General features: G+C 50.1%; 3 protein-coding genes and 1 non-coding gene across 5 annotated transcripts; 1 reads left to right on the top strand and 3 right to left on the bottom strand.

Annotated features, from left to right (window-relative positions):
- Window positions 1-5,095: 5,095 nt before the first annotated feature.
- TRNAM-CAU (transfer RNA methionine (anticodon CAU)) lies at window positions 5,096-5,168 on the bottom strand. Its single transcript has one exon. It is a non-coding gene; the product is annotated as a tRNA-Met (tRNA).
- Window positions 5,169-29,929: 24,761 nt separating this feature from the next.
- FAM83A (family with sequence similarity 83 member A) lies at window positions 29,930-41,962 on the top strand. Its single transcript, XM_075550581.1, has 4 exons — window positions 29,930-30,515; window positions 32,866-33,033; window positions 34,396-34,520; window positions 41,165-41,962. The coding sequence occupies exons 1-4, from the start codon at window positions 30,036-30,038 to the stop codon at window positions 41,658-41,660; spliced, it is 1,269 nt and encodes a 422-aa protein (XP_075406696.1). The 5' UTR covers window positions 29,930-30,035; the 3' UTR covers window positions 41,661-41,962.
- A 5,826-nt stretch (window positions 41,963-47,788) lies between these two features.
- Window positions 47,789-61,321, bottom strand: C5H8orf76 (chromosome 5 C8orf76 homolog). The gene is made up of 6 exons (XM_075549309.1): window positions 61,160-61,321; window positions 59,475-59,570; window positions 58,369-58,512; window positions 55,433-55,866; window positions 51,516-51,648; window positions 47,789-49,210 (listed from the first exon to the last, which is right to left on the bottom strand). The coding sequence occupies exons 1-6, from the start codon at window positions 61,274-61,276 to the stop codon at window positions 49,028-49,030; spliced, it is 1,107 nt and encodes a 368-aa protein (XP_075405424.1). The 5' UTR covers window positions 61,277-61,321; the 3' UTR covers window positions 47,789-49,027.
- A 7,832-nt stretch (window positions 61,322-69,153) lies between these two features.
- ZHX1 (zinc fingers and homeoboxes 1) lies at window positions 69,154-95,207 on the bottom strand. 2 transcript variants are annotated; one of them, XR_012784486.1, is made up of 5 exons: window positions 94,865-95,207; window positions 86,330-86,446; window positions 73,657-76,605; window positions 73,159-73,255; window positions 69,154-70,736 (listed from the first exon to the last, which is right to left on the bottom strand). XR_012784486.1 is itself a non-coding variant. In XM_075549307.1 (4 exons), the coding sequence occupies exon 3, from the start codon at window positions 76,330-76,332 to the stop codon at window positions 73,660-73,662; it is 2,673 nt and encodes an 890-aa protein (XP_075405422.1). In that variant the 5' UTR covers window positions 76,333-76,605; window positions 86,330-86,446; window positions 94,865-95,206; the 3' UTR covers window positions 69,154-70,736; window positions 73,657-73,659. The 2 variants fall into 2 exon arrangements, 1 of the variants encoding a protein (XP_075405422.1); XM_075549307.1 differs by lacking the exon at window positions 73,159-73,255 and having other exon boundaries at window positions 94,865-95,206.
- Window positions 95,208-106,334: the final 11,127 nt, after the last annotated feature.

The following is a 106,334-nucleotide window of genomic DNA, read 5'->3' as shown; positions in this document are numbered from 1 at the left end:
ACGTCACAGCCTTTCTGCCCCCCAGCACTCTGGGTGCCCCCAACCCCCCACCCTTGCAAGCTTTGCCTCAAGCCACGCTCCTGTTCCTCCCGACACTCCCTCTGTACCTCACACGCCCGTGCTGCTGGGGTGTGTGGACTTCCTTGACTTCAGGGTTAAGTACCATGGACTGTCCACAGAGTCCCTGGTGCAGTGTTTGACGCACAGGCGCGTGCAATGATCACAAAGCTGGGTAAGGAAGTGCTCTCGGTTCCAATGAGCAAAGTCCTAGAAGGGCAGACTGTTGACCCAAGGCCCTCTGAGTCCCTAGGGGGTGACGGACATGCCCTCTCTGGCCCTGCAGGGGGCTGTGATCACAGGGACGCAGGGGAGGAAATGCACTGGGCGGGACTTCGGGGAATGGGAAATTGCTCCCCTGAATGCACCCACACGCTGGCTGTGTGCCCACGACAGGAAGCTTGGTGGTGCCAGTTGGTGGTCTCTCCTTGAGTCCCTCTCACTAGTGTTGACACCCACCCAGATTTGACCCCAGGAGCCCTGGTGATGTCGTGGTTACTCAATGGGCTGCTAAGCACTGGTGAAGAGTCACAGTCTCAGAAACCCACCGGGGAGTGGGTCCTGCCCTGTCCTGTGAGTCGGCACTGACTTAGCAGTGAATTTAGTCTGTTCTTTTGCATGACGTGTCTGTCATTGAAAGGTCAGCAGTTCGAAACCACCAACTGCTCCTCAGGAGAAAGATGAAGCTTTCTACTCTTGTCAAGATTTGCAGCCTGCGCGGCCCACACATGACCCTATGAGTTGGAATTCACTCTCGACAGCGAGGTGTTTTGCTTCATGTCCTTGTTAAGATTGGTTTTACATCCCCTCCCCCAGTGCATATACTAACATTAAAAATCCTCGGCATGTTGTGTTAGGTTGGGTTCTCCAGAGAAACAAAACCAGTGGCACTTGCATTGTGTGTCTAGAAAGAGAGTTATATCAAGAAATGGTCCACGTCTTCATAAAAGTGGCTACATCCAATTCAGTTCAGGTCCATAAGTCAGGTGTCAGCCGGAGGCTTCTCCTGACTCCTGTAGCTGCCCAGGCTGCCGAAGTGGAAGCAGGGAGATGAACAGGAAGACCACAGGCTGGTGGCTGCAGAGATGAAGGAACCCATGCTCGGTAGTCCCAAGGCAATACCAGGGGTACCCAGCTGGGCGGAGTTTTCATAGTATGCATCCATCCCAGTAGGTGAGCATTGAGCAACTGGCTCAGGGTTAGTGCACCCGATGGCATCACCTGGGAAGGTTCTCTTTGGTCACACTGAATTTTTCCGTGAAAGCAGTTTTGCTCAGTCCTCGTTTTTTGTGATGACCAATTTAAGAGAACAGCGTGGAGCTGTGACATTTTGTTTCTTGCTCAGGAAAGCTGCCACCGAAACTTGTGATGTTAAATGCAGCTTCCTAGAGGACAGCGCTATGGGGAAAACAAGTGTATGTGTGTTTTTCTCGTTTCAAAAATTGAGATGCCGATTAATGACAAACCTTGTTCTGGACGTCCGTCGACTTTCCCAACAGATGAAAATGTCAACAAAATTCATGGACTTGTGCTCAAAGACCACCAAGGGACCAGTGGAGAGACGGGGATGTTATCTGGACCATCTGGGATCTTGGTTCAGCACATTTTAACAGGAGATTTGGGAATGAGGAGAGTTGCTTTGAAATGTGTGCCTCGGGTTCTGACTGGGAAAAGAGCGCCGAGCAGAAACATGCTGTGCTTTGAAAGAACAGCTCCGAAGCAACCCAGACTTCTTCCCCAAGGTCACTAGCAAACATCAACCAGGTCAGTGGAAGATGCCATTGTCACCTGGCCTCCCGAAAGCTCATCAAGTGAAATCAAAGATCAAGACGTTGCTCATTTGTGGTTTTGATGTGAGGGGGATAGTGTATGTGGAGCTCATGCCACCAGGTCAGATGGTTAAGCTATTTAGAGGATCTGAAAAGGTAGCATAACCGTGTGTGACAGAAAAGGCCAGATTTTTGGCAGACAGGGCACTTGTTTCACTACCACAACAATGCACCTACTCACACAGCCATCTCAGTGAGCCAGTTTTTGGCAAAAAACAGCATGCCTCTGTTGCCCCATGCACCTTACTCACCTGACCTCGTTCCATGTGACCTTTTTTTGTTTACTCAAATAAAGAGGAACATAAAAGGACAGCAATTTGAAGACAGAAGAGGTGAAGAAAAAATGAGGGCGGGGCTGTCAGTCATTCACGTGACAAATGTATTAAGTGTAGCAGAGAGTACAGGAAAAGGTGGTTTTGTAAAAAAAAAAAAGCTAAATGCAAAGCTTTGAAAAAGTTTCTGTTTTTGAGGGGGAGCACCCCTTGTATAACAGGAGGGCAACGAAGCAGATGCTGGATTCAGATCCAGCAGAAACGAGCTAGCTTCCACAGTGTCAGTCTATACTAAGAGCAGGGTACACCCTGAAGAAACCTTCCTCAGTTTATCAGGACGGTGACCAGATTCAGGAAGTGGTTCTTCACCCCATTCCTCCCACAGCTGCTTGGCTGCTTCACAGAAGGTCCCAGCATGCATTTGGCTATCCATTGTTAGATCCTATCCTAGGAGAATCCTACCCCACCCAGGTTGACACAAAACCCCACTATTGGAATAGAATAATAGCTTCTTCTCCTCCTCCTCCTCCTCCTTCTTCGTGAAAAGTAACCTATGAAAAAAACTAAACAGGTTTTTTTTGTTTGTTTTTTTTTTTTTTGCTTTCAGTTTTCTCTGAGCCTACAATTCTCCCAATAAAAATTGAGATGATCACCCTCTTAGTCAATTTCAGGTCCTATGGCGAAATCTCTCCGATCCTATGTCCATGGTCCGCAAATCAGAGATAATCATCTTGAAGGAACGAACATCTCTAATGGTCTCTTCCTGCTTTTTGACTCATGTTGTCCCACCTGGACCAGTTTCTTTAGGAGAGGAATTCTCTGGGGGATTGACCAGAAATCAGGCTTGGCTAAAATCTCGCCCACGCTTACTCCCCTCCAAGGACGGTTCATCATTCCTTGTGTTTGTTCAACAAGAAAGGTCCCTAAAGACCTCTGCATGTTTGCAAGGAGGCTTCAAAAGGCTCATGGGAAGAGGGAATCTCGGCAGAGAGCTGGTGAATGCCTGCTGGCCCTCACCTGGACCCTCCTCCACATGGAGGGCTTCTGTCCCGTATGAACTCAAACATGCTGAATAAATCATTAAGCTTGGCTAAAGGCCTTTTTACATCGATTATATCCAAGGGTGTGAGCATTGCCTTCCCAAAGTAATTAAACACTGATCATTATTGGCTATAATGTGACTCCAAACATAACACAAACTTCACTGCTGTTGATTCGATTCTGACCCTTTAGGGGTTGGCCTGTATTGCTGCCCCTATCCTGGGGCCATAAATCTTTATATCTTTACAGGAACCTCCAGCAAAAAAGCCCTCATTTTTAATTCCCCTCTGGGGAACAAGAGGGGTTAAACTGCTGACCATGCAGTTAGCAGCCTAACACATAGCCCTCTACACCACCAAGGATCCTTCCTACCTATGTGTAGATAGCTGCTATGGACTTGGCTGGATGGTCATGAACTTGGAGGAAACCCCCCCCCAAAAAAAAAAAACTAACAAGATTAGGAAGTTTGGGGAAAAGATAAATGAAGGAAGCTCCCAAAGTAGTCTCAGCGTGTAAAGATGCTAGTGTTCCACCCAGCCACTCACCACCTACTGCAGAGACGGCTGGCAGTATCAGGTGGACGGAGTCCATTCTGTGAATATGAACGCCAAAAGCAGTCTCCCGCCTTTGAGTCAATTCCCGCTCATAGCAATCCTGTAGGACAGAATAGAGCTGCCCCGTGGGCTTCTGAGGCTCCTAGATCCTTACAGGAACAGGCAGCCCCACCTTTCTCCCCAGCGCTCTGAGTGGCTGGTGGGTTTGAACTTCTGCCCTCCAGGTTAGAAGCGCACTATACCACCAAGTCTGTGGCACCGAGTCTCCCTCATCTCCCAGCCATCTCCGTGCTTGTTCAAGATCCCTATGTGCAAAGTGACCATAGCACCTCGATGGAAAAGAAGAGGTAGCCAGGTCAGCTGCTGGACCTCTAACCAATGCTGCAACCTCACGGGTGCCATTCCCTGAAGGAGCACCCACCCAAACCCTGGAGGCAGGGTAGCCTCCTCACCTCTGGACTTTGTCCATCACTGAAGGAGCGGAGACTGAGCCCACGGGAGTGGACATAAAAGAGCCCTGGCTGTGCCCTGGGCTAGGCATTGCGCTGCAACTGCAAGGTTGGTGCTTCAAACCCACCAGCCTTTCCTCAGGAGAACAATGAGGCTGTTTGCTCCTGGAAAAATTTCCACCCTTGGGAACCCTATCGGGTTGCTTTGAGTCCACATCGACTGGATAGCAGTGAGTCTGGATTATGCGTTTTGGAATAGGCATGCATTCCGGACACGGGCCGGCTGCTCCACGCATTTACAGAAAGTCTTCTTCACTGTCATTGGCTCTCAACAGCCCTTCTGATTGAGGGGTGCCTGTCAGCGGAATCCATGGCACTCCTGCCCATGGAACGAACTAGAATTTGTTTTCCTATAAACTCCATCATGCCAATGCAACGGGTCCTTTTTTGCACACCTTCCAGATGTTCTACAATAAATGGTCGCTCTGACTTTTATATTTATATATATAATATATATTTATTATATATAATATTTAATATATATATTTTTATATATAATCTGAAATGACTGCGATTGCGATTTCGGCCTTCAATGGATGCCAGCTGTGTGCCAGCCCTTCTCCTGCCCCGAGCCGCTGTGAGCACAACCTGGTTAGGTGGGGGCGCAGATACAACAAAGTGGACAGAGGCGTCCATCCAAGTGCTAGTGAGTTTCAGGCCGGAAGACCGGAAGCCACCGCTCAGCCGGGACAAACTGGGAAGTATCATACTACTCAATGTTCCCCGCCCAGATTCTTGCACACTGGGGTCCCACGTCCACAAAGCTTAGAGGAGCAAAGAAATACAGAGAATTTCGGACAGAAGTACAGACGCAGAACGAACAAAAGGCATTGTGCCCCGTGTGAGGGTCGAACTCACGACCTTCAGATTATGAGACTGACGCGCTACCTACTGCGCTAACGAGGCACCTATTGGCACTCTTTGCTCAAATCGTAATGAGGCCAATGCAGCGGACGACGCATGTGCAGAGCGGGCGGCGTTCGGCTGGAACCTGGGAGTCCCGGCTCCGGGCGTCCGGGCCTGGGGCGCCCTGCGGCTTCGCTCGTCGGTCACCCGCGCTGCCCGGGGCACGAAGAGGCACACGGAGAAGGGCGAGTCCTCCTAATTTTTGTATGCTTGGTTAAAAATATTTTTTTAATAATAGAAATTCTTTCATCTGTTGCATAAAATACTCTTCCAACGTGTAGCCAAGGAAAACGGTTCAATGAGACATTTCATTTTTTGAAGTCTTCCAATTAGACTGGTCACACCAAATGCTCAGTGGTACCTGCGGCTGGGAGACAGCACGGATCTACGTATTCGTCGGCCGTTTGCCTCCTTCCTGTCATTATGGTTTGAAAATTTGTGCTTGTGGAGTTGCGTGCCCTTTCCCAAAGTACGGTCACGCTTCGGACCACGTGACTCTTGTGGGAGCTCGCCAAGTTCGACTGTGCTGTGGCTGCGTGCCCGGGACCCCCGGGGCGCCAGGGGTGCGGACGGTGCTGCAGACACCCGCGCACGCACGCGCACTCGCCAGCTCCCTGTCCCGCCTGCGCCCCCAACGCCCAGGTCTGCTTGGTCGTCACTCTTCCCGAGGGACCGCACCTCAAGTCTGGAAGAGCACTTAAATGCGCTCTGGGTTATGGAAGCTTTCTGTTACTGTCACAAATTTAAAACAAGCCGTTCCCTCTGTTACATCTAGGAAATAAATGCACCAGAGATTAAATGAAAATTACATCCCCCCCACCCCAACCCCGATTCGAGAGACAGCTGCAACTCAAATGCTAGGAAGAAGTTTGGGGGCGGGGTTGAGCCTGAGTTGGCGGGGAAGGGGCGATGCAAACGGGTGCACAAGTTGGTGATCAATGTCATTGCTGTGACGCGCCTGTTGGACACGGATGCACATTCTGCTGGGTAGATTTTCCACAGCAAAACCCGATTATTATCTTTTTAAATTACCCTTCCATGTGTCATCTAAAATCAGCCAGGGAAGGGCGCACTGAAGGTTTGTTTATTTCACCGAGTGCAAATTTCACCTTAAAAGTAAAAAGCTAAGCAAAACCTGAGCTCGAACTGGAAACAAGGGCACAGAGGCGTTTGGGGGTCAGAGGTGCGTGTGCACAGGCGACTGCAAGTTTGAAGAGCTGGGTAAGATGGTGGACAGAGAGATGGAAAGACAGGCACCGAGACCTGGAAAAACGGGTGTGTGTAGTGTGAAGCGAGGGGCCACGGTTCTCTCTAAACTTTCAGATTTTCTGCAAAATTTTCATAATAAAATCTTATAGGACGAGGAGTTTTTTCCAACCGAGAATTTGGGAGAGAAGCTGCTTGTTAAGAGGCAGATGGCAGTGAGTGTCAGGTGCAGAACAGGACAGCGCAAACACCTGCCTAGTGTGATGTCAGAGGGCCTCAGGCCTGGGAGCTTAGTGGTAGTTAGGCGCAGGTGCAGGTGATGGAGGGGCTGGATGGGGAGTCAGATTGTCAGGATTCAGACTTCCCCCACCACTCCCAGTCATCCTCAGAGAAGCTTTCTACCCGCCTCTACAATGCTGCTGGGAACCCCAGGACCCCCTAACGCTCAGAGAATCTCACAGGCTCACCCCAGCCCTGAGCTCCCAAGACCAGCTGGAGGTGCAGGTGGGTGGCGGCCAGGGTGGGTAGTGGGGCAGACAGGGAATTTACACACACATAAACACACACACAGAGGAATTTTTTTCTCACTTTAAAAAATGTTTTTTTATTTTATTGGGGCTCTTACAGCTGTTATAACAATCTATCCATACATTAATTGTATCGAGCATATTTGTACATATGTTGTCATCATTTTCTAAACATTTTCTTTCTGTTTGAGCCCTTGGTATCAGCTCTTTTTCCCCTCCTTCCCCCACCCTCCCACCATTGTGGACCCTTGATAAATTATTTATTATTTTTATTTACATATCTTACACTGAACACTGTCTTCTTTCACCCATGTTTCCATTGTTCTCCCCCCTGGGGGAGATTATATGTTAATAATTGGCTCCCCTTTTCTCCCCCTCTACCCCCTCCTTCTCCCTACCCTCTTGGTATCCCTGCTCCCATTTCTGTTCCTGAGGGGTTTACCTGTCCTGGGTTCTGTGTGTTGACAGCTCTTGTCTGTACCAGTGGTATGCTCTGGTCTAACCGGATTTGTAAGATGGAGCTGCGATAGGGGGGTGAGGAAGCCTCAAGGAACCAGATGAAAATCGTGTGTTTCGGCAGTGTGGCGGGGATTCTTATGGGGGCTCTAGGTGCCTGTGGACTGCAGATCTGGGGCATCGCAGCAGTTTCAGGCAGGTCTCTGGCCAAGGAGGCACTGATTGGCATGAGGAGTAATTCACTGGGTGGATTGGAACACCTCCCCAAGGCCCTGTCTCCCACCCGTAGGAAGAGAGCCATTCTTGGGCCTGGGACCCCGCACCATGCAGACTTACCTACCATCACAGTGTACAATAAGGAGTTGTGAAAATAAATCATAAACTTTCTTTTTAAAAGTATTTTAAAAACTCATGCCATTGAGTCAACTCATAGTGACCCTTTGGGACAGGGTAAACTGACTTACCACTGAGAGATTCTGAGACTGTGACTCTTTTATGGGGACTGAAAGCCCAGTTCTTCCTCCTGTGGAGTGGCTGGTGGTTTCAAACCAATGACGTTGTGGTTGGCGGCCCAATACATAATCACCAAGCTACCAACTCCTGCTCTTTTTAATATGTATGTGTGTATATATATATATATATATATACACACACATATATATATACTATATGGATTATATATGTTATTTATAGTTATATTAGCATGGTACATTTGTTACACTTAATGAATCCAGACTGATACATTGCACTACTCATCCGTCAGTTTATCCTACGGTGGTGGCTTGCGACACCCTAGTGTGTTGCTCTGGTGCTGGGAACTATATCCCCAGTATTTCCAGTGCCAGCAGTGTCATTCGTAGTGGGCAATTTCAGCAGAGCTTCCCATCTTGGACCTGGAAAAAAGACCTGGGGACCCGCTGGAAACTACGGATCACAGCAGAATAGTGTCCGAGGCAAGGCTGGAAAATGAGCCTCCTGGTTGGAAAACTCTCAAAATGCACAGTGTATGCAAAAAAAAAAAAAAAGGCGCATGCCCCAAGTGGTGAGTTTGGTGCAGGACTGGGCACAATTTCAGTTCCATGTGCTTGGGACTCCTAACAACAGCACCACAGCCAACCAGGGCCTGGACACTTTGCTGAGGAAGGCCACACCTGGTTCAGATAGCGGCTCCAGCAGCCCACCCCAGGACCACAGCGCATCCCTCTTTCCCACCAGATCCGAAGCCTTCTCTCCTTTCGGAGGCCAGGCGGCTGCCTCGAGGAGGATGAGGAGGGCGGGCCGTGTCTAGATGAGTCCCTACTTACTTTTTCTTCCTTCCTTCCTTCCTTTCCTGAATTGCCTTTATTTATTTATTTATTAATAATTTTATTGGGGGTGCTTACAAATCTTATGACAATCCATCATTCAGTTGTATCAAGCACACTTGTATATGTGTTGCCATCAACATTTCCAAAACATTTTCTTTCACTTCAGCCCTTGATATCAGTTCTTTCCCCCCCCCTCCCTCCCCCACCCCATGTCCGCTCCTTCCCTGGGTGGATTTTACTGGATACCTCTGAATAGTTTTGTTTCTTAATACCTGAACTAAGTGAATGGATTGCCTGTTGGGAAGGTTTATTAATGTACAGATTTCTTTAGAAGGAAGCCGGCGGTGAGAGATCAAAGGAGAGGGATTAAGGGAGAGGGGGTGGGGAAGAGAGAATGGGGAGAAGGGAGGAGAAAAGGGAAGGGGGAGAGGAAGCGGGCAGCCCACCCCACAGTCCTCCCCCCTCCCCCTCAGAGGTGGCCAGCGCCTTCCCGCCTAGCTGGCACCGCCCTTCAGGGTGCGTGTCCTCCCGCCGCATCTGGTTCGTTGGGGCGCGGGACGGCGGGGGAGGCCCTGCTCTGGCGTCTCCTTCTGTCCGATCATGCCGCAGGCCCTGGGGTATCAGTGAGTGGGCTCCGGTCAGACCATCTCAGGGACTGCGCCTGTTTATGCCCAGTAGACAGAACATGGAAGGGCCAGGAAAGGGTTTGCACGCGAAATGAGTCATTTAAAAATATTTCTGCCACCGATTGTCAAAGACGTTTTCCGACCAGGCCGGTAAACAGAAACACGCAGGTCAATCTACTGTCCGACAGAGGCCCGTGACCCTGCCACGTCTGCAGACATCTGGGCAGGATCCAGGTCCCCACACTGGGATCCAGGGGCACCTCAGAAGCCAGGGTGGCCATCGCCTTCTGAAAAATCAGCCGGGGTCCAATTGTGCCCTGACACACATGGGTCTGTGTCTACATGTCAGAGAAGGCACTCAGACCCAACGCCTAAGTGAGCTCTTGATGCTTTCAGGTGCTCCACGAGTCTCTCCCGTCCCAGAATGCACCAGAGCAGTAAGCTCTGCAGGCTAGGAGGTGTGGCTGTCTCTCACAGGTGAGGGAAGGCCTAGGAAAGGGGCAGGGCCTGGCCTCTACAGCTCTCTTTCCCCAGCTGACCAAGTTTAGAAAAGTCCCCCGGGACCTCTTCCCTTCCTCCTGGGAGTCTTGTGGCCTAGGTTAAAGACCTGAGGAGGCCGCCTTACCTCCCCAGCTGGCATTTGATGGGGCTCTGGAGGGACCTGGGAGCCCTGGTGGCACAGGGATTACACCTTGGGCTGCTATCCTCAAGGTCAGTATTTCGAAACCACCAGCCACTCCAAGGCATAAAGATGGGGCTTTCTACTCCAGAAAAGACTTACTGTCTTGGAAACTCACACGGGCAGTTCTGTCCTGTCCTAGAAGGTAGCTATGAATTAGCATGGACTTGATGGCAGTGAGTTTGGGTTTTTTTCTGAAGGGACCTGGCAGGTGGCAGGTGTGTGTGTGCAGGTGAGCAGGATGACTAAACATGCTGAGTGTTACTCCTCTCTCAGGGCACTGGGCTACTGGGACACCCAGGCCAGGCCCCAGGCCCAGGGGTAGGGAACCCTATTCCGGGAGGTGGCTGCAGAGATTCAGAGAGCCCAGCAGAGACAATCTACAAGAATGCCAGGACCTTACACCTGGTTAACTGACCACCCCCCACCCACCCACACACACACAGGTGTAAGGTCCTGGTTAACTGTCAACCATGGAGAAGCAAGGAGTCACCCTAAATTAGGGCCACTGATGCCCAGAAGTGTCCTGCTGCCACACCAGATTTTGTGTGTGTGTGTGGGGGGGGGGGTCAGGCAGAGAGAGGGGAGCTTGTTCAGAAGACCCTGGTTTTGCCAAATTTCTACAAATAGTTTGTGCTCCTTTAAAATTTCATAAATACATGCTGTGTTTTCAATAGTGCTGCTCGACAGACAGACCACCCAAGCCCAAAGACTGACACAATAGATGTCCGTGGACTTGCTCGAGTCTGTGGGTCAGCTGGGCTCAGCTCTGGCCTGAAGTTGACCTTGAGATGGCTTTTCATGGCTCCCCATTCTTGGACTTGTCAGTCCCTGGACCGAAGTTTCTCCTGGGGTGGGGGTAGGGGTACATCTCAGCAGCCTGAGACCACATCACGCCGCACCATGCTATACCCATACTCTTGTGGCCTCTGGGAGGCATGTACCCACCAATAGTCCATTGGCCAAAGCAAGTCACAAGTTCAACCTCAGTGGGTTGGAAAACACACTGGGTGCACAGTGGGAGAGGCTGCCAAGCCCTGGGCGACAGAGGGAGAGAACTGAACAATCACCCATTCTCCACTCCCTAGTTTTGCTCCCTGCCCGGGCGGGAGCCACAGATGCAACCGCTGGGGTTTATCTCTATGACTTACTCTTTCCACTTCACAGGAAGCTTAGACCTCTCTACCTGTCAGGACACATCATTCGGTGTCACTTCTCGTCGCTGTGACAAACTGATCCAGAGGGCGGACTTCCTATTGATGGGCCTCCTGCGCTTGGCTGCTCACCCAAAAGGCGGGAGACCTCAGAAGAAAGGCCTGGAGATCTCTTTCTGAAAAGCAGCCACAGAAAACTCTGAGGAGCCCAGTTGTACTCTGACACACACGCAGAGGCCAGGGGTCAGCGTTGACCTGAGGGCACCAGGTGTGCATTGAGAGGCATCTAGGCTGCTTCTAACGCTTCCTGATTCTCAACAAATACAGCAAGGATCATTTGTGTGCTCATATTTAATGATGAAAGTCAGAGGAGCTTATGGGCACCCCAAAATACTCTCTTATCCAGGATTCTGGGGTGCCTGGGGTTTCAGCCTCAGGAGAACACCTGGGGCATTCTCCACGGAGCTGCAGGGCAAGGCCGAGCTCATGGACGTTTTTAAGTAAGAGCACTCACTCTGGTACAAGTCAGGGCCTATGGTTCTCACCCTTGAACTCTCCCCACTCGCCCCACCCACAGCCACTCTCGCCGTCTTGGCAGGAATCGTCACCAGATGTCTGAGTTGAGGAGGGCGTGAGTGGGAGGCCTCTGACCAGGCTGCACCCCACTCCTGTCTTTTCTCAAACAACTCTGCCCTCAGGGCCCCATTGGAGGGAAGTCCGCCTGAGTCAGTTCCAGGACGGATGCCCAGCTCGCCTACCTCCTTTCGCTCAAAGCTAAAACCAAAAGAAGAAGAAAGGAGTGCCCAGGCTGGAGGGGAGGCTGGGAGAAGGGACCCTGGGGAAGAGGACCCTTTGAGGGCAAGCAGTCAACGGACCAAGGTGATGCTGTGGGTCAGGCTGCTAACTGCAAAGTGGACAGTTCAAAACCTACCCGCAGACCCGCTGGCTAAAGATGAGGCTGTCTGGTTCCATACAGTTTTATAGCCCTAGAGCTCCTATAAAGGGCTTGCTGGGTTTGGTTCTGGGTTTGTCTTTGTGGTATTTTGAAAACTACCTGGTGGCACAGCAGTCAAGTGTTTGACTGCTGACCCAAAGGTCCACTGCTGATCCACATGGCAGTAGCTCCATAGAAGAGACTTGGTGATCCGCTCTCATAAAGAACCACAGTCTCGGAAAACACACAGGGGCAATTCTGCTCTGCCCTCTAGGGCTGAGCTGAGTGGGCAGCAACTCAACAACATGGCACCTTGAGAAGTGCCCCTCAGCAATAAGAATGGTTGCTGTGTTTGACTAACTCAGAGGCTGGAGGTTCAGGTCCACCCAAGGAGGTCTCAGAATGAAGGCCTACTAACCTACTTCAGAAAAACAAGAGCCTTCGCAGCAGTTGTCTGGCACACAGAGGGGCTCTGTCATGGGGCTCACTTGTGAAAGAAGCAATCCAAGCTATCTGAGGCCTGACCTCATTGGCAACCAACAAGACAGAACAAGTGGACAACTTGGTTTCCACCGTGGGTGAGGGCGCAGCCTGCACCCCACATCCGACATGCTCCTCCTGACACCCCGCCTCACCCCTCCTCCCCTCAGCCAACTCCTGCCATCCTTGGGGAACCGGGGATCAGGTCCCTGCTCCCTGAGCTCTGAGAGAGCTCAGGACCCCTCCACCTGCTCTCTGTTCCCCTCCCCCCTGGAGTCCAACGACTCCAACCCGCAGCCCAGGTCAAGGTCAAGATTTCTAAACATGTTTCCCACTGGTTGGGCGAGCCCACACTGGACTTTATGCAAGGCCCGCGGTGGCCTTCAGATGTTGGTCTAACGTCTCTCCAATTGCTTGTCTTTCCTGGAGGACTGCAGCTGTGGCTTATCAGGTTCTCTGCCCCAAGTCTCAGGCCGATCGGAGAGGGGTGCACAGCCACTGGTGGCCTTCAAATGACCTAACAACTGGCTTGCTGCCCTGCTGACCATTGTAAGTATAAAAGAACACTATTCCTTATTTCAGACAGTTCATACTTAAATAAGAACAATAACAGAGGTACACAAAACTAGATTGTGTTTAAGAAAGGGTTTTTAAATATTAATGGAAAAATACTAAATAATATCTGAAAAACAATAAAACTGTTCAGATAGTTCTTTTTCTTCTTTTTCGTGATCATTTTATTGAGGGCTCTTACAACTCTTTTTAAAATCATTTTATTGGGGACTCATACAGCTCTTATCACATACATATATTATGTCAAGCACATTTGTACATTTTTTTCCATCATCATTTTCAAAACATTTTCTTTCTACTTGAGCCCTTGATATCAGCTCATTTCCCCCCTCCCTCTTCCACCCTCCCTCTCCCACAAACCCTTGATAATTTATAAATTGTTACTACTTTCTCATGTCTCACACCAACTGATGTCTCCCTTCACCCACTTTTCTGTTGTCCACCCCCCAGGAAGGGGATTATATGTAAATTAATATGATTGGTTCCCCCTTTCCCCTTCTACCCCCACCTTCCCCTTGCCCTCCTGGGATGGCTACTCTCATTATTAGTCCTAAGGGGTCTCTGCGTCCTGGTTTCCCTGTGTTTCCAGCTCTGATCTGTACCCGTGCACACGCTCTGGTCCATATTACTTCTTGACTGACATCCACACGTGCAGTTGTCCTCGCCTTTATCCGAGCATCACCATCTGTGGGACTGATCCTTACCCGTCTTCTCGCTGTTGGAAGACTATCCCATTCCTTTAGAGGTAGGCCAATCAAACAGTAATCACTGTGTTTGGATGGACTGGAAACAGGCGACTTCTCTGAACACAGCATGTTCATCTTTGAAAAAACCCTTTCTGATTCTGCTGAACTTACCCCAATTGTTCTGGCAATGTCTTTAGCCTTTAATGCCTTCAGGAATTGCATAATCAATCCACTCATTGTATCTCATGGGAATGTGGGGCGTGACACAAAGCTGAATCTAATGACAGCGTGTCATTGTTTCGCACTTTTAATCTGTACATTCATTACAGGTTTGTTTACTGAAGTAACGAATGCAAGGGAATAAAAATGTAGTCAGTCTTTCATCAAAAGTATAACGAGATTTAGGACATGCATACATAAATAATACAAGCCTCGTTCCATCTAATTTTTTAATACCTCTGGCTGAATGCGTTTACTGCTCACTGTTGCAAAGGTGAGCATTGAAAAAGGGAGGGATGTAAATGTGTGATTTCCACACTGGGCAGCTGCCCAGCGCCCACCTTAGAGAGAACCCGGATGCAAGGGCCACTTTAACCATTGGTTTGCCAAGTTCAACAGAAAATTGGGTATTTGTTCTGCTGCACCCGTGTGAACCTGCCGAATCCCACTACTGTGCACAGTCTCTGATGTCTGAAATGTCGTTCGCTGCCATTGAGTCGGCCGCCAGGCTCACAGCAACCCAGAGACAAAGGGACGCAACGCTGCCAGGTCCTGTCCCATCCTCTGCACATGAGGTGTGGAGAGACTCAACCCCAGGCCTCCGGCAGGGAACAGAGGAACCCTGGCACTGAGCCACGCTGCTCCCCTGCGCTTCAAAACCAGTGCCGCCCCACCCACTGGATGGGGAGGAAGGTGAGGCTCCCTGCCCCAGGAGAGGAAAGGGTTGTGAGCTCCCCTCTCCAGGAGACCGGTGGGGTAGGGTTCCAGCCACCTTGGAGCTGGAGCTGGGCCTACTCCTTCCAGGTTCAAATCTGGAACAAGACAGGCGTTTTGTCAGCAATTCCTGCAGGGATAACGGCAGAGACGGGGCCCACTGGGTGCGTGCCGTGACGCCCCAGCCGTGTTGGGACATCATCGTGAAGCCCTTCTTGCACAGAGCGAGTGGGTGTAGTGTTCCTGCCCCAACAAGAGAGGCGTTCAGGGCTGGGCAGCCCGAACATCATCCCTTCACGTCCCATCACCAAGATCTACGCCTGCGCAGGTGTCCCTTCAGCGCCCGGCCTGGGCAGGCACAGCTGCATGGCCGCAGAGCTACATTGTCATCTGCCTCATCACGTCAGGCTCCCAGGCTTCCCCTTCAGGAGGCGACAGTCCCATGGTGGAAAGGAGGAGAGTCAGGGGCCAAGGGCCAAGAAAGGGGAAGACACAGATACGTAGAGTCCCCTTTGCCCAGCCCTCCCTTCCTCAGTCAGTGGAAGGCAGAGAGGGCCGACAGCAGCAGGGCGAATCGGTTGAGTTGAGGCAATACCAGAGTTCTGTGAAGGGTGTTGGAGAAATGCAGAGGGTGACGCTGGTTACACAGCGTGATGCATGCAGCCCACATCACTGAAGCGACCCTGTCGACACGACAACGATGATCTTTTATATACTGTATCTGCAACAATTTCATAAGAACACAGTCGGGTTCCTTCTGTCTTGTGAGTCTCTGTTCTATAGGAAGAAGATGTGGCGGCGTGTACAAACGAAACACGCATCGTGCCATTTCACTGGCAGGTAAATCTCTGAAGACAAGGGAGGGCTCTCGTATTTGCATTTAAAATAACATTGCGCAACCGAAAGACAAATGGCGGGTCGCAAGCTAATGCTTTTACATGGTCATGTTCTTTACTTCAAATGACACTAAAGAGCAAATCAGAAAACAACAATACCAAAAACCACCATGACAAATGGAAAGAATTTTGGGAACAAAGGAAACAGCTGATATCTTTGGATCTTTCATAGCACTTTGTAGGTAGTTCAACAGGAAACACCACGGTTGAATTTTTGCTCTGGGCTCTGCAGATGTCAGTGGCCCTGCACTCACCAGCAACGAATAGTATCCCTTTGAAAACGTACAAGCAACCTTCCTGACATGATTGCTGAAGACAAATGGGTGCATAAACAAATGGGGCGATGAAAGCTGATGGTGCCCGGCTATCAAAAGACATAGCGTCTGGGGTCTGAAAGGCTTGAAGGTAACCAAACGACCATCTAGCAGGGAAGCAACAAGCCCACATGGAAGAAGCCCACCAGCCAGTGTGATCACGAGGTGTCAACAGGAAGAGGTATCTGAAGTTCAAAACACATGCAACCAAGTCCATGTGAAGGGCACTGGAAGTCGTGGAGACCCAAAGTCCACCAGCAAGACAATTGGGCAGGCCTCTCAGAAGGGCCACAGGCACAGCGGATGAATTCAGGGTGTGCGTGCGGCATGGCACGGATGAGCCACATAACGACCCTCTAGTTCTTTGAGACTTCCTCTCCTCACTGTTAAGGTCTTTCTGTGAAATACATCGTTAATCATGTTAGATTTGCATACGTTCACTTGTATGTTTAAGATTGCTCAGGCAATGGTAGTCAAGCTACACGTCTGACCCCTCAGAGACACGGACAGGAGTCAAGGTTTCCTGAGGGTATGGGGAGTAAGGTGGGGGAGGGGGGAGTTGATGATCATTGATGATTGTATAACCCCACCCAATGGGATTAAGCACCAGAAAAACAAGGGAAAGGAAGGGATATATTGGAATGAGTAAGATGTCAATAAAATATTATATATATGTATACACACACATACATATATTGGGAATTGGGAGAGAGGCGAGGCCACCTGCTCCCCTGAGGCAGCCCTGGTGGCAAAGTGGTGTTGTGTTGGGCTGTTTTCCGCAAGGTCAGCTATTCAAACCCACCTTGGGAGAAAAGTGAGGCTTTCTACCTCTGTGAAGAGTTACAGGCTCGGAGACGCACAGTGGCAGTGCTACTGTCTCCTGTAAGGTCACTAGGAGCCCCAATCGACTCAGTGCCAGTGAGGTTGCCTCCCTGTCTGCTCTCATAACGATGTACAGCCTCTGAATTTCTACATAGGGCTGTGATGAGTCGGAAATGACTCTTGGCAGTGTTTCTTGGTTGATATTGTTGTTTGTTTTTCATGCACCGGCAAAGAAACATTGCTAGTGGGAACACACAATCGTACAGGCACGTTGGAAGACAGTTTGGTAATTAGAATATCTATACACCCCGTGCAAGCACAGAGGACTTATCGCCCTGTCCACTTCCATTCGAGCGCCCCCGTCCATCCGTCCGTCTGTCTGTCTGTCCATCTGTCAGAGCAGAACTGTGCTCCGTGAGATTTCAGTGACTGTCCAGAGCCTATCACTCAGGCTCCTCCGCGTATTTTGAAATCATTGAAGTTGTTTGTGAGTAGCCACGCTCTTAGTCACTTATACCACCCCCCGGGACTGTCACCGAGCCAGTCGACTCTCAGTGACCCTGTAGGACAGGGTGGAACCGCTCCCTTGTCTTCCCAAGACTACAAACCTCTAAGGGAGTGGCCTCATCTTCTCCTTGGAAGTGGCTGGTGGGTTCGAACGGACGGCCTTGTGATTGATTAGCAGGTCAGTGAGTCACCCACTACACCACCAGGGCTCCTACCACCCCTAAAAAGCCAAAACCAGACTCACTGCCACCAAGTCAACTCCGACTCATAGCGACCGGATAGTTCTGCAAGGTATAACTGCCCTTGTGGGTTTCTAAGACTGTAGCTTTTTACGTCAGTGGAGAGCCTGACCTTCTCCCTGAGGATCAGGGGGTGGTTTCAAGTTTCTGACCTGAGGGTTAGCAACCCAACGTGTCACCTACAAGACTCAGCCAATGTGTGTAAGCGTATCACCTTTGAGACTTACCTAGCTTATGCTCTTACAAAACTGTACAGCAGTGGTTCTCAACCTTCCTAATGCCACACGCTTTCATACAGTTCCTTGTGTTGTGGTGACCCCCCCTCCCCCAAAGATACTTCATCACTGTCATTTTGCTACTGTTCTGGATCAGGCGACCCCCGTGAAAGGGTCGATTGACACCCCCAAAGGGGTCGTGACCCACAGTTTGAGAACCACTGCTGTATAGGAATGTTTAAGGCGGTCTTATTCACAAACACCCCAAATTTGGAACAACTCAAAAGCCCCTCAACTGAGCGTAGATAAACAAATTGCAGGGCATCCATGCCCTGAATATCTATGCCCAGCAACGGAGCGGGGAGGGGGAGGGAGTGAGAACCATGAAGGGAAGGAGGGGGAGACAGGGAAGAAAACCACGTGCAGGGGTGAATGGGACGCTGTCACTGCTCTGATGAGATGGGCGCTGCAACCACACAGAACATGTGTGAGCATGTACTACATTCCACAAACAACAAGATAAACAATAACACACATATAAATACAGTTAAAAATGAAACTGTACAGAGAGACGGGTCACAGGCTGCACACCCCTCCAGCTCCCTTACCCAGGTCAATGTAAACACTGCTGGGAAGGGGCCGCCGGGGAGGACACGTACACAGAGGCCGACTCGCATTCTTCTGTGATGTGCACGTTTGTTTCAGGAAGTACCGCACTCAGCACCAACAGTCAGAAGCAACACTCACCACGGTGAGCCCCAAGGCTCCATGTCGGGTATGGAAAGAGTGACCCCAAAGGTTGCCAGGACCCCCTGAGCAGGGGTTACCAGGGCTAAGGGGCAGGAAAAGGTTTGGCTGCAAAAGGGCCTTTGGGGCTGTGGGGTGTGTGGTGAGGGCAATGTTCTAACTCTTGGTGGTAGCGGCGGTTACATAAGTGAATGTTTTTCTAAAACTCCACAGAGCTGTGGGCTAACAAGGATAGTCACTGCTTGAAATTGATTGCTCGAATTTTAAAAGTTTATGCAAACTTACCCTGTTTTTGAAATCCCGAGCAGAGGCCCCTGGGAGGCAAGCAGGGGCGTGGCTGTGCCCAGAGGCAGCATGATGAGCCCATGAGTAGCCCCACCTTGACCACAGGGGCATAAAGGCCCAGGCTTCTTACTTCCCTGTGTAAAGACCTGAGGGTGCAATTAGCCGGGGTCCCTGGCTAGACCCTCGGGTGTGTTCTCACCCCCACCCCACCCCACCCCGCCCCACCCCGCCCTGCCTGCCAGCCGAAGCAGCTCTTTGGCCTGCCTCTGCAGAGCTGAAGTTAGGTCGAATAGATTGATTGGTGTTGACAAGGCATTCGTTCCCTGTCTAATTAATTATGCCAACTAATTTCCAACCTAATGTCACTGCTCGGGTCACTGGGTGATGACTGCAATTTTCATGTTGCTTCCGGGCTTGAGGAGACTCAGAGGGGCAAGGCTGGGGGCTGCTGTCGTTAAGGTCAGAAAGGCATTGTCCCACTAGGTTCTGACCCCCACCACCCAGACTCCTGGCCCCTGCCCCACAGGCAAGAGTTGGAGTCCTTGGTACTGGTTCAATGTAGGTAAATTGGCCTCTGACTACCTTAGGGAGCTGGAGGCGCAGTAACCTAACACACCTGGATTGGGAGCATAGCCGTGTCAGATGCGTGGGCGGGAGCAGATGGGACAGGGGGAGTGGTCAAGATGCCAAGCCATGCTTTACTCATGCCCCACCTCCCACAGGGCTCTGCCTAGAGGAGAGTCCCTCTTTCGCAGCAATGCGAGAAACTGGCACTGGATAAGATCCAGGCTCTGGAACCCAACTCAGGCCCTCCCCAGCCTCTGGGCCGTGGAGGAATGCGCCTAACCACTTTATGCCTCAGTTGCCCCATTGGCAAAAGCACTACAGTGCTAGGGCCCCATATGGTATCTCCGTATGACGCCCACTTCCCTGGGCTATGACCCTGGGGTAAGACCCCACGGAGCCCCTCAGTGAGACGGATGGACACAGTGGTTGCACAAATGGGCTCAAACGTAAGCACAATTGCGACGAAGCTGCAGGACCTGGAGCTGCTTCGTTCTGTTGTCCATGGGTCTCTGTCACTCAGAGCCGACTGGACAACAACAGTGACCTTGTGGGAGCCCTGATGGAGTAGTGGGTTTTCCATTGGGCTGCTAACTGCAGGGTCAGAAGTTCAAAACCAGCAGCCTCTCTGAGAGAGAAAGCTTTCTCCCTCATAAAGAGTTGTTGTTAGGTGCCATCAATTCGGTTCCAACCCACAGCGACCCTGTGCCCACACGGCCCTGCACCGTGCTCACCATTGTCCCCATGCCTGAGCTCATGGATGCAGCCACGGTGTCAATGCGCCTCATCGAGGGCCTTCCTCTTTTTTCTGCCGCTCCTCTTTACCAAACATGATGTCCTTCTCCAGGGACAGGTCTCTCCGACAACGTGTCCAAAGTAGGTAAGATGAAGTGTTGCCGTCTTTGCCTCTAAGGAGCACTCTGACCTTACTTCTTCCAAGACAGGTCAGTTTGTGCTTTCAGCAGTCCGTGGTCCTTTCAATACTCTTCCCTGCACCAAATTCAAATGCATGGATTCTTCTTTGGTTTTCCTTATTCAGTGTTCAACTTCACATGCATAGGGGCCGTTGAAAATACTGTGGCTTTGGGGGAGCGCATATTGGGGATCCAAAGCCAATCTGTAGGCAACTGGACTTTCCCTTACAGAAGGATCATGGGGAGGAGACCAGCCAGTCAGGGTGCAGTGTAGCAATGATGAAACATACAACTTTCCTCTAGTTCTTAAATGCTTCCTCCCCACACGCCCCCACTATCATGATCCTAATTCTACCTTACAAATCCGGCTAGACTGGAGGATGTACACTGGTACAGACAGGAACCAGAAACACAGGAAATCCAAGACAGATGATCCCTTCATGACCAGTGGTGAGAGTGGCATTACTGGGAGGGTAGAAGGAGGGTAGGGGAGAAAGGGGGAACCAATTATAAGGATCTACATTTAACCCCTCCCTGGGGGGACGGACAACAGGAAAGTGGGTGAAGGAAGACATCGGACAGTATAAGATATGACAAAGTAATAATGATTTATAAATTATCAAGGGTTCATGAGGGAGGAGGGAGGAGGGGAAAATGAGGAGCTGATACCAAGGGCTCAAGTAGAAAGCAAATGTTTTGAGAATAATGAGGGCAACAAATGTGCAAATGTGCTTGACATACAATGGATGGATGTATGGATTGTGATAAGAGTTGTACGAGCCCCCAATAAAATGACTTAAAAAAGAAAATACCATGGCTTGGGTCAGACACACCTACGGCCTCAAAGTAACACCCTTGCTCTTCAATACTCTAAAGAGGTCTGTGCAACAGATTGACCCAATGGCAATGTGTCTTTGGATCTCTTGACTGCTGCTTCCATGAGCATTGACTGTGGATCTGAACAAGGTACAATCCTCAGCAACTTCAACCTTTTCTCCATTTATCATAATGTCACCTCTTGGTCCATTTGTGAGACTTTGGGGTCTTCTTTGCATTGAGGTGTAATCCATAATGAGGGCTACAGTCCTTAAAGATCAGCTGCTGCTCCTCATCAGCAAATGCCCCAAGTCCTCCTCATTTCCAGTAAGCAAGGTGGTGTCATCTGGGTAAGCCAGGTTATTAATAAGCCTGTCAATTCGGGTGCCACATTCTTCTTCATATAATGCAGCTTCTCTGATGATTGCTCCCCCCACAGCCAATAACAAGGGGAGAGGATACAACCCAATTGCACACCTTTCTGATTTTAAACCATGCAGTACTCTTTTGCTCTGTTCATGTAACTGCCCCTTCATCCATGCACAAGTTCCTCTTGAGCGCAATGAAGTGTTCAGGAATTCCCATTCTTCTCAAGGTTATCCATAGTTTGTTATGATCCACACAGTCAAATGTCTTGGCATAATTAATAAAACACAAGTAACATCTTTCTGGTATTCTCTGCCTTGAACCAAAATCCGTCTGACATCAGCAATGGTATCCCTTGTTCCACGTCCTTTTCTGAATCCGATCAGAATCTCTGACAGCCTCCTGTTAACGTACTACTATGACCGTTGTTGGATGACCCGAAGCAAAATTTTGCTTGAATGTGATATCAATGCTAGGGTTCTATAGTTTGAACATTCTGTTGGGTTACCTTTCTTTGGAATGGACACAACTATGGATCTCTCCCAGTTGGTTGACCAAGAAGCTGTCTTCCAAATGTCCTGGCATAGAGCAGTGAGTGCGTCCAGTGCTTCTTCAGCTCATTGGAACATTTCAGTCGGCACTCCAGCAAGTCCTGGATCCTTGTTCCTTAACACATTCAGTGCAGCTTGAACTTCTTCCTTCAGCACCATTGATTCTTCCGCATATGCTACTTCCTGGAATGGTGAAATGCTGATTCGTTCTTTTTGGCACAGCGACTGTGTACTTCTTCCATCTTCTCTTGATGCTTTCCTGCAAGGATCAATATTTTGCCCATAGAATCTTTGAAGATTGCAATTCGAGGCTTGCGTTTTTTCTTGAGTTCTTTCCGTTTCAGATATGCTGAGCATGTTACTCCCTTTGGGCTGTCTGATTCTAGTTCCTTGCATATTTTGTCATAATATTTGGCCTTGTCTTCTTGAACCACCCTTTGAAATGTTCTACTTAGCTCTTTGACTACATCCGTTCCTTCATTTGCTTTAGCTACTCTGCGATTAAGAACAAACTTCAGAGTCTCTTCTCGCATCCATGCTGAGGTTCTCTTTATCTCCTATCTTTTGAATGATCTTTTGCTTTCTTCTTGAATGATGGTCTTGATGTCTTCTCATAGCTCAGTAGGTCTCCTGTCATCACTGTTCAAGGTATCAAATCTGGTCTCGAGATGGCCTGGAAACTCAGGTGGCATAGACTCAAGGTCATATTTTGGTTCTCAGGGACTTGTTTCAATTTTCATCACTTCATCCTGAACTTACATATCAGCAAATAATGGCCCCTGGCCTGGTTTTAGCTGCTGATATCGAGCTTCTCCATTGTGTCTATCACAGATGTAGTCAATTTGATTTCTGTGTATTCCATCTAGAGAAGTCTACATGTATAGTTGCCTTTTGTGCTGTTGAAAAAAGGTATTTGCTGTGAACAAGTCTTGGTCTTGTAAAGGTCTGTCGTGCAATTTCCAGTTTCATGTGCTTCACCAAGTACCTATTTTCCAACTACTGTTCCTTCCTCTTTGTTTCCACCTTCTGCGTTCCAGTCACTAATAATTATCAATGCATCTTGACTGCATGTTTGATCAATTTCCAACTGAAGTCATTGGTAGAATTCTTCAATTTCTTCCTCACTAGCTTTTGACGCAGCAACTTGAATAAAAGTTGTATTGATTGGATTTCCTTGGAGATGGATAGATATACTCCTATCACAGACAGCATTGTAATTCGCGATTCATTTGACATGTGCTTTTTGACAACAACTGTCATTCCGTTCCTCTTGATGGGGTCAGTCCTGGCACAGTTAATCATACGATGGCCAATCTTGGTCCATTTCATCTTGTTAATGCCTAGGGTATCTATCTGTATTCATTCCACTTCATTTCTGATGACTTCCAAACTTCCTAGATTCATACTTCGTACATTCCAAGTTCTGATCATTAGCAGATTGTTTGCGACTGTTTCTCCTTACCTTGAGTCGCCCCAAACCCGTCAGCAAACGAAGAGCCCAAAGGTTCCAGTCCCACAGCTTTAACTAGCTCCCCACAGTGGGCTTCACTTCGAAAAGGCAGCTCCTTCGCAGTCACATCCGAGTGTCCTCCGACTCAGGGCCCATCCTCTGGCACGGTCTCTGAAGACGTTCTGCTTCTATGCTTTAGGCCTGCAGTAACTGACAATGCTTTGAAGCGATACATAAGGTTTTCCGCGGCAACTGCCTCCACAGTGGGGCGCCAAATCCTTTTTCGTTGTCTATTCTTAGTAACCCTGGAAACCACCGCTCACATACTTGTCTGTCAGTTTGTCATACTGCAGTAGATTGTATGGTGCTTGGTGCTGGAGCTGTGTCACTGGTAGATATTTCAAATGCCAGCAGCGTCAACCAAAGCTTAGGGTCATTCACTCTTGGAACATCCCAGTTAATTGGTTTCTTGATAATGTGTTTATTACTTTTGTGCCACCTCCTAGTTTGTTGCATAACGACTAGGATCTTAGCAGTCTTCTAAGGCATGATGACTGATCTCAGTTCACCTGGAGCCACAGAAGAAGAAGGGTCAGGAATGGAGAGAGACTAAGGAATGAATGTGTGGCCAATTACTTCCAGGAACAACTGTCTTCTCTGCCAGGAGGCCAGAAGGACTGGATGGTCCCCAGCTACCATCACTGAACATTTGATCATAGAGTCTACCGAAGAATCTTGATCGAAAGGGGGAAATGCAAAACAGAATTTCAAATGATCACAGACTCTAGACTTTTTAGAGCCACGGAGCGTGGGCAAATTCCTGAAACTATTGTCTTGAGATACATGAAAAATATCTCCTGAAGCTATCTTAAAACTGAACAACATGAGAGGGCTTCAAAAAGTTGGGGAGGAAATGCCATTATCTTTCAATATCACTTTTCCTTGAACTTTCTGAAGCCCCACTGCAGTTTAACTTAACTCCTAAACGAAGCTGCCTTGAGAATTGTGCTCTTTTCGGAACCATCCACAGGGGAGTACATTGATGGCAGCCACTGGAAAGATCAGACAGGGACTTCAGAGGGTGAGAGTTTATGTCAGGTAAGCCTGGGCTGCAAACCTCCAGCTACTCTGAGAGAAGAGAGATGACTGCCTGCTCTGGTGAGGGTTGACACTCTCTGAACTGTGTGCAGGGAAAGTCTACTCAGGACTGCTAGGAATTGGAGTGGGTGGCCTCCGCGACAGTGAGTTTGACTCTGTGTGAATGAAGGAAGAACAGCGTAAAAAAGGAGTGTGTGTGTGTGTGTGTGTGTGTGTGTTGCACAACTCAAAGACTGTAGTCAACGCCATCGAACGGTGCATGTGGAGCTTGCTGCATTGGCGTCTGTGTTGTGGTTGTGTTCTCAGCAACCAAACAAACAACAGTTAGACCAACAATGAAAAAGACCAGACTTACGCAGGGAACTCCAATGATGGATGATCCAGGGCTTCATACACCAGGGAAGCCAAGACCCACTTAAAAGAAATGAAGAAAGAAAACCCCAAAGTGGATGTCAGAAGAGACTCTGAAACTTGCCCTTGCGCATCAAGAATCGAGCATGCGTGGAAGACATGATGCAGTGGAAGAGTTAAGCAGAAGACTGCCAAGGGTGGCTTGGGAAGGCAAAGTAAAGGCTAACAGCACACTGTGCAAAGACCTGGAGTTAGAAAATCAAAGGGGGAAGAACATGATAAGCATCTCTCATGCTCAGAGAACTAAAGAGAACTTCAAGCCTGAGTTGAAATATCAAAGGATTCTATGAACGAAAGATTGAATGAGGTAGGACTCATCAAAAGAAGATGGAAGGAAAACACAGAGTCGCTTTGCCAAAATGAGTTGGTCAATGTCAACCATTTCAGGAGGTAGCATATGATCAATGACTGATAGTATTGAAGGAAGAAGTCCAAAGTGACAGCACTGGTGACAAACTAGACTCCAGGAATTGACAAACTATCCCTGGAGATGTGCTAACAGAGACGCCATGCTACAAGTGCCTACTTGTCTGTGTGCCAATAGATTTGGAAGATAGCTACCTGATGGGAAGAGATCTTTATTTGTGCCTATCCCAAAGAAAGGTTACCCAACAGAATGTGGAAATTATTGAACAATATTGTTAATATCACATGCTAGTAAAAATTTGCTACAGATAAAACGGTTGAACAGTATAATGACAGGACTGTCAGACATTTAAGTCAGATTCAGAAGAGGATGTGGAATGAAAGGTCTCAATTCTGATATTAGGTAGAGTTTGACTGAAAGCAGAGAAAACCAGCAAGATGTTTGCCTGGGTTTTGACTATGCAAAGGCCTTTGACCACGTGAATCATAACCAATTATGAAGAATAAGATTCCAGAACACTTCCTTGGGCTCGTTCAGAACCAATGCATCGATCAAGATTGTGATGATGGTCCAGAACCGGGCAGTGTTTCCTTCTGTGTACAGAGGGTCATGGTGAGTCAGACTTGACACAATGGCCCCTAACAACAACACCAACAAAGTTCTGAGGTTGGGAAGCCTGGTTTCCATTGTCCTTAGTGCATTTGCTTATTGGATCGCTGTTCTCGGTACGTAAACGGTGTCCACTCTCAGCTGCCAGCTCTCTCTGCTCTAACAGCGACACCCAGTCCAGGCTACCGCCTCTCTGATGCTTCCATCCGTTCCCTTGGATACCGTCCTCTGGATGCTTCCGCATGCCACCAGACCCCTGTGTGGCACCTCCTTGCTCTGCTTGGGCTCTGGGTTGACACGCAAACACACACACACACACACACACACACACACACACACCCCTACCTGGCTCTGCTCCTCTTGGTGCTGTTAGTATTGAATCACTGAGCTGTCAAGAAGACATGTGATGGGAAGGAGAAAAGAGGAATGGGATGGCAGACAGGACATTTTCAATGACGTGAAAAACACTCTTCTCAGTGTGGTGAAGCTAAAGGAGAGGAGGAGGAGGAAGCTATAAAATTGCATGCACATTATACTACCAACCATGTAGAAAGACTCAGAAAAAGTACTAGCGCTGTTTTTCCAAAAACCTGCGGAGTCAGTTCCCACTGAATGGCGCCCCTGTGTTTCAGAGCAGAATTGCCCATGGGGCTTCCTGGGCTGTGAGCCCACAGAGCGGCTAGCCTTCCCCCCCACAGTGCTGCTGGGCGGTTTCAAACCATGCAACTTCAGGTTGGTTGTTGAGCACAGAGGCCCTACCAAACAAACAAACAAATAAACACGTGGCTGTAGAGTCAGCTCCAGCTTACAGCAATGGGTCCTTAAAGGACACAGCAGTCCTGCCGCACGGGATTTCCAAGGCTGCACGACTTCTCCGAGGCAGATGGCCACATCTCTCTCCCCCTTAGCAATGAGTGGTCTTCCACCGTGACCTGTCAGGTAGCAGCCCTGCAATTAACCACTGCGCCGCTGGACTCTTCCCGAGGACTGCAGGCGGAAGACATTGCCAAGGTTTGCTCCCTCAGTACACAGGTCACCTCCCTTCCATCTTAACTAACCCTTTGACGTTAGTATCATCCTGAGAGAGGAGCTCTGTTGTGGTGATGTGTTGAACTGCCAACCCAAATGTCTGCAGTTCAAATCCACCAGCAGCTCCACAGGAGAAAGATGAGGCTCTCCACTCTCATAAACATTTACAGTCCCCCAAGTCTACTTTGCCCTAAAGGGTTGCTATGAGTCAGAATTGACTCAATATTAGAGAGAGATTTTTTCTTTTAATCATCCTGGAAACAAAGCACATGGGTTCAGCCACGTCATCTGCGTCTAACTCTTGGCACGGGCACTTCCTGGCCTAGTAACCTTGGGCAAGTTAGTCACTCAACGCCTGTGTTCTATAGCTTTCAATCGTGAATACTCATGGGCTTGTTATGTGCATTAAATGAGTCAATACAGAGGATGCATGAAAAACCATGTCTGGCACGTAGGAGATGTGCTAGAAGTGTTAGCCATCCTTTCGGGATGAGAAAATGAGGTCCCGTGAGTTTCCCACTGCAGGGTGTGGATCATTTAGACCCCCTTGTATCTGACTCGGAAGCTCAGGAATTAGAAATGGCTGGGGGAGGCCAGGCAATCCGCGCAGAGCTCGTACAAGACAACCTGGGATGAGTTCCGTGTGCACCCTGGGCCCCCGCGAAAGGACCGGTACAGCTGGGTGAGAATTCTCAGGAACAGCTTCCTAACACAGGGATCTTTGAGATAGACCTTGAACCCGGAGAACGATTTGAGCAGCTTGGCATGGTGGAGGTGATGGCACCCAGCTGAGGGGAGGCTCTCAACAGTCACAGGATTGTGGACCACCTCCACCCCCCACCCCCCCCCCCCCCGTATGTTCCCGTCATCACTGACAAGGTATGACTGTTCTGTGTGTGGTCCAGGCCCAAACCTGGGCTTTTCAATCTCAGTGCTGTTTGAGGTTAGACAATTCTTTATTTGTATGGTGTGTGTAGGGCTGGTGGTGGTTGTGAATCCCTGGTTTCCACCCCCTTACTCGCACCCCCCCACCCCTAGTTTGACAACCCAAAATGGAGAGTCTAGACATTGCCAAATGTCTCCTAAATCAAAACCAACCCCGGGCTATTGAGTCAGCTCTGACTCAGGGTCTAGGACAGGGTAGGAACTTCCTCACAGGGTTTCCAAGGCTCTATGTACATCCACGTCTATCTCTTGTGGAGTGGCTAGTGGATTCGAACCTCCAACCTTCCAGTTAGTGGCTAGCACTGTAACCACTGCGCCAGAGCTCCTTGACCCTAGGTAAAGGGGGTAAAACAATGTCCCTTTTCAAATCGTTGGCCCAACCCCACTGAGCAGCTTCTCATTCTTCCGAGACCACAGGGAGTAAGTAAGGAGGGAAGTCACGTCTTCCACAAGTCACCGTGCCTGCACCTGAGGGCTCTTTGATAAGGACATCTCCAGAGACGAATGTATAACTTCATAGCTGGTCAGACTTCCCGACCTAGAAGTGCAATCTCATCAGTCATTATGACATTTCATAGGGCTGGCGTCACAGAGGAGAGGGGAGGAGAGAGAAGCTGAGGACTGTCACCGTCCAGCTGTGTGTCATGAAATCAGTCACTTCCCCTTTCTAGGTCACAGCTTTCTCACCAGTTACCTGAAGGAACTGTGGCACAGCCAAGATTCCTTCTGAGTGAGGACTTGCCTTGAGTCCCACAAGGAGTGGAGAGGAGATGGTCTCAGCTCCCTGGGGAGAAAAAGGGCTCCGAGATCAACTAGCAATGCCTGCCCAGAGTGCAGCAATGACAGCGCAGGTGTGTGCTGGTGTTCTCAAGGGCACGGCTAACATCTTGGGGGTCTGTGTGAGGGGAAGGAGCCGGGGGCAAAAGAAGCAGTTTCTTCCTCCAGCAGCTCCAAGGGGAAAGTGCTCAGAGATTCTTCCCTTGTCTTTCTTCTTTCTCTGTTTTTCTTCCTTCCTTCCTACCCGTTGTTCAGGGTTCCTCCCTTCCTGTCTCTCTTGGTATTGGTTTATTTTTGTCCTATGAAAGCGACTTTGGTCCCATCACGAGGTCTCCTTCTACATCAACTACTGTCAACTCCCCAAAGCCAAGCTCACTGCCTTCGAGTGGATGCCCACTCACAGAGACCCTATAGAATGGGGTAGAACTGCCCCTCTGAGTTTCTGAGACTGTAACTCATTGTGGGCGTAGAAAGCCTCATCTTTCTCCCATGGAGCAGCCGGTGGTTTCAAACAGCTGACCTTGCAGTTTGCAGCCCAACTCATAACCACCCCTCCCAATCACTGGGCTTGTACTCAAACCTCAGTCTCACAGTCTGGTTTTGGCTGAACCCCAGGTAAGACGTTCAGGACTGTAGGCAGTCACTCCCTCGCCAGTCCCTGGCCCGATCCATCAGGAGAAGCAAATGGCTGCTGTCATTCTTCATAGACTTCCAACACCGTGGGAGAAACAGCGGGGGCCAGGCTGTCCTCAGAACGGCGGCACCCCGCTTCCCGCTTCCCGCAGATCAGTGTTGGCCTGGGACCTGAGAGCGAACTCTGTTCACACATGACAATGACAGCCCAGTACAGGTGGAGATAGGCAGCGGAGATTTTGCAGAGAGCAGGGAGGGGTGGGAACTCGGGGTGTGACCACAGCTGGAGCGCCCGGTCCTGCCTCCAGCTCCTCTCCTCCCCACGGCAGGCCGCCACCCCGGTTCTTTTCCCACAGGGAAGGCTGCCCTTGGGGTCCAAGGGGCTTGTGGACAGGGAGCATGGGCAAGGACCACGGGCCTGTCCTCTTCAGGCCCATGCGTCGTGGGAGATGGGCCGGACAGTCTCCCTACTGTGTGGCGAGGCCTGCTTCTGGGTGGATTGTGCAACTGACAGGCTCACCTGGGCCTCCCGGGGGAGGAAAGGCCTGGTGGCTGACTGTCCCTGAGCAGCGGGGGTGGGGCGGGGCGGGGCCCGAGGCAGGGCGGAGTCCCTGGGTGATAAGCCATCCTGACCGGCATTGTTCAGGAAACCACTTCTCCGGGCTTGCCTGCTCCCAGCGGGTGTTTCCTGAAGCGCCCTGGTCCCCAGCTCCCCAGCCGCTAGGACGGGCTCCGGCAGGGCCAGGGCAGCATGAGCCGTGCCAGGCACATGGGCAAGATCCGGAAACGCCTGGTCGATGTCAAGAACCAGTGGGCCCGGCCGGCCAGGGCCGACTTCCATGACAACGAGAGTGCCCGGCTGGCCACGGATGCCCTCCTGGACGGGGGTCCCGAGGCATACTGGCGGGTGCTCAGCGAGGAAGGTGAGGTGGACTTCCTGTCCTCTGAGGAGGCGCAGTACATCCAGGCCCAGGCCAAGGAGCCCCGCTGCAGCCCCGAGGCCCATGGGGGGACGGAGGCGGGCCCCAGAGGACATGACACGGCCTCCTTGCTGTCGGGCACCTACTTCCCCATGGCTTCGGATGGCAGCGAGCCCACCCTGCTGCAGAGCTGGGCCTCAGGCGAGAAGCCCTACCTGAAGGAGCCATCCAGTGCCACTGTGTACCTGCAGACGGACAAGCACAGCAACATCCGGGACCTGGTTCGGCGCTGCATCACTCGGACCAGCCAGGTAGCGGGCCTGGGTCTCCTTGGCCACCAGCTGGGGTGTCTCCCGTGGAGCTGAGAGTCGGGGGCGGGGGCAGGGGAAGGTGTGCCCCTCTTGATGAATGAGAGTCTACAAGGTTGGGGTTTAGGTTGGTGTTGAAGGCGCTGATCTCTGCCTGTCCTGGTCCCTGATTCCTGGTCCCACCAGTCAGTCCCTGGGTCCAGGTCACACCATCCAGCCCGTCCTACTTACCTCTCCTTTGCATCCCTACCATCCAGCCTCCCAACTCGGCACTATAAGGAGCCGTGGGCTGCTAACCACAAGGTGAGCCATTCAAATCCACCAGCCACTCAGACGGAGAAAGACAAGGCTTTCTGCTCCTATAAAAATGTGTAGTCTGGGAAATCTATGGGGGCAGTTCTGTCCTGTAGGGTGGCTATGAGTTGGAACGGACTTCATGGCAGGGAGTTTGGTGTTTTGATGCCCAGATGGAGCCTTTTCCTGCTTAGAACCTTCGGGTCTCCTGCTTACCCCTAGTGGCAGGGTTCCCCGCCCTCTGGCTCCTCTCACCTACTTCCTTCCTGGTCCCTGTTGGTCTTCCCATGTTTGCTTACCTTGTCTCTTCTTCCTGCAACCCCTCAGCTTCCCTGCTTTTCCTCAGGGGTCCTGGCAGGATGGGGGTGGTACAAATTCTCACCCTCCATGTGAGACACCTGGGTTCAATTTCCCACCCACTGAGCCACCACCCACCTGTCCGCGCAGGCTGTGTGCTGGCTGGATGCTGAAGAGGGTGCAGTGGAGCTTCTAGAGCAGTGGTTCTCAACCTGTGGGTCACGACCCCTTTGGGGATTAAGCGACCCTTTCAGAGGAGTTGCCTGATTCGTAACAGTGGCAAAATGACAGCTGCAAAGTAGCAACAAAAATAATTTTATGGTTGAGGGGCTGTCGATGGTCAGAGTGGACCTGTGTCCCAGGGCTGTCGATGGTCAGAGTGGACCTGTGTCCCAGGGCTGTCGATGGTCAGAGTGGACCTGTGTCCCAGGGCTGTCGATGGTAGGCTTTTCAGATGGAGCTCACTGGGCCTTTCTTCCAAGGCACTGGGGGGTGGGCTTGAACCCCAACCTTTTGACCAGCAGCTGAGCATGTGAACTGTTGGCATTATTCAGGGATTCCACACACAATCTTAAAGTTCTGTAAAAAGCCACCAAGAATAGATAGGCTTGGGTGGGTTCTGGAAAATTAGCATTGAAGGTAGAAAGGGCTGGATGTGGCTTTTTGTGTCTATTAGAGTTTTATTTCCAGTGTCCAGTTTTCATCCAATTTTCGTGGCAGGTGGCCGTGGAGGCTGCCGGGAGCCTGCAGGGGGCGATTGCTAGACTGGCCACAATGGGCATTCCGAACGGTCTACCTCAGAGGAAAGGTCTGACAACGCACTTCCAAATCATCAGCCATCGCCAACCCAGCGGAGGGCACTCTGCCCTGACACACATGGGTTTGCCAGGGGTGGGAATCGAGTCCACAGCAAGTGATTTCTTCGGCCCATTACACCTTCTACAAGGAGTCCTGGTGGCTTGACCTTGGTGGGGGTGGGAAACTGTGGTAGTCTGGGCGGACGAGAGAAACAAAGTCATAGACACCCACACGTGTGTAAGACAGAACTTTATATGTAAGAGCAATTGAATATTGAGAAAATGTCCCAGCCCGGTCCAGAAGAAGTCCAGAAGTCCAAGATTAACCCATATGTCCAATACCAATGTATAAAGTTCTCTTCAGACTCACGACACACATGCAATGACACCGAATGCAGGAAGATCACAGGCCAGTGGGTGGAAAGTCTTGTGCATCCAGTGGTGGTGGAAGCATCTCAGTGCCGGTGTGGGTCTCCACGTGGCTCCTCCATCTCCAGGGTTCTAGTGTAGCTCCATGTGGCTGGTGAGCAGGAAGGTGAAACAGAGAGGGTCTGTGTGTATCTGATCTACAGAGAGCTATTTCTTTCTATGGTGCCTCCAAATGAGGTCATCAAGCTGGGACCTGATTAACAAGCTAGACTCCACCCCTTTGCAAGTTGGCAGGAGATTATGTAACTGCCACAAGGGTCTCCCTCACTCTCTCTGGTCCTCCACCTGACCAAACACGAGGTCCTTCTTCCAGTGATTTCTTCAGGGTAGAAACCAATGGGATGTGTTGAGGCTGGAAAGACCAGGAACCACCTCCCTCCTCCCCTAGATCCCCTTCCTTAAACTGTGCTGGGGCAGACCCCTCCAGATCTGCTCTGCTCCTCTCCCCACCGGGGGATGGGGGATGGGGGACACCGGGCCTCAGGAAGCTCCCGGCCCTCACTCTGGTGGTCACCGGCCCCTCTGCCCTGGCCCAGGTCTTGGTCATCCTTATGGACGTGTTCACGGATGTGGAGATCTTCTGTGACATTCTGGAAGCGGCCAACAAGCGCGGTGTGTTCGTCTGTGTGCTCCTGGACCAGGGAGGCGTGGGGCTCTTCCAGGAGATGTGTGACAAAGTGCAGGTCTCTGACAGCCATCTCAAGGTAGGGTCCCCACTCGGCGCCAGCCAGCAGGGACCAGCGATGCCGTGATAACAGAGCCCCTTCCTCAACAGCTTCCAGACAACAAAGCGGTCTTCTTGCTCAGCGGCCTCTGTAGAGCCGACGGCCCTCTCCCCTGGCCTCGGGGCCCCAACAGAAGTAGAGTGACAGGGAGGAGCAGGATGGAGGATTCCATAGGATGTTTCCTCCCATCTCCCACCGACTGGAGGGGAGACCTCCCTGGGTTCATGGGGGAGGGAAGTGTCAAAGGGCCCAAGGGTACCTGGTGAGCGACCTTCTCCATCATGTTCTCCTTCTCACAGCAAGGGGTACATTGCTCGGGGAGGACAACCCCGGGGCCTGCCAGGTGTGTGTTGAGAACTCCTCCTGGCCCCACACCTCCCTCTCCTGGCAAGGAGAAAACCCAGAGATGGGCTCATTAAACCACATCAAATGTAGCAGCTAAGGGAAGGTCAGACATGAATCCACCTGGAGCGTTTAGGAGTGGCCCCCCATGGAACGATGAGGGCCTGTCCTCTGGGATCCCTTCCAACTCAGCCAGGTGGGACCCCTCCTGCTCCATCTTCATTTCTCTCCTTGTAGACTAGGGTGCAGCAGAGTTCAGGGCTCCTTCCTGGTTCCCAGACCTCAAGCCTCCTTACCATGGGGTCTGCTTGATCTTACCAGGATCGCGCCTCGGAGATGTCATGGGAGTAGCAGAGGGCTTGCCCTGGTGGGCCCCCAGTCTCCTGACTCAAACACAGCTGCTGGGGAGGGCCAGTGGAGATGGAGCGGGGAGCTGCTGGAGGCATGGCAGTGACCATCAAGGAGCCCGCCGGACCACCAGCGGCGTCAGTGGGCTGCAGGCAGTATGCCCACACCTTCCTCAGCCTTGACACTGCAGTCGCCTGCACTCAGTTCACCTGCCCTTTCATCTCTGCAGCCTTCCAGGGGTCCAGCCCAGGGGGAGGAGAGGGACATGGGAAGGCATGCAGGGCATGTGAACCGCCTCCTCTTAGAACCACCCAGAGGCCATGGTGCTGTTGCCTCTGGTGCGAACAGGCTTCCTTTCCCACTGACCAGCATGGCCTTAGGGACCTGCCTGCGTCTGAGCAGCTGTCAGAGCTTCTGTGGTCCCCGGGGCTCCCCTCCGTGACATCAGGCCGGAGTCCTGTTTTTATGTGCTGCTCTGTTTGCAGTCGAGTCCCCGCCATTGCCCAAACAAAGCCTAGCCTACTGCCAAAAACCCATCATCCCACCCACCAGAGATAAACCCCTGCTGATGTCTCAATGAACATCCTTGCTGATGTTTCTCCGGGCAAGTGTCTACCTATGAACGCATAACTCGAGCCTTTCTGTCCACAGAACATTTCCATCCGGAGTGTAGAAGGGGAGGTGTATTGCGCCAAATCAGGCAGGAAGTTCGCCGGCCAAATCCGGGAGAAGTTCATCATCTCGGACTGGAGATACGTCTTGGCGGGGTCCTACAGGTGAGTGGTGGGTTTCACCTCCTCCCCCGGCTTCCAGGAGGCCCAAGGTGGAGCATGGGGCAGGTCAGCCCTGGACACACCAGCCAGTGTCCATGGCTCCCAGGAGAATTGCACCAGGGCATGCTGGGAAGGTGCCAGGCTGGGCCGAGGGCGCAGTCTGACGACTGGTATGTAGGTGGAGAGGCACCCTATTCCCTGGGAGGCTGCTCTAGGTCAGAGGATCCTGCTTCCCACCTCAGAGCTCCAAGGTGGGATAAGAGCGTCTCAGGATTTGTTTTGTTTTTGTGTGAGTGCGCTCCGTTTTAGGTTTACATTTTAGTTTTGCAACAATTTAATGGAATCTAACCCACCCACGTACCGTCTCTCATCCGGTGTATTTTGCACACATTCCCAGAGCTGGGCCTCCATCTCTCTCTCTCACTGCCATTAAGCCCGTTCTGACTCAAAGCGAGTCCTTAGGACATCGTAGAACTGCCCCGTGTGGGTTTCCAAGACAGCAGCTCTTCATGGGAGCAGACAGCCTCATCTTTTTCCTGAAGGTTTTGAACTGCTGACCTTGTGGTTAGCAGCCGACACGTAACCACTGCACCACCAGTCCAGTTCATCCACCATGACCATCGATGTGAGAACATTTTCATCAATCCCAAAGGAAGGGCGGGATCCTTAGCAGCCACTCTCTGTCCGAGCCCAACTCCGCCCCACGCTGCAGCCGTCAGTCTGCTTTCTCTCAGACCCTGGCAGTTCATGCCCGTGGAGTCTTACAAGGTGTAGTCTAGCGTTTCCCTGTGCCCAGGCCCTCGTGGGGTGGCATGCAGGGGTGCCCCAGGCCTTTGGAGTGCTCAATCGGCCTGGCAGGGTCAGTAAGGGTGGCCCACCTCTGATGGGTCCATGTTGCAATTGATGGACACGCAGGCTCCGCCACTCGGGGGCTATTATGGATAACGTCGCTAGAGGGTTTGTGTGACCAGATAGGGCCAAGGCTCCTGGATATGTGCCTAGGAGTGGAATTACTGACTGGATTATTAACCACAAGGCCGGGACTGCAAACCCACCCATAGGCACCTGCGTCTGACAGGTCCCCGCTCAAGGCAGCTCAGGCTACAAAGGCTCTGCGTGACACAGCAGTTTCCACCCACGTGGGCGGACCATCTGACGCCCTCCCAGCAGCAGGTGGGCCACAGTGACTCTAGGGCGGAGTCCTCTCCTTCCTTGCAGAAGACGGTCCAAGTCCCAGGACTGGGGTGTCCAGCACGGAAGTTGGGAAGATTAACAGTAATCAGGAAAATGGGAACTAGATTAGGAAGAAAGCAGCCGGACAAGGGCCATCCTGGGGTCCGATTGGAAATGGCCTAAGGTCCCTACACCAAAGCCGGGATGTTTATAACACAGAGGCCCTTCTTTAAAAGGCCCGGTCCCCCAAATGGAAATGAGGGTGAGCACCTGCCAGCACCCCACCAGCTGCACTTTGCTTGACTGTGGTTTAGGCAAGTCTGAGAAGCGAGTGGGAGGCAGTGTGTGCCTTTCATGGAAGCCCAGGGAGGAGCATCACACACGGGGAAAGCCGGACAGGCCGTCACACCTCAGGCGGGTTTCAGTCAAGCTATAACTCATCCCCAAGATCAAGCTCCCATCCTGTTTCCTTCAGTGCCTCAATCCTCTCAAGACCAAGTTAGAGTCTGCTCTAAATTGCTAACTCTATGTGTTTTCAGTAGGGGAAGACATTTGGAATGAAATGGAAAAATATTTTTTTTATTTTGAGGTAATATGGATTTTGTAGTGGGACACATATGCCCCAAGGGTTTCTGGTGCTCAGGTTGGTGGGATGAGGGTCGTTCCCCGACCCAAATCTTGCTCCCAGTAGATGGCAACACACTTTGAAGATAGGATAGAAGCTTCCCACTAGACCCCAGAGTTGGAAAATTTAAGTGAGCACTAGCTGTCCCATGGGTCACACAAGGGTTAAAGAAAACACAATCTGTTTATCTCCAACCTTCGTGGGGGAAATGGATTGCCCCACTCTCTCAATGTTCTGTTCTGTTGAGTCACTTCTGGCTCCTAGTGCCCTGTGGGGTTTCCGAGGCTCGAATCTTTGAGGGAGCAGATTCTCCTGTGGAGCTACTGGTGGTTTGGGACCAAGGAACTTTCAGGTAGCAGTCAGGTGCTTAAGCCAAGAAACTCTTTTATATTTCACTTTTTCCAGGAAGAACAAGATTTTGAGTTTATCTTGTACCCCTCCACTCTTCTTCCTCTTTTTAAATGTTTTATTAGGGGCTCATACAACTCTTAACCCAATCCACACATACATCAATTGTGTAAAGCACATCTGTATATTCAATGCCCTCATCATTTTCAAAGCATTTGCTCTCCACTTAAGCCCTCTGCATTGGGTCCTCTTTTTTTTCCCCCTCCCTCCCCACTCCCCCCACTCTCCATTTTTCTGGACCTGTTTCCTCATCCAGGAAAAATTGGGGGGCAGAGGGGGAAGCAGGGAAATGACAATAATACTTCATATCAGTGTTTCCCAAAGTGGGCGACAGCACCCTCTGGGGGCCTGGGAGTGCTAGAACAAGGGGGGCTACAAAAGCAGATACCTACACTTTATCCTGGATGATGGGCTATGGGCTGAAACACTTTTAATTACTAAGAAGGGCTTGAGTAATGTGTTTTTTTTATTCTAAAAAGGGAGTGGTAGGCCAGATAAGGTTGACAACCTGTGTGTGATTGCTGTGGGAATGCATGCCACAAACAGCAAGGACAACTACACAGCTGGGGCCCAACATTGGGACACACTCAGGAAACGTCACTGTGTCTTGCAGTGGAAGATATCAGTGAGGCTCTTAATGTCTCCTTGCCTGTGATCACTGCACATCCAGCAAGCAGGTGACAGTGGATTTTACAAGGCAGGCTGGCCACAATCGCTATCACGTGAATTCTGCCGCTGAGCACAGGCATGCTGCAGAAACTGGCTTGACCTCATCTGAATCAGAGAGGAGCCGTTGTTCCAATAGCAAGTATAATCATTTATTATTTGAGAAGCATTCTTCCAGGTAGTAGGAGCCCTTCATCCACTACGTCCCTTGTACAGAACTTGTAAGAGGGAAGAGGCTAGAGAAACCCCTTAACATGAAGCAGTTTATCCATCATTTCCTCCTGCCCCTCCATTCCTTAGGCACAGGGGCATGGGGGATTAGATTAGCACTGTTCAGATCTGGGCCAGTCGCCTAGCGGAGGTGGGGTGGGGGTGTGTGTGGGGGAGTTCTCCTGGAAGCCCTTTGAGGTAGTTGGTGTTCCTCCAATTTACAGATGTAGAAACGGAAGTCCAGTGAGGGGTCCAAGATCAACAGCTCCTTTTTGTCAAATTAAAAATTTTTTTTAATCCAGAGTTGGGGAAAGACCCATGCAAGTGGGGAGGGACAAGGACAAAGGAGGAGGGGAAGGAAGAGGAAGAGGTAACTGGCTCTGGCAGAGAGGCCTTCAAGAGAGACACTGCGTTTTCCTTTTACCCGGACCTGAGAAAAGGACCAGGTGTGTGTAAACAGGTGGAGAGGGTGATGTCATCAGAGAGTACATCAGTGTTCTCTGCTGAGGTCAGCCTGTTCCCATAAGGGAGGGGCATCACGGAGGGGGAGGATATTGGCTCAGAGTGGGGTGGGCCAGAGTTCAGGGGCAAGGGCGAAGGAGAGGCTTAACTCAGGCTTGCTTTACGAGGAGCATGTTGTTTCTGAGACATCGGTGGAGACAAGATGTTCTGATCATTGCTTATAAGGCAAGAGGTGGGGATTTGGTGGGGAGGGTGTCCGTGTTTGGCTTTGTTCTGGGGAGGCCAAGTGCATTATGCATTGGGTTGCTAACCATAAGGCCAACAGTTCAAACCTACTAGCTGGTCCTCAGGAGAAAGACAGGGCTGTCTACTCCCAGAAAGAGTTTGTCTTGGGAACCGATGGGGGCAGCTCTTCTCTGTTCCAGGTTACTGAGTTGGAATCCGCTTGTTGGCAGGGCATTTGGTTTTTGGTTTTCTAGAGAGAAGCCCTGGAGGCCAGCAGGGGGCTCCCCAGGGGGACGCCACCCGCCAGGTCAGCAGTTAGCACTCACCAGCTGCTCCACAGGAGTGGAGGAAGCGCCTTTCTACTCCTGCTGTCGAGTTAGCCCTTCCTTCAGACTTGACTGATGGTGTGAGTGTGGTTTTGAGTCTATGGTTGGCCTTGTCATAGGCAAACAAGGGGGCACCTGGATGTTATCTAGATCACATGGTGAGAGTGGCATCTGTCGTAAGCTATTTTCTGCACACACAAAAAAAGAGCCCTCATGGCATAGTGAGCCCAAAGTTCAAACGCACTGGCCACTCCAAGGGAGACAGCTGAGGCTTCCTGCTCCCCTAAAGAGCTACAGCTTCAGAAACCCGTGAGGGCAATTCTTCCCTGATTCCACCTGGGGATAATGGTGATTTTGGTCTCTTTGAAAGTTTTTTTAGTTTTCTGGAACACAGAGGGAGGGCTGGAGGGAAAGCTCTTAACCAGGCTGGATTTCCAGGCTCCTGGGCTCGGGTTAATGGCTACTGACCGGGTCTCCAGGCCTCGGAACCTCTCTGAGGCCGCAGTGGGCTTGTCATCCTGGGTCTGTGGATGTGGTTGTGGTATGAAGATACTCAGGGCCACTTGGATGGACAAAAATGAAGCGTGCACCCACAGACGCAATGTTATAGAGACCTTATGACTAAGTGTGTGTCTTAATGGAAGTAGGTCCCAATGTAAAATATACTTCTCCAAGAATGGCCGAGACAAGCGTGGAAAAGACCAGGGCCGTCACGTAGCTGTAGTAGATAAGGAGTCATGTGGCACTGGAGGAAGGGCAGTGTGGTAGCGTAGTGGTTCCCCAGAGGCTGCTAACCACAAGGTTAGTGGTTCTATTTCCGCGAAGAGTTACAGTCTTGGAAACCCACAGAGGCAGTTCTACCCTGCCCTCTAGCATCACTATGAGCTGGCATCGACTCAGTGGCAGTGAGTTTGGTTTGGGAGGAGGGACAAACTGACAAATGGAGCACGGTAGGAAGCCCAGACTTAGACCCACACATGGTCTGGCCTGTCGGAGCAGTAGGAAGGCAGACAAAGTTCTCTCCATGAGGAGCACTGGGTTCCTGCCTCACATGGACACAAAAAGTCCACTGCCAGGAGCTGCAGTTGATGCTGACTCGTGGTGACGTCAAGTGTGCAGGGTAGCACTGCGCCAGGGGTTTCCGAGGCGGTGACCTCTCAAAAGCAGATCACCAGGCCTGTATTCTGAGGCATCTCTGGGTAGGTTTGAACTGCCAACCTTTCTGTTTAGTGTCAAACGCTCAACCATTTTTGATACCACATAGATAGGATTTCAAAGTCAAAAACAGACTTTAAAACTCCTAGCAGAAAAATCTTAACACTTGTCACGGAATCACACAAGTCTCCATGGTCAAATTGGCAAATGTCATCGGATATGTTTCACCACAATTCAAGAAGGACAGAGAGACTATCTGGTGAACATTCCCATAAGGAGTGGTTTCTTAGACAAAACGCAAAACACAGTGACTCTAGGTGATTGCTAAATCTGAATATATTGAAAGGAAGAACTTGGGCTCATTGATGCACATCTTAAAGTGAAAAAACAGGTTGTGAACAAAGAGCAGGCAATCGTGTGTCTGCCCCTGGCAAGGGTTAGTGTCAGGAATCTTGTAAGAAAACTAGGAACCACAGCAGGGCACCTCGGAGATGGGCCCCCGCACGCAGACAGGCACCGGGATCACCAAGGAGCCAGAAAGCAGGGGAGAGATGCAGAGTTGCTAGTGATTACAGGAAGGCAAATCCAGGGGAGAGGGCGCCCCTACTCTGTGCCTTTCCAACCAGCAATGGAAAACGACGAGGACAAATGTTTGGTTTACATCATCCCGAATATATTGCTGATGGGATTTGGAAAGAGCTCGCATTTCCTGCTAAGGCTGAATCATTTAGGAGCCAGCAACTCCACGCCTTAGAGAACACATCACACCAGGCAACTCACTTCGTAGTAGAGCCAGTCCCTCCATCTCTGTGTTCGCCTCTGAGATGTGAGTGGCTCCTGGGTCCAGGTGAGGTTTAAACAAAGCCTCCTGGTTCCAGGATTGCCCGCAGCCCTGCCTGTGCCCAGCCTGTCTTCTGGGGGCCTGGGTAGGCCTGGGGGGGGGGGTAGGGCAGTCAGGCTAGGACTGGGGACCCCATCGTGGGTGGTGGTGCCTGCTCATGCTCAGCTCAGGTGCTGTCCCTGCATCTGGGCCCTTTGTCCCCACCCCACGGCTCATGCCGCCCACCCCTGGGCTTGTCTTAGAAAGGGACTTCTAAGCCAGAGGAGGCTCTCCTTGCCAAGGGCTGCCTCTGCTCTCATCCAGGAATTCCAGAATTTGGGGGGAGTCTGTGGAGTTTACCATCATTGATACAAGACACTGGGGTTAAATCACGTCTCCAACAGATACTATGGGATCTTTATTTAAAACCTAGGGGCAGGGGCACTCAGCTTACACGGGGACCCTGCCATACTCCCCCTAGGACCTGGAGCCCGAGAGCGCGGGGTCCGAGTCCTGGCCAGTCCCTGCCCTCCCTGCCACGCCCCCACCCCCTCAAAAGCGCTCTCTCCTCTTCCAGCTTCACCTGGCTGTGCGGACACGCCCACCGCAACATCCTCTCCAAGTTCACGGGCCAGGCGGTGGAGCTGTTCGACACCGAGTTCCACCACCTCTACTCCCGCTCCAAGCCGGTGCTGGGGCTCAAGTCCCCGCGGCTGGCCACGCCCCTCCGGCCGAGGGGGGCGGCCGCGCCCCCCACCCGCCTGAGTGACAGCAGCCGCTCGACTAGCGACCGAACGCCCTCCAACCCCTTCAGCAGCCCATCGACCCGGAGCTTGTCTGCATCCTCCGGGCCCAGCAGCCCCCAGGCCCCAAACCCCCCTGCGGCGGCACCCAGGCTCCAGCCGGGCCATGGCCCCTGGGGGGCCCTTCTAGCCCAGGGCCCCAGCCGGCCGGCCCTGCACTGCACCCTCCATAGCTACGGGCCCACGAGGCTGCAGCTGGAGCAGCTGGGCCTGGTGCCCAGGCTGACACACGCATGGAGGCCCCTGCTGCAGGCCTCCCCATACTTCTGAGGGCCCCTCCCCCAGCTGCGCCCCAGGACCCAAGGACCCCACCTCAGAGGTCAGCAGCTCGGAACTTGCCAGGCTGTGAACCAGAAGCCCGGGACAGATGGATTGCCTGTGTTCGCAGGGTCCCGGCCTGAGACCTGCCCCCCCCCCCCCCCCACTGGCCCTGGTTTCCCTCCTCTAGTTTGGACAACCCCGCACATCTCTCCAGTTCCGGCAGATTCCAGGAGTGGGCAGGACTAGAGGAAAGGATTAAGGAAATGGAGTGTTTTGTTTTGTTTTGACCAGAGTGTGTTCCAAAGTGTTAACTTTGACGTCGTCCCCAATGGTGAAGGGAGGGGCAGCTGCAGCTTGGGCTGTAGACATGGGTAAACTGAGGCAGGGGGCAGCTAATCCTAGGTGCTGTTGCGGAAATAACCCTGATGAGGGGCAGAAACTTATTAGCTTTTCAGGGAAAAGCCCTTCCATATCTGTGGCCTCTGGTCTTCCTCAGAGCCCTGGGCTCCTGGATGCTTTCTCATTTGGGGGGGGGGGGGAGAGAGAGAGAGAGAGAGTGTGTGTGTGTGTGTTTTTCCATGTCACTCTCTCCTTCTTCTTAGACACCACTCAGAAGGGATTAGGATGTCAGCATACGTTTGGGGGAACAAGTTCCAGGGGCCAGCCCCGGAGTGGTTTCACACACCTGGGGATAGGGAGGCTGGGGGAAGAACAAGCCTTCTCCACATTTCCCATCTGACCACACTGGCGTCGCCCCACCTATAACTGAGCCCCAGGGGAGGTGCACACCGGTACCGCCCAGCTTGCCAGGTGCCATGCTCAGCTAAGCAGAGCCTGTGCTAAGGTGGGTGCCACCAAGTGGATTGGAACTCACAGCGCCCCCTTGGGACAGAGCAGAGGTGCCCCACAGGCTTCCTGAGCCGCGGTCTCTGTAAGACTTTCTCCCAGCTGTCAGCCTTTCAGGTAGCAGTGAACCCCTCGCCCTGGGCCAGCAGTGCTCCTTCTGAGCTCTCTACCAGTGTGAAGTCGGCAGCAGCATCTGTGGATTTGCTGCACGCCAGGTGCTGTGTGTGTGTGGTGTGTAAGGAGGGCGGGGTGGGACAAGCGCATGAACACCCCCCTAAAGACCACAGGAGACGGCAGGAAGTGGTGGAAATGGCCCTGTGCTGGTCGGTGGAGCAGTCCCCCGATGCTCAGAGAGGGACATGACCTGTGGATTGCGCAGCTTCTGGGGCTAGAGGTGAGGGTCGTGCTCAGATGTGCAGGCAGCTCTGCCCTGACACTGGGAGGAAGGGTGGTGCCTCGGGCCGTTAGGTGGCTCTGAAAGCCGCACCCTCTGGACTTGATCCAGGAAGCTGTCAGCCCTGGAGAGCATGCTGCAGTAGAGCTGCCCCTGGAGAATAAGCAGTGCGCGCATGCGTGCAGACACACACGTACACGCACTCACGCACACATGCACGCACGCGCAATCTCTCTCTGTGGAGGCACACCTAGGGGGGTCACGGGCTATGTCGTTCCTCTTCTCTGGGAGGCGTGGAGAGCCAGGCTATCCATATGGTGACTAAGCTGCTTGAGTGGACAGAGGGGCTGCAGGCTCAGTCACTGCACCGCTGGGCAGTCTGTACCCAAGGCCAAGGTCACCTTTGGGTTTGGACAAAAGCACCACCTGCTCAGTGCTTTCTGCAAATTGATACACACCCACCTCAGAGGCTGGGGGCCCTGGCTCAGAGCGGGGAGTCTTGGAAATGGTGGTTAGTGAAGAAGCCCCAGGAGGGCCAGGGGAATGCAGACAGAAAACACACTTGGCTGCTGACCCAAAGGTTGGAAGTTCAAGTCTACCCAAAAGCACTTTGGAAGAAAGGCCTGGTGATCCAGTTCTGACAGATGAGCCTTCGAAGCCACACGGAGCCTGGTTCTACTCTGCTACAACCAGGTCCCCATGAGTAGGAGCCAGCCCTACAGCCGTGTGTGTGTGTTTCCCCAACTCTCTGAGCTCCTCTATGAACAGCCATGAGCCATGCCTGTCCTGTCGGCTCTGCAGGAAAGGGGTGCCTGGGGCGAGGGTGCTGGGAGTGACTAAGGCAGAGGGCAGCCAAGAGGGAAAGAGATGAGAGGTTTGATGGCCCCAGGCCCAGCTTTCCCCGCCCCAGGCTGCTGTTCTAGCTCTTTCCTCCCACAGGACCAGCATCCCCCAACTTCTCCCCGCTGTTACCAGCGGTTCTCAACCTGTGGGTCTCCACAACTTTGGGGGGTTGAGCAACCCTTTCAGGAGGGGTGGCCTGATTCATAACAGCAGCAAAATGACAGTGATGAAGTAGCAACGAAAATAATTTTATGGTGGGGGTGGTCACAACCACATGAGGACTGGATGAAAGGGTCATGGCATGAGGAAGGTTGAGGACCGCTGAGTTAGACACTTGTTCCCACAGCCACCTCAGTGAGGCCTCTCCAATTCCAAGCCACTTCTCTGCCAGTGATGCAGCGGGTCTTCCGGCAGCTACTCTTCAAGAATGGTCCCCTGAAGTGGAAGGCCCCCCAGACCTGCTTCCTGAGCTCCTCTCCCCACCCAGGGCCATCTCGTCACAGGACCTGGAAGGGCAGCCCGCCAGTGAAAGGAAGTCTAGGCGGTCTGTTCGGAGACACAGTTGGCGTGAAGTCCTGCAGGTCTGGCCTTGGCCTCCTCTCACAAAGGGCCCCAAAGTGTGGGTTCAATCACACACTGGGCCTGCAGTATATGAACGGTGGGCAAGCCACCTGACCTGTACAAGGGGCCCAACCTCTGAAACGTTTGTCGTGGGCTCAGAGCCTTGCTGCCTCCAGTGTGGACACGCGTCTGCCCTGCAGTTTGAGAGGCCGCCAGGGCAGGAAGGGCTGAGGGAGGGTGTTAGGATCAAAATGCACCCCCTAAACTGACCTGTAGGCCTGTGATTATATCCCACTTGGGAACGGGGTTCTTGGTTCTGTTAAAAAAGGACACGGCAGGGTTGGACGTTTTGACTAAGAACCTTTGTGGGAGAAAATGAGCAGATGAGGGCAGAGAAGCAAGCAGAGAGGGGAGGTAAATGGCATTCCACATGAAGATCAAGGAGGCAAGGAGCTTGCAGATAGACAGAGAGAATCTCCCGTAGCCAGCATGTGGATTTTGGGTTCCCTGCTTCCTAGACTGTGAGACAATCCAGCTCTGGTGATGCGGCAGCACTGGGTACTAAGACAGTGGGGGGACTCGTGAGCAGGGACCTGGAGGGAGAAGCCAGCATGTTGCAGCAGGCAGGGCCAGGTGCTGTTCTAAGCGTAAAGAGAAACTGCAGGATGGATGGATTCATGGTGAGCTGGGTTGTGCTGAGTCTACTGCCACCCTCCATGCCACCCAGAAAACAGATTGCTCAAAGTCTAACACCAGCAGAGTCAGACTTCTCATTCCCAAGCATGCCCTCAGATCAGCCATCCCGCTGGCCCCAAACCTCCCAGAGCTCTGCGCTGGCCCCAGTGAAGGGCAACATCTTAACACGGCCTTGAGGACCCTCCCTCATCTGGTGCCAGCTTCCCTGTCCGGCTTCCCACATCACCTCCCTCAGGCTCAGAAAGTCAGCTGATTAGCAGCCTTAATTCCCTTTGACACGAAACCTAACGTAGTGGTGAGTTCTGGGACTAAGGACGCGGCTTGGTTGGGGCTATTAGCCTATCTACCACCCTGCAGTTGTCTCGGAGAGGCTAGAGACAGGAAGGGCCTAGAGTCCAGAAGTGGCAAAGGCGGGAACTATTGCTCTGTGCTGAGTGGGCATCTCCTCTCTCCCTTGCCCACTGGGCAGAGCACAGCCACCCCCAGGGTGTCAGCTCAGACACATGGGCAGAATCTATCACTGCTAAGTCAGTCTCTGGGAGGGAGTCTGACCGGCCCGCCTCTTCCCTGCGCCAGTCAGTCACTGAGTACTGGTATGGCTGCCAGCCTGTGGACGAGAGTGGGTGATAGGCATTAGCTAAGAGGCTGACGGCTCAGTGATGGGCTTCCCTGTGCCTGCAGGGTGAGCAGGGAGCAGAAGGGTGAGCCCTGAATAACCAGATGCCTGGTTCCTCCCAGGTGGATACCCTCCACATGAGGACGACACTGGACCAGGCCTGGCCTCCCTGGCCGGTCATTGTTACTGGCCCAGGGAACCGTCACTTCAGCCTCAGGCTGTGCAGTAACAACTCAGCTGGGGCCGAGTCCTAAGCTGGGGCCGAGTCCTAAGCTGGGGCCTGGGGTGGCCAGGACCTTGGGCCAGACCAGGGGGATATGTGTGCCTAACACAGAAGGCAGCAAGGTGGCTTTCAAATCTTTTGGATAATCCCCTCTTTTGAAAAAAAAAAAATATATATATATATATATATTTTAAATCATCAAGCCCCTGGAAAACCACTGAAGACTGCACTTTGGGATCACTCTGTTGTGAACGATGGCTTTAGGTTTCCACAACGATCCCAGCCTTGGACCCTGAGGCCCTGTCTTTCAGGGTGGCTGAGTCTGAATCCATCGGGGGGCAAAGGGTCTGCTGTGAAGCTTGTGTTGAACTGTGGTGCTCCCCAGATGGGTAGCGGGATTCTGCAGGGAGGGGGCCTGGGGCCCTGGTCACTGGGCCTGAGGCCACAGAGCAGCACACAGCAGAAGCCGCAGCTGGTCCACCACACATGGGTGGGCATCGGCACCACCCGGAGGGCAGGCCTGGTGAATTTCTGATCAGCTCCTCCGGGAGACAGGGAGGTTGCCACAGCCTGAAAGGGGCCTTGGGGGCAGGTCACCCCAGACACCTTGTCTGTGGGGACCCTTGGAGCTGAGACCCATGGGAAGAGAGGTCACAGGAGGGTTGGGGGAACACAGGGGAGGAGGCCTCAAGTGGTGGCTGTTGGAAGCAAAGGGCCTGTGTGGCGAGGGCTTGAAGGGCCCTCAAGCGAGCTCCGAGGATGTTTGGGAAGTGACTGAGAGGCTGCGGGGGCAACCTCTCAAGGAAGGGCCCCTCTGCCCACACTGCCAAGACTATGGCAGCAGGCCCCTTGCCTCTTGAAGGACCAGAATCCCTCTCCCTGGGGAGAGGGTGTCCAAGACAGGATGTTGCTTTGCATGACACCTGCTAGGACGTGTCTGTGGGCCCCACAGCGAGCAGTCACCTGAGGTCTCCACTGGGTCCCTCCTGAGCGGTGCCTTCAGCACCCAGCCAGGCAGTGTTTCCTGTTCCTTTTGCACAATCACTGCTCCAGCACTGGCCCTGAAACCGAGAGGCGCCCATCTTCCTGCGTGGCCTTGGCACACTGCTGCCAGGGGAGGGAGGCAAGGTGGGGCAGGGAGGGCGGGAGCAGGAGTCTCAAAGACCACCCGGCCAGCTTGGAGCTCTGTAGCCAGAAGGCTGAACGCTAAAGGCATGGGCAAGTACACTAGGACAGAGACCAGATGCCAAGAGGCGAGGAGTGGCAGGGGGACGTTTCCATGGGCCACCGTGTGGTGTCCTTAAATTACCTCGGCACATCAGATCCTCGGGTTTAACCTTTCCTGCAAAGGACTTGAAATCCTGGGTCATTAATTTGGCAATTCTGTTCAACAACTAGTCACCTGGGAGCCGGGTTTTCTGCCGAGGGGAACAGACATGGGCAAGACGGCCTTTGTCGCTGGTTAGAAGTTTAACCCACCATGCCCCACTTTGCAGTCTGTCATCTCGTAGCAGCTGGTGTGCTTCTGTTGTGCCGGAAACCAAGTCACCAATATTTCAAACACCAGCAGGATCACCCACAGCGAACAGGTTTCAGCGGAACTTCCAGGAAGGCAGAATACGGGGTGTTCACTCCTGAGGGACGGATGAGGCACTGCAAACCTTCCGAGAATAGCACAACAGGGTCACAGTGCAGGAAGATGAGTCCTTCCCACCAGATTCGGGGTGGGGAGGTCTCAACAGGGACACCAGGGTAAAGCTGTAACTTAGCAGCCAAAGGCTGTAGCATGAGGGGCCTGGCAAGTCAGGCTGGACTCTTGTGAGAGCAGCCCACAGCTAGCCAGACCTAAGCTCCATGGTAACTGTCTCCAGAGGAACGAGCAGCCCGAGGGGCGCTCCACAGATGAGTCAGTGGACCAGTGGATGGAGGGTTAGCAATGGGAGCGGAGAGATCTACAAGTTCAATGGTCTCTAATATCAAAATGTTTATTGGCCAAAGTCTTTATTTCACACTGCCAGGACTGGTCAGGCGAGCCAACAGTCGTCCTGAGAGAACGATCAAAGCATAGAGTCAGATCCTGCCTGCTTCGGATGAACGGAGAGGAGCGTGGGAGGGAAATCTTTATGGCTTCCGCCTTTTGCCTGGGGCGGATATTCTCATCCCTCCGATAAAGTGGTTTTTTAAAAGCTGAGTGGGACGTTTTTAATTGCACTTCTCGAAGAGGCGCTCTTTCATTCCAGCTAGCTCACTGAGGAATGGCCCTCCATATCGGGCAGTATGATGGCGTGGACACGGGTGTGACGGGGAGACCTGAACAATCACCGAGACCACACGTTTCTCCCACATCCGCACGTCTCTTAAGCAAGGCACCACCAGCTGCATTGCAGAGTGCCCTTTCCCCATGTGTCTAGAGCCCGGGGTCTTCTCCTCACTGCAGGGCCCCTGCTGTGTGATGATCCGCTGCCCTAGACAGAGCCACCAGGGGTGGGGTGGAGTGGGTGGGGCAAGAGGAACTGATGCAAAGAGGCTGAAGCATATACTGCTTGCTGAATGGCCCTGGGAGTTCTCTGCTACCAGTACCCACCAAGCTGGGGCAAGCCAGCTGCAGTGGACCCTCAGCCTGCCACCATCCGCACATCCTCTTCACAGCTGTTTACGATCACATTTCCATCTTCGCATCCGTGATGTTTACAGAAACCATGAAAACCCTCCCCTCGCTAGTTCCAGCCTGGAACCCTGGGGGACCCTGGGGCACGGCGGTGAAGCCCTGGGCTGCGAAGTGAAAGGCTGGCGGGTGAACCCTGAGAGGCCCCTCCCCAGGAGGAAGCTGTGGCCATCTGTCTCCAGAGCCCATCGGCGGAAAGGCTGTGGGCAGTTCTACCCCGGCCTCGAGGGCCACTTGAGTCTGAGTGGACGCCACGGCTGTGGGTCATTACAGGCAAACCCAAGGGCCTTTTATGAACTGCTCAACAGACACGCTCTAAGGGGCAGTGGGTATTACAATCTAAGCTTCTGTACTTGAGTAACAAACATGTCAAGCACAAGCAATCTGAGAGCGAAGTCCTTCTTCTAAAATGTACATAAGCAGTTGAGGTCCCCGACTGCCCATCCCGCTGAGCAGCGGCTCTGGGCTGAAGGGACCAGGACAATCAGGACACAGCGGAAGTGGGTTTCAACCGACCGCAAAGCCCCGATTTCTATCTCTGTATGGAACTGACGCTCGGCAAGCAGAAGTGGTCTTTGATCCTTTTGAACCATCTGTCTTCGAATTCTTCTGAAGTTGGGATCACCAGGGCAGCCAGGGCCTCGGAGCCCACGCACCTCACCTCTGCGTGAAGCTCGTCTCGTATCTTCTCGGGAACTAGGTCCTCCCCCATCGCCTGCAGCAGGGGAGAGGCACAGGACCCGTCAAAGCAGCAGCAGCAGCAGGCGGGGAACGAACGCCTTCGCACAACCGCGGGAAGTCTCAATTTCCAGAGGCGCGGTAGTGGGGGCACTTCACCCCCAGAGCAGAGTGCACACAGCCTGCACTTCCCCTCGAGTCCTCTTCGTGAGGTCAGGGACCCTGGGGCTAACCTCCTTTCAGCGCCCACACCACTGTGAGAGTGGGCGCCCCTCCCTGCGGACCTGTGCACGAACACCACACTACCCCCGTGTGGTGGGCAGGGTCTGGCCCTGGGAAGCTGCCATAAGTCAAAGGCAGCATGCAATCCCGTGGCAGGTGCTGGGCTCACCGTTCTGTGATCTGGAAAGAGATTGTCCTTCTCTATACATGTGACCACATCAGTGTCCCCACATGGTACTGCCCCACCTGGTCAGCGCGAGGCCGGGAACACTGGAATTCTCCCTGGATTGGGCTTTGTGAAGCATCCACAAAGTGGAATGGAATGGGGAAAGTGGGGGCCTGACCCCGCCAGGCAGCCAGACTCACTTTTGGTAAGGATGTTGACCTGAAACAGAGTCCCAGAACACCCCCCACCCCCCCAACACACACACACACACACCCTTTGGCACGGGCAGGTATGCAGCCGCTTGGCAGAGATGCTGTGCTGGGAACTTCAGTCCCATCGACTGACCTGGAGCCCCATGGCATAGTGGTTACGAGTTGGGTTGTTAACTACTAGGTCAGCAGTTCAAACCACCAGCCATTCCTCAGGAGAAGACAGGGCTTTCTACTCCTATAAAGGGGTCCGGTCTTAGAAACCTGCAGGGGCAGTTCTGCCCTGTGCTACGTACGGAGTGACTGAGTTGCAGTGCTTGGTGGTTTTGCGTCTGGGGCTACCCTCAGGAAGGCCAGGCCATCACAGGAAGGCATGGGACGAGACATGACATCCGAAGTCATGATCACACATTTTAAGGTCAGCCCAGTAGGAATGTTGAGAGACCCGAGAGGAGAAAATGGGCTGAGATGAGCCGGGAGGTCACTTCGACAACCAAACTTGGGGCAACAGGGCTTGGAGGGTGTGAGCGGAATCGAAAGGAGCCCTGATGCACAGCTGCGGGGAGGGGCTGCTGGTGCCTGGCTCGAGGCAGGAGATTCAGAGCTGGCGAGGCGCCAGGTCTGCAGCAACCACTCACCTGATGGCCAGTCTGTGGACGGTGCTGGGTGGACTGGGTGCGGAGGGGACTAAAGATGGACTGAAGGGGTTTTGAAGCGTGGTCCCCTTTCAGAGAGTGGACACTGATAGGACAGGAGGATGAGAGGGAATCACGCAGCAGGCAGTCAGCCTGAGCTAGAGACAAGAGAGGTGTACAAGCAGGCTCCGCGGGCTGCAAGCCTCCTGGACCGTGGAGGACCGACGCACCAGCTCAGGGTCCAGGAGGCAGCGGGGTGCTCAGAAACAGAGGCGAGCGGCAGACCAGCGGTCTCTCAGGAGGAGGAGGAGGTAAAAAAGGACAGCAGACAGATGTGTGGACAAAGGGACTGAAGAGAGATGCGGGACCGGTGCTCGCCAATGGGTCCCGGGGACGCACCTCGGAAGGAGGGGGCAGAGGGTTGGGGGAGGACAGGGAGGAGGCCTGCAGAAAGCAGCTCTCCGACAAGGTGTCAGGGAGGCGGTGGGTGCTTCTCCACGTGGGACCAGCACCTGAGCCGCACGTTGCAATCAGACGCTAGAAGAACTCACACGCGGCATCGCTACACGTGCTCTTGGACATGCCAACGGTGTTTTGCCAAAACCCAACCTAAGTGAGGTGGGAAAAAAAACAGCTGATGCCTCTCGGTGCCTCCCAGAGTCAGAGCTGGTGGAGCATCAGGAAGGTAAGCTTGGGGGTAACGTGCCCCTGACCTTACACCGGCTGTCACCTGTCCGGGGCTCAATGCCAGCTCCCCCACCTTGCAAGCTGCCAGGAGGCTGGGTGGAGACACAAGGCAGACATAGACATGCTGCACAAAGGTGAGTTCACACAGGCAGCACGGAGGCCAAGCGCTCCCTGGGCGTGGGTGCAGTGCCAGCAGGCACGTACCAGAGGCACTCGGGGGGTGGAATCTGCCTGTCTCCTCCCGCTCAGGCTCCTGATGGTGGTGACAGGTCAGCGATCAAAGACTCATCAAGGACAGAGACAGAAGCCCCCAGGAGCCACACTCGGGCCACGGCTTGTTTCGTTTGTGCATTCCCCACACCAGAGTCTGAGCCAGACATTATCTGTGCCTCCTTCCCCATAAGCCCCCGGGGAGATACTCACCTCAGCAATCAACAGCAAAGCGTCTTCTTTGAAGCTGAGCCTTTTCAGTTGATCCTCAATGGCCCGCTGAGTCTCTAAGTTCCTCTCCAAAGCAAACGATGTTTGCTGAGACTGGGTGAGCTGAAGCAAAAGCCTGGAAAATAGGACAGCACCGTGTGAGTGCGTGCGTGCGTGAGAGAGCGAGAGAAAGGTACTGGGGGAGGCATGTGTGTGTGAGAGAGAGAGATTGGGGAGGTGGCTACAGAGGAGGGACCCTCCTGGGAATTCCTAGAACCGCCTGCTCTCCATAAGCACCCCAACTTTACAATGAAGATAGATTCACGGTATTGAAAAGCAGCTGCCCAAACCTTCTCAAAGAAATCTTTAGGAAGGAAAATTTCAAAGGTGTTTCCCGTGTTCCAAGAGCAAGTCAAGTGACTGAAAACACAAACCCACCTCCCGATCAGAGCCTGGACCCTAGGGAGCCAGTGCTCTGTCCCACCCCCCCAACCCCCCGCCCAGTCCGGTGACTCCATCGAACTGCCCCCTAGACCTGTCCTCAGCACACTCCCCGCCAGGGCGGGGCCATGTCGCCACCACTGACACTGGCTTCCCTGCTGTGACAGAAGCACTCTCCTCTCCTGCCTCCGTGGGGTCCCGGGGGGAACTCCCGCTTTATGGACCAGACAGACGGAGAGGAACAATGGGCAGAGTCAAGTCAGGGTGCCAAGAGAAACCAGGTAAGGTTTTTCTGAGATGACACTCAAGCAAAGCGCTGAAGGACACACCAGCCTGTGAGGGCCTGGCCTCTGACCCAAGAACCCATGTGGCTGAGGTCTGAAACACATCATGACCACTGTGCCCTGAACCCGCACGGCCACTGAGTCCAGTCCGACTCACAGTGACCTGATGACCATAACGTCTTTCTCCCGGTGAAGAAAGCTGATGGTGCCCGGCTATCAAAAGAGATAGTGTCTGGGGTCTTAAAGGCTTGAAGGTGAACAAGCGGCCATCAAGCTCAGAAGCAAAAAAGCCCACATGGAAGAAGCACACCGGCCAGTGCGATCACGAGGTGCCAAGGGACCAGGTATAAGGCATCATGCAAAAAAAAACAAAAAACGATGTAAGTGTGTGTATGTATGTGTATATATGTGTATATGTATATGTATATATATACCATATTAAATGAAGGGGGAAGTGCAGAGTGGAGACCCAAGGCCCAAGTGTCGGCCAATGGAGATCCCCTCATAGAGGCGTTTAGGAGAGGAGATGGGTTAATTAGGGTGCGAGGTAGTACAGATGAAGAACCAGCCTTCCCCCAGATCCTGGATGTTTCCTCCCCCCAACTACCATGATCCGAATTCTACCTTGCAGGCCTGGATAGGACAGAGACTGTACACTGGTACATATGAGGGCTGGAGGTACAGGGAATCCAGGGTGGATGATACCTTCAGGACCAAGAGTGTGAGGGACGATGCTGGGAGAGTGGAGGGTGAGTGGGTTGGAAAGGGGGAACTGATTACAAGGATCCACATGTGACCTCTTCCCTGGGAGAGGGACAGCAGAGAAGGGGGGAAGGGAGACTCCGGATAGGGCAAGATATGACAAAATAACGAGGTATAAATTACCAAGGGCACATGAGGGAGGGGGGAAAGGGGAGGGAGGGGAAAAAAAAAAGAGGACCTGATGCAAGGGGCTTAAGTGGAGAGCAAATGCCTTGAGAATGATTGGGGCAGGGAATGTATGGATGTGCTTTTTATACAATTGATGTATGTATATGTATGGATGGTGATAAGAGTTGTGTGAGTCCCTAATAAAATGTAAAAAAAGAAAAGAGGAGAAAAAAATGATTAGGGCAAAGACTGTACAGATGTGCTTTATACAATTGATGTATGTATATGTATGAACTGTGATAAGAATTGTATGAGCCCCTAATAAATTGTTAAAATTAAAAAAAAACAAAAAAAACCCGTCTTTCTCCTGTGGCATGAAAAGAGACAGACAGACAAAGGCACAGATAGGCTTTCAAGTCCTGGCTCTTCAAGTACTTTAGAAAGCAGCTGCTCAGCCTGATTTGCTTAAAAAGACCTTGCTGGCTGCTTCCGTCCACCTTGGTCCCATCTGTGGCCACTCCATGAACCTGCTGTCTGCTGCTGGCTCCTTCCTTCAGTAGCTTGAGAACCCAGCCTAAACCTGTTTCTTCATTCAGTCTCTCCTCAGCCCTCTGCACTCCACCATCCCACCGCTCCGCCAGAGCTGCCCGCCCCCCCGAGGGTTCAAATCTTCTCCTAGGCATGGATGTTGACTTCCCACTGCCCCAGCGCTGGATCTAGTTCTGGAAACTTCTGAGCCTCTAGATCCTTCTGACTCCAGATTGCTATTCTTGGTCCAAAACTCCAGCTGGGTGGACAGAATCATGATTTTCCACACCTGCTCTTCCCTCCAGGGCCCCTCAGCAAGAGGCAGCGCCACTCATCTGTGCCCCTGCCCACGTCAGTGGTCACCAGGCCTACAGAGTCTGTCAGGCAGGGCCACCTACTTCCTTTGTTTTTATTACCATACACTCCCACCAGCACCCCCCACCCAAGATCACCCCCACCCCCAGGTCATCCCTCATCTCAGGTCTCAATATTCCAAACACCTTCTCTAACCCCGGCCACCACCTGGCTCTCCCTGCCACAGTACATCACTCCAGTGTTGAAAACCAACACATGCTCTCTGGCCGTCAGCATAAGGACCAACCCCTTTCGGATGGCTTTGATGTCCTGTGCGAATAAAATGACGGCAATAGAAGTAAAATTGCAGCAGCTAACATTTACCAAGTGCCTACTCTATTCCTTGCCCCAAGCATTAGATCCGTACACTCTCAAACCTGGGCATCTTCCCCTTCCTCCTTCAAGAGGGCGCAGAGACACGAGCGTTGGAGTCACTGGTGCCAGGCCAGACCGCCAGCAGTGACTCGCTAGTCACTCACCGAGGAGCAGCCATGTATGAGGTGCCTATCAGACCTGTCGCCCACTTACCACGGCCCCGGTCTTGGCTGCACAGCCCATCCCAAGTCCCAAGGGCCACTCTCTCCACGCCAGATTCTGACAACGCTGGGAAACACAGGCCCTGGGGCTACGCTGACTTTCCTCTGACCTCGGGCCCTTCCTCCCCTGGGGACACCCGATGGGAAGGGACAGTGGCAGAGGACAAGAGGTCCTGGACAGAACACATGTCTGGAGTCAGAGACCTGGGCCCCAACACCAGTCCCGGTCATCAGAGCTGCCTACTTTTGAGCACAAGTCTATGTTTGTTCATGTCCTCTTCTCTGAAATGGGGCAGTACCAGTACTGACTCATGTGTTGAGGGCCGGGCGACCTGACGTATAGAAGTATCTACACGGCTGAGAGCTGGGTGGCCCTACACGGTAATGCTCAGCAGAAACTCCATCTCCCCCGGAAGGCTTCCCTCCTCCTCCTCCCGACTGCCCAGATCTCTGCCCACGGCTCAGAGCCTGTGCTGAGTCACTGAAGTGACACAGGCCCGCAGCCCATGGGGAAGGGCTGTGTGCTGCCCATGCTCAGGGCCCGGCACCAAGACTTCCTGGTTGTCACCTCTGAAGGACACCGACAGCGGGGCATCACAGCAGCTACCCAGGGAAGCAGATGGCAACCAAGGTGCCAAGGTCTCCCTTGGTGGCTGAGTAGGTGCGCCATCTGCACCACCAGGGACTCCTAAGGGGACTGAGACTTTTGTGCTAAGTTTCAAAATATGTCCACTGGACACTGGCGTTGGCCTGAGTCTGAACTTGAGTTCTCCAAAAATGGCACATATTCAAGGGATGCCGCCTGGAGCAGAGCAACAGCTTCAAACACACACCGAGCGTCCAGCTGCGAGCATCCTGAGCTTGACATGAGAACATAAGGCCTTTACCTGAGCCCAGCCCTGCTTACCTGGCTCTCGTCAGGGCCGCGCACACCTTCAACCGAGTCTCTTCCAGCATGGTCGCTCTCCCTGCCGACCAGCAGGGCTGGGGGTGGGCAAGGCCTTCCTGGGCGAGTGGGCTGCTGCCGCCACGGGCTTCCACAGACAACTGCCTGTTCCGGGGCGAGGTTTCCGGGGAACACAGACACCAGTCTTCTCCCACTGGAGGTGTGGAAGATTCAGGTGCTTTGTCACTTGCGGTAAGACTGTCCCCTTTCTGAGCCGGCCCTAGGCTCAGGTACGCCTCCGCCAGCCTGCTCCAGTTCCAGGGGTTAAACGGGTGCAAGGAAATCAGCTTCTGCAGGCAGAGGACGGTCCCCTCCCAGTGCTGCCGACGGGAACACAGGGCCAGCTGGAGGTGGAGCACTGTGGTTAAGTGGTCCGTGTTGGAGGCCTGACGTTCCTGAGGAGGACAGAGGACAGGGGCTGTCACCAGCAAAGCCTTTCCCACTGGGAAAGAGCAACGACGACACACCCAAACTGTGCCGATGTTTCTAGAAGCACGGGATGTCTATTTTGCAGTCCCAAGTCCAGTGGACAGACGACATGTCCGACCCCTGTGGAAATGTATTCACTATCCCCCTGGACCACCACCTGCCACGCCCACTGCCAGCAAGCTATCAGTGCCGACTATCTCCTGTATTTGCCTTTCTGTCTTCAGCCAGATAGCACCTCGCAAAGGAGTAGGCTGAGCCCTTCAGATCCCGGGCTAATGGCCACATTTCTAATGTCCAGGATTTTTCCAAGTACAATGGGAACTTTCTTCAGGATTCAGACAGACTCTGTTTCCGAATCTCACGTGGCTTACTTGTCTTCAGCAAGGTGCCCTGTGGATCTCATGCTCCCTGGGGCCCCATAATTGAACCCAAATGCCTTTGCTGGCACCCACATCAAGGCCAACGAGTTCCGGCCTGAGGGGGTTGCTGGGTTTTCTTCTAACCAAGAAGTCTTTTCAAGTCTCCTTAACCAAAGACGTGCCACTTCTTGCCCAAGCTGCCATCTGGTCCGTATCTTCTGGGTCAGAGGAACATGCCTACTGTCACCCGAGGTGCCCTTGAGGCAGCCCTGACCCAGCCAGGCTGCCCACCATGCGCCAGCCTCCCCTTCGTTAGGTTCCAGCCCCTTACTGCAGCCGCTGTGCCTGTCCGTCCCGCTGAGAGAAGTCTTGCCGGCCACTGTGCATCACGTTACCCTGGAGGGGTCTAAGTCTCAGGTATCTGGAGCCGGCTCCCACAGGTAACCTGCCTGTGTGTGAAACGGCAGCCGTGCCCCTGATGGGCCATGTCAGCGACCCTCAAGACAGGTTGTACCTCCCTTCAGCATCACTGGTGGGGAGTATATGCCTCGGCCCACAGACCCTAAAGTGCCACATAAAAGCGAACATCCCCCCTTTGTTCCACTGAAGCTGTCAGCACATAAAATGTTCACTTCCCAACAGGCACTCAGGACCAGCTGTTCTGTCCAACGTTGCAAAATGAACCAGGGCCCCTTATGAACTGTCAGGGGAAATAATAACCACCGGGGAAACCGGACGTGGGCCAGAGCCAATGCTGAGAGAAAGGGCCTCAGGCTGGGGAGAAACTGAACATCAAGACAGGAACCCGAGTTACCAGGAAAGCCGAACGTCAAGCAGTGGGCAGGGGCCATGGAGATACTTTGCCTGAGACCCACAGAAGGGTTGAGAACACAGGAGGGGCTAGTCCACGTTGCCCATTTCTCACCTCAGCTAGCCTCCTGCATGACAGTGCTTGGATCCCCGGAGCACTGACCCAGGGCTGAGGCTTCTGCCCGGCCACCCCCTCCAGGACGCTGGAGGCCTGGCACCTGTTGATTGGCATCAGATCCCTCTGAGGGCCGAGGACCCAGAACTCCTGAGCTGGCTTGGACCACAGAGCTAATCTAACCCCAGCTAACAGACCAGCAGCCACTGCCTTCAGTGGTACAGGTGAGGAGGAGGAAGCATAGCAGAGATGCGGGTGAGCAGAAGTGGTGGCTGTGTTTGGAACATGTGCTGAAAGGGACAGTGTGACTGAACCTGCAGACCTGCACAAGTTCATGTCCAGGCCGATGCTCCCTGAAGGAGGCAATCTAGCCAGGGGCTTCAGCTCGTGAGGTTTTCAGTGGCTAGAGCATCCCTGTGCACAACAGAACCCTGCCCAGCCCTGTGCCATCCTCACCACTTCCTGGGCTGGAGCCAGCATTGCTGCCAGTGTCCATCCAGCTTGTCCAAGGTGTTCCTCTTTCTCACCACCCTCTATCGGGCCTCTACTCAAATACTCCCTTGATGCAAGGGCACTTTGTTCTAATAACCTGGCATTCCGTGATGCTCACCTTCCCAATACAATCGCTGAAGACAAATGGGTGCATGAGAAAATGGGGTGAAGAAAGTTGTTTAGTCTTCATTTGGGTTTCAATAATTCCTCTCGGTTAGATTGCCCTTGATCAATCCCTACCAGGCCTCCTACACCCTCCTTGCCACTGATTTTGGATGACTTGTTGTTCCCTTGTTCCTGGGTTTGTTAACACCACTTTCTTTCCCCTGCCTCCCCATCTCCCATGTTTCCCCGAACTGTCAATCCATTGTTTTCTCCTCCAGATTGATTATCCTGCTATCTTATCTAGATAGACCTGCAGAGATAATAATATACACAAAAACAAGACATATATATAAACTTCTTTCTTATACACATTTGCATGTTTATAAATTTGTTTCTCCAATCTACCCAGACTAACATCACCATAAAGTCCTAGCACTACTGACAAGCCTCTTCAGCTTGTCTAAACCCATTCACAGCTTTTTGTTGCTAGCCAGGTTTTTACATTTTAGGGGTTTTGTTTGTTTGTTTTTAAAGAAAGTGAGTCCTTCTTGGTGCAAGACATGTAAATGAGCCCCAGAAACACTCACCAAGCTGGTGGCTACCTTCAGGGCCTCTACGTGTCTCCCCAGGTGAGCGAGACACCGAGCCTGCCCTTCTTGGGCGTCCCTCTTCATGGCAAAATTGGTCTGCGACAGTTCCTCAGAGATGCTGGAGTACTCCCGCAGGGCTCTCTGGCAATTGTTTATTGGGAAGGAAAGCAAAGGAAGAAAACACAGCAGAGAAGAAGGATTCAGTGGGTTTCTTCCCAGGCAGAGGGCAATGTCAAAACGTCCGCTACCAGAACCCAAGGGTGAGCTGGCCTTCCCAGGATTTCCAAGTCACTCTGTTCTTCTGAATGGCAGGGAAGCACAGGCTGGTGAACACAGCCCTGCTACCACAACACCGCTCACAGTACAGCAGCGAGAGCAACGTGCAGCCAAACAGGCCCCGGCTGGAATCCCCGTGTTGCCACTACACTGGCTGCACCACCTTTTCATCAACAAAATGTCACCGGATGACGAGACGAGGTGCACGCACCACCGCCCTGTTCTCACGCATTATCGGAGACGTGGCTGCTCGCAGGGAGCCCTGCTGGTGTAGTGGTTACGTGTTAGGCCAACAGTAGTTTGAAACCCCCAGCTGCTTCGCGGGAGAAAGATGAGGCTTTCGACTCCTGTCAGGAACTAGTCTCAGAAACTCATGGGGGCAGCTCTACCCTGTTGTACAGGATGCCTATGAGTGGGCACTGACCCGATGGCAGTGAGTTTGGCTTGGCTCCATCACACTCTGTAGGGTCTACGCTAGAGGCTCCCAGAGAAGGTGGAGAGACAGACCCACATGGACCCCAAACACCCTTCTCTTGAGGTGACAGGAAACTTGTGAATCAGAGCGCCAGATAGAAAAGACTAGAATGTGGGGTTCTAAGGTTACACACATCCAACCAAAAGGGCCCCTGGTGGGTCTATGGATTAAGCACTGGACTGCAGTTCACAGGAGATGATGAGACTGTCTGCTCCTGTCAGAATTTACAGTCTCCGCTGTGAACAGGAACAGACTCTCCGGCCGTGGGTTTGAACCCACAACACGCTCATCTTCTGGTTCACTGTCACCTGGATACTCAATAACCGCCGACACAGGAACCCAGCGGTTCTACCTGGTAGTCTTGCCGTCTGTAGGCCAGGTCCCCTCGGAATTTCTTGAGTGTCAGAGCTTCAACATCGTCCCCGCTCTCCGCCTCTTCATAAAACCACTACGAAGTGTGAAGACAGCACATTACACAGACCTAAACGGTGTGTCCCTGCCTCAGACTACTGTTGAGCCACATTTCCGGGGTCCTACTGTATAACATCACCACCACCACCACCCGCCTGCCCAACGTTCCCTCCCCGTGCTAGCTGGCGTGTTGCTGGGAGTTGCTGCCCCAGTATTGTGCACACCCACCCACCGGTCACCCAGGGTGCCCTGCTCGCTGCACAGAGTCCCAACTGAGACTGGCGAGGGGAGGAGAAACCTGGCAAACTGCCTCCAAGCCAGCCAGGGCACCGTGCAGCACCGATGAGCATACAACTTTCCACGAGTTCTTTAAAGCTATCATGATCCCTTACAATTCTACCTTATAAATCCGGCTAGACCAGAGGATGTACACTGGTATAGACAGGAACTGGAAACACAGAGAATCCAGAACAGATGATCCCTTCAGAACCAGTGGTGAGAGTGATGATACCAGGAGGGTGGAGGGAAGGTGGGATAGAAAGGGGGAACCAATCACAAGGAGCTACATATAACCCCCTCCCTGGGGGACAGACAACAGAAAAGTGGGTGAAGGGAGACGTCAAACAGTATAAGACATGACAAAATAATAATAATTTTAAAATTATCAAGGGTTGGGGGAGAGTCAGGGAGGGAGGGGAAAAATAAAGAGCTGATACCAAGGGCTCAAGCAGAAAGCAAATGTTTTGAGAATGATGATGGCAACAAATGTACAAATGTGCTTGACACAGTGGATATATGTATGGACTGTGATGAGTTGTATGAACCCCCAATAAAACGATTTAACAAAAAAACCTGGCCGATTAAACTCCTATGGAGCTCAACAGAACACCATCTGATACTGTGCCAGTCATGAACCTGGCCTCGGCTGGGCAGCTCTCCTTCCTATATGTGCATGGGAACATATGGTAACAGCCAGGGCTTTCTTATGCCTCCCCTCACGGCTGCCCAAGTCCACTCTCTCTTTGCCCTGGCGAGAGCAGGTGCTTTCCTGCAACTGAAAGCTGTCACCCTTCGCCCACTTTGGGAAGCCCTTGTTGATCGCTGCTCCCAACCACGTACTTGGCTCGTCATCCACCTTCCCTTCCCACCCCTTATAGCTCATCAAGGGTTCACAAGGGCAGGAGGGAAAAGAGAGGTGCTACCAAGGGCTCAATGTTTAGAAAATGATGGTGGCAACATATGTAAAAATGAGCCTGCGAGATACAAGGGGCGTATGGATTACTATGAGCTCCCAATGACATGATTTATTTTTTGAACCGGCTCCCGGCGGCGGCGGCGGCATTCAGGAGGGAAAGAAATAGGCTCCAACCCTTGGACCAGGGGCCGTGGGGTCGCTATTCTGGGCGGGGTGTCCTCAGGCCCCACGACCCGGCGCTACCGTCGGAGAGGGGGCGACTCGGCGGGGCAGGGGAGCTGTCGCGGCGTCGCGCGCCCTGGGCCGGGCTCGGCGCGGAGGGAGAAGGGTCGGCGGGCAGCCCGGGCGGGGGCCTCGCGCGGGCAGCAGGGCCGGGGCGGGAACCGGGGCGGGGCGGGAGAGGCGAGGCGCGGCGGCCCGGGCCTTCTCACCTGCGGCTCGCAGCGCTTGGCGCCGTGGGACGCGGGCGCGGCTGCCCGCCGCTCGCGCCCCTCCTCGAACACCGAGTCCTCGAACTCGCCGCCGAGCAACCAGCACTCGGCTTCCATCACGCCCCGCCGGAGGCACGACGAGAGGCGGCGACGCCTAGAGCGGCGCCCACGTGCAAGCCGTCCCGGAAGGGGCGGGGCCTCCGGTGCAGCATTCTGGGACTTGTAGTCTTTGACCGGGCCACACGGCGACTGACGGGCTGCTGGCTGGGAGCCCCGGTTGAGCTGAGGTTTTTACCTGACTTTCAAACTTGCAGAATCCGACAATAGAAAGCTTGAGTTCAGCGTGTCTGGAGATGGACAAAACGCCCCCAACAAAGCACTGGCCCCAGAACCGCCTTTTAAAACTCCCCGGTAGAATTATACCTGTTCTCAAATCAAAGAACTTGGACCTTAAATTCACCTAACTTGCATTCAATATGTGCTGTCGCTCCACAAGACGGAAAGGGATTTCCGTTTTGCAAATGAAGGGATCGGAGCTTAGAAGATCCAGTAACTTACCCGATCAGTTATCAGGTAGCTCTCACTGCCTAAGAGTGGATTCCGACTCTGGCTACCCTACAGGCGGGGTAGAACATTCTGATTCTGGCTGATTCGGGGCACCCACGTGTACCACAGTAGAACTGCATTCCGGGGTTTTCACTGACTGTTGAGCAAGTGTTTCACCTGGCCTTTCTTCCGAGGCGCCTCTGGATTCCGCGGAACCCCCAGCCTTTCAGTGAGCGGCTGAACGCATCGAGTTTGCCTCACTTACGGATTTTACACAGCCAGTACTAAATATGGACGCTTCCTCTTAACGAAATTTCTTCCTATTTCTCCTCACCCTCTTCCACCAGCTCATCTTCCACGAATTGGTGTTCCCTGAAAATTGTCCTCTAAGCTTCTTCCTTCAATTCAATTTTCTACTCCATGAGTTTACCTAGAGCAGGTTTCCCAAAGTAGGCGGGACTATTCCGACCTCGGGGCGCTGGAATGGCTGATTCAGGGGTCTACAAAAGCAGATACCCACACTTATCTTGGAAAGACAGGCTATAGAACAAAAGTTTCAATTGTGGAGGTGGGGGTGGGGAAGGTGGAGGCGATGAGTAATTTTTTCTGAAAAGGAGGCAGTAGGCTAAATAAGTATGGGAACCTGTGACCTAAAGGAACCTCGTCCACTCACCAAGACTTCAAAATCCATCTCTTTGTTGACAGCTCCCCGATCTGTAACCTGCCCATGCATTCAACAGCCTTGGGTAGGGCCTCACAGGGACAGGCTCCAGGCTCATTAGCTGCTGCTGAGGTCACAGATGCAAGGACCATTACAAATAAAAATGAGAAGGAAAAAGTTAAGTTTGTTTTCTTATTAAGAATGTGACGGTCATTATGAAAATTTGGAAATGAAAAAAAATCCATAATACTATTGCCCAATAGTAATGGATATTAAAAATAGGTAGAGATCTTTGCCCTTTAATTCTGATCAGGCCTAATTCTTACAATTCCTCAATTTCCTAGTAGAAGACGGAACGGAGCAGAAAGTCAAAGAGCTTCAAGCTGCAGATTCTCATGAATTTGTGGTGTTGGTACAATTAGTCACTAGCTGTGTGATGCAATTTGTCAAAGGGGTGTTTTATAAATAATGCTTGTAAAGTGCTGATCAACCAAACCAAACCAAACCCAGCCTTTGAATCAGGTCCAACTCATAGCAACCTTATAGGGCGGTCTAGAACTGCCCCCGTGGGTTTCTGAGACTGTCACTCTTTATAGGAGTAGAAAGCTTTGTCTTTCTCCCAAAGGGCACATAGCAAGTGTATTAATGCAGGTTGACAAGGAGCCCTGGTGGTGCAATGGTTAAACACTCGGCAACTAACAGAAAGGTTAGTGGCTTCAACCCACCCACCGATCTATGAGAGAAAGGCCCGGGGCTTTACCCTATAGACTCTATATAGAGATTCCAACCTAGAAAACCCTATGGGAGTCTGCTGTCTCTTATGGCAGGGCTGAGTCAGGATCCACTTGACAGCATCTGACATTTTGACACACACAGGTGAGTAACCTGCCCTTACAGGGACTTTCTGTTAGGCATGGGGGGGGGGGAGGTGACGTCGGTTGCTCAGGATCAGTGATGACGTGGCTCCAGTGCCTGTAAGAGCAAGGTCAAGGCCAGAGGCAGCGGCTTCTGCCAGCTGTCCCTTTTTGAAGGCTATTTCATTCTGTAACTTCCACTCAACCCTGCTCTGAAGATGAAACTTTCTACTCCTGTACAAATCAGTAGTCTTGGAAACCTGCAGGGGCAGCTCTACTCTGCCTTAAAGGTGGTTATGAGTCAGAATGGGCTCAACAGAAGTGAGTTACTGAGGAATTATGGGCTGGGAGCCCTTTCGGCCCTGGGGGCCATACGTTGGGCTGCTAATGGAAAGGTTGGTGGTTCAAACCACCTGCTGCTCTGTGGGAGGAGGCCAGAGGAGGCAGTCTTCGTGTCCATGCACAGCCTCGGAACCCCTACGCGTGTTCCATTCCAGCCCCTGGGGCCTCAAGGAGGCAGATCAACTTGGCAGCAGGGGGTTGTGACTGGAGGGTGGACTGTACAGTAGGCAACCCGCTAGGCGCTCATTCCTCCTCCCAGGATTGCTCTGGGCTGGGGGCACTAGCTGTCCCCTTTACAAACAGGAAAAGCGGATCACTCCTCAGGTAGAGTAGAAAAGATCAGGCTCAAAGTCAAGTTTATTGTACTTCCAAGTCCATGCTCTCAGCTAGCCCCAGAAAACCAAGTGGATCGGCTTCCTGAAGACATAGTGTCCCTGACTGGCCCTCATCTTGGTGCCTCGGGGGCTCTCATTCCATTTTCTTGCTTCTCTGCCCCTCAGTACGTCCCTCCCCAAGTGGGCAACCCAGGCAACAGAAGACAATGACTATCACCTATAGTGTGGCCCCACCTTCCTTTACTGGCCCAGAGACTGAAGGGCCTGACAGTCCGGTGTCTTCACCAGTCCATAGAGCTGGGATGGAGGCAGGGAGCTCAGGAAGGCTGTGTGCTGGAGTGGCGACAGAGAAGCCATGCAGAGCTGTAGGTGTGGACTACGAATGTGTAAGCACCAACCCAGTATGCTCCTGGTCCAGGCATCTTGCCCTCAGTGAGGACACAGGCCCAGAGCCTCGCCTCCCTGGGAACCTCAGCCACAGTCCTGGGGCTGCCTATGGAGAATACGATTTCTCCCCACTAGGCGGTGATACCTCGGTTCGGTTGTTGAACTCGATTCATTCCAAATGCGTGTTCCCACACTGAAAAGTTCAAGAATGGAATATATCTTTCTCATAATAATGGAAGGCCAAGTAATTGTTTTTGAGGCCCCTAAATTACTCTTCTCCCCAGGACTGTACGTCATCACGGAGGCTCTGAGCCTTCTCACATCACTGCCTCTGAGTTGGTTCTGATGTATCCAAATTAATAGTAACTTCTCAATCCTTTCGGTGCTCTGGGTTCTTTGTTTCTTGGTTAAACAATATCATACTTTCGCTACATTAGTCACTTTAGTCACTCCCCCTCCCACCCCAAATGTTGATCGTGGGACTTAGCCATGTTGTATTCAGCTGCCAAATCAGACAAGCGGAGACCTGATTCAAAGTCCACAAGGGTTTCTTTAGTTCTGTCCTGGTTCTCAGTTTTCCCTAAGCTTTACTGCTGGTATCACTAACTTTTTTTTTGGAGCCATGGTTGATATTTCACACAAATAAAGTGCCTACCCCCCCCCCCGAGAAAAAGCCCAATGATGACTATTGTCTGCACGGACGCAAGCACTGTGCTGTCTGGGAGGTGCTGAGACTGAAGTGTCACCCCTGTGTGTCCTCGGAGACTCCACCATAACGCACTCTCCCACACAGGTTTTTTTTCTTCTATACAGGTTTGTTTCAAGTTGGATTTTTGGTTAGACTATCGAGAACAGTTATGAACACTGAGCAGATCCTCCCCACCCCAGCCCGCCCCCTGCGAATTTTGCTGTGTATGTAGTGGAAAATTCAAGCTTGGAGCTGCTCAATTATCAAGGTATCACTGCAGGTCTCCACAACCCTCCCTGCCTCGAGGCATCTCCCACTTCCCCTTGGCTTTGACTTCTATCCCCTCAGAGACATTTCCCTCCAGGAGACCCCACACGCACCACACTAGCTGGGGCCACCAGCCTTAGGCAAAGGGAGGGAGACTGGATGTTTTCAAAGGACACTGGGCACTGTCCAGCGATGGTCCCTTTGTGAGGCAAGAGGAAGCCAAAGAGGAGTCCACGGGTGTCTGAGGTTACCACGTTCCTCCCTGGCCAAAGGGCACCATTCTAGGCACTTGCGATTTCCTCCATGGGGCCCCCTGCTGCCCCACGGGCTCCTCTGGGCAATGCCTGGCACCTGGCATTCAGTCAGGTGCTCACCAATTCAACATGAATATTGATTGGGCTAAGGACATGCCACGCGTGGTCTCTGCTCACACGGAGCCTGCATTAAGGTGTGGTGGGGGTGGGTGCTACCTCACTGACATCGAGTCCATTCCAGCTCATAGGGATGGGGTAGAACTGCCACGTGAATTGCCGAGACTAACTTTGTGGGAGTAGAAAGCCCCGCCGTCCTCCAGGGAGCTACTGGTGGTTCCAAACTGCTGACCTTGCAGATGGCAGCACAACATGTAAAACTACACGATACCCCAAGGCTCCTGTGGGGATGGATCATAGAGGGATAAACAAGTTAACAAGCGGTGTCTCCTTACAACTGGGTGAAATGCTCAGTTTTAGAAGCAAGCCCGGGTTGAGTGGGCCCTAACCCACCCCTACAATGCAGTCACCCTATCGCCGGGCTCCACCTCCGCTTCCATGGGTTCTTCGTCAGCACTGCCCCTCCTGCTTGTGCTGGTTACCTGGGGCTGCCTGGGCCAAGTGATACCAAGGGGATGTCTTGGAAGGGCCGCCATTTATTGTCTCAGAGTCTGGAGACTGAATATCAGCATTCAGGGCATCAGCATAGCTGTGCTCTCTCCAAAGGCACTAGGGCAGCGGTTCTCAACCTGTGGGTGGCAACCCCTTTGGGGGTCGAATAACCCTTTCACAGGGGTCACCTAAGACTATCGGAGAACACATGTTTCTGATGGTCTTAGGAACCGTCTCCAGGTGGGTCCGCCCACAAACGAGTACCCAGTGTTACCCATGCTACACCATGCTTCAAGACATTTCATTGATTGGTCATTAGAAATAAATATTTCACAATACATAATTGCATATTGTTTTTGTGATGAATCACGATGCTTTAATTATATTCAATTTATAACAATGAAAATACACCCTGGATATCAGATATTTCCATTATGATTCATAATAGTAGCAAAATTAGTTATGAAGTAGCAACGAAAATCATTTTATGGTTGGCGTCACCACCCCATGAGGAACTGCATGAAGGGGTCTCGGCATGAGGAAGGTTGAGGACCACTGCTCTAAGGCAAGTCCCTTCCCATCCCTCCCAGCTTCTGGAAGCCCTGGGCCTTGCTTGGCTTGGCAGCCACAGCATCCCCCCCTCCCTTCTCTGCTTTGGTCTCCACATGGATGCCCTCCCTGTGTCTCTCGGTGGCCCTTCTCCTTCCACAGGGGAAGCACTCCAGATGGGTTAGGACCCTTCCTGATCCAGCATGGCCTCTTGTTTGAGCGGAGCTGGTAGCAGCTTTAAAGACTCCATTCCCAAACAAGGTCACATTCACAGGTACCAGGAGTTAGAACTGTCTTTTGGAGGGGGTGGGGGGTGGCACAGTTTAATTCACAGCATGCCTTCCCTGTTTATTTTTAGCACAATATACTGTACCTTTGCAATCCTGCCATAAACCCCACCCATGGTTTTCCCCTCCCGCACCTGTACCTATTTCATGGCAGGTACTCCCACAGACTCCACCGGAATGTATAGACGTTCTGCTCACAGCCACGAGCTGCTTCAGAGTGGAGGCTGCAGTGATGGGTGAGGCAGGTAAGAACTTAGGCTCAAGAGTAACATGAGCCGGCTTCCGGACTGCTGGGGGCCTTGGTGAAGCACAGGTTGCTGGGCCTCCCTCCAGAGCAACTAAATGAACGAGGACACTTTAGTCCATGGTGCTATAAATGGAGTGGTTATGTGTTGGGCTGCGATCCAAATGGTCGGCAGTTCAAAACCCGAGCAGCTTGGCAGGAGGAAGACTGGGCTTTCTACTCCCATGAACAAGTACAGTCTCAGAAACCCACAGGGGGTCGTTATGAGTCAGCACTGACCTGATGTTTTGTTGAGTTTGCATTTGACAAAGGAAAGGAAAGGAAAGGGCGATGTTGTGAGAGAGAGGCTGCTTTAGGTGGGTGGCCCGGGGTGAGCCTGTGAAGGCGGGATCTGTGTGTGAGCTGAGCTGGGACAAGAAGGTACAGATCCAGTGGACAGCTGGAGCCCCAGGCCTACAGGCTAAGGACAAGCATCTGCAAGGCTGCCAGGTAAAGGCAGGGAGCCAAGTGAGTCTGAGCCAGGGGACATCAGACAGGCAGCTAATCTTGGGCTTGGGACATAGTCAATGAATGAATGAATGAACACCACATGCACAAGTGAGTCACACAAAGGGCTGCTGAGTCAAAATCAACTCAATGGCAGTCGGTGGCTCTACAGGAGCTCTGCAGCCACTGTGGGTTAGGTTTTGGGCTGCTAACCACAGGCTGGTGGTTCAAATCCATTAGCCATTCTGCAGGCGAGAGATGCAGTTGTCTGCCCTTCGAAAGATTGAGTCACAGAACCCCCTACAAAGGACTGCTGTGAGTCAGAATTGACTTCGTGACAGTGGGCTTGGTCGTCTGTGAAGAGTGCATTATGAAAATGATTGGGACAGCGTGCGAATGATCAATACGGGCCCCAGAGACAGATGGAAGCCCCTGTTGGAATAAGGGGGCCAATGGACTTGAAGGCAGAATGGCCACAAATGTTCTCTGAAAAACGCTCTGTATCCGCGAAGCCCATCAGGTGAAGTGCAGTGAAAGGAAGCATGAGAGAAAGAGAGAAAGGAGGCACCTGGTCCCACCGTGCCCCTGAAATGCTGGTTCCTCTGGGCTGCCTTGCCTGTTTCTGCTCAAGGCTTGGTTTAACATCTCCAGGGGGTGGCTCTCAAGGGCTCTCAGGAGGACCCAGGGAAGCACAGGGCAGGCTTGGAATGTCCTTTCTAAAAAACTGTAAGGGGGGCTGCAGCTGCTGTCTCAGGGGATTTGTCTACTTTCTTAAAGAGCCAGACACAACTAGGAATGCCAACAAAAGTGACAGGTGGGCAGAGGGACCAGCCAGAGAGCATGGGAGCAGACGCCTGCTACATCAAGCCCCCGCAGTGTGGGTGTTCTGAAATGTGTGTCCCGTGAGGTGCGTGTACCTAAGAGAGCACACACACACACACACACACACACACACACACAAATATGGAAGAACACTCTCCAAAGTGTGCTCAGAACCTGGCGAGTCAGCTCTCGATGGAAACGTGGAAGAATTCTAAGAACTCAGAGGAACACTAAGCACATGTAATTTTTGGAAATGAGCAGTTTCCTCACTTGGGGAGGTGAAAATTCTCTGCTTTATTACCTGAGTTATACGTAGAGGGCTCTAAGAAAGGATGCATGTTTAACTCACCAAGCCATTTCCCCAAAACAGACTCAGTTGATTAAGACGGGAACAAAACCACTAACCACTACATTTAATTTGTCACAATCGAAAACACAATCAAGCAGGAGAGCTGGAGAGAGAAAGAGAGACTTAAAAGCTTGCCAATACTGAGCAGAACTGCATGTCAAGCTACCCCAGTGCTGCGAGAAGTCCCGGCTAGCTCTCTGCAGCTCGAAAGAGCAGACACACGGTATTCTCAAAGGCTTCCGTTCCAGTACTGGCCATCGCAAAATCTGAAAACATTAACATCTTTGTCAAACAAAACACAACTCACACGCGCAATGGTTTAAAAAAGGGGAGCAATTTAATTATTATAATACAGAGTGCTTTAGGAAGTTTTGAAATGTGTAAAAGAAAAAAATAAGTTTAGTGCATTAAGTTGTTACAGTCTTTACATTGCTTCTCTTTTAAAAAAGTTAACAGTAGTATGAAAAAAAGCCACCCACATAGCCAGCTGTCTGAGGGAAGCATTTTGAAATTCCTAATAAAGCTATCATTAAAAAAAAAAGAAAGAAAGTTCATAAAAACAAAAGCAGCATGCATATTTCCAAGGCTTTTCTGGAACATTTTCATCAGCGGACACACACTTAGGTAAAAACCAAGAGCTTAACACATTTATTATTCATTAAATTAGGTAAAATAAACTGGCCAAGCCCACTACCTCTGGTCATTCAGAAAAGCATTTTTTAAATCCAAAGTGAATTAAACTGAATCTTTCTCCTAGAAAAATGGTCCTCTCATCAAAAAAGAACAGGTCCTTCTCAACAGGAATGAACAGCACCGATCTTGACAAGTAAGTTGGTGAGCGCCCAGTCTCCGGAGGCAAGAGATAACTAGCGAATACTCCCATGATTTGTACGCCAAAAGCTCACTTTTCCCTCAGGCTTAGGGCAGAATTTGTCTCCACTCACCAAAACGGTGACGCCAATTTCACTGGCAGATAATTCTTGAAAATTCTTGCCTGACACCTGGACAAACATCTCGGCTAGCCACATGATTATTAAAACAAAAACAAAACCCCCAAAGCACTAAGTATATATTTACTCTAGGATTCTCTTTCACATTTTTGGTACATTTATTTCAGTTTCTCTCTATGCAAATCCATATGCCAGTTTCTCTTCCTTCTTCAGTATTATCTTCTGTTTAAGTAAAAAGAAAAAAATTCATCTCCTAGTGAAACAAAGTAACCGAAGACTTGCCGGTAGGAACAGAAGCATCCATGAATGTGTTCCGTGTAAGAGTCAATCATTCAGGGTCTGGATTACTGGGAGTCTTACTGATCCAAAATGTGTACGTAGGCCGCGGTGTCATGTACGTGGAAATGATAAAAGGCCACGTGCAACCTTTAATCCTTGTGCAGGGGCCTGATCAATAAAACGGAAATAAATCGCTTTCCCTCCCCGTGTCTAATGGTTTTTACTCTGTAAAACGTTTGGTCCCTCAAAGCTACACGCTTGAAATCCTCTCGGAGAACCCGGGCAACAGGGGCCATCTTCCTAGACACCCAGGCTTACTGAGCTGGACAAAGCCGGGGGCACACGCTCTAGTGGTCACCAAATCCCTTCGGAACGTCTAAGGATCCCAATGTCTCCATCGGAGCAGAATAAAAATGTGCGGTATTACAATCTGGAATTTTACAAGGCGTTTTTAAATTAGTGTGCTATTTACAGTGCAGAGCTCCCACCAGCTGGGACAGCTGAGCTTTGGCACAACAGACAGGGAGTTCCATTTCTTGTGGGATTGAATCCTATTGTCTGAGAGGGGGCGCCCCAAATGTTTTCACTTTCACCAAAGTCTGGGCCCCTTCACAGTACATCTGACATCTTGAGTTGAAGAACTGAGTCTCCTTCAACGCTTTAGGCAGCTACAAAAGAAACACACCATAAAAACGGATATTTTGAAGAAAATCATACTTACATTTTATACCACTGTTAAAAACAGGAGAAAAGTTAGTCATGAAAATATATCCTCTATGTTTTCTATAAAATCGAGATGACTTGCTGCATACGTCTTATGGAATGCACTAGATATTGTTTGAACTCATATATGGGTTCTGCTTCTAACAGTGAGTGTCTAGATATTTGTCATTTTAGGTAACAATTTAGAAAAAAAGAAAAACAGAGCAGGAAATGCATACTTCGTTAGTTTCTATAATAAACAGATAAGGAATCTTGTTTTTTTTTCCCTATGGATATATAAGGCAGGCATGTTCAAAAGGATAGCTGTAACTCATTTTCTACAATAACTATTTTGGAAAGGTTTGAGGTTTTTTTGTTTGATTTTATTTGTTTTCTTATAAACGGAAACATAAATGAACAAATCACTATTTCAAAGACACTGAGGGTAAATCCTTTTCTAAGATGACAAAATGTTTTATGAGCCCACTGGTAATCCGCCAGGCAAAGGGCTTAATCATTGCAGATTTTGGCATATTTCCCAAACACAAGGCACATTACAAAGTATGTGTGTGTGTGTGTGTTACTTTAGGAGGGAGTTTCAAAACTGCAACTTCTCATGGATTTTTCTGACCCTAATTCAGACCCATTACAATAGTAATATCAAACCTCAGAAAGAGCGGTATGAACTTCAGGTAAAGGCCAACCAAATGGTGTGAAAGGCTCACAAGGTTTTCGGAGGCGAGCCAATCACGGCAGAGGCCATTGCAATTACAGGCAGTCACCTTGGGGTGACTCGGTTGTTGATTTCATCTTGGCTCGGTGGCAGTGCACACTCTGTTTAGCAATTCACACACACACACACACACACACACACACACAGCCATCAAGTCAATTCTGACTCATAGTGCCCCCTAAATGGACAGGGTAGAACTGTCCCTGTTTCCAAGACTGTAACTCTTTATAGGAGTAGAAAGCCTCATTTTTCTCCCTTGGAGTGACTTGTGGTTTTGAACTGCTGATCTTGCGATTTACAGCACAACACATAACCCATTATGCCACCATAACTCTTGGAAAAAAGAAAAGGTGGGTGAGGGAGCTTATTAAAAATATGTGCAGCATCTAGGTCAGAAGCCAGCGCCCTAATGCTCTCTGACATCAGGAAAGGCAGGGCTCCTCTTTGGAGTGAGCACCCCAAACTGCTAACTTCTCAGCACTTATAATGGTAACAGACACAGCGCTCTACCCTGGGACAACATTCATGCTGACTATTAAAATAGGTACGTTTTCATTCTCCCTCTCTTTTTGGTCAGAAACACAAACCAAAAAAGTTCATCAAAACCAAAAACAAAAGAACCCAGAGAAGACTTGCCACACGCACAGAGTAGGGCCGGGCACATGTGCACCTCTCAATAAGGAAGATGAAAGAAAAACAGCCTGAAAGAGAACCAAGGGAGCCAGGGCACTGCACAGAATCAGAGAGCGCCCAGGTGGCCCTGTGCAAACATGTGCCCCTCACTGTTGAGAACACTGAAGGCGTCTGTAAGGGCAAGGGCCGTTTGGACCACTGATCAACACAGACAACTGCACTGTTGCCAACAGTACAACTTTTACCTGGATGCACTCCAAAACTGAGAGTGGAAGAACACCCATCTGTGCCATTGACTCCCTGGAGGATTCTGATTCAAAGACTCTGGGGGTGCTCTGGGTTAAGCGTTGGCAGCCAACCACCAGGTCAGCAGTTCAGGCCCTCAGGTGACTCCACAAGAGAAAGACACGCTTCCTGTTCCCGCCAAGACAGACAATCCCAGAAACCCTACCTAGCAGTCCTATGAGTCAGAGCTGTCTCAGGGGCACTGGGGAGATTCTAGATCAGCTCACTGATTTGTAACTACAGTCTTATTTTCCTGAACTCCATCTATACAGAATTAAGATGAAGGAACATGCTGCCAGGGCCTTTTCAATTTACAGCACATTTACTTCCACTGTCATGACTAAAGAGACGTGTATTTTTAACCAAATGCAGAGCTTCCGCTGCAGCGGTTTGTTTTCTATCAAAGAATGAAAAGACATGTTAGGCAACGGCACTCGTTTGCGATCAAATCTGTTATTTACCTTTTAATGACAGCATTTGATCTCTAAGATAGAAATCATTTCCATCACAGTTTTTAGAACCAGATGCTAACTAAGCAAACATGCATGTATACATTTATGGCTTGGATCAGACCCTGGCGTTTCTGTTAAAAATATCAGATAGTCTGACTACGCAGAGCTTTTAAAACTCGAGTTGAAAATCTGCTAATGTTGGGGGTGGGGGGACAGGCAAGCAAACATTTCGGGTTTAGTAAATCCTCAAATACAATGAAGAAAAAAAAAGATACCCATTTTCACCTAGTTTCCTAAAACTGAGCAATCCTCAGCCCTGTGGGAAGTCTTCCCTTCGGTATACTTTTCCCCTTCTTTTTAGTTTTCATTTTTGAATTCTTTCCTTAAATAGGCAAAAAATGAGGCTTTAGTGAAGGGGGAAGGTTGAAGAAAAACATTTTAGCAATCTCTGTTTTTTGTACGTGAATCCTGCCCCCCCCCTCCCAATCCCACTCCCACACCAGTCTCCCTTCTTCGAATGGGTGACTTCCCCTAGAACAAACTAATTCACACTTGGGGGGGGGGTGCAGGGGGCAATGACAGCCGACACAAAAACCCTAATCGCTACCGACGCAAGATGGTCACAGACCTGTGGGCTAGCCTGGTGGCACCTAGTCCTCTGATTAGGTGGAGGGAGGGCAATTTCTAGGTACAAAATGACCGACAGGACGCAGACGACTACTACTGGATGGCCCTTCTCAACGCCGATGGACGAGCAACAGGGACTGGAGATCAAACACTTACATGTCAGTCATCTGATTTGGAAAGCTTCCGCTTCACGTGCCGTGGGGGCTCCCAAGTGTCACTGTCGTCCGTCTCCTCCTCGTCCTCTTCCTGGTCGTCCACAATTTCCTCCTCCTCCTCCTCCTCCTCCTCGTTCTCCTCAAACAGCTCTAGCCCCAGCTCGGATCGCCTCTGCCTTTCTGCAAACCACTCTCGGACCTGCTCGTAGCCCATGTGCGATCTGTTGACGAGCTCGTCCAGGTCTTGCTCATTCAGAAAGTTGTGCTTCAGGTAATAGTCCTTCAGGATTGCCGTTCCAGTTTTAAACTTTATGAGGGACAGCCCCCGGTCCCAGTGGTTCAGTCTTTTGCCTCCTCGAGGCCGCCCGCGCGGTCGCCCGCGGCCCCTGCCCTTGGGTCGCCCTCGCCCCCTCCTCCTCAAGTAGGACAGCCCGTTGCCCCCACTGGCGCTGGCGCTCTGGTAGTAGTAGTACCACTTCAAGTTGCCATTCTTCCACGCGTAACGGGTGTCCCCAAACCAGCTGACGATGTCTGTCCGGGCCAGCCCGCTTTCCTCGGCCAGCTTGTCGTACTCCTCGGGGGACGGCCACTGCGTGCGCACAAACGCGCTTTTGAGCATGTGCAGCTGCTCGGGGGACTTCTTGCACACCTTGCCGCTGCTCGCTGGTTTGGGGGCCACGGGGTCCTCCGCGGGGGGCGTCTCTTCGGCGTCCTCCTTGGAGCTGCCCGCGTGGCTCTCATCCACGTCGGGCTTCTCTTCCTTTAGCGCCCGGGCCTTGGTCCGCTCGGCAAACCACACGTCGATCTCTCTGCGCGTCAGCTTGGTCTGCGCTCGCAGCCGGGTGACCTCGTCGTCCGTCAGCACCGAGCTCTTGAGGAAACTTGCCTGCAGCGCACGGAGCTGCTCGGCCGTCTTCTCCTTAAACTTCTGCGGGGTGACCTCGGGGAACGCGGTCCAGGGCGGCTTGGGCTGCGAAGCGACGCCGGGGGGCGACTCGGTGGTTTCGTCGCTGGAGTCGATGACGATGGTGGCCGGGGACTCGTGGTTGAGATGCAAACACTGGTTGCTTTTGGAGTTTCTCTGGTTGTACCTGGTATCGCTAAACCATTTCTTAATCTCGCCTTTCGTCAAGCCGGTGATTTTCATCAGCCGGATGATCTCGGAATCGTGGGGAAACTGGTTTTTAAGGTAGCTGACCTTCAACTCTGCCAGTTGCTCTTTCGTCTTTTTTGCCCGAATGCCAAATGAGTCGGAGTTGGTGAGTGCGGTCTCGTGTTTGACGAGCTGGGGAGGGGGGGCCACTGCTGCCGCGGCGGCGGCTGTGACTGCGGGGGCTGCAGCGGCAGCTGCTGGCTTGGTCTCCGCAACAGGCTGAGCCGCAGGCACCTGGCTTTTCTGTACGCTGCTCTGACCGGGAACCCCAGCCACGGTCAAGGCGATCGGGGCTGTGACTGGCAGGGTGTTTGCTCCAGCGACCTGGGTGAGAACCAGACCTGGCTGACCGACAATTTGGCATGTCTGTAAAATGGATGGTAAGCCGTTATTTGCCGTGGAAATGTGCGTCGGGATAACGGTTATGGTCTGAGGTACAGTGTGCAACGTTCCGTTGAATTGCTTTCTTCTCGCCTCCTCTACCTCCTCAGGGGTCCAACTGACGCCATGTTTGAGCCGCTGGGCTGAAAACCATATCTTGATCTGTTCCTCTGTACACTTTGCTTGGGCAGAAAGAACTGCGATTTCCGACATGGTGGGATAAGGGAACTTGTTGTAGGTGTTCAGCAGAAGCGGGTTGGTATCCAGTGCAGCATGGTAGGTCGGGATGCTGTTAACAGGGATTAAGACTTTGGGGATCAAGTTCGAGTTCTGCTGAGCAGACATGGCAGTTATCACTTGCGCTAGTCCGGGAAGAACTGCTGCGGGCGCCACCACCGTGCCGGTGGGATGCGGGTGTATTCTGTTCAGAATGGAACTATTGGTGTTTGACTCCGAGGCTGAGGAACTCGGCTTCTCTCCAGTTTCTTCCTGGTCGGCTTTGATGTCATTCTCTTTCTCATCCGGAGCATCTTCAACTGAGTTATGATGCACTGCGATCCGCTTGTTCTCTCCCTTGCTCCGCATCATTTTCATGATGGGCGTCTTACTGATGGAGATTCCGGAGGAAGAAACGTCCGTAGATTCGGCAGGCTCCGGATGCTCCTCTTTCACAAAACTGCCGTCGAAAGTCAGGTCATTTACGGTTTGCTCAAAGATTGTCTGGTTATTACGTTTCACCATTGTCAACTTGAAGTTCTCCTCTCCCGGGTGATACTTCAGATTATGCTCAGAAAGTGCATCATACCTTTTGGTAAGAAAATTGCATTCGACACACACATAAGACGAGTTGAGCACGACGTTGGGATGTTCGGAATCCACGTGGAAAGTGAACATATTCAGATCTGGAGTTTGGAAGGTGCAGTACTTACATTCATAGCCACCTTCCACTTTTTTGGGTTGCTGATTGTCAGAGTCCACCGACTCGTGAACGTCCTCGTCACTGGAGAGGGTCTCTGCCCGGGGGTTCTCCACAGGGGTGAGGACAGGGGGTCCTTCCTCCAAGTCAGAGATCACCTCCAGCTCTGGATCCTGGTTGCTGGCAAGAACCATGCAGGGTGTGGTAGATTTTCTCCTGCTTGCCATTCTGATAGGGCATGGGAGGGAGGGGGTGGGGGTGGGGGTGGAGGGTGGAGGGAGGGGAGGGGAGGAATCTCAGCGGTGGCTAAAACACATTGAGGTGTACAGCTGTCCAGGATTCTTCATTTGAAAACAATGGCTTTCGGTCCTTCATGTCCATTTTGGGGTGCAACAAGTCTCATTAACAGTTTTTTCATGGTAGGATCAAATAAGGAGCTTACTGTTGGAGGCTGAAATCCTGCCGAAGTGCTGAAACTGGTGAAGTGAACCGGCAGTCACCTACATCAAGATAAAAATGTAAAAATGTTTGAAAATGTGTGACCATTATCTTTTAGACGATTGGCAATTGTACTTCACCTATGGGAAGCTGCTGGGTAGCTCAGTTATCTAGATTTGGAATAAGAAGAACCAGGGGGGAAAGAGGATCAAAGCAGATACCAGTCCACCTTCAGGTGGACTCCCTGAAGGCCATGTGGTGTCTCCAGGCTTTTTTGGATCGTGTAGCAGTTGTCTATTGGGGGTGGGGGGGAAGGGGGACAAACACAAGGCGTGCTATTGACAAGCACATTCTTATCATCAATGTGAAAAGACCATCGAATAACAAAGGAGACACTTTAAAAACTGTACAAAGCAGTCACAGGTGCTCCAAAGGCTGTGGGCGCCAAATGTGTAAGAAATTCAAGCCATCCCTTATGATATCTGCTTCCCACTGTCCTAGCTCATCAGCCCAACACACATCCAACACGGTGAAGAGGACACATGCATTAGAAGGATCAAAGTTTCAGGCACATCCTCCCTAACCATTCTTCACAGAATGCCTCGAGACTCTATAACGCACAGCCAACCCTATCGTTCTCCTTACTTACGGTGCGGTGCATGATGCATCCCCAGTGCTGAAAGGATGCAGTCTCGCTGCCTTCCTGCACATATAATTCCCTTCAGAACCTAGCTCCAGCCTCACTTTCCTCCCATCTCTCATCCCTGAAAGTGACTATTGTCCCAGGGGCAATCAACACACATTCACACCAAGGCTCCAGCTGTTCCTTGTTCCTATTGTCTGGACCTGCCTATGGGCCACCTTTCTCTGACTTGATCCTATCCCACCAACCCCCACACACCCCGCCTCTATTTATCTTATATTCCAACCTCGTGGTATTGTAGAGGAGTATTGTTACATGTCTGCACCAGTAACCATCTCTTTTTTTTAAATTGGGTGCTCGTACAACTCTTATCACAATCCATACATCCATCCATTGTGTCAAGCACATTTGTATATTTGCAACCATATCTTAATAGCCAGGATCTCCCCATTATAGGAACCAGTCTCACTCATGCCAGATCAAACCGGGAACTTTCAGTTGCTCAGGCTCACGCTCTCCGAGTGGAGCTGTGTGGCTGGCTTCACATCCACTTTCATAGATGCGGGCTGAAGCAAGTACCCACTAAACATTCAGTCAACTGAACAAAATCCAAAAGGAAAACAGTCCGACAAAACTCACCATGTCCTGAGGGCTTCAACACAGAGAACAGAAGCTGAGATGCACAAGAGTGACCTTCAACTGTCAAAGTTCATTATGTTCCTATAAATACATTTTAAGAAATTTCCTCCAAAATATTACAAATGAAAATGTCATACTAAATCAGCTAATGAAGTCTGGAGCAAATGAAAACTACTGAGCTAAGTGATCTCACTTCTTCCCGATCAGAAATTAGAGCCGCTGGCCCATCTTGGCATCCCCCTTGTCTTGGCTGGACTGAGTGGGCAAGTGTGTGCCTCAGCCGGGTAGAAACCACGCGGGCGACCAAGAGGGGAGAGAACCGCTTTAGCAGACAGGTGTCCAAAGTGAGAGTGTCTTCCTTCTGGGGGACAGTTCAGTTCCTCCTCACTGGAATTAGTCAAATTCAGACTAGACATATCCTTCGGAGGGGCTCAAGCAGCAGACAGAACGTCAAACACAATGCCCCTTGTTCTTATTTCCTTATTGTAGCAAAACCCGGGAGAGCAGAACTGGGCGGGATGGCCGTGCTTTTCTGGATCTCACTTTTCCACCCTCATCAGGGTGCTCACCCTCTTCTCTTGCTCTCGGTTGAATGGGAGAGACTCGAGTGTTCCAAGGTTCTACCCTCCACAAGCTCTGCCTTCCACAGGCCGTATGGAGCGACAGTGGAGAATCTGACTCCGCCTCGTGTTAGTGGCCCCAATGCCCTACTCTCAAATGTGTCATGCTTTTTATTTTCCTAGAAAATTCATTTGATTTCTGAGAGATTTTAGGGAAATTTAAAACTATTTCCTAACTGGGTTTTAAACTAAGTTAATACTAGCTTTCCCAAACAATAGAGGTCATCACTATTTAAAAGAAAACCTTTTATTGTCAATTGGGTGAAGGTTTACACAGCAGATCAATTTTCTATTCAACAATGCACACATGGAGTTTCAAGTCATTTTCTGCATTCCCCTAATGGAACGTCACTTATCCCATTTGTCCCTGTGTCCCTCTCTCCTTTTGTGACCCTTCTGAGCATCTCAAGTGGCTGGGTGCTCATTCATATTATTGTTCCCTGTACAGACATGTGTATTGTATTGTCTAACTGAAACTGAGTCCTGAGGTGAGTAGTTCTGAGGGGGGAGACCTGAAGTGTGACGAAGGATTATAGTTGCAGGTGAGGGTGGGGGATTCCATCAGTTTCTATCTGACCAGTAAGCTCGGTCCTTTTTAAACAAAACAAAACAATTTTTATTGGCATATAATTCATGTACCATACAATTTAATGGTTTAAAAGGCCTTTAAAAATGATTCTTAGTTTTATTTCATGTTTTTCTTCCACTCTATGTGGGACCTTCTAATGCCATCTCTTCCAGAGCAGTTGATAGAGGTAGCTGGTCACCATCTAGTTCTTCTGGTCTCGGTCACTGCTATTTTTTCAAGTGTCAACGTAGCTGACTGATCCTGATTTGCCATCAGATCCTTAGCCAGTGTCAATGAACAGAAGAATAACAAAGGAGCAGCTCCCAATGCTGGGCAGTGAAGAGAGTGACTGAAAGGCAAGACATAAGCTATTTTGTGACTGTTATTCTCCTGGAATGTGAGAGAAATTATATTTATTTGGGATGTACTAATAACTAGTCATCAAAGGTAAGGTCTCTTCCCCCCGCCCCTCCCCAGCAAATACTTCTCTTTAAAGTAGGGGTTAAATGTCCTTTATTTAGAGTAGGATTCCTCCTAACAAATTCCCATGAGAAGTCCCAGAGACACAGGGGTAGCTGTCTGGCTGGAGGTCCCTAGGAACTCAATCACTCCCAGATCCTGCCTCATCACCCCCCACCCCAGTCCTTCCATCCACCTCAGAGAAGTTCCACAATGCGTCTGAAAGGCTTTTTCTAAGAAATTTCAACACTTTCGAGCCAAATATATCAGTTTTCTTAAAACCCCTTCTCAGTTGCCACTGCTGATCCATGAAACATGAAGACTAATCTAGAGGGACGGCTTCAGCGTGTCCGTTGTTGGTCTCACCACAGGAGAAGGCCCCGGCACGAGGGGTGGGCCCTGCAGTCAGCAGCCTGAGCACCCACAGAAGGGAGCCCTGGGGCCCCTTTAATATTCTGCTAGTTCTCTCGGTTGTACTTCTTAATTTTTAATCATCTCTTAAATAAAAGTAGAAATATGCTACCAAGTCATTATTTCTCTTCCTACAAGTTCATGAAGAGCTGTCAATAAGAATTTAAACAGATAATATAAACTTGAAAAGCTTAATCATTATTTGCTAAAGTCAAAAGACACATAAGTCATATGACAGCCAAGGGCTGTGTAGCCAAAGCTGTGTTTTTCCTTTTGAAAGTATTGGTCTTGACATTAGAAGTAAACATTTTAAAACTGCTTAAAAGAGAGATTTTTAAAAAGTCTTATTTCAGCAATGCAAACAACCAAAAAATCGGACTCTCTTAGACGTTTTAGGTCGCTTCAACTCTGCTCACATTTTAGCCCTGAGAAACTCCTCATTACAGCCTGCCCTAAGGTTCTCCATGATTTCTCCCAAACACCCAAGTCGGTATATTATTTAACAGATTTTAAAAGGGGGTTAGACTCTAGTGAGAGGGAGCAGCCTAAAGCCAGATCAAAGGGCAAACAAAGGCAACCTCAGGCCCTTCTGATCAAGTCAGGATTGTGGAGGAAGCAAGGACCCACTACTGTCATACTGTTTCAGAAGAAGGACCCCAGGCCAGGGGCATTCGTTCAGAGGTGTGTGATGTAGGGGGAAAGCACAGCTGTTGGAATAGACCAGAAAAGTCACTCAAAAAAAAAAAAAAGTCACTCAATTATAGTCCCAGTTTTCATTATCAATAAAACCAAGATTCTTCAATGGGACACATTCGTTCAATAACTATTTGTCACATGCCAATTGTGTGCCAGGCATTGCATTAGGCACTAGGGATGCAGCATCTCTGGTCTACCTCGCACTAACTAGCAGGTTAGCAGGCAGTAAACAATAACTGATCAGCATGTGAGAGGAAATATTGGGGAGAAGCACAACATGTTACAGGTGGCTTCTAGAAACAGAAAAGGTCTCCCTAGAAGAAGCAGAAAGAGTAACATCTACCTCAGAAGCTGATCAAATAAAAAAGTTTCATCAACTCAGGTACACAATAGGTGCTCATTATGTGCTGAACTGTGAGCCTCGCCTGTCCCTGCCCCTGCCCCAAATATGTGCTGTGAACCCTAACCTTACATCTCGAGACAATTCCTTTGGAGATTTAACAAGCAAGGGAGGAAGCAGGGCTGAGGTGAGGGAAAGAGATGGCAAGCCACAGGGAGATCCTGCAGGAGCAGGAGCTCGGAGACAGAGGGAGGGCCAGCATCCTGCATTCGCACTCCTAGGCTCCCAAGATGTGAGAAAGTAAGATTCTGATGTCCAAGCCACTCATTCACGATTTTTCTGTGCCAGCAGCATTAGATCATAAAATGGTGTTAGGTTAATGTCATTTTCTAGCCCCTGAAGGGAAGAAGAATCATTTGTTTGTTATTATGCAAACAGTTGCCAGGGAGTCCGTGCCACCTCCCGGCGGCCCCCGCTTCAGGATCTGTACTGCATTGGGCTTGCATGACTGTGACTGATGGAGCACATTTCAAGGTGCCCCTATGTGGGTGGAACCACCCATCTGCTTGGTAGCCAAGCCCTTTCTACCTGCAATACCCATGGATTCTTAGTCTCATACGCATCTTCCTATTTTTTTTTCCTGAAGTAATTTAATCAGCTGACAACAACAAAAAAATCCCCAAACTTAAAAACTCAAACTCACTACCATCAAACAGCTTCTGAATAATAGTGACCTGACAGGGCAGGATAGAACTGTGCCTGTGGGTTTCTGGGACTGTAATTCTTTCCAGGTGTAGAAAGCCTCATCTTTCTACTGGGGAGGGGCTGGCAGGTTCAAACTGCTGACCTTTTAAGCTGGCAGTCGATGCCACACAGTAAACCACTACGCCACCAGGGCTCCTCCGCTCAGCTGACAAGGTCTACAAGTGAATGGAAAAGCAAAAGGGTCAAAGATACAGGCCAAGAGCTGCTTGGGTATGCTTGTAACTCATCCACTTTCGTCACTGCTGTGCACTTGAGCTGGGATGGGAAATGTGCTCCATAGACACAGCTACTAGCAGACAGACATCGCTTCCTCGGCCTGGCGGTCATCTCACACCAGAGCTCGGAATCATTTCAGAGAACCTTGTACTATTTATCTGTAAAAAGGGGGCAGAGGCCAGTTGCACAACTGAGAAGCTAAGTGGCTTGGCTTTGCAATGAAAATCCAATTGAACTTACATTTGACAGCAAGAGGAAAAAAATATGCTTTAAGTACATCTATTAATGTAAACATGGCTTCTTTTGAAAATGATTTTCAGTTCATCTTTCAGTCCAGGAACATATTAAATAATTGATCAAATCAATGTATTGTTGTATTATCATTAAAAATTGAAAGAGAAAGAAAGGAATATGGAAAAATATTTATCCAATGTGTATTAAATAAAAATTTTTAATAAAAATTTTGTGTCATTGTAATTATAGGAAAATCTATATGCCAATATGTGAATAAAGACAAGTTGAGAATATTAAAAAAATGAAACTTTTAATATGAGATTAAGAGTGTAATTTTTAAGACTGGTATTTACAAATTCTCTTTAATATTGTTAGAAATTGCTTTTTTATAAAATAAAACAAACAATAGTTCAAAGTCTGAATATTGGAAACAGACTCAAATATTTCCGTGGTCATTCATCTCAAGCTGGAACCAAAGTTTCCTTTCCGGTCTTTAAGACAAAAGCATGTGCTGCATAAAGGCTTTCCCAGGCGGAGCTGGAATCCCTCTGTCTGGAGCGCACTCAGGTATATTCCTGTGGAGCTGCAGCTTCAGGGTTTGAGAAGCAGGACTAATTCTACCAGCCTTTGGGATGGGTCACCCATAATCCTGATAGTGTCCTTCTAGGCCAAGCCAATCCCTCTGCAACTATCTGCATATTTAATTCAAAATTCTAAACGCATCAAAATAATTAAAACAACGCTACTCAACAGAAAAGCATTTAATAAAAAACAAAATTTATTACAGTACAGCCTAAACATGAGACAATTCTTAAGTCACAGAATTTTTTTTTTAATCACAGTAATTTTTACAGGTAAGAAAAGAGTAACTGTTTAGCTCTCTACTCTATTCCCATCTCGAGTCCCTGGATGGCACAGTTAAGGTTTGGCTACTAACTAAAAGGTGGGGGGCCTGAACTTACCCAGAAGCAACTCAGAAGAAAGGCCTGGGGATATCCTCCTGAAAGGGCCCAGCCATGAAATAACCCGGGGAGTGCAGTTCTACTCTGAAACACATGGGGGCGCCATCAGTGGGAATTGACACAGTGGCACCTGTTGTGTGTGTTTTAACATAGTGTTTAAGTTCTAAAATAGAAGAAAGTTCTAATAATATTTGCTGGAAATAAAGCTTAAAATATATCTATATTGTGAACTACAAAATATATCTTATTTTATCAAACTAAATCATGATTTACAAAAGATCATTATATTTGTCTATAGCACGAGTGCTTTCAACAGCAAAATTCTTAATAATGAAATTTATCCTAGTCATTGAAGTATTGTAGATCCATTAGTAAACCATGATTTCCTTGCTCTGTGAAAAAACTCTATAATGGCATTTGACTACATTTTAAAAGAGATTCAAAGTGAGTTTCCAGTGTGACAAATTATAAAAAGCAGGGCTTCAAACTGGTTCTTTCCAGTCCAGTCACAGCCCATGATGCTCGAAAAGACCCAAATTTGTAAAATGCCAGTGAACCGGAACAAAAACCAGAATGGGAAAAAGTATGGGCTGCCGCCCTCCTAGGAAGTTAATCTCCCTCTCGGAAGGAAAGAAGGACCGCATGGGTGTCGCATGGCAACACAATCTCTTGATCAACACAGTCGGAAACAATGGTGCCTCGTTTAAAGGTGGAGCTTTTTGTGTACATCGCCCTCCACAGTCCTGGCAAAAATCCCATCTCCAAAATCAGGTTCCGGAAAGGGCTCCCCAGGTCTCAGCTGAGTCTCCTGTCCCGGAGCTCCAAAGTCTAAAGTTTCCCATTTGGATTCTTATTCTACTTCACCCACATTTTGAAACTTAGGTCTGTCTCAACTTTGCTTAGTCGGCCACGATTGAACCAGTCCCAACCTGTTTGAAGTCCTCATAAAACAAATTATTGGATTATTTTAAATTTCATGCCTAATGCTTAAAAAAATCGATTACAAATGTTTTTTAAAATGTTCATAGTGAAGTAGAGCTATAGTTTCATCAGATCTCCAAACCTCCTTGTCTTAACTGTGTGCTGCCCTCCAAACTCAGTGCTGGGGAGCTGACTCCAACTCTCGGAGACCCTGCAGGGCCAAGCAGAACTGCCCCACAGGGACTCCAAAGCTGGCAGCCACATCTTTCTCCCAAAGAGTAGCTGGTGGGTTTGAACTGGCAACCTTTTGGTTAGCAGCTAGCCTTATAGCACCAGGGTTTCTTCCCTAGTTAGTCACAAAGGCACACTATTTTGGAAAGATGTTATTTTAATAAAAGTAAACTTTCAACAACAAAAAAAGTAAACTTTCTTTTTTACACCAAAGCTGGATCAAATAATAACAGGGCCCTGTTCATTCTGACCCAGCACCAGCGCAATACAAGTGTTGTCGGGAGGGCAGGGATGGCCTGAGAACCCTCTGCAAGCCCTGCCCAGACATGGAGAGGCCGCGGCCTCTGCACTGGCTTCAGTTTTACTTCTCCCGCCTGGAGTTAAAAGTTCTGTTTGACCAGTGGAAATATTTATTTCCTATGCTTGGATCCAAACTAGCAGAAATTTGTCAAAACGGCACAACATCGACACTAACAGCAGCTGCGATGAACGACAGGGTCAAAGGAAAGCAGAGAACATCTGAGAGGAAGCTGCTTTTTTTTTAAATTAAAAAGATATATTGGCCCCTTTCATACGGGGTATTTCTCCAAGTTAAAAAGTAAAGGTATTTGGCTACAATAGCCAAATTCTTACACAAAAATTAAATGAGGCACCTGAGAGCCAGAATTTACATCCATAATAACTGTTTTTAAGAATGATTGGCAACCTAGAATATCTACCTGAGAAAGTTCATAAAAGTTGTGAAAAATAGCCTGAGATCAGTTGAAAAAACAGACAAAACCACCAACAAGCCAGTGCTACTGTGAATACAAACGGGAGCAAAGGCGATAATGGGACAACGTCTGAGAAGCTGTGGCCCAGACGGGTGGATGCAGGATCTTCGGCAAATGTGCAACCAGGCGCCAAGTCTGGAAAGGCTGTGCTCTGCCTACCTGTTCTCCTCGAATGAGAAAGCAGAGCTTCCTGACTGTCAAGCTGGACAGACTTCCCCGGGCAAGCCCCACATCTGAGAAGGAAGCCTTTCAACAGTTTCGTCCTAGATTATTCGTACCCTCGTTCTCTACCTTCTGCTGGACCCATCAACTAGCACCATCACAAAACCGTCTGTTTTGGTTCATAAAAGTGTGAGAGCTAAAATCAAAAGTACTTTTTTTGGGGGGACAAAAATTGTTTTCCTCTACTTTTTCCCCAAGAGGAATGTTAAATCTTTTACAGTCTAACACAAGGATTCTATTCCTATGCCAAGTGAGATTATCATTAGGCTGAAATGTCCTTTATTTTCCCCATTTATAAAGTAACTGAAGATAAAGATAAAATAGAGTGCCTAGTGCGATCATCATTCCATTTTTCAGTAATACTTCAAAAGACAACAGGAGTCAGGATTGGTAAGAATACCATTCCATTTCTAAAAGATGAAAGTGATGACATGACTAGTTATTGAATCTAGAACTCTCTGGAATCATCTGGAAGAGAAACTGAATTAAAATGTAGATAACGATTTCAAACAACATAGCTTCTAAAGCTCCATTACATCAGATAAATAAAATATCAAAGCAATTATGCACTTATGTTTTCAAATATTTAAATGTGGGTAGGGTTAACTTTAATCAAAGTAGCTAATGATTCAGATCCAACACTTTATCATTATAATTGGCCATTATTAGTAGACTATACAGACTACATGTGGAATCTCTATTATCCCTGATTTTTAAAAAAGTATTTCTGCTTATAGACAAAAAAGAACTGCCCAACATCTCCATTCCCCACAGTAGAGGTCCCTGCCCTCATGACACGCGTCTGTCTTGTTTACCACTGTCCCCAAAGCACCTGGTCCAGTGCTCAGCACTCAGATTTCAACAAGTGTTCATTGAAAAACCAATTATAAATAGACCACATCATGTTTTTATGAAGTATGAGCTACTGTTTACTTTGAAAATATGATGGCTGGTGCAGCCCTGTGGTTTTTAGAGTGTTACAATGCTTTAAAGAAAAAAAGAGCTTTGAAAACTTTACTGTCACGGCATTTGAAGTCGGGACCTTTGGGGCTGGGTTTTGCCATTCCCAAGCAACACAACACATACCTGCCACTGCTCCCCCGGCATCCTGCTCTTCAAAGCAGAAAGATCTTCATTCTGACTAGGAGGTGTTCCGCTCAGGCCATCATTACCAATAGGTTCAAAGTAGATCTCTGCTTTCTCCTTTAAAAAAAAAAGAAGAAAAGAGGGGGAAGAATGATCACTCTATTATCCTACATAGGAACTAGCCATAATTAGAAAAACTTTATATTTTGGCTTTTTACATAAATAAATCTAATTCTGAAAAAATTAATTTCCTTATAGAAATGTTTAAAGCACCTTCTAAAATGCCAAACCAAATGTTCATCACCAAACAAACCAAACTCCCTGCCATTGAGTCAGTGCTGACTCATAGCGACCCTGATGGGAGAGAATAGAGCCACCCCTGTGAGCTTCCGAGACTGTAACTGCTTATGGGAGTTGAAAGTCCTATCTTTCTCCCAAGGAGCAGCTGGTGGTTTTGAAAAGCTGACCTTGTGGATTGCAGGTGAACTCGTAACCAGTACACTGCCGGTGCTCTGTTATGGTCATAATAGACACAAAATTGCAAACTACACTTAAAAAATTCTTTCTCTATTTGACACAACTGCAAAAGTATTTTCAAGAAAAAGTTCCCAATGTGAATATATGCAGGCTGTCACACAGAGATTGAGATGGAGTAATGAGGAATTCTTTACGAGCACAGAAAGGTTCTGAGAGGCAACTTCAGTGAACCAAGGTTTGGGAGCAGGATGTTTATGTGCTGACACATATGACTGCTGGTATCTGTACCCTCATTTACTCTGTATTAATGGGAATGGAAAGAACTGCTAGTGCTGTGGGCACAAGTCATTAACAATTTATATACACGAGTGGTACCCTTCGCCCCTGAACATGTGAGCTCCAACACAATAACTGACGGTGAACTCTTTCATGTTTTTTTTTCTTGTTGCTTCTATAAAGCTTCTATACCAAATGGTTTTACAGTGGTGTGCTGTGAAACGCCAGGATTGTGCAATCAAACACATCGAAAATAAGTCTCTGGGAATTCAGATTTGTGCCCAGCAATGTTGTGGTATATTATCCTGGGTACTTAAACCAATCAGGAAATGTAATGAAAACTCTTAATTGCTTCTCTTACTGGAATAGCAGTCAATCATGCTTTTGAAGTGTTCATTCATTTTGTTGTTGTTTATTTTAAGCACTGAAGTGCCAAACCATAACAAATTAATATCAAAGCAGCTGATTTCTCCCTCAGACACATTATTCTTTGGCCTCTGCGATTATTGTATATAGGAACCCTGGTGGTACAGCTGCTAAGCGCTCAGCTCCTAGGTGGTGGCTCCAGCCCACCATCTGCTCCACGGGAGAAAGATGAGGCAATAAGATGCTTCCGTAAAGACTACACTCAAAACCAAACTCACTGCCACCGAGTCAGTTCTGACTCAGTCACCCTACAGGACAGGGCAGAACTGCCCTTGTGGCAGCCTCATCTCTCTCACACGGAGCGAGTGGCTAGTGGGTGTGAACTGCTGGCCTAGAGGTTAGCCACCCAATTCCTATTTCTCTATACTACTCAAGGCACCCGGCGGAACCCCTATGGCAGAGCTCTACTCCGTCCCATAGGGTCGCTGTAAGTTGGATCCAACAAGATGGCAGTGTGTTCAGTTATTCCATATAAATCTTTTAAAGACATGAAATCGTGTACAACAGATCTCTCGTGAAGTACTTCTAGGATTAAGTTAAAGCTTGAGCTAAATTATTACTCTCCTTTCATGAAAAGCAAAAGAACGCTTTCCTAGGAGGCCCAGGGAGAACTCTGTCCGTAGCCTGGGGTCCTACAATTCCATTTCCTGGTGTCTCCAAGTTAAGGGCCACTCCTTACCCATCCTTCTGCAGGATGTGAATGAAAAGAGAAGATAGGAAACAGCTGCCAAAGAGGGGAAGTTATTTTCCAAAATGAATTATTAATGTTGGAGGCAATTGGTATCCTATCTGAATCCATCCTTAAATCGCCCAGCCATTGTGAGATGTTTTACCAACCAAGGGTCCCCTGAGATGAACTGCCAAGAGAGGCAGACGGCAATCACATGGGCTGCCAAGGGGGCTCTTCCACACCAACGAGGGGAAGGAACATAGCCCGGCCTGAGGCTACTTCAGTTCTGGATGATTTCGAATGCTTCCCTTCCTTCGAAAGCATTTAAAAGATGTTTCTGATTAGAATTAATTCAAACATTCAAGAAGTCCTCGCCACAGCCTACATTACTTAACAAAGCAGACTGAATTCTTCTCTGCTTTAGGATCAGACTGCCTAGGTTCCAACCCGGGTGTGTGACCCTGAAGAAATAATGGGCTGTCCGTGCCTCAGCTCCCTCCTCTGCAAACTGGGCGAGTAACGGTGCTTACAGGGCACCTGAAAGCACAGGCCAAGTGTCTGGGATGTTGTGGACTACGGGTTTACACGGCTGAGTAGCTAAGTCTGTAGTTGTCTAGAATGCTACATGAAGCTTTTATTTAAGGCATTAGCTTAGAGAGCAAAGGATGTCTTTGTCTACCATTTGCTAAATGTTCAAGCAAAATATTTCACCAGTCTGGGGTATAATCAGTAACTTTTATATTCTATGTTATATCTTTGAGTTTATCAAGCAATGTTTGGATAATTTTAAAAATTATTTTATTGGGAGCTCGTACAACTCTTATCACAATCCATACATCCATGCATTGTGTCAAGCTCATTTGTACATTTGTTGCCATCATTTTCAAAACATTTGCTTTCCACTTGAGCCCTTGGTATCAGCTCCTCATTTTCCCCCTCCCTCCCCCCTGGAATAAATTAAGGAGCCCACAGTGGTTGAAGCGACCATCCAGAAGGTGGGTGGCTCAAACCAGCCAGTGGCTCGGAAGGAGAAAGGGGGCAGTCTGCTTCCATAAAGCCCATGGTCTTGTAAAGTCTCAGGGACCCTTCTCTAGCCTAGAGAGTCAGCCCCAACCCCACTGCCATCAAGTCGATTGTGACTCACAGTGACCCTGGTAAGGTTTCTGAGATTGTCACTCTATACAGGAGCAAACAGCCTCATCTTCCTCCTGTGGAGCAGCAGCTGGACAATCTAAACCACGAGCCTTACGGTTAGCAGCCCACCACATCGGGGTTGACTACATGGTAATGAGTTTGGTTTTTGGGGTTTGTAATAAATTGGCTGTAACAGGGAGGCATTAACTCATCACAATTCAGTGCGTGAGGGTGTGTGCACACGCACACACACCACCACCCCACGCCCTCTCTGACCTGAGTTTCAAGAGGAAGCATTTCTGTGCAGTGAGTTTTTAGAGGCGCTGTCATAGTATCGCATGTCCTGCTGTGGTGACGTGCGTGTTACTGTGAGGCCAGCAGCTGTGCCATGCTACTTCAGACATCATCAGAGCCATCCATGCTGAACGGGTTCCAGCGAAGCTTCCAGATGAACACCAGTAGGAAGAAAGGGCTGGCAATGTGCTCTCAAAGGTGTTACTGTTGTTAAGTTCTCCTGAGTCGGCGCACAACAGAATATGATCCAATACAGTACTGGCCGAGCCGCGTTTCCTTCAGTCCCACACAGGCAGCTACTAGCAACAGCACAGGCCTAGCACATGTCTGCTGCAGACAATCCAAGCCCAGCAGTGCAAGGGAAGTGCTGTCTTTTCGCCATTCTAGTCCATTCCCTAAATCGAGCCCATACTCAGAAAGTTTTAACTAACTTCTTTTTGACACTACAGAAGGTAAAAGGGAAATAGAAGGTAAAAGGGAATCGGTCTAGCATGGAAGAAAAATATGAGTGAAATGCTTAGCAATGACAGGATGCAATTATCTCCTTTCATATTCACAACAACAAAAAAAGGGAAAGAAAATCGACCTCTATGGGGGAGGGGTAGCAGTCAGAAATCATGTGGGAAATATGACATCGTCAAAATATAATGCTAGAAATATTTTATTAAAATGATAGTACACATAAAATGTTTACACACAAATGATAATACACACAAATGTCATTGTAATATTTCAATTTTGTTAGCTAAACTCTGATATGAAACTTCAAGTGAATTCTTAAAACTCTTGCATTTAAAAAAAGTGATTTGTTCAATTTGGATGCCATTGAATACATTTTATTTTCTCCAGGGCAGATGATCCCTTCCGGACCAGTGGTGAAAGTGGCGATACCGCGAGGGTAGAGGGAAGGTGAGTTGGAAAGGGGGAACCGATTGCAAGGATCTACATATAACATCTTCCCTGGTGGATGGACAACAGAAAAGTGGGTGAAGGGAGACGTCGGACAGTGTAAGATATGAAAAAAGTAATAATTTATAAATTATCAAGGGTTCATGAGGGAGTGGGGAATGGGGAGAAAGGGGAAAAATGAGGAGCTGATGCCAGGGGTTTAAGAAGAGAGCAAATGTTTTGAGAATGATGATGGCGATGAATGTACAACTGATGTGTGTATCTATGTATATGATGAGTTGTATGAGTCCCTAATAAAATGTTTTAAAAAACAAAGAATAAATTTTATTCTCAAATTGCTCACATATATTTTTTCCCAAGTATATCATCATATTTGTTTTTAACTAAAGATATACACCAACTGTCTTTGGAACCTTGAAAGCATCGTCACTGCCCTCAAGTCAATGCTGACTCACAGTGACCCTATAGGACAGGGTAGAACTGCCCCTGTGGGGTTCTGAGAATGTAACTCTTTACGGGAGTAGAACGCCCCATCTTTCTCCCGAGGAGCAGCTGGGTTTTGAATTGCTGACCTTGCTGATTGACTGGATGGCAGTGAGTGTACTGAGAGCATTTTACGGAGTGAAGTAAGTCAGGCACACAATGGATGGAGGTATGGATTGTGATAAGAGTTGCACGAGCCCCCAATAAAACGATTTATTAAAAAATAATAATAAAACAGAAATGCCAGGCATAAAAGGACAATCCTGTATGATCCAATTTATATAAAAAATCTAGCGTAAGCAAGTATACAAAGACCAAAATTTATTCGTGGTTACGAGGATGAGCAGAGCCCTGGTGGCACAGTGGGTGGCATGTTGAGCTGGTAACTGCAAGGCCAGTGGTTTGAACCCATCAACCACTCCAAGGGAGAAAGAGAAAACTTTGTGCTTCTGTAAAGATTTGTGCCTCTGAAACCCTATAAGGTCACTAAGACTCCAGGGTAATAAGTGGCGGCAGGTACTAGGGTGAGGGCGATAGGAGGGGCAAGGGATACATTCCTTAGGAAACTCAGCTCTGTTCAGGGTGAGGACACAATTTGGAAAAGCACAGCAGTAATGGTAACACAACACAACGAATGCAATTAATGTCACTGAATTACACATGTAAAACGGCTTTCGTGGCAAATGTTTTCTTATTTATTTTTACCACATTAAAAAAGCCTCATCTGTGTGCTTCCTAAATGTATTATAAAATACTGATTATGTAAAACGCTAAGATTGTCTTTTAAGAGCAAGAAACTGGCAACTACATAAAAAATTTCCATGAACTATTTGCTTAAGAATCAGAATGTATAAAATAAGAGCTTCAAAATGCAAACTCAAATGTCGATTCTGATTTGTTACCTACACATCAGCTTTACTCATTGCGGACCTGGTTACGCACATATATCAGAACCACAGGGAGACAACAAATCGTCTCGGCAACATTATGGCAAAACGGGGCTAGGATTCCACGACCAGAGGTTTCTAGAGGAAAGGTATTAGAGGTCTTTACCCCAAGGAATAGAGCTGCAGTCACATCCAATGATTTATTAGGGTTTTAAATTAAGAAACAAATTTATATTTAAAAGTGGGTGCAGTATACTAGCTATTACTCCAAACAGTATATTACTCCGAACACCTCTTGAGGTTTACTGAATGTGATACTAGATTAAAAACTAGCTTGTCAACTTTTAACGCTGGCTCAAACAGGTCAAGCTTTATTGGAGTGCCTCAACATCAAGAAACCTCAGTCTACATAGAAGGGTTATTTCCTGATTCCTTGTTTCTCATTTTGGTAATTTCCAGAGCATTTTCACTTAAGTGTGAAGTTCTAATTGAAAGTAAACGGAGTCTCAAATATCACATCTCTGTAGGCAATTATTACACCAAAGAAGTTGTGAGTCATCAAAACATCATCTCTCTATCTTAATGCAGAATTTAATGTGAGAGGGATCGAAATCTCCAAAACGAAGCCCTTCACCTTTGCTATAAAGCCTACTAATAAAATGATTGGAAAACTCTGTTCACATTTATTTGGTGGGAGGGGGGGGTGGAGAAACTAACAAGAATCATTAAAGGACGAAGTAATGCGCCATTACTCATGAAGCGCCCTCCCCAATCTGGGGAAATGAACCAGCGCAGCTGCGAGGAAAGGAAGTCTACTAATGAGCATTCACCGCGTGGCCCTGGCACCTCGAGGTTTTCAGCCCCAGCACATTCTCCTTCAGGCTTCAGCACCACGCTGGCGCACCCAGCCCAATCGGTTCCGAACTGAATATAAACCCAGAACTGCACACACGCTGGGGAAACCAAAGACCAGCCACACACAAACATTACAATCAAGCTCCTTCACACGGGCAGCTCACAACTAGTTCCTACTGGAAACACACTTCTTAAACCATCTCCATGAAGGGTTGTTAGAGTTCTTTTAGAGAAACCTGCGAATGGCTGCTAGGAACCAGAGCTGTCCTTAGTTAGCCACGCCTTACTCTAATTCTGCCCCCACCCCCATTTTAACCTCCATCAGTGCATAAAGCACATGAAGAGCTACAAAAAGATTCACTGATACATGAAAGGCTCTCATTTATCCCCCATGAGAAGCACCCAAGCGTTTCCATTGTGTTTTACACGAAATCAGACATCTTGGTCCCCAAATACCCAGCGTTAGGCGAGGGAAACCGGTTTAGAAATGGTCACAGACGGCCGGCCTTGCGCTGTTGAGGCCCAGGACCGCAGTCTGGGCTGGCACCACTCACACTGGGCTTTCTTTTACGAAGCACCAAGAGTCAGAGTTGCGACTTCATAAAAGAAAATATGGGGCGGGAGGGGGGATGAGGGGAGAGACATCGGTCCCTGTTCGCACCAACTCCTGCTCCTGTTCATGAGTGATATCAAGACACACGGCTCTTCCCCCCACCCCCGTTGAATTTTCAGAAACAAAGCTCATTCGTAAAGCAAGTTACAGCTTTCAGACAAAGACTGAGAAACAATCACCAGTGCCCCAAAGCCCTAAGGTGTGCTCACGAACGTGCGTCTATGTACACACGCCCAGACCCCTCAGCCCCACAAAGAAATGATCACTAATGCCCCGGAGCAAGAGTGAGCCTCCCAATTCCCCAGTCTTGGGGTTTCCCCCTTTCTGCTATTCCCTCCTCTTAACCTCCAAGAGAACTACTTCTGCCTTTCAAGTTACAAGCAATCCCAACCCCCCTTAATCACATTACAAATTCTTGGCCAGTTAACCTTTCCTGACATTTCCCCTTCGTCAAAGATAACCTCCTGTCTTCCTTTCCTTTAGGGCCGGGTGAGGTGACAGAAGAGCGCTGTGACATTCCTGCTCTGCCCACCTCCTCCCAAGGCTCCTCCACCCTCCGGAGTCCCATAGCCCCGCGCCTCCTCAGAGTCCTGCGTCTGCACTAACCCAAGTCCAAGGGCACCAAACGGAACCTTCTGGTCCAGGTGTCTTCTTCCTACACTGGGAGCCCGTTAGGAGGGGTGGGGGAGACGGATTGAAACAAAGAATTTCAAATCCCTTTACTGAGAACTTTGGTCTAAAGACGCAGGGAGCGGACATTCCTCTGGGCCCTCCTTCCCAGCCCCGATTCTCCCCAAGAAGGAATAGACTGTTCCCTTTGGGCGCCAAGGCTTGGGGTAGTTCCCGGGCGCCAGCCTCTGAAAGGGACCGGCATCATTTCCAGCCTCATTCATGAACTTCTCCCTAAGTCCCGCGGCTTCCTCAAGCCGTAATGCAGTTCTAAGGCGTTGGCTCGGGGAGTCATCTCCCAAAGCCGGGCCACCAGCACCCACCCACACCTAGGGCATAGCTGTCCCCGCCCCGCAAAGTAGGAGCAGCAGCCTCCCCCCTCAATGGGTCCCGGGGCTCCAACCCCACTGCCCCAGCGCTGGGCTCCGGCCGGAGAGCTGACTAACTCGGGGAGACGAAGCCCCCTCCAAGCGGCCTCGGACCCCAGAGGGCAGGGCGCCGGACCCCCGGCACCCCAGCACCGCGCGGTGCAGTAGCCTGCAACCCCCGCAGGACACCCAGGCTTCACGCTCCTCCGCAACGGTGAGTAACTAGGGGGCCAAGGGTCGCCGGGCCGAGGCCGCCTCCCCGTCCCCGCACCTCCCCGGGGCGCACAGGAGGGGGGTTCGGCCCCCGGACCCACTAGGCGGCAGGCCCGGTCCTCCCCGGAGGCGCGCATATCGGGCTGTCCGCCGCTGGTAGGTCAGCTCCCCGGCAGCGACCCCGGGACGGCCCGCCCGCGCGCGGCTCTGCGCCCCGGTCCAGCCCGCCGCCCGGACGCCCCGAGCCGCTCGCGCCGCTACCTGCAGGGGCCGCCGCGCCTCTCAGTACCCCGCCGCCGCCATCTTGCATTTCAAACCGGCTGCACTTTTCAGGGAGTCAACTTTGACCTGTGACCCCTAAACCCGGAACCGCTCGGCGGGCCCGCAGAAGGGGGCCTCCGCAATCAGGCGAGCCCCACAGGAGCTTGGCGGCCGAGACAGAGGTGCCGGGCGAGGCGCGCGCTGGGGCGGGACGGGAAGAGCTGCCCAAGACCCCGAGCGCCGCCCGCCGGCCCGCCCGCCCGGCGCCGACTCCCTGCTGCCCGCCCCGCCGCTTCCCGGGGTTTCGATCCCCGCTGCTCCCTGGGGTTTGACGCGCGGAGGGAGAGGAAAACCGCCCCGCCTCCTGTCAAGAGAAGCCCCGCCCCTCCCGCGAAGCCCCGCCCCCGCCGGAGACTCCCGCTTCTCACGCCCCTTAGCGATAGCTCCGCCTTCTAAACGCTCTCGTCCACCCAGGAGGCAGCTCCGCCCACCGAAAGTTGTGGGCCCGCCCCTGGGCGCCCCGCCCTGCTTTCCACATATCCCCGCCGGACTCCGAGAGGCACGCAAACCCGCTTCTACGACAACGCCCGCTGTCATCATAAGCTCCACCTCCTGAGGGGGCGTCCCGTTTAAGCCCCGCCCCATGAGCAGAAGCCCCACCTTCCGTCAGCTGCAGTCCCGCCCCTTGTCAACTCTTTTGCCCCACCCTCTGGCTCTGAAAGTTCAGTTCAGTGCCGCTTGCAACCGGTTTGCAAGACAGAGCATTCTGGGCACTTCAGATCGTTCTCAACGAGTCACTTTCTTTCAAGCCGTGGGCTTCAAACCCCAGGGAACCAGCCCGCAGGAGGACCAGCCAAGGACCCAGACCTTCGGGCTAAGCGGGCGGCGTCACCGCCCTCCCCATCTCCTCCTCCCCCAGCGCCCGCCCTGCTTTTTACAAGGAAGAATACAAACGGACAGGACCGCCGCCCTGCACAGGAGACCTCCTCGGTGCCTTGCTGCCAGGGATCTTCTCAGGGATCTGTGCCCTGACAGCGGCGCTCCACTGAGCCAAATCAATCCTAATGTGAAAATCTGAAGGTGGAAGTCAATGTACATCGGCTTCTCTTTATTCGCAGTTATCTCCAAAGCATAGAACTTGTGCAAGTGGCAGGAAGCATGTTTAATGATCTTATAGGCACAGGGATTCACCCTAGCCGTGCTCCACGCTCGGTGTGTACACACACACACACACACACACACACACACAACGGTAGCAGCCATTTCCTCGCCCGAAATGGAATTTTAGATTATGTAAATTACCTACATAAACTAATCTCAGGAAACCAATATCATATCCTAATGATATAAAGATGGAAAGGGAGAGATCCACCAATAACAAAATACTGGTCTACTATCAGGTGTCCCGGGAGGGTGCTGTCGTGGTTATGCGTTGGGCTGCGATCCCATGGTCTGTAGTTCAAAACCACCAGCAGCTCGGTGGGAGCAAGACTAGGCTTTCTGCTCCCATAAAGAGTTACCGCATCAGAAACTCAAGGCGCAGTTCTACCCCGCCCTATGAATCGACATAAAGTGGGTGACAGCAAGTGAGGCTATGATCATTAGAAATCATGAAATAGTGTATTTCAGTGTGTAAATACCTTGGCACCTCTAGAGAGCTAGAATAACCGTACCCCCAAGATTTCAAAGTGCTTCCTAGGGGACAGTGCTGTACTCAAAGAAAGCCTCTCCTTAGGGCTCAAACCCAAACCTATTCAGGTCTAGTGGATTCTCACTCCTCTGCTGACCTTTTTCTTAGCAGCCAGCACTTCACCACTGTGCCCAGGGCTTCTGCTTAGGACTTACCTGGGAGGAAAAGAAGTGCTTCAGGCACCGAAGTCTGTCCTTTTGTTGAAGCAGTTCGCTTTTGCAGCAGTGTGCGTGTTGGGCATCCTGGGAGACCCAAAGCTCTGAGAGTCAGGTCATCCTGTCTACACGGAACTCACAGCCTAGTAGACTAGAACACGAGAGCATAGCAATGCATCTAGCAGGATGTGAGGTGAGACTAGATCAAGGAAAGATACGTCGACACTCAATTACGGATATGAAAGGTGCCCTGGTGCTGCTGCTGGGCTGCTAAGTGCAAGGCTGGTGGGTCAAACCCACTGGCTGCTCAGTGAGAGAAAGAAGAGACTGCCTGTGCTGGGAAAGATTTATAGCCTCAGACATCCTCATGGGTCTCTAGAAGTGTGGAGAACAAACCCACCTGTCTTAGAAGAAGTATGGTCAGAGTGTTCTTTAGAGGCAAGGATGGTGAGACTATCTTACATGCTTTGAACAAGTTATTAGGAGAGACCAATCCTGGACATCACGTTTGGTCCAAGAGAGGGACAGCAGAAAAGGAGATGGACGATGGCCTCAAGCACAGCAACACCTGTGAGCATGGTGCAGACCCCGCTGTTTCCTCCTGTTGTGCATTAGGTCACTAAGGGTCAGAAGCAGCCTGACGGCACCTACAGCAGCAACGTGAGTCAGAATCAATTCGACCATAGTGGGTTGATTTCTTTCTGTCCTCTTCCGCTTCTTTTTCATCTTCGTTGGGATCAGGTTACAGAGCTACATCCTCCTCCTCTGATCAACTGTCTGCCTGGTTCACTGCCTGGTCCTCCTAACCCGGGGCCACACCCCCAGGGCAAGTCTAGGAAAGCCATCTCAGGCACAGGGTGCTGAGGACTGAGCCTTTAGCTGAACTGCCAATTATTTGATATCTGGTACAAAGCAAGGCTCTTATCACCACTGGGAAAAACGGTGCACACCCCTAAGTGATAAGAATATAGGCTTAGCATTGCAGGCTGGGCCCACCCGCCTAAATCTGCTTAAAGATCATATTCGCAAACATAACTTGTTTTTTATTAAAATCAACTCATTTGTTCAAACAAACAAGCCTCAAAATGTAAATATGACTGAGTCGAACAGCTGCGTGGCTCCTGAAGTAGGTTCGTATTCACGGATTGGCACAATTAGAAGCCTCTAGCTTTCTCATGCTTTTTTTTTTTTTTGCAATTTGTCACGCACAGACTGATTCAGCAAAACTTTCATGCTGTTTGAGATGAGATGTTGTGCAGCAGGTTTTAAAAAGCACAGTCCTCTTGCTATTCCGAGCCTCTTCAATCTTCAGAACACACACACACACACAGAGAGAAAATACTGGGAGGGAAGGAAGAGCTTTGAATCAGAAGCTCTGAGTGACCCTGTCATCTGATGGGGACAAGGCTTCTGATAGCACGGTTTGTAGTAGTTTCTTTTTGTTATTATTTTTCTCCTTTTCTGCTCTTGGTTCAGAAATCTTAAAAAAATATGGTAGGTAGCATGAAGCAGATCAAGTCAAAGACCTCACACGCAGGCATTTTACACGTTTAGCTCTAGCTGGTTCAACTGGAGGGTCTAACCAGTTCTTTCTTTCTGACTTCAACAGGTGCACAAGCCTGTGTCTGCTACAGCTGGCTCAGGCTGAACCACCTCTCAACAGTGATTAGGGTCAGGTCATGGCCTGATCCTCTCTAGTGTCCACTCTGAAAAGAATGTTATTGATAACAATAGAGCAAACCAAGTTGAAATTCTTATCTTGGGAAACTAGAGCATATCCTAGTCTCTATCAGATCTCCCACTGCCATCAAGTTGGTGCCAACTCATAGCCACGCGATAGGACAGGCTAGAACTGCCCCTGTGAGTTTGGCACTGCTGACTGCAGATCGTGGCCCAGGGGGTAACCATGCCAGCACCAGGGCTGCTCTATCGGATCCAGCAGGTCAGATATAGGATCATTGGGGCAAAAGTAGAATGAGAGAGAGGAAGAAATGATTTCCTTAGTATTTATTTGAACAGAAACACAGTGATACACTTGATGTTTTTAAAAGCATACTGTCATCTGGGTTGGTCCAATCATGAGTGTAACTTTATTTTGACCTAAGATTGGACATTTTAATCATATGTTTTGACTTAAACTTGTAGATCACAACTAACCCTAAGGGAGAAAGGGTGACCTACAAGTTTAGGTCAAAACACACATGGCTCAGAAGCAACACTTGCATGAGAAGATGCTTTGAAACTCACTGTTTCCAAGGTTTCATGCAGGAGGCTAGTGTGTGAGAATGCTCAGAAGCCGCTGTTTTCCATATAGATTCCCAGGCCCAGCATCCTCACCAAGCTCTGCATCTGCATTTTGAAAACGTAGCTGGTGCCCCTGAAACATGTGAGCCGTGTGGTACGTAAAGCTTAGTTGGGAGAAATCACGATCTAGAAAAATGCTTATCATGCAGGCAAAACAGTGCATTCTTGCAGAATGGGCAAAAGGTCAGGGATCTAGACAAACCAACGCCCATGGGCCGAGAGGAGCATGCCTAAAGCTGTCAATTCTCGGGCCCGTTGCACAGGTCCAGGTTCCAGGAAACCTGTGATTCCCTAAACTCAGGCCATGGGCCTTTCATGACCCCGTGTCCTCTGCCTGGTGTCTCTGTGAGGTTGTTATTATTGTTGTTAGGGGCTGTCTTGTCAGTTCTGCTCCTAGGGACCCATGTACAACCGAATGAGATACGGCCCGGTCCTGGGCCATCCTCTTAATTGTTCTGACGTTTCAGCCCATTGTTGCAGCCACTGTGTCAGTCCGTCTTGTCAGGAACTTCCTCTGTTTTCGCTGCCCCTCAGCTTGACCTCACATCTCTGTGAGGTAGCCAGTGTGATTTGCAGTTCCTAGATGAGGCAGCTGAGGTTGGGAGAGCTTAACGTGACCAAGCTAAGTGAGCTGGGTTTTGAACTCACTCCAACCAGGCCTGAAGCCCGTTTCCTTCACCACTGGTTCCTACTCGGATGAGAGGACTGCCATTTACAGGCAGCAACGGGATATCATGTTTTGCTTACAATAAGCACGAAAGAGAAAGCCGAGGCTGTCTGCTCCCATAAAGACTTACAGTCTTGGAAATGTTGTGTGACCATCCTATTCTGCCCTATAGGGTTGCTAGGACATCAGTGGGTTTTGCATGACCTGTATACCCACGAGTCGAAACCCCCTTCTTTTGGACCCAGATTGATTGCAGCCTTCAACAACTTTCTTGAAAAACACTGTCCCCCAGCAGTGGAAGGCTAAAGTAAAAATAGAACGCATATATCATTTTTCAGGTTAGAAACAGGCACGTTTCTTTCTTTGGACTTCATTTAGAGAGTTCAGATTCCGTGATTCTAGTGAGCAATGCCGTGTAAAAGTAACATAAAGATTTTTGTACAGATATTTTGTTTACCTGTGGCATGAACTCCCTTTGCAGAAACTTTGGAAAAGAAAGCATTCCATCCTTGGTTCTCTCTCAGCACCACGAGCACTTTGGGAATCGTTCCAGATTGCCTATTTTTAGATGAAAGAAAATCCAGCAAGCTGTGGCAGTTTCTTCCTCTGCGAGGTTTTTGGTGTGTGTGTGTGTGTGTGTGTGTGTGTGTGTGTGTGTGTGTGTGTGTGTGTGTGTAAAAGAACATTTTTCTGGGCACGTCCTCCAGCTAGTCTTTTGAAGGATTAATTTTTATGCAACAGCTGCAAGGTGAGCGTTCAGCAGAAACAGGGGATGTGTTTGGTCACTGACATTTTCCCTCCCCAACAGAAGGAGGGCAAAGACTTCAGAAACATCTAAGGAAGAAATAGAAGAGAAACATATGTTGTGGTCCTAAATAGAAAACATGAAAAGAGAGTAAAATAAAAGGAGAACATGAGAGTGGGGTCATTTCTTTTCTTCCTTAATCATGAAAGCAAATTCTTGTGTCTTCTTTTGAAGACCCTAATTTTCCTAAATCTTCACCACCAGTAAATGGCTGTAATTAGGATTCATCACACGTAATCAGTTTCCAAATTATTTCATGAATACATTAGCGATTACAACCAGCCCCCCTGCTTCTCCCCAAGTCAATCTTGAAGCCAGTGGAAATTTCACAATGGCCTTTTAAGCCCCTACTTGTCACTCACAAAGGCTGCATGTCCAGGGTCTTCATCCTGGCACTCTTGAATGCATGAAATGCTTTAGTCCCACATCTTCGGGATAGTCACAGCGTCTTGACTCGCTGTGTGCTCTGGAGGTGTAAGTATTGCGAGCGCCCTCTCACTGAATGCTAAGTGCTATTCTCTGACTCTGAGCCAGTGCTTCCCGTTGGCAGCATGGCTGCTCAAGTGTAATGCACACTGAAATTAGAGCCCAAACACAAAGCTTCCAGATAGTTCCTCTAATGTTGTTTTTTTAAGGAATAAAAACACAATCTCACACTGCTACGGAATCATTAAAACCCCCTTTCAAATGTCAAGCAATTTGAAAGGAAAGTGTTTAGGATGTCATGGCAAACGCATGAGGATGTTTATACTGTTTGTGAGAGTTTCAACAATAGCTGAAAACCTGAAAAAACAAGAGAGAAAAGAAAATCTTATCATTGTAAGAGTCATTTCCTGTTTTTCTCCTTTTGCTTTGCAGAGATAATGTCTTAGGTGGGGTTTGCCCTCCAGCAGACCCTGAGTAAAGGGTGTGAAAATAACTGGTTTCTTTGGGAACTGAGGTCAAGGCACAGTGGGGAGTGAACTGGGAAGGCAGCTGGTGCCCATGGAGTCCGACTCTGACTTGTGGAGACCCCTGATGTGTCAGAGTAGAACTTCACCCCAAAAGGTTTTCAAAGGCCGATCTTTCAGACGTAGATCCCCGGGGCTCTCTTCTGAGGCACCTCTGGGTGGACTCCAACTTCCAATCTTTAGGTTACCGGTCAAGCATGCTTACTGTTTGGACCACCCTGAAACTTCACTTCCAGCAGAAGAGAGAATGAAAAGGCAAAATGCAGAATATACCTCAGTGTTCTCCCACCCAAGGGGCAGGGGCAGGGGGGTTGGGGTACGATCCGCCCAGTTCTCTGCCTGGCAATTAGCTTCCCATCACTTCCAGATTACCTCCAGCACAGCACCTGGAAACACCCACAGGTGGAGGGCTGCAGAGCCTGGAAGGTTTCCATTGGCACACACCCGGATGTTGAATGGCAGGGGGACATGCATAGGGATCTGTGGTCTCCGCTCAGAAGAAGTGGGAAGGCTGGTTACAAACATGAGTTTTGAGTCACGTAGGCCTGGCCTGAGTCCCGCTTCTGTCACTCCCGTGCGACATTGAGCAAAGGTCTGAATCTCTGTAAAGGAAATCATGATAGAACCTACCTCTTAAGCCCTGTAAAAGGATTCAACAAAAAGGCTGTATCAACTGCATATGGCACGTTATGATTCTGTTGTGTCTTGGTGACAGACAACTCCCGAGTGGCTGACTAGCTCACACGTTCTTCCTTAAAATGCGGGTTTCTACTAGCCACTCTTTGGGAGAAAGATGAAGCTATCTGATTCCTTAAAGATTTCCCGCCTTGGAAACTGATGAGAGCAATAAAGACGCTGTCCTGCCTGGCAAGATGATGAATGATGAATCCAAACAACTCTATCTTGAAAGAAAAGTTCTACAAGGCCCAGCCAAAATGCTGGCACGACAAAGAAGTAAACAAGTGGACTAGAGCTACCCCAGAAAGTCTGGGGGACCGTGATAAGACCCAGAATGATGTCTAATGGGCAGCTGAACTGCCTGTGTAAACCTGGGTAGAGGCTGGAAATTTAGAGAGCTAGAAACCAAGGAGACATCAACTCCCGCTCTCTCCTACTCTGCCCGGGGTGGGTCTACCGATGAAGGCAATGCTTAACGGGACTATGATTCTGAAATAATTGTGTGTTACCCTCATAGAAATAATTTGTTAGCTTTAAGATTGTTTGGTGTGTGTTTGCAGTGAATAAACCAAGCGTTTGAAAATGTCAGAGTGTTAAATAATTACTGATCCTGCCACTGGTAACAGAAACTCTGCCAGGCAGTTCTACACTGGCCTACAGGGTTGGTATGTGTTGGAATCACCTTGATGGGTATGGATTTGGTTTGGGGGTTGGCCTTTGGTCATCGGATTGACATCAGTACCAACAGGTTATTTTTCACTTTGCAACCTAGGATAAAGCCTGGCGTCTTTGTCTCTGCTGAGTCACTTCAGTGGCCACGATTTTACGAACTCCTGTCAAAGCTTCAGAGTAGCTCTTCAAATGACTTAAAACCTTTTTTGTTTTCCTTTTCTGGTATGAGTGGTGTAAGCACTGGACAGGCTAACTGCTGCTCCATGGGAGAAAGAGAAGGCCTTTTGCTCCCCTAAAGATTTCTCACTGCCCTTGAGTCGATGCTGACTCAAAGCGACCCTAAAGGACAGGGTAAAACTACCCGTGTTTTTGAGACTAAATCTTTAGAGGAATAGAAAGTCTTATCTTTCTCCCATGGAGCAGTTGGTGGTTTCGAACTGCTAACTTGGAGTTAGCAGTCCAGTGCATAATCACTTTGCTGCTACCAGGGCACCTCCCTAAAATCTTACAGCCTTAGATGCCCTCTGCAGGGGAATCATGAGTCCATTCACTGGCAGCAGGTGCATGTGTGGTGAATTGTTCTGTTGCTGGGTGCATTGTGGCAGTTCTGAGTCAGTGACCCTACATACAATGGAAGGACACGCTGCCTGGTCCTGCACCATCCTCACAGTTGTTCCTATGTGCCATGAGCCCACTGTTCCAGCTGTGTCAATCCATCTTCTCGGGCGCCTTCCTCTTTTCCCTGCCCCTCTTCTTTATCAAGCATTATCCCCTCTTCCAGGGATTTCCTGATCACATGTCCAAAGTGAGGCCATATCCTGCCCTCTTTTCCTCTAGGAATGTGTGGTCAGTATATATATACATATATATATACTTCTAAAACTACCATTTTAACATTTTTATATGTCCAATTCAATGACGACTTATTTCAAGGTGGGCAACCATCACCATGATTTGTTCCGAACTTGCCTGTCACCCTAACCAGCAGCTCAGTGCCTCCAAAAGCAAGGACTCTTCCTCCTGCCCCCCACCCCCCACTGTTGCCCCTGGTAACCACTAATAGACCCTGGCCTTTATATATTTTCCATTCTAGACATTCCATGGAAGTGGGATCAGACAATAGCTGTCCTTCTGTGACTAATTTCACTTGGCATAAAGTTTTCAAGGACCATCCATGTCAGCACAGGTCAGGACTTCATCTCAGTGGTGCAATGTTATGTATTGCATTTTTGTTGAGCCATTCATCTTTTAAAAAAATCATTTTATTGGGGGCTCCTACTCTTATCACAATCCATACATACATCAATTGTGTAAAGCACATTTGTACATTCATTGCCTTCATCATTCTCAAAACATTTGCTCTCCACCTAAGCCCCTGGCATCAGCTACTTTTCCCCCTCCCTCCCCGCTCCCTCATGAACACTTGATCATTTATTTTTTGTCATATCTTTCCCTGTTCAACATCTCCCTTCACCCACTTTTCTGTTGTCCGTCCCTCAGGGAGGAGGTCACATGTAGATCCTTGTAATCGGTTCCCTTTCCAAACCACCCTTCTTCTGCCCTCCCTGTATTGCCACTCACACCACTGGTCCTGAAGGGATCATCCGCCCTGAATTCCCATGTTTCCAGTTCCTATCTGTACCAGTGTACATCCTCTAGTCTAGCCAGATTTGTAAGGTAGAATTGGGATGATAGTGGGGGAGGAAGCATTTAGGAACTAGAGGAAAGTTGTATGTTTCATCGATGCTACATTGCACCGACTGGCTCGTCTCCTCCCCAAGACCCCTCTGCAAGGGGATCTCCAGTGGCTACAAATGGGCTTTGGGTCTCCACTCTGCACTCCCTGCCCCCATTCACAATGACATGAGTTTTTGTTCTGATGCCTGATCCCTTCGACACCCCGTGTTCGCTCAGGCTGGTGTGCTTCCTCCATGTGGGCTTTGTTGCTTCTGAGGTAGACGAGCCATTCATCTGGTGACAGGGACCTTTTTGTTGGCTCAAGCTTTGGCCTATTGGGACTACTCAAAGGGCAGCAATGACCACTGACTCAGTGGCTTGGTTGTTTCCGTCTTGAGATACCACCCTAAAACCATCGAGTTGATTTCAACTCATAGCAACCCTACAGGCCAGAGTAGACCTTCCCCCATGGGTCTTGGAGGTTGTCAGTCTTCAAGGGGGCAGGAAGCCTGATCTTTCTCACCAGAACAAGCTGGTGGGGTTGAACTGCTGACCTTGAAGTTAGCAGCCCAACACATATCCACTACACCATCAGGGCTTCATATATCCTTTCCAAAACAACCCCTTTTGCCAAAGTGGGTCAGGATTTCTGTTGCTTGCAACTAAAAAAAAGCCTTAACTAATGTGATAGGTTTTTTGGTGTCGTGACATCTGTAAGAAGATATGGGTAGAGTTTAGCCTGTCAATCAGGTAAGGCTCAGCTTGACCTTCTTCTCCTTTGGAGGTGTGCCCATAATGGCTCTCTGGGAGGCCGGGCTCTTCTCCCTTTCCTGCTACCTTTGTGCTGGCAGCCAGAGCCTGGAGATGCATCCACCCACTGCCATTAGATCCACAAGACTTTGCACCCACCGGCCTGTGATAATCCTGCGCTCTGCATCATTGCTTGTGATTGTGCGGGTCTGGAGAGGGACTTATGGACTCGACTGTTTGATATATAAAGCTTGATATAAAGCTGTTTATTACACGAGTGTCACTGGATTTGTTTCTCTACTCAACCCGGCCTAACTCAACCAATACATCCATGTTCTCAACTGAGCCATTTAATTGATGACTGCTTTCCTCTTCTGCCATGATTTATGCATATAGCGTTTCCTGATATTTTGTGCTTGTTCTCAGATTTTACAAAAAAAAAAAAAAAAGAACACAATTCCCCACAACGTTCTGGTCCTCTCGAAAGCTTGGGAGAGACAGTATCAGATGGGCTGCAATATCTCAAGGATGCCTGATACAGGCACAATGAACTACAAGGCAATGGAAGTGAAAACTTCTTCTCAGATGGTCTTGGAATGGGATACACCTAATTTTCCACTTCTAAAGTCATGTGTCTTTTAAACATTACATGTTGTTAGCAGGATCTCACTCTACTTTCCTGAAGTATGAGCTTTACCTGATGAGTCCCCTAGTGACCCCATAATTTGCTGTTCTGCTCCTTAATCTTTTGCTCTCAATCCTTAAATCAACTGGAATTTATTATACTAGCTTTGGGCTTGGGGACGCAGTGCGATAAGCACTGATTGGTTAACTGCAAGGTCAGTGGCTCACTCACCAGCTACTCCGCAGGAGGAAGACAAGGGTGCCAAGATTTAGGAAACCCAATGGGGCCGTTCCACTCTGCCCTGTAGGGTCACTTGACTACCATCCTAAAGGTTGGTGGCTTGAGCTCACTCTACACACACACACACACACACACACACACACACACACACACCCCACACACCCCATGACCTACTTCTTTAAAGATCACAGCCAAGAAAACACCAGAGCAGTTCTACTCTGTAATGACATGGGGTCTACTTGAGTTGGAATCCATTC

The sequence above is a fragment of the Tenrec ecaudatus genome, chromosome 5, assembly GCF_050624435.1.
Source record: "Tenrec ecaudatus isolate mTenEca1 chromosome 5, mTenEca1.hap1, whole genome shotgun sequence".
Classification (NCBI taxonomy): Eukaryota; Metazoa; Chordata; class Mammalia; order Afrosoricida; family Tenrecidae; genus Tenrec; species Tenrec ecaudatus.
The sequence above is the reverse complement of the archived record's forward strand: the minus strand, read 5'-3'. Positions and strand labels throughout refer to the sequence as shown.

Coding starts and splice junctions, on each gene's coding strand:
- FAM83A (XM_075550581.1), top strand. CDS start 30,036: ATGAGCCGTGCCAGGCACATGGGCAAGATCCGGAAACGCCTGGTCGAT. Junction 30,516..32,865: donor GCATCACTCGGACCAGCCAG/GTAGCGGGCCTG, acceptor GCCCTGGCCCAG/GTCTTGGTCATCCTTATGGA. Junction 34,521..41,164: donor GTCTTGGCGGGGTCCTACAG/GTGAGTGGTGGG, acceptor CTCCTCTTCCAG/CTTCACCTGGCTGTGCGGAC.
- C5H8orf76 (XM_075549309.1), bottom strand. CDS start 61,276: ATGGAAGCCGAGTGCTGGTTGCTCGGCGGCGAGTTCGAGGACTCGGTG. Junction 55,867..58,368: donor TGAAGGTAGCCACCAGCTTG/GTGAGTGTTTCT, acceptor TGTCCTCCTCAG/GAACGTCAGGCCTCCAACAC. Junction 49,211..51,515: donor CTTTGCTGTTGATTGCTGAG/GTGAGTATCTCC, acceptor CCCCTGCTGCAG/GCGATGGGGGAGGACCTAGT.
- ZHX1 (XM_075549307.1), bottom strand. CDS start 76,332: ATGGCAAGCAGGAGAAAATCTACCACACCCTGCATGGTTCTTGCCAGC.